Source organism: Varanus komodoensis, unplaced genomic scaffold (assembly GCF_004798865.1).
Source record: "Varanus komodoensis strain SLA01 unplaced genomic scaffold, ASM479886v1 scaffold1, whole genome shotgun sequence".
Lineage (NCBI taxonomy): Eukaryota > Metazoa > Chordata > Lepidosauria > Squamata > Varanidae > Varanus > Varanus komodoensis.
The window spans coordinates 117066488-117182973 of record NW_025335268.1 but is presented as its reverse complement, the minus strand read 5'-3'; the positions used below and the strand labels follow the sequence as shown (position 1 = coordinate 117182973).

The following is a 116486-nucleotide window of genomic DNA, read 5'->3' as shown; positions in this document are numbered from 1 at the left end:
GACAGACTTGATGACACAACCACCACTGCCACCTTGGAAGACAGAGGGCCCCGCCACCCGCCACCCACCGCCAGCCACAGGATTAATTATGATAATGTATTTCTTTCCCCTTTTGTCACCCTAATGAATGGGCCCCTTTAAGATTTTAAGGCCTTTTGTTTGTCCAGTTTTTAAGGCGGTATTGTAGGGTAGGGGATAGCAGGTGGCACGGCCAAAACAGGGTCTTTTGTCTTCTTTGGGGGCTTTTCTTTTCCTGTGGTGGGTTTGGGGGGAGGCCGTTTCAGGATGCTGAGAGGCAGAGCTGAGCAGGGAAGCTCCTCCGTCAGTTTCTCGGCCGTGATAGTGACAGCTTCCTTGTTTGTGGACAGAGATTTTAGAGAAAAGCGTGTCTGTGTCTGCCTCTCCCCTGCTTCACACAACTTTGCGGAACCCACATCTGGCTGACCACAGTCACTCCCAGTTTACACTGTCTATTCTTGATTCACCCTTGAGTAGGTCTGGGCAAACTGGTGTTAGCAGGTCCGTTCATTCAATGGCAGGGATGAGAAGCTAGACTGGGATCTACTGGGTGGGTGATTTGCCATACATTTTAGATCAGCCTTTAACAACAGCTACTTTAACAAGCATTTAACATTAGCTACTATAAAGTCTATTTTAGTTTGTTAGAATCCCTGTTCTGTGATAACCCAGATGTTATTTTTCCTTTGCTAGTCATCCTAGTAAATGGCCCATGGGCTGAAGAAGATAATTGACTCCATTCCTTGAGTTTCTATTTTGAATCTGGCTCCACTTGGTACACCTTGGAACTCTACTAAAAATCAAAATGGATCTAGTGAGCTTGAAGTTGGCCCTTCCCTGGCCTGTGGGGCAATCTAGTTCAATGTGGTATGCTACTTGGAGTTCTGAAGTAGGAAAACCTAGATTCTAAACCTCATTCTGCCACAAAGCTCTCTGGATGACTTTGGATTAGTCTCTGATTCTCAGCATAACCTACCTAACAAGGTTGTTGTGAGGATAAAATAGAATCAAGGAAACTCATATTGCTTTAGGCTCCATGGATTTTTGATGTAACAATCAAATCAACAAATAAATAGAGGTCCATCATTCCCTTCAAAAGAGGGCCTTCTAGAAATCCTTGATGTAAACCAAAATCTAATCCAAAAATGCTCCCAGTTTAGCTTGGTCAATATTAGAACTGACACCATTTAAATGCCCCAGAATGGAGTAGTGTTAGGCATGCTGGATTCATGCTGTGGCCATTCTGGGTTCAGAATTTAGCTGAAAGTGCAGCCAAGAAAACCTTGCAAAATTTTGTCCCTTGACCATGGAGGGACAGATAAAACAAACATGTACTGCATCACCAGTAACATTTCCAAGTCTCTGAAAAGTTACCATCTGTATTCAGTCAAAGGAAGACTCTGCTATAATGCCCAAAGTAGCAAGAAATATCTAAAGACTACTTCATATAACATACAACAGCATTGGGCAGACTCCAGGGTTGTATGCTATTAGAACCCTAAGGTTCACCAGCTAGAGGCAATTGCAAAATATTGGCTCTGGACAGAAACACATTAAGTAGAATTAAGGAATGGGTCTCTCTGAGCACATGGCTCAAACCAAGAATATACTTTGAGTATGTACTAAACTCACAGTCTTTTCACACAAAAATCGGTTCCTGGTTTTCCTAGCCCAAGCTTCCAGCAATCTAATTCAGATGCAGAGTCATCGGCTATGTTCACACACAATGGTAAACCAAGCAGCATGGTTACTGCCCAGCATGGTATCTCACCTTCTGTTCTGTGTTCACACATTTAGTTGTTTCCATGCACCTCCATCTTTCCTCCAGATGGTGGCATGTGTCCCATCAGGCCCCATGCTTGAGAATCAACCCCAGCATGCAACGGTCTTGCCTGCTTAGCCAGCCTCTCCCCCACTGGCTCACACACTCCCCCAGATGTGACCTCAGCCAGCTGCTGTTTTTGCTTTCTGTTGCTTTTTGTTTTGCCTGCTGCTCAACAAAGCCCCCATCTACTCCTCATAGTAGCGCACAGAGCAGCACTCCTCCTGCTGTAGCATGCCTGCCCACCCACATGGCTCCTCCTCCTCCCTCAATGCCTATGTGCACTCTCCCCCATGTGCCGGGTTTGCACATGCTCCTGGGGTCACCTTCCCCTGGCAGCCCAGTGCACAGAGGGCTGCAGTGTGGGCCCCAATACCAGAGATGAAGGGAGCACACCCTGCCGGCTACACTTCCCAAGGATGCATTTGCCCTCCAGCAGGCTGTTGGGGGGCAGTGGGGCTTGTGGGAAGTCCCCTGGACTGTTGGGGACAAGAAGAGCATGGCGCAGAGGGTGGGAGGTGGAGTGCGAGACACAGGCTCCCTGGGATGCTCCCTGGTGGCAAGGACCTGCGTGCTGCCCATGCACCACTTCATTACAGGGTAGAGACCAGCGGGAGCACCATGCACAGCTGTCCCCATAGTTGCTGCTGCTGAAAGCACTCCCTGTATCCCCTCCCAGCATGCACTCCCTGCTGCCTGGCCTCACTGCCATGCCCATCCTGCCTCAATTGCCTCACCACCTTGCTGCCTTGTCATCAAGGCTACAAGGTGGTGAGGCAGAAAAGTGATGAGGTGACAAGGCAGCAGGTGGTGAGGCAGGTTGGCGTGGTGGAGGGCAAGGCAGCAAGGCTGGCATCATGGCAAGGTGGGGCAGCAGCAAGAGGAGGTGGCTGGGCATCAGGCTTCATGCACTGTAAGCTGACTAGCAAGGCCTTGGCAATTATAGGCAGCCTATAAATACATGTAAACAGATAAAATAAATCACAGGCCGGAAGGGAAACAGGGAGCATGGAAATACCCAATCAGTGCTGTGCTGCTGGCAATTCAGTAGTCACGAGGCAGAACAGGGTAGCAGAAGATGGCAGCTGGAGCAGCCAGCAAACTCACTGTGGCTGCTCCAGCTGCTCACTGTTGGAAATGGGGAAACTACAGAAAAGCAATGTTGATGGAGTCACACATAAGAGCAAGCAACGGTGAAGCATGGAAACCTTAGAACAGACCATTAGTGCTCCGTGGGTATTCATGGTAACCAAACATGCCATCCTTTACCAGGTTTGCTGAATTCACACATAACAACAAGCAATCTCTAGCATGGCTTGCTATGTGTGAACACACCCATTCTGTTGTTCAGCTATTGGAAACACTTGCCAATCTATGACAGTTCACGCTAAGACAGGCAGCAGATCTCAATCAACCTTCTGCCCATCTCTGTAATATAAGATTAGACACTGTACGACACAAGAAAGTGGCACCACTCTACAGAGTTCTCTGGTGTACCCTTTTTGGGGAAGGTACCGAATGTTGTTTAACAGAGACAACAGACACACCTGTTAAATCTTTTCATTTGTGAGTAAGATGGAAGCACAAGGAGCATGCTTAGCAAATGGGCACACAGTACAGTGTTTAGAGCAATCGCAAACAACCCAAAGTATGGAATAAATATTCAAGATTATCCTAATCAAGGGGAGTAAGTACTAAGTAGCAAAATGAAAATGAATAAGTTGGACTTTCTTTCTGTTGTTATTGTCATTGTTAATGTTATTATTCAATGCTGCCTAAGAGCTGAAACTTTCTGGGCAGTTTACAGTAACAATGTTAAACTTTTCTAGTTTGGAGTTGGGACCAGTGAACTCATCATTATTATGATTAATTTTATATCTATACCACTAAATTACTGCAGCTTTCTGAGTAGTTTGCAATGATACAGTTAGATTTTTCCAGCTTGGAGTTCAGACCAGTGAACTCCTTTTAGCAGGGATCCCCAGCCCTGGACTGTGGACTGGTACCAGTCCGTGGCTTGTTAGGCCGCACAGCAGCAGGTGAGCAGCAGGTGAGTGAGCCAAGTTTCATCGGTATTTGCAGCTGCTCCCCAGAAACACTGCTGGGGAGTGGTTGCAAAGACGTATTTTCACTAGGGCCCTTTTGGGTCTTGAGCCTCAAAAGGAGAAAGGGGCAGTGGTGGCAGTGTTGGCATCAGTGGTGGCAGAGCTGGGCAGCAAGTGACGTGGAGAAGCCGGGGAGGGTGCATGCGAGCAGTGAGGGAACCAGGAAGCAGGACAGGGGGAGGCTCCCACTGATTCTGCATTATGGAGAGTTGTATAATTATTTCAATATGAATTACAATGGAATAATAATGGAAATAAAGTGTATAATAAATGTAATGCACTTGATCCATCCTGAAACCATCCCCTCGCCTGGTCTGTGGAAAAATTATCTTCCACGAAACTGATCCCTAGTGCCAAAAAGGTTGAGGACCCCTGCCTTATAGCCTTTTATATGGTAGAGGAGGCCATTTGGAGCAGGACTATGGAAGGCTGCAATTAATGAACTCTATCTTGACACAAAATTCAGAGAATCTTAGTGTAAATAGTGGGATGGGTCTGAACCTGTCCCACCCATTTGTGACAGAGCTTTACCTGTATCAGCAGAGGTGCCGTGGGATCCAGCCAGATCCTCTGAGACCCAACTGCATGCGGCTGTTGTGTAGGAAAAGCTGACCTAAGTCTAGTTCCTGCTCTCCCTTTTCACATGTATCTCAATGTATTTTCATCCATTGCAACAGGATCAGATTCTAGATTTGGCAAAATGACTGTTGGCTGGATTAAAGAACAGCATTTAATCCGTAATGTTGGCTAAATTAAAGAAGGCAAGTGACTCAATACTTCTTAGGAAGATCCCAGGCTCTGCCAGGACCAGCAAGATCAGTGCTTTAATTGGTTCGACCTTGGCTGGGATATGGCCATAAGGCTAGATAGAAAGCAGGTGCCAGCAGCTCAGCCATTCTCATCCCCACACCTGCCTACCATCTTGCATTTTTGGGGACTAATGCTGCAACAGTTCTTAAAGGATGTAGAAATCCACCTGGCAGAATGACAGTCTTAATGTAGCACTATGCCTGGAAGCCCCAAGGAAGAATCCGTCATACAGGAAAAGTGGTAGAGTTGTTCCCGAGCTGGCACCGGGACACAAGGCACCTTGCTCAATTTGTTAAAAGCTTAACCTGTCCTATTTTCAAGTTTTCTTTTCACATCTTTCTCAATGGGCGAGCAAATAGATCCAAGAAGGAGGGAATGGGATGTATCCCAGTGGGCCCTTTCATGCCAAGGTCTGTTTATATGGGAGGAAATTGCTTGCAATTCAGAAAGAGGAGAAAATGTAAGAAAGCGCCCTATGAAGACAGAGGTCAGACACCCAGGCAGACTCCTTGAAACCTGGGTGGGCTCTGCCTGATCAGGCAGGAGCAAAGCTTTTATCTTGTCCCTGCTCTTCCATTCTCACCCCTCCTTTCCTCACACCCAGAAATCTGCATGAGAGAAACAATAGGGGTGCAGTTCTCTGCAGCTGGCCATTGAACCAGGGAAGGGGAGGAGATGGGAAGGGAGAGGACAGCCACACAGTGAACTCACCCACTAAGATTCACAGCACAGGCATGCGCGCACATGGAAACCTTTTTCACATACAAACACCACCAGCATGGGGAGGGGCAGACATACCGTCCTCCCCACTGCTCTTGACATATGCATGCAAGTACACACACACACACACGCACACATATATCAGGAGGAAGAATGCTGGGCAGAGAACAACAGAATAAAATTCAGTAGGGACAAATGCCAAGTCCTTCCCATAGGAAAAAGAAACCAAATGCACCGCTACAAGATGAGGAACACTTGGCTCAATAATACTGCAAATGTGAAGGATCTTGGGGTTGTTGCAGATCACAAGCTAAATATGAGCCAACAATGTGATGCAGCTGCGAAAAAGGCAAATGCTATTTGGGGCTGCATTAACAGAAGCATAAGTTCCAAAACATGTGACACGTTAGTTTTACTATACTCAGCACTAGTCAGAGCTCACCAGGAGTACTGTGTCCAATTCTGGGTACCTAAGCTTTAAAAAGATGTTGAAGCTAGAAAGGGTAGAGAAGAGGGCAACAAAGATGATTCAGGGACTGGAGGCAAAGCCCTATCAGGAAAGATGGAAAGAACTAGGCAAGTTCAGCCTCAAGGGGAAAAAAAAGACTGAGGGGTGACATGATAGCACTCTACAAGTACCTGAAAGGCTGTTACAAAGAGGAAGGACAAGCTCTCTTGTTCATTCCAGAGCGCAGGACACAGAATAATGGACTTTAGTTAAAAGAAACCAGACTTAGACTAGACATCAGGAAGAATTTCCTCACTGTCAGTGCAGTACAACAATGGAACCTATTACTTGTGGAGATTGTGGGCTCTCCCTCGCTGGAGGCACTCAGAAAGTGTCTGTACAGTCACCTGAATGGGATGGTGTAACTTAGTGTCCTGCAACAGCAGGGGGTTGGACCCAATGGCTTTCTGGCCCCTTCCAACTCTACTATTCTACTATTAAGTAGTAGCTGAATGCAGTTTGCGAGAATATTTCTAATCAACAGGGAGATCAAATTTTGTGATAGTCTGTGGAGACATATGAAGAGTATTATATAAGAATACAGAGAGACTGGACCTCATAGAAACTCACCTGGTTCAGAAAGGCAAAACATTATGGGGCCACTAAGAACACACCTTGTAATCCTCTTTCATAAATGAGTCCACCACTGCAAGCCACCTTCTGACATTTTTGCATGATTATAGATATGCATAATGGCATGTGTACTAACCACAAGGAAAGTCTATTGATGCCAGCGGACAGCCCCACCTCACAATGCTACGTCTCGAGTGTGTCATGTTTGACCCTCACAACTTACACAGGCTTGTGGCTGTGTGGTGGCTGATTTTTTTCTTTCCAAGAAAGTGGGCATCTTCCAAGGTTGCACACAATGTCTCAGCTCTGCAACTTGGAATAATGCCTGGAGGAGGAAGACCAAATCACATGGCTTTTGTCATCATGACACCTTTTACCTGTGTACTATGCTGGTCCACAAAATGTGATAGTAGGGTCAGTCTAATGATGGCCCAACTCCATCCAATCACTGTATTTGGTGACATGATGATTACTTGTAGAATTAAGCTCTTTGGAGATTTGAAAACTGCATCCCACCCTCACCCCATGGGATACAGCCCTGTTAAGAGTGGCCCGTAACTGCCAATCCAGAAATGAAAAAGTGATAAGGAAGAACTGACGGCTGTGGACATGATAGCAGGCCAGCTGGAAGGAGTGAAGGGTAACTACTCCCTTACCAAAGTTACTCTCCTATGAAACTACTTATTGAGAAGCATTTTAGATTGTGTTCTCCATTACAGCTCGCTTGAAGTCTACCCTTATTTGGTGCAATTTGTCCTCCCCTGTCCTCCCCACAAAAAGAAAAAAAAAAAAAAACAACAATTTGGAGGCTTGTTTGTTTGCTTCAAGTTTTCTTGAGATGCAAAGCCTTGGGTCTTTAAACAGCTGCTGAAGGCCTTGACAACAGTTGAGAGAAAGGAAGTAGGAATAGTCCTGCGTTCCTCCACCCACCCCCGCTCCACTGAGCAAACTTACAAATGAAGGAGTTTTCCATGTATTTGTCTTGAGGGCTGGCCAAGTCCTGTCTCCTGCAAAGCAACATGTTCCTAATTTTCTGTAGCTTTAACTCCAAATTAATTTGTAAGTGATCTGGGTGCCTTGTTCCTTGAAATACACCTAATAGCACAAGGGGAGTGCTGCCAATTGAAACTTTGCAGCGGGCAAAAGGAAAGGAGGTCAGCAAAAGCCCTGGAAGCAGGACCTCCTGTGAGTGTTTAAGCAAGGTGTCAGCCCAAGATATCTGCAGAGCAGACTAAATGACTGTGACACCAGAGTCCATGCAGAGGTGGGAAATGGATTCTTCAGCTAGGGAAGGGAAATGGGACAACAAGACAACACAATACTCAGTCTGCTGCCAAAGATGACTTGGCAGCCTAACACCAACCTGCTCGGGATCAGTCCCTGGCTGAAAAAAGCATCAGTGCTTTCCTCCGTGGCCTGGGCTGAAGAAAGTGCTAATGCCATCCTGAATCAGCACTTCATGGAGAGTTTGTTGGGATGAGCACGTGCAGGGCCTTTTCCAGATCTGAAGAGTTCTGGACAAAATGCCCTTCAGTGGACCCTCTCCTCCTTTAGTTCATGCCTGGCAGCAGGTGGCAGCACTCCAAAAAGTGCCAGGCACCTGGTATGGGAACCATTATAATTCACCGTGCCTGAGCAGTGCAATATTGGAGACATGCCAGGGAGGGTGGGTTACAAGTTGGCTATGCAGAGCTGGGGCCCCAGTGGGCCCTGCTAAGGCACTGAGGCCCCAATATCAGCCCAAGGATAGCAGAGGCTGAGGTCAGCCTTGAGCACATGCATTGTGGGAGCCTACCCTAGTCTTACTTTTGTGCCTTTCCTAACTTTACCAGAATTCTTTCAATTGACATGATCACTAGATTTCCATCGCCTTTAGCAGAGGTATCGGTTTCTGCCACCTGCCCATTTGTTTAATCTAGCTAGCTTGACTTAGGCTTGCCATTGGATAATGTACCTCTCTGTCCAAGGGCTTGTTCCCCTTGTGTGCCTGACTGGAACCAAGAGGAATTTTGCTTGCCATTTTTTTGGATTTTTTCTCTTTATCATTGCATCATATGTCTGGAAGAAACCCAAAGGTTCAATGCTTACAGTACATATTCTTCCATGTGTTAACCTACGTCCACCTCATATGTTCATCCCATATAACCCAGACTATATTATAACTCCAACAGAAATCAGGAGTAGTAAAATACACCTTATTAGGAATGCCTGTAAGTATGAAACGTTCAGCTACATTCAAAACAACATTTAAGAGAAAAGTACGGAGGATACCTTGTGTTTCATTGTCATGCTGCACATTTGTAGATGGCACATTCAGACAGAATAACTGGTTCTAAAGCATTGCTGTTGTGAAAAGCACTGGCCAACCATAATACAACAGTCAAGTCCTGCAGTAATGGATTTTCCTGTTGTGCAGCTGCTTCTGAGATGAGGAGTATTCCATTTCTTGCTAGCTAATCTCCATTCTCAGACTTAACTAGCCAGCTGGAGAACTTGGCCTGGAAGATGAATGTGTGCTGGACCCAAGCATGTGGCATTCTTACTTACAAGGGAGGATGCCAGCAATCACCAGGTATGTATGTTATTTAATGGAGATAAATAAGCTGGGGCCATCCCCAAATATATCATATGCAAATAAAGGAACGTACACAAATCAGTGATTTGAACATCTTCTTTGCCTTGTCATGGCATTTGGGATTTTTATGCAGGAGCTCTGATGAAGCTAGGCTGTTTGTTGGAACATTTGATGGACTGAAGTCATGAGCTGGGAGGTTCCTTGCAGAAGGTTACCAGAAACTAGTTGTGTGCACCTACAGCATGGCTTATTGCAAGAAGGTAATGAGTATGAAGTTTAGTAAGTCACCAACAGATCAAAGCCTGGGCATTTTGATCCGTGGCATTCAGAGCTGTGAGGCCCACAAAGCCCAGTAAAGAACTGGATCCTGCAGCATCATTCCTTGAACATTGTATTAGAGAATTTTTTTCCCAGTGTACAACTACAAAATGGTTTGTGCAGAAGTTATGATGATCCAGGAGTCAAAACATGTTATTTGAATTGAGAAGAACTCTGAACTATGTAGACAGTTTGAAGGAGAGGTGGAAAAGAGGAGACAACCTCCAGGAACTGGAGGCCAAGTTTTACTTGGTGGCATTACTGGAAAAACCAGCCACCCAGGAGAAATTCAGTTTATTGCCCTTTGGAAAGATATTCAGAGAAAAACAAAGACTTAAAATGAAGCCATTATTTTAGGACAGTGGCCATTGCCCTGTCAGAACATCTGCTTTGCATGCAGAAAGCCGCAGGTTCAAATTCTGGCAGGATTAGAGAAGGCTCTTATCTGAAGTCCTGGAAAAACGCTAGTAGTCAGAGTAGCCAAAACTGACCAAGATGGGTAAAACCTTTGACTTAGTACAAGACAGCTTCCATTTTGCTTTCCTTGGGAGGGCAGGAAGAAATCCCTATGAAAGAGCAGATGTTTCACTAGGGACAGCCCTGTGTGTGTGGTGAGGGGGGGTATGTGAAATAGATGGTGTGGCCCTTGAAATAACTGCTGCCACAGAAGATATCAGGGAGTGATGGTAGAGAGTTGGGTCTCTTTCTGATGCATTCCTTCTGAAGAAACAAACTCTTATGTGTCCATACAAAACAGGGGAGCTCAGAGATGCTTAAATTGGCCCGGGCCCTTGCACCATGGGAAGCACAGAGGTTTGAGCTGGTTGGCAAGGCATTTCAACCTTGGCATGTGGACAGAAACCCTTTTGTTTCATGACTTACTGTACCTAGAAACTACTGAAGCTGGCTGAATCTCCACAGGCTGCCTCAGACCTCCTCAGCCACAGTGAAGCGAGAAGGCCAAACCCAGTGTGGTTCACCAGTGTCCCAGGGCTCCCTATTCTTAATAGGCCACCACCAGAAACAAGGAAGTCTCCAGCTCCCACCAGGAGTTAATTAACAGGGAAGAAATACTTTTAAAGTCTGCCAAGTAAGCAAGCTACAGTGTCAGCCTAGGTTACCTCTATACAAACTGAGCTCAGCTTCACAACCTGCAGCCAGGATCTGCGGCACGCACACAGAAGCTGCCAGCATGCTCTGCGAATGAACAACTTGCTAACAAGATGTCTGTGGAAAGGGGCCGTGGCAGATCTATAGGCTGAATCCAAGCTATTTGTCTGTTGTGTTAAGTGGCAAGGCTCCAAGTCCCTGGAGGAACAACCAGAATTTAAGTCTTGGAAACACTCGGGGAACATGTGTGTGTGTGGGGAGGGGATGGAGTCAGGCTTCAGTAAGGAGAGTCCAAAATATTTCAGCCATCTCAAAATCAGGATCAGGCCCATAACACAAAATGTGGAGTGAGGAATCAATGTAGAACAGCTGACAGACAGACAGACCAACCAACCGACTGACCAACAGACTTACTGACACACTGACCAACCTAAAGACCTGGTTGGCATGACATTTACCCACAGGGGCTGTCATGTTGTACTGGCTTTTTGTGGGGCACTATGTTGTGTGAAAAAGTTAGCAGAGATTTTTTTTGCGGGGGGGGGGGGGTTAGAATAAGCTATGACTTACTTGAGAATTGTCTAAGCTATCGTGGACTGTCATAGGTGAGGAAACAGCTCAATATGTTTAAAGCAGGGGTGAGCAACTTGTGGTCCTCCCAAAGTTTTAACCTATTATTTCTATATGATCCAATAACTAAAGCTCCCTGGGCATTTTACAACAGCACACAAAAACAATACAACAAAATAATTAAAATGCCCTAAAAACGTATTAAAAACAGCTAAAAACAGACATTGAAAACCTACCTTGTAAAAGAAAAACAGCAGGATGGGCAAACCCCTCAAGCCTCTGGCTATCCTATCCTAGTATACTTTTAAAGGCCTTGACATCAAGGGCCATCTTAACCTGGCACTGCAAAGATGACAAGGTTGGTGCCAGGGGGGCTGCACTGGACAGCCATTCCATAGATGGGGTGCCACCATAAAGAAAACTCTCCCTCTAGTTGCTGCCCTCTGAGCCTCCTTTGCAGTTGGCACTCAGAGGAAGGCCTGAGCTGTTGAGTGCAGTACCTTGGTAGATTGCATTTAGGAGAAGCCCTCTGTCAAATATTGTGGTCCCAAGTCGTGTAAGACTGTATAGATTAAATCCAGCATCTTGAATTGGGCCCCAAAGCACACCGGCAGCCAATGCAAGTGGGCCAAAACCATCCTTTGCACAATGCTTGGATCTACACATGTTTGGATCTATGAGTCTCAGTTATGAATCTGGCTGCCACATTCTGCATGAGCTGCAGCTTCTGAACAGTCTTCAATGGCTGCCCCAATTTAGAGATTATCAGAGCATAGATTACTGAAATGAGGGCATCCCTGTACAGGTAGGGGCAGATCTGAACCAGCAGCCAAAGCCTGTAGAAAGAACTCCAACCACTGAGGTTGCCTGAGCCTCAGGTGGCAAAGATTGATCAGCAAGAACTCCCAAGCTGCTCCTTTGTGGGAAGTGCAACCCCATCAAAGAACAGGTTGAACACCCTCCATTTGCTCAGAGGAACTACCCACTAACAGCCTTTCAGTCTTGTCTGGATTAAGCTTTTGCTTGTTAGCCTTCATTCAGTCCATAGTCACAGCCAGGCACCAGTTTAGCACATCTACAGCCTCACCTGCTGATGATAAAAAAGAGAAAAAGAGCTGCATGCCATCAGCGTACTGATGACCACACACATAAGGAAAAGCTCTTATCAATAATCAGCAGCTGATCAGAGATAAGAGCGTTTTCCTGCTATGGAGCAGGAGTGGGGCTGCTGAGCAGCTCAGTCCTGCTTACCTTTGAGGCCTGTCCTGTAGAGTCGCTTCCTGCTGATTCCTTATTTCTGAGTAGGCTTAACATTGGCAAGAATCACATTTGGCCCTGCTCATATTGCCTTTGGCAACACTCAAAGGAGGTATGAAGCCCCAAAGAACTTTCCTAGATTGGAATTCAGCCCTTGGACTGAACAAGATTCACCATCCCATTTTATCCTGCTCCTAAGGATGGGATTTCTTTCTTGCAGAACTCCAAAGAAGTTCAAACACAACACAACTTCACATCTACTCCCAGTGGTTCAGATTTTTAAAATAACCTAACAAAGACCTTATTATGTTAACCTGATGGTCCCTCTCTTTATCTTGTCTCTGACATTAACTAGCTGTGGATGTTTCTTCAAGGAGGCAAAGGTCAAAACAGGGTATAATGGAACATACAGAGCTGCCTTATACCACTGGTCCATCTTGTGCAGCATTAACTACAACATGGGTGGGCAGACTTCCAGCTTGCAGAATTCTCTCTCTCTCTCTCTCTCTCTCTCTCTCTCTCTCTCTCTCTCTCTCTCACACACACACACACACACACACACACACACACACACACACACACACACACACAACTAGAACCCTGAGATCCAGCAACCACAGGCTGGTGTAAAAACATACCCTTAAAATTAAAGAATTCTGAGGAATTTGTTTTGAGTACCAGAGCTGAACGGAAATCACAGAGCCGAGCCGAAATTACAGATGTTCCACACAGAAATCCAATCCTGGCTACCCCAAGCTTTCTTCATTTAAGATGGGGGGGGGGGGGATCACATTTTGTTCCTGCTACAGTTAAATAACTGGGGTCAAAAATCCTTGCCAGTGTATCGCAAACCCTCAGAGATCTAGCAATAGATCCAGTTCTATCTTCTGCCACTTCTTGACTACACAAACAGGGTCGTGCTGAAGAACTTGACAATCTATGCTGTGGCACAGGCCATAAAATATGAGGTGCCTGCCTGAGGGTTTACAATATGTTTGACAGGGGCTGTGCCCACCTCCTCCCCAAGGGACCCCACACAAGCACCAAAACTTCCCTTCCCTTCCCTTCCCTTCCCTGCTCCCTTATGCCAACGCAACACAACCAAAGGGCTCAGAGAAGCACTGAGTGAGGGGACAGGGTGGCAGCAATCACTGTTTCCCACTGCTATGCCATGTGCCGTTAGTTGGCAGCACTGACTGCCTCTCCCACACCTTGACACTGGGATATGATGCAATGGTAAGGTGCGTTGAGGCAGCTGTGCAGTATCCTTGCTACACGCTGTGGTGGTGGGCCAACAGTGGAGGGCAGTGGAGGAGGAGCAGGCACTGCTGCCAACTTGCCAACCGGCAGCAGTGATCGCTGCTGCTGTGCTCCTCAGCCCCGTGCTGTGCTCCAACGCTGGGGCAAGGTGTGGTGCTGCAGAGCGGTGCAGCTGCAGTCACTGCTGTGACTCATGAGCTGGAGTCGGGGATCAGCATGGCGAGGGGAAGTGAGGAGAAGCCTCTGACAGCTGAACCCAGGGGTCGCTTGGGTGCTTGTGGCGCTACTCTCAGTGGCGCTGGCCTGGCGGCCACTTGGCAAGAGTGGTAAGAGCAGCAAGAGTCTGTGGCTACTCTTGCCAAGGGGCACCTTTGCAGTAGGGTTGACCTACAATGGGTCATGCTGTCCAGGTATGGATGACATGACAACTTTGTGGATCAAACCCTACTGCAAACCATGGTTTGTCGGAAAGGCTTACAAGCCAAAAATAAGCCATCCTGATAAACTTGACCCAGGTTCACATGAACTTATAATTACATTGTGCATACCCAGTTTCTGGCAGGACCTGTCCAGGACTTAGAAACATAGAAACAGATTGAGTCAGAAGGGGTCTCACAGGTCATCTAGTCTGACCCCCGGCTCTAGCCGGTTCCGCTCACAGCACGCCTACCACGTGCATGTCTTTGGACAGAAGACTTTCCCAGCTGTACCTAAAGAAACCAGGGATTGCAGTCCTGTTAGATTTGTGCATCAACAGTGAATCATCATGTATTTAACCATCCCAGAAAGGATCAAAAGATTTCTGGCATAGGGGATAGACAAAGAATTAATGGTTACACAATAATATAAAACCATGTAAATGTGTGTGAAATGCACTATTTTCCTCCAGGAACATTACAAAAGAACTGATTGGAAGCCAGATGTTAACAGAATATATCACAATCTTTCATAAATTAAAAGCAATAACATTGTATTTTAAGGTGAAGCTAATTTTTGTAAACAGAAGGTGTAACAACCTCATTGACTATGCTAGCATATATGGACACGGTACATTTACCATGCAGGATTACATCACTGGAGCAGAACAGGTCACTTTTGCCTGCTTCTCTCCATCCCTTTACAGCAGATCTGTGTCAGTTATTCTGAGTTTTTCTCCTCTGCCTCCATTTTGAATACATGCAGGTGAGTAACTATCCCACAATGAGATGAGGGGGCAGAGATAAAATTGGAAGGAGAGATCATGCATGGCCCTATTCTCCATTCAGCTAGTGCTATCACATATTTTATCAAAACCATGTTTGCCAGTGTCTTTCCCCTGCTGGCTCCCAACCATGCTAACGGTCCCTTGCTTTGTCTCCTCTGACCTTGACTAGAGCTATATAGCTATAAAGCAGGCAGTCTGTTATCCTTCATCATAAGAAAATGAGAAGCTCAGGGCAGCCTATTTTATCTTTACAACAATGGTGGGAGGTAGGCTAATTTGAATGACTAGTTCAAGGATATCTACTCAGCTTCATGTTCAAATGGGGATGTGATCTGAGCATGTCTGGACCTGGTCGAGTCTTCTTCAACCTGGTGTCCCCCAGATATGTTGGGCTACAACTTTTTAAATCCACCAGCCAACACAGCTGGCTTGGGAATGCTGGAAGTTGTAGTGTGATACATCTGGAAGGCAAAGAAAGGGATAGAGATGGCTGTCATAGTCTGACATGACCTCCACCCATCGTAGGGACACTATTCTCCACTCTAGGGGTGCTTTGAGATGAAACTTTTATAGCACTATTGCCCTACCACATTCATGGATTTTGTTGGGGCTTCTTCTAACTGAACATTGCCTTTTGAGTGCTGGCATTAGAAGCCCTCCATCTGGAAGCAGCTAAGACATCCAAAAAGCCACCTGACTAGTGCGGACTGATGTGGATGGAATGAGTAGAAAGGTATTGCACAACTTCTCTGTTTTCTCATAGTACCAGACCACTGGAAGTTGGCACATGTTATCATGGTTTTGGTACTGCAGAGCTAACTCAACAGGTTCTTTATGAGCAAAGATGCAAATTATCTCCAGCCAGCTAATGAGGAAAAACAAGCATCTGCCCCAAAACAGTATGATCGGGGTTGTCCCCTGGATCAGCGACCAACATGCAGATATAAAAGCCAGACCATATCCAGCTAGATTGTTCTATTCCTCCCTTCTCTCCCCAGCTCTGGCTTCTTTTACTTTTTTAAACCACTTTTGAAAAGGAAGGCATGGACTCTATTTTACTGGCCTCTGGCAACCTAACTGTAGCAGCGGTTGGGTTAAAAGCGCCTGACAGAGGAAGATTAAAAACAATCCGAGGAATTTGTTGCAAACTTCCTGGATGGTTCCCCACACGCAGTGGCGTTTTCTTGGCTGCCTGGCTTATAATCAGCAGAGTGGAATGTTGTAAATTAAATATTTTTAAACAACTTTGCTCTCTCCCTAGTTAAACATTGCAAAGATTGCTCTTTCTTGTCTGTTTCGTGCTGGGTGGTCTCCCCCCGCAAACCATTTGCCTGTATGTCTTCCTCAAACACAATTAACCATTTAGACGGTGCACAAAGGATTAGCTTATGCATACAAGGCCAGACGCTAGTCCTTTCCCTTTTGTGGGGGGGGGGGAAAAAGGGGAGCAAGAAACGGGGGGGGGCACAGATCTTTTACTTTCCGCTAAAAAACAAAAGCCAAGAAAATCCACTAAACCCTCCAGTTTTCCTTGAATGATAAAGACCCAACTGCAGGCTCCTCAGCTGTCCTCAAGGTTTGGCCTCACAGACTCACTGCTTTCTTATCCTTACAACTGAAAGAATCTTAAACCTACTGGTTTACATGATGTCCAGAAATTCTTGTACCTTTTAAACCTGAAGTTAACACACTGTTTGTAAGGTTCTGAGGAACTATACTTTGAATATCCAGTGCCCTGTTATGACTACAACTCTTTGCAAACAGTTTTGCTGCTGATGGGCACCAGCGTTGTTGGGAGCACATAATATACCTGGGCCTGTTCCCAAATGCAGTGGCTGCTTCAGAGTAAAGCAAAGGGCATCATTTCTCTCAGGCACACCTACCAAATCAGTATCATGCATGCACACACATCTTCTGTCAAATATATACATTTTCTCTCATATGAGATCAGCAGCTCAATCTGGGAGTACAGGCAAAAGCTCTGCTACTTCAAGATTAGTTAAATACCTAACTTGTGTTACCAGCAGCGAGGAGGAGAAAGACTTTCTTAAAGCATGTACAGGTGATCAGATGCCTTCTCCTGCAAGAACCTGACAAAGGCTGAAGAAGCCTCCGTTTGGCTTGGCAGCTGTATTGTAGTCTCCAAATGAGAGCAAGGATACAAGGAGTGTGCTTGCATGCATGTCGCTCACACATGCCAGAGCTATTTGCCCAGGCCACTTCTTTGTGCTCCTGGCCAGAGAACAGGGAATGGAATTACTTCCACAAAATCTATTGTCCATGATCTCTCAAGTGAGTTTGACCTGCCCTCCCTCCAAGCTTAGGACAGAGAGCTCCATCAGGTTCTGTGCCTCCTTAGTTTATGCACTCATATATTTTATTTATTTATTTAGAAAATTTGTAGGCCATCCATCACTGTCATCTCTGGACAGCTTACATCATTATTTCAAATCCTAAATAAAATAAATTAACTATTCCACAACTGAGCATAAAACTAATCTATTTAAAATAAATACATCTAATACAATTAAAATTACTTTGTTAAAATATTGGTCAAATAAAAAGGTCTTGACCCAGCGCCGAAAAGCATATAATGACGGCGCCTAGCAGACCTCTCTAGGGAGCACATTCCATAGTCAGGGCTCCACTGCAGAGAAAGCTCTCCTCTGAGTACTCTGTCTCCTGACCTCTTTCAAAGAGGGTTCTCGGAGGAGGGCCTCTGCTGCCGATCTTAGGGGGTGGGAGGGCATATAAGGAAAAAGGCGTTCCTTTAGGTATCCTGATCCCAAGCCATTTAGGGCTTTATAGATAATAGCCAGCACCTTGAACTGAGCCCGGACATTGATGGGAAGCCAATGGAGCTGATAAGAGGACTGGAGTTATGCGAGAATAACAACCAGTCCCTGACAGCATCCTGGCAGCTATATTTTGCACCATCTGACGTATCCAGACTGTCTTCAAGGGCAGCCCCACATAGAATGTGTTACAGTAATCCAAGCAGGAAGTAACCAGTGCGTGTGTCACTGTTGCTAGGCAGTTCTCCTCCAGGTAAGGACGCAGCTGATGGACCAGCTGAAGCTGAAGGAAAGCGCTCCTCACCACCACCGTCACCTGGGCTTCCAGGGACAGCTCCGGGTCGAGGAGCACTCCTAAGCTGCAGACCCTGTCCTTTAGAGGGAGTGCAACCCTGTCCAGGGCAGAGCCCAAGTCACTTACCCAGAAACTCGAATCACCTATCAACAGGACCTCCGTCTTATCTGGATTGAGCTTCAGTTTATTGGCCCTCATCCAGTCCATTATCTTGGCCAGGCACCGGTTCAGGACAGCTACTGCCTCACCTGGATTAGTTGAAAAAGAGAGGAAGGGCTGGGCGTCATCAGCATACTGATGACACTGCAGCCCAAATGATCTCTCTGATGACCTCTCCCAGCGGTTTCATGTAGATGTTGAATAGCAAGAGGGACACAATGGAGTCCTGTGGTACTCCATGGCAGAGTTGCCATGGCATAGAGCCAAAGTCCCCCAGCACCACCTTCTGGAATTGGCCGGCAAGGTAGGAACGGAACCACTGCCAAGCAATGCCTCCTACTCCCAATCCCACCAGCCTATCCAGAGGGATAACATGGTTGATGGTATTGAAAGCCACTGAGAGGTCCAGGAGAACCAACAGGGACACACTCCCCCATCCCTCTCCCTGCACAGGTCATCATACAGGGCAACCAAGGCAGCTTCAGTACCGTAACCGGGTCTGAAACTGGACTGAAATGGGTCCAGATAATCAGTTTCATCCAAGAGTACTTGGAGTTGTCCCACCACCACCTGCTCCAACACCTTGCCCAGAAATGGGATGTTGGCCACCAGTCTGTAATTGGCGGCCATCTCTGGATCCAGGGATGCCTTCTTTAGGACAGGCTTATTACCACCTCCTTTAAAGAAGCGGGCACCTGGCCCTCCCTCAGTGAGGTATTAATAACCTCTTGGATCCAGGAACCAATCCCATATTTGGCTTTGGTAAGTAGCCATGAAGGGCAAGGGTCAAGTAAGCAGGTGGTAGGACATACTTGTCCAAGCACCTTGTCCACATCATCAGGCCTCATTAACTGAAATTCATCCAATAATGCTGGACCAGATGGAGTTCTTGGTGCCTCCCCTAAAGAAACTGTATCAACTGTGGAGTCCAGCTTGTGAGGAATCTGAGTGATTTTCTTCTTGAAGTGCTGCACAAAGTCGTCACAGCGGGCAATTGATGGTGGCACAGGATCTTTTTTGGGGCCTGGATGTATTAGCCCATGTACCACTTGGAAAAGCTCCGCTGGACGGCACTGTGAGGAGGCAATGGAAGTGGAGAAGAATTTCTTCTTCGCCACCCTCACCGCCACAGCATAGGCTCCCTAGTGAGCACGTAAGCATGTTCGGTCAGATTCATCCTGTGATTTCCTCCACCTGCACTCTAGGCATCTCTCAACCCGCTTCATCGCTCGTAATTCAGGTGTATACCATGGAGATGAACCGGCTCTGCCTGGCAGGAGAGGATGCTTAGCGGTGACCAACATCCCGGGGGTCCTCAACACCAGGTCCAAGATGATCTCCATCAGCTCAGGCAGGGAATCTGATAGGCAGAAGAGTGCACAGTACACCAGCAGAATCCCTAATCTGTCTTGGTTGCCCACTGCCAGGTATAAGCACTCTAGGCCTGGTCTTGAGGGGACAGGAAGCCCCGTGAGGGAAAGTGCAGCTTGATGAACCAGAGTGATCCCCCCTCCCCTCAGGGCATGGGTGGTGCTGGATTAGATACCCAGGTGGGCACAGCTGAGAGTATACTTGGGGTACTGCCCGTTCATGCTGTGCATGGGAAGTATGGCTGCTATTCCACATACAGGCTGAAAAGTAGTTGTGTAACAGCACAGTGCCAGCCCAATCATATGGGATTTGGATAAGAGACTAGCACTCTAGGCTACTGGCTTGGTTAGAGCTGGTATGTACATGCATGCAAGCATCTTTCCCTCAAGACCTGAAGCAAAATGTGTGAATTCTATAGTGGATGCTGTACATTTACATAGATGTGTACAATGCTTAACAGATCCTGTGCTAGATGGCTAGATTTGTTGGTGGATAATTGAAGCTATGCTGATTTTTAGACCTCTGGCTATAATTTAACAGTCATTATGATGAAGAAAATTGCTCCTCAGTAATTAGTGTGTTTAGGAAAACGCTGTTTAAAAATGGCAAAATTACAACAGTTAATTGGCAATGCTACTGGTTTTGGCCACACACCTGGTGGGACCAAAGCACATGTAATATTAATCTTGGATTAAGTCTTAAAATGCCATCTAAAATTTGGTGTTGCATTTAAACATGCTTTTTAAAATTACCAAATAGTTTTCCAGGCAGGAAAATAGGGCTGGGTCATACTGAGTTGACTAAGACTGGGTTGCAGTCCTCTTATTTTGGTGAAAAGTGCCTATGATTATGCCATAAGAAACTGAAATACCACCTTCCAAGGTTATTAAGTCATGATTGGAAAAGTGTGTGGGTCAGTTTGAGTCCAGTGGGCAGCACTGTGTTAGAGTATTACTTGACGTTTCTTCACACTGGTGGAGGAAACCCATCTTGCTGATACTACAGCTCTTGTAGTCCTCATGCCATTTTCTTTGAATGGGGGTGTTTGCATAACATCTTCAAATGCTGGCCAACACAAATCTGCAGGTTCAGATCTCCTGGACAAGAAATGAGAGGGAGAAGAATGAAAGAATAATATGAATATTCAAACTCTTTTTTTGCACTGGAAAAAGGTGGTGGTACCAGGGATGCGTGCAGTCAATACAGTGTAAGTCCTTGTGACTAGTGTGGACTATTCTTTGCCTTATAATTTCTGGTTTAAACTGGACTTTTTGTCACACTCCAATTCTACTGATTTCAGGAAGACTGGGCTGCATGACAAACATGCACACCAGGCATGGCCTCAATTAGAAACCAGAGAGCCATGGATTCCTACTTGAACGCCAGCTCTGGGGCTGTGTGAGAAAAGCGCTGTGATGGAAGTACCTTAAGATGCAGGAAGGAAGTGATTCACATTAAGTAAAATGATACAGACAAGAGTACATCACAAGGCAATGAGGCCATCTCACAATCTCACACATCTACTTGGAAGTGGAGACTCATGCTTCCAACCTGGAAAAGGGTGAAGGCAGGCAACTGTTGTGCTGAGTGGGGAGAAGCTGCCCATATGGAGATGTCTCTTTTAACAAGATCTCAGGGTGACTGGCCAGAAGAAAGTTGGCAAACAGTTTTGAGTCCCAATAGAAAGTAAATGTAAGCATTGATCATCTTGCATAAGCGTTTTCTGCAGCTCTGCTGTCCAGTTTTAAATTTTAGTGTTAGAAATCCTGACCTGTAGCAACTGCTATAGATAAGTGCTTGCATATACATGCTAACCCAAAAGTATGTTTCAGGAAGTGAGGTAGGTAATTACCTTTGCCCCCGAATCATCATTTTTTATCTGGCTCTGGCTGGTTGATCTTGGGATTTTATTAAAATTGAAGTAGACCCCACAAGCAAGTAATTTGCCTGCTCCTATAATATAAGGGATAACTGCATAAACACAGAACTACGCTGCCTATGGATATAAGGGGTGGATCTTGTCCAGAAACTCTCAGATGACTAGAGGGTTAAATTCCCAACAACTGCCTTATGATTTCTGGAGAAGCCATTATTTGGAATTATTCTTCATAACTGCAGCCCTGCCACACACGATGTTACATCAAGAGCAAATCTTTGCTTTGATAATCTGCTTTTATCTCATCCCAAACACCTGCGGGTCATAAAAGGGAAAAAGGAAAAGTTTGTTCCTCCCACAGTCAACAGCACTTGCAAGCAGTACAGAACATGGGCTAAAGACCTTGATTTTGATTTGTACACCAAGACTTCCTGTCTCCTCTCATTGTGCTAACCAAAGGAAGAATATGAAGACAGAATGCTAAGGTCTCAGACAGATGCATAAAGTTGTAATAGGACAAAGACCATGTTCAGTCCTCAATTTACATTTTGTATTCAGGCATGGATACTATGAACAAAGTAGTTTGTTTTTCCTGGAAATGGCAGCGCTTAGTTGAATTTATCACTTCCCTTAGCAAAGACGGTACTTCCATCTTTTTCTTTAAGAAAAGTGCTGGTTTAAATGCAGGTGTGCCATTTTCAACTAATGTGAAAATGTGCATTCTGTATCTAAGCATCCTAAAGTCATAGAACAGATGATAAGATCTCTGAATCATTCAGCCAATATAAATTTTGGAATACAGAATAAAATAAAGACAGACTGAATGAATGAGATTCTTAATTTTAAGATGAAATTTGAGATCTTTAAGAATCTGCCTAATAAACCAGTCTGAACTTGCCAGATCTCACAAGTTATAGCACCATCATGGCTGTGGAGTCGTTTACATTCTTCGACTATGTGGTAGTGGTGTTTTTTAAACTTGTGAACAGGTTACAATCCCCAGAATAGTTCAATTTGAGGGTGCCTCGGAATGTTCTACTGTCCCTAAAAGGGGATGGTGACAATTTCATGGAGCAACATTTTCACATTTAACACATACAGTATCACAGGAATTGCTCAAAAGTGCTAGATATGGGGTTAATTTAGGCCATACATGAATACCCAGAGAACAGTACAGGGATGCATCTGTAGAGGTAAACAGCCTTTCATCGGAGACAGCTGCTGCTTCATATTTTCCTATATGGAGCCAATTCTTTAATGTGGTTTATTATTCATTTATGAAGGAATGGGCAGGGCAGGATTATAATGTTGATTCTCCTGTGTAAAGTATTTTTTAAAAGTTTCCCTCAGGGGAAAAATGATCAGGAACATATTTATAACTTTACCTAATGAAAATGAACCTTTATTCCTTTAGGCCAATAGCTGGAAGCCTTTCCAGTCTCTTAACAGTCGGATTCAGATGGTGTTTCTCAGATTCCTAGTAAACAGAAACCTGCAAATTGAATATTTAAGAAGGGAAGAACCTCTCTTTCTGACTCACAAGATTTTGAGCACTTGTATTTCACACCACAATCCAAGCATAGTATTTCAAATTGTTTTGTAACCCTTATTTTTAATTATCAGCTCTCTATAATCAGCCTAGAAAAAGGAAAATACAATTTTATAAATAACAATTTTTTTGAGTATGCACGCCCACATTTTGAGTATGCATGCACACACACAGATTTTTTGACATAAACATTCTATATATCTATGTTTAAATCTAGAAGCATGCTTTGTGCATTTAAAGGTATTTGACCTTCAAGACTTCCCCCTTCCCCTGCCCACACACCCTTCCCTCCAGCTACCAACTGCTTGGTGGTTTCCCAGCTTTTGCAGTTTATTGCCATATTGTGAAAGGCCAACAAGTCTCTCCTAAGGTGTCATACTGGCCATAAGAGCTTGAAGGTAAAATCTTTTTGGTTTTTCAGCTCCTCTATTTTGCCTTTGGCCTCATCCTATTTTGTGTTATGCCTTGCCCACTGATGGGATGTAGCCCCCAAGAGATCCTCTGAAATTGAATTTGACTGTTGGACTTCAGGAGGTTCAACAGGAGGATAATGTGTGTTTAGGTTTCTTCTCTCCTGCTCCTAACACCAGAGAAAACATCCTGGACTCAGTTTCAAAAGATCAAGCCCTCAATTTAATAGAACCAATAATCACCGAGTAATCTTGCATTTTTACATATGTGGGTTCAGGGTAGCAGGAACCACCAATTGACTGTAGTGAACCAAAGTAGCTGGGTGTGTGTGGAACCCATGAGGCAGATTCATGAAGTATTCAGGTTTTTAACTTCTCTCAACAAACATAAGCAGGTAGAGGGCAAGCAGGCAATGATACAGAGTCAGGGTGCTCTGTTTTCCATGAATCTTAGCAGTCAGGCCACACACTAAAATGACTGAAGAATGGTAATCGGTACTTTTATGTATGCTACAGGTTGCCAAAACTGTGGAATTAACAACAGGAGTTGGACTGCTTAGTAACATCTCAATGGGTACTCTTCATCAGACCATTCGCTACTAATATCCATCATGACATCCCCAAGTACTATACACCTTGGATGAAGAGCTGTGTGAAGCTTGGCAATCATTTGAGTTTATATCTGCCCAAGCTGGTTTATAATGTACAATTAGTTACCCCTTTCAACATACAGTGGAAACTAAGCCCTAGTCTGAATTTTTAATTGCCGTGGGTTACATGACCAAAGCCTATTCACAGCAGCTCATATCAGATGCTCTTTCTGGTGGGAGAAAAATGAAATTTCCATTTGCACGGAAATCTTCTATGTGATTTTACTGAATGTATAGATCACCTTTAGGGATAATTCCAATCTAACTACATGTGTGTGTGAAATACCCAGAATAAATTTTGCTTTTTCTTTCTTACATACCTGCATATTCTGACAAAATTTGGCATAAACCTTGATCAAGAGGTGATCCTGACCTATCCAATGGATTATGTTGTCATGATGTGGGTCCAGCTCTAAAGCAAAGTTATCTCCATTCAAGGGTGAGAACAAGGTATTGGATGTTTGTTGCTCAAAAGGCACATAGATTGTACAGATTATATATGACTATATTCTCTAACAAACAATCACATCCTTTCAAAACTCATATGTATTCTGTGTGAAAAAATATTTCAGTAACCCTGCAGAAATGAAATGGTATTGCTTTGCTTTAAAAAGGAATCCTTACATTTATTGAAATGCCCAAATGGGCCAAAGCGTGAACAAGTGCACCTCCAAATCAACTTCTAACAAGATTAAAGAAAACTTATTAAAATTGGTGCACAAGTGATATTTCACTCCATTGAGAATGAATTACATTAATAACTCTATATCCCAGAAATGCTGAAGGGCTATAAAAACAATGGCACATACTTTCACTTGTGATGAACAGCTAATCAGTTAAGTTAAAGAGGAAGAAGAAATCACAAAGCAGAAAATCAAGCTCTCCAGCACTGGATTTTTGTTTTGTCTATCAAATAAACCTAAAGCATAAAGCACTTTTGTCATTCCTATAGGCGGTAGCATAATTAACAATAGAATCCTCCTGAAAAAAGAACCAACAAACTAGCTTTCAATATAGAGAAAAAAGTATTGAATTGTTGCTTTAATGAAGAAATTAACATTCCAGATTAAGCAAGATCGGTCTGAAAAATACAAGGACTTTTAATGAAAATTAGAACACTTTTATAGATTTGCAAATCTTCAGGCTAATATAGAACCTCCATATATACATGGGTCATGTTGGAAAGATGCTTTGGAATAAAAAGAAGAGCATAATTTATGACAGTTAACATATAAAGACAAAGATATCTAACTCTTGTACAAATATTAAACTTCTTAATCAATTGTAAAATGGTATTGATTACATTAATGCAGTTCACCCAATGACTGTTTGCTGCTATTGGCTTACATGCTTATAATTAATATACATTGCATCAATTTTATAAGGAAATCAATAAAATATTTTAAAAAGAAATAATATTTTAGGCATGTACATAACATTCTTTCCTTAGCTCCTGGCTCTTTTCTTTATTTTGGGGGGTAGACTTCCTAGTCTGCTATGGATAATTTTGTTTCTGCTTTTTTGTACTTCCTTTAAGTTTTAGTACTTTTTCAAAGGAGGAGTCAGTAGACATCTAGAATGGTTCTCAATATACTGATAGCTGGCGAGCAGGTGCACCCCCCTGCAATATTCTTTCCCCTTCTCTTGACATCCAGTTTGATTTTTGAAGCAAGACAATACTTTGTATTGACCATTTGAGGGATTATAAAACAGATGTAGATATTTGTAAACTGCCTGGAGAGCTCTGGCTATGGGAAGGTAGAGACATGAAATATAATAATAATAATAATAATAATAATAATAATAATAATAATAATAATAATTCAGAAACAAAGTGAATTTAACAGAAAACATTTTTTCCTGCTAAGCATCCCCTTGCTTTTACTGTGTCTCCTCCCACTGCTATCTAATCATTTTGTAACATCATGCAGTCAGCCTCAAGACTTAGTCACACTGTACTATCTTGCTTTCCTAAGGTACTGGAACCCAGAAAGCTGGCATTTTCATCACTATGAGATCAGCTAAGCCGTTCTTTTGATTGAGCACAATCTGTGTGGTCCCTGCTTTTAGCTTGGCTGGCAACACAGGGCTTTTGCTGGATTCACAGGAGCCAATATCACCCTCTGCAAGGCGGCATGCATGTCAATAAGGGGAGGCGTGGTGGAAGAACCAAATGGAGGAGACAGACGGCAAGACAGATAGATGCAACTGTAAATATTTCTTTATTGGGGTCTAAATGGAACACTGAAGCAGGAAAGGCTACCAGTGATACCAGAATCATGCTCACAAGTCAGAACGTTTTGTCGCGCTGCTGGTTTGGGCAACAGAAAACCATCCTTCATTTCTGCCAAACTCAGATTTCCATCAGCTGGTCGGTACCCACAATAACTTCATTAATGTGTTTAGCTGGAAGAGAGAAGAGAAAGAGTTTAAAACTATGCCCTGTCTAACCCAACCTAGGAGGGGTCTGGAATGGGGGAACAGGACTGCTGTTAAAAATAAATAATTTGTTCCCACAACCAACCATCAGCTGAAGGTGTCTTTAATGAGCATGCTTACAAATATGCATCCTCGCCACCAATCAGCAAAGAGACAGCATTAGTGTGGTTGATGGGTGGACAATTCCATCAGCAAGGACTCATGCAAGCCCTAAAGGAAGGCAGTGCTGTAGAAGTTAAATCACAGCACTACCCCACCCAGGCAAACCTCCCATTGGCAAGGAGCTAAACCCTTTTCTGTCAGCTCTGCGACAGAAGCCAGCCCAGAATTAGCTGAAAGGAAAGGGCTATATAGCAGTTTTCACTCCCAGGTAGAAAGGCAGTTCTATTTAGCTGGCTTCATCCTGTTCTCTAACCCAGATAGGCATTTACAAATTCTCAACCTCCTCAGAGGCTGTCTTTTATTCACAATTGGCAAGGCTACAGATGCATTCAAGCTGAAAAGAAAAGAGACGGATTAAAGAAGGTACTTTTAAAAGAGTACGAGAATTTGGACTCTGCTTGGCACGATTGTTTCAGACTGAGAGCATCTGTGCCAAACAGATCCAGAGCCACATCAAAATGTCAGATGAGCATTTGGTGAGGGAGCACTGCCTGGCCCATTTGTTCTGGGTGTTCCAACCTGAATGGCTTAGAGAATATGTCACTTGTTACACAGGAATTTCTGCTGGGAACAGAAGAGTGCTGCAAAAAGCAAGCTCCCTGAAAAAATGCAGGCTCAGAGCACCTCACAGAAAGCTTGGGATCTAGAGGCTGATGAGATTCTGTTGCAAAACAAACTGTAATGTGAATAAATTTGGGAACAAAAATGACTTGGTCCACAGAACACGACCATGATACTGGGCATTAATGACAAAGTGCTTTCCTTCACTGGACAGCAGATATTTCCTGGCAGCATCTCTCCTAGAGAGCTCTCCCTTCAGGGGGAATATGAAAGCTTCTCCTTGTTGTTTGCTCAATTAGCCCCAGACAGATTGCTGCTGGTGGTGGCAAGCTAAGCTGTAAAGGAGGAGGAAGAACAGAAGGGTGTGTGGGAAGGGAAGAGAGAAGGAGTTAGGGCCAAAGCACAAGACCACCACGAAGTTCCAGCCCTCAGGGGCTCCAGAAAATGTTCAGTTTACTCACTCAATTACATACACTGTTTTATAAATCCTTTAAAATAAAACAGAAAACAGTCCCTGGCACAGAATTACTGCTCTATTATATACCAGCACTGAAAGACTTTGCTGTGTATGAGCACTCCTTAAAAAATGGATAGTTTTAATACTAACCACTACCACCACCATTTCTTAAAAGGAACAGAAAGGGGAGGGTGCTGCAATGCAGATATGAGTGTACAAACTCTCTCACACACATGCTTACGCACAGGGTGCTTTGAACCAGTGCAAAGGGCAATCATTCACTCCCTTTTGGCCTACTGGATACTAGGTGAAATAGAGGGGATACACACAAGGGTTTCTGGATGCAGAGAGCAGCTGCAACAAGAGGTCATGAGGCAGGGTAGCTCTGGAAGTTCCATGTGAGAGAAAGGAAACAGGTGGTGCAGCTGGCTTGTTTGTGTTGGTGGGGTGAGCGGGAGCTTCTGATGAAGGTTTGCTCTATCCTTTCAAGCTGTGTTTAGACAATTCAGGGTGCCCCCCTCAAAGGCCCACAGACCTGAAGTGGCTAATGGACTCGCACACTTAAGCTGTCAACACCCACCTCCCAAGAGCAACTGCAACTACCTGGATGGACTTCTGCACTTAGAGATGAGGCTTCATTCATTGGCAGATGCGCTAACTAAGATGGGTGCATCAGAGGTGCTAGTTAACAGGCCTCTTCAGAAAAACTTTATTGCTACATTCGCTGGTCTGGTTAATAAAATAATGAATGCAAGAAACAATACCCTGCTTGGACAACAACTCCTTTGTTGTGGGAATAGGGTATTTTTATTCAGAAGAGTTACTTGTTGAACTAAGATTAAATTGTGTCCATTCACCAAATCTGTACCGATGTCTTCAGGCACAGTGCCGAAGGTCTGGACAGGAGAGCAAATGTCTTACAAAAGTATGACAACAGGACAATGAGAGGCAGAACAGGAACCAGCTTCCACAGGTAGGCAGAGGAATTGAATTTTCATAGACCCATTTGTGGCAGGAAACTGCTCTTTCTCAAAACTCTGAATTTGGTATTTTATACTTCTATACATTGTATTGATCACACAGCAAAGAATACCTGAGGTGAACCATACCTGTGATAATTGTAGAAAGCTGCTTGCATGGCCCAAATAAGCCAGGCTGCCTTCTATGCACTTAGATAAATGGAAGATAATTCCACACCTTTACAGCAACTATAGTAAAGATCCTCTTGAATAGACAGCACATGAAGCAGGACCTGATTTGATTAATTCAGAGTATGCATTTGTGTGTATGTGGTGTTGTCTTAATTCTCACCATAAAATGTTTTAAAGGTTAAATACAGCATCCTGACTTGGATGTTGCAGCAAATTGGCAGAGAACTGAGCAGAGAATATATATGCAGAGTATGAGTATGTTTCAGCATCCCAATAATTTTATAAGGAGTGGCTGGAACCCTGTCTCCTTCAATGAATATTATAACCTGTACCTGAATAGCAATAGAGGCTCACTTTGAAAATTGTTTTTGGTTCTATAGACTATCTGGGTTATGCAGAGATTGGAGACTGTTGGGAAACAGCAGGAGCCCAATTTCTGTATTAAGGCAAAAAGGATGCAGGCCTATGGTTGGAAATTAATTGGGAATTTTATTCTACGTCTCATTTTGTCAAGAGCTGCCAAGGAGAATATAAAAATTCAATTATTTTCAAAGATTTTTGTTGCTGAACCCTGAGGCAGTGTGTGGAAAACAGACGGTTTTGCATTTTGTTTTTGATTTTCAGCCATCGAGCCAACCGGGTGACTTTGGGCCAGTCACAGACTCTCTGCCCAACCTACCTCACAGGGTTGTTGCTGTGGGGATAAGATGGAGGAGGAGAATGATGTAAGCTGCCTTGAGCCCCTTGTAGGAAAAAGGCAGGATATAAATTGAAAAATAAATAAATAAATATGTGATTGATGCATTTTAAGGGCTCCCAAGCAAACTTCTGAAGGAAAGAGGGAGGAAACAAGAACAGGGGATAAACAAGAATTATAAGCTCTTTCAATGAGTGTCTTATATTATTGCAGAGCCACCCATGTACAGATGCAACTATAAGCTGCATATACCCTGCCAGTTCCCTACAGTTAACCTTGCAAGGCCTTCCAGATGCACAGTTGCTATTATACAATTGTCATGTGGTGATCCGGACAGCTAAAAACAAGGTCTTTGACTCACAAGAGCTGTTTACAGAGAGCCTCAGGCCACACAGAGCAGTTTCCTGTTCTGGTGGATTCTAGTCCAGAATAGACTTCTGCATTTAAACTATGATCACTTTTGACTTCTCTACAAAAGCATGATCATAATTACAGAAGGAGACACACTGTTCAAAATATCTAGGTGACAAGAGCCTGGGTATGTTTTTTGTTGCAGAAAACAAAGTTGAATTATTGGGGTACTGCCAGGTGCTGGCTGCAGAGAACATCCTAGCATGCTGACCATATGTTTTATGGGCATGGGAAAGCAGAACATTTGCAATTCCGTGATATGATTTACATAACAAGATTGACTATTACAAATTGTTCAACTTATAGTACCATTAACAACTTGTTAAGATGGGCAAGGAGAAGCAATTCCTTTAATTGTTGTTCTTGAAAGATGTTCATTACTAAACTTCAGATACTACTAGTAAATGAATCCTAGTAGTAAATTATGACCTCTGGACCCTACATGGCTTTCTACAGCATCACAAAGAAGAATTGGAAGGGACAGAAATATGGATATGAATGTGACTGACAGTTTGTTGTGCCAAGAAGACAAAATGTTAAACTTCATGAAGCGCTTGCACAAAAGAAGCAATAGCGCTGCACTATTAGGAACTAACTGGGTTTCAGCAGGAGTGTTCTGTCCAGTTTTGGTCATTAAGAATGTAAACCAAGAGAAACAAATGCAGTAGGGATTAAAAAATAATAAAGCACTTGGTACACATGACATTTGATGGAATCCTAGACTTCTACAGCAGGTGTTTTAAAAGCTGTCACCATAGTTTCCACCAAGTCAAGAAGACAGTCCCTTAATAGTCCCCAAATGTAAAAAGAAGTGTTTACATTTGCAGCATTCATGTTTGTTCGTGACTTAGAGTCAAGGCAATAAGCAACTGGGTATACAATACACTTTAAAGCATCAGAAAAACCTGTGTGTACATTGGCAGGGGCCTAAATAACTGTCCAATTGATCTCATGTGCTGAAAACCAAATCAAGCGGTTGAGACTCGCCTTGCAGCCAAATCAAGAAATATCTAGGTTGGCAGTCGAGTCAGGGATGAACTTGAGTCTCCTCTAATAGAAGCTGCTGATGGCTCAATGTAGGAGGCCTAAAATGCTACATAAGCAGCACAGAATTTGAGAAAAGAAAGATGATGAAAACATAAAGAAGTGGTCAAATATACAACACAGATGGAAAAATGAAAAGCGAGAACAAGTATGTGATAGAATGCTGGGAAACAGCAAAATACAAAATGATGGATAGTATTCCATTAGGCATGACTACTAACCTAGATTATGCTGCACAAGTGCAAATTATGCTAGGGCAATGTCAGCACAATTCACTGATTCACTGATTTCCCCAGAAAACTGGCACACTAGTTACATAATTATGCTAGAATAGTTTACTCTAGAATAATGCAACTTGTATTAGTCTTGCAATGTATAGGATACTGCCTTATGCATGCAATTCATAACAGAATAAACTGAAGATGGACAGTAGGGATCACTTCCTTAGCTGAAAGATTGCCTTGGGATACCAGGTACGCATTTGCCTGAATTACAGTCTTTCAGGAATATGTGAAGTGAAAGATTTAGCCAGTATAAATTGATTAGGCAAGATTAGCTTTCCCTTGAGTTTCTTTCCATGGATTGACTAGTGGAAACAAACTGCACTCTAAAAGGATGTGAAAATAGTTCCCCATGACAGTGGCAGGCAGTGATGCATACAACTGAATGGAGTACAGAAATATCAAACCAAACTGAGAAGGAATATAGAGTGGGATTATAGGAAGCTGCTCCCTACTTTGGAAGTTTCCTGCTCCATCAGCCCAATTAAATCCAAGCCTGACCGTTGGAACCAGTGATGAGCAAGAGATTTTTTTAATGGCAGAACGTAGAAGATTTGCTACTTAGTGCTTTAAAATGTGATGCACTCCAAACTTTAGGGATGAGGTGGCATAAAAATCCTGAAATGAAGAAATAATCACTATCAGCAAGACTGCATGGTAGCTGTTCAGACACATGGGAACTAAATCTGCATTGTGTATATCGCTCAAAGTAGGAAGTAAACTAATTCTGACATATGCATAACAACTTCAACAGAAACAGCAGCATGCATTCGTGTTCCAAGTAAATTATAAAATATAGTGCAAACGCTTCTGCAAGTAGGTTAATACACAGTTTATACACAAATGCAGCAAGCATTTCCACTAGCAACAGTTAAGGTGTACAAATCACACATACTGATAAGGGGGGGAAAAGGCAAGTTAGCTATCACCAACACAATGGAACCATTTAACACAATGCTTTTGTCACAACTACACACCTGAAACAAGAAGCTGCCAAATATTCCCTAGATATTCAGTTGAAAGCTATGGGTTGAGAGCAGATAGTTTAAACAGTCTGTCCCTCATCAAGCTTGGGCTCACCAATTCAGTTGCCATACTGTAACAGTGAGCACCTTCTGATCTACATCATATTTAAAATCAGATCACTGGGGCTACTACTTATTTTGCATGGCTGTGCTGCACTCCACTCCACATGCTTTTTGGTGGAGGGTTTGCTTCCTGAATCCAGGTGCAAGGCAGCACATTTGTCCCTTCAACATCTACTAAAAGCACTTTCAAAGACTAGGGAAGGACTGTACAACTCACCAGGCTGTGTGGTATCTCAGCACAAGCTCATTTTGCATGCACCCATAAACTACCAGGTACTGTCAAGTAACTGAAATTATTGTTTAAGTTGGCACAATGGGTATTCAGGAACCACATTCTGATATCCAATAAAACATGGATCAGGTGGTAGACAGGTAGATAACCACTCTCTAGAAATCTAGTTCAACCTTTTTCCTCCATTTTGATGCAAATCTTCAAATATTCAAGCCACTAGATCATACCTGGATTTGGTGATGTACATGGCAGAAGCCAATAAGCTAACAACTCCTTGTGCTACAAAGGTATTTTAGAAGTGATCCAAATGTGGCCACATTCTTTATTTGGGGCGGGATCCTAAACAACTACTATTTCAAGATGATAATTTTCCTACCACCATGCAGTATTAAATCCATTGATGCTTCACTTGCATTTTGTCCTGCTCAAGAAAGGATAAATCGCAGAAGTGGTGATGGATTAGGAGCGCAGCCCTTTTTGCTACCACTGCTTACATCAAAACCATTCTTCCACTTACATTTGGGATCCAAGTGCTGGCTGTTTCCGATTAAACAGTCCTTGATGTCAGCTCCTTTCTCTATCACTGCGTTATGGCACACAACACAATTCTGCAGCATGCACCTGTAATATAAACATAAATGAAGGGTAAATAGGCATCTGGAAAGTAGGTGAAGCACAGGAATGACTGTCTGACCCAGCCACCAACACCGTAGACAGGGATGTCAAAAAATGATGAGGTAGGCGAAGGGACCATGGTTCAGTGGTACAGGACAAGATCTGCAGGCAGAAGGTTCAAAATCCATTTAAAAATCCTTATCCAGTAGCAGGTGGTATGAAAAACCCTGTGCCTGAGACTCTGGAGAGTCATTGCTACTCAGTGTAGACAATACTGGGTAAATGGACAAACAGCCCGCCCTGGTCTAAGGCAGCTTCCTATGAACGTACCTAGGGAATAGAACCTGCCTTTCTTCAAATTGTAGCCCTTTCCTTTCCCACCCGGGCGCTTAGTTGCTATGACAGAGCTCTACTGCCAGATGTCACAAAGGAAGCACACAAAAGGACAAAGACAAGACAGTTGCCACCTTTCACATCTAGGATGCTTTTCTATTTGTGGCTTCTACTGCCTTGCAGAGCTCCCCCCACACTTTTGTATTAGGGTAAATATTGCCACTGACTTTGTATTCATGCACACACAAATACTCTGCTATGCTAAACCAACAAAAGGCAAGGAAAGAAAGCCAGGAATGCTCTCTGGTTCAGGGATTCCCAATTGGTGCAACCTTTCACACTGTTTGCTAGAATAACAAGGACATCAAAAATAGTAAAAGGTGGATTCTCCTGCTCATAGGCTTTGCAAATGGACGTGTTTTTTACAGTTTATGAAGTGCTAGATCATAAAGAAACTCATTTCATGTTCCTAATGCCACCTTTTCAAAAACACACACATGCAGCACTGGTTTTTTCATTTCTTATGAGAAACTACTATTAAGAGTAATGAGAATTAGCATATCACATACTAGAAGAACGCACTGTCATTACATTTGATTTACTTCTTATAACATATTATGTGCACAGTCAGATTACAGCTGTTGCTTTTGCATCAGAAATAGAAAAAATTAAACCTCAAGCATCCAGCTATTTGTGCAGATCTGATTTCATCACATAACGCAATATCTTGTGTTTCTATTTCTTATGGACTACAGACTGGTCCTTGGGAACTAGACTTGAAATCTAGCCACAGCAATTCACAAGCCATAAGGTTCTTATAGATGGCTTCCAACTGGTTGAATTTCTACAGTGTTCACCAGATCTTCCCACAGGCCTTTTCATAATGAGTCACAAGGCTAAATTGCTTTTCACCATCTCGTTTTTGGCATCAAATTCCAAAATGCTGGAAAAAAGTCAATTTTTGTAATTGGGAAGCATTTGAGAAAAAAATTGTTTGTGCAAAACTAGAATATTTTGTAACTTCTGGATGCAGAAACTATCAACATCACTTGAAACATCAAGCATACAGTTTACATTTTTTCAAGTTAATGTTGACTAAAGTTGAGGATTTAAATGTTTCACACAGAATTCCCGCCCATTTTAGAACAGTACACAGGGGAAACACAGGGACTGTGAAAGTTCTCCCCCTATTGGTTATTGGTGTTGTCTGAGTGGATCATTGCTGCCAAGACTGGCAAGTCATCCCCTGTAAAGCTAAAGACATATAGAAGACTTCAAATACCAAGACACAGGCCTTGACTGGACTTAATGAAAATTCACAGGGATACAATCATAATGCCCTGGGTTGCTAAGGAAACTGACTCCCACCTCAGGCACACAATCACAAACTGAGCTTCTGCAGTCAAAGCAGAGTTGACAATCCTCTTGTTGAAAAGAATTTAACTCCCTCTCTAAGACATCATAGGGTTCAGAGAGGAGCAGGCCTAGGGTATGAAAAGGAGACATTTTGAACAGGCAAGGCTCCCCTTGCTCCAGGCTCAACTGCCGCCCCTCTCACACAGGAAGGCTGCAGAGTTATGCATGATGGAGTCATCTAAGGCAGGTTGCCTTGGCAAGGCCTCTTATTGAGATGTTAATGGGGGGAAGGCTGTATAGACAGCTCTCTCCCTTTGCTCCCTATTGCCTCTGCACAGTTGCTTCCTTTCCAACAACTCCATTTACGCATAGCAGTAATAATATGAAGACTGACCACCCTCCTGTATACAACAGCAGAATTTTTAGAGTGTCCAGGATCCTTTGGTCTTCACTCTGGAAAACCAGAGTGCCACTGGATTCTTGCCATAGTGGCTCATATCATAGTTAATCCCCCCTCCCCATAACTCCTAGCTGGGCTGCAAGCTCTTCAAGACGCCCCTGCTTTGCCATAACAGAAAATTGCAACAATAACTTCCCAAGCCTTATAAGGGACTTATCCTGAAAGATTCTCAGTATCTTGGCTCCAATATAAATGTTGCAGAAGTAAACATACGGTCCCTCCTCCCCTCTCTTTTATTGGTCATTTGTCAGCAGCACTAATTAGAAGGCATTGTACAGCTGTTCTGCCTTTTCTTTCTTAAGAGATTTTCTTCAGTAAAAGAAAACATGGAAGAAGTGCTGGGGAAACATGGAAGGTTACAAGCTGTAGACACCAGCTGGTTCTTGCATAAAACTCCACAGATGACACAGAGTGATGGTACCAGAGGTTTTGTCTGAAAGTACCCAAGGCCTCAAAGGTTCTGCTATGAGACAATACCTAAAGAACTGCTAGTTTTCATTATGTTAGCACACCAGTATAAACCAAGCTAACTAGTTTGCAAAGAGCTTCCAGAACCATCTTCTTAGGATACAATCCTATGCATGTTTAGACACCAATTTCTACAGTATCTTGAATACCCTGGGATAGCACCTTTAAAGATTATAACACATTATAGACAGGGCTAGTAACTTGACCTTGAACAGCCTCTCCATCACACTGAGACTAAGTAAGAGTTCTGTGAAGATCCAAAGCTACATCTTCCCAAGTTTTGTGAGCTTTAGCTGGCCAGTAATAATGATACATACTGATATTACTGCTGTGGAGTTCATTAGGATAAGAAATCCTATTGTACCAGCCTTTGTCAGGTGTGAAGAAGCAGTGAAAGAGCAGAAATATCATTTTGCATGCCAGATGCTTGCAAAACTAAGGTAACATATTTGCTGGCTCCAGAAAGAGAACAGCATACCAGGGCTGGAAACATTTCAGAATTCAATTTCTATTTGCAGAATTTCAAGCACGCATTGATAATTCTAGGCTCTCACTACAGCCCTGCCACACAATAGAGCAGTTTGGCTAGCTTTTACCACAGGAGTGGAAAACAAATTGAAGGAGTAAAACACATTTTGTGGGTGTTCCTTCCACACACTGACAGATGTAATACAGCCATTTGGAAATTACTTGCAAATGCTTTTTTGTGTGCATTTAAAAAATCAAACCAACCAGGCTGCCAGCAGAAGAATTTTGTGTTTATAATTTCAACCTCCTTTCTGTCTCCTCTCCCAAATCCAGTGTAAAGAGTCAGAAAAGGCTTATTTTCTTATATGGTAAGCATCTCAGTTCATGTCAGCCTGATTTCCAATTCTGAGCACTGCATCCCTATAAAATTACAAATATTAATGTCTGTAAGCTCTTACAACAGCTTTATAGCAGCCACCTATATATGGAAGAGAGTAGATTCTAATGAGAAACATATTATTGTTCAAAAATGGCCATTTTTACAGTTTCAGCACTGTGAAAGTGAATGTTTTCCAAACTTAAAATCTGAGGAGATAGTTGCACAACTTTAAGAGCATACAGATTGGCCAATATGAACACAAAATTAGGTTCTATAGACTTTCTCACTCTGAATCCTCTACAGTGCTGGGTGGGAATGATGGGAACTGTAGTCAGACACATCTGGAGGGTACAGGCTGAGGATATCATAGTGTTATGTTAACTTTTTATGTCCAGTAAGTTTTGCACAGACAGTTTTGGTTGAGAATTACAGCTAGGTCTCAAACTGTGAGAACAGTAAGAGCAAGTATAGTTATTAGATCTTAGTATCAACCAAGAAATCAAGAAAAGATACAAAATGATATATTTCATGGGCTGAAAATCGTGTAAGCCCTCTTGGGTTTTATTTATTTTTGGAAAGTGATGAAGATGGACTCTAGTTAATAAGATTAACGAACACCTACACAAATTATATCTAAAGGCTCATATCAGATGGACAAGCCCCATGGTACAATATAAATAAGTCAAAAGATACTAATGTCTAATTTACCCATGGTTTGAATAGGAACTGCTATCTTATTTCATACCATGGGCTTGTTGTCTGAATAAATGACAGAGATAAGATGGCTGGATCCAGAGAAACAGAAAGTGGCTTTCCATTAACACAAGGGGATTCTCCCTCTTCTCCCTTCCAGTAGTCTACCCACTGAAGCCCTACCTGAGGGCTGGGGATCCTCTGAAATGGTGCAAAAGGAGGTATAGGGACTGCAGTGGCAATTGTCAAAAGCTGGAGAATACTTCTTGCACACACCCCTTTGAATGACTAGAAGCACCTCTTCTTGCAGGCTAGGTTCAGCCTATGTCTTATTTTCCATTTATATTTTCAACATTAGAAGTATGACATAGGATAAGAATATTTGATCCACATACATAACTGTGTCAACCTATTTTAATCAACAGTTTACAATCGTATCTGAACTTCCATATGGACAAAACATGGAATTATAACATTTCAGGATGCATTTTCTCACAACCATTGAATGACTTTTTGGAGGATTCATTAAAAAAGTGAAAAAGATCTAATGGCACTCGTGTTTTTCAGCTCAGAGATGGTCTGAGTTAAAATTAATGCAAAAATGAGAACCACATTGATTTTGAAAAATTAGTTAATTACAAAGATTCTAACAATATGTTATTTAGAACCCATTGTCAATTGTTGCCCACAAATTACCAGTATGGAACTAATTTTAAAATGAGAAGGACAAATATGCTTGGAAGACTATTACAGTGTCTGGGATAAAATCCTTACTAAACATTTTTGGACAATTCAGTTATTATTAAAATATGAGACAGGCTTATAAAATAATTATGGTAGATAACTGATTCACAACACATAGAATACAATATATTATAATATTTTAATACATGCTGGAGACCTACTCGGTTGTATTTGTATATGGAAGGGAAATATCCTGACCTTAAAACAAAATCTGTACTTATTGTAACACCTTTAGGCCAAAACAAAAGATTATGAAACTATGCAAGCTTTTCAGGCTTCTAGATCTCTTCATCAAGAAAGATGTTCAAAAGGAAAGAAAGAAAAAAAGAGGTGTGTACATGCACATGCAATTATGAGGGAAATCCACCCACGTCTGATTGTGAAGTCACACTGTCTTGCATATTGTCCCAAAATGGAGTCCCAAGATGGAGGTGGAGAAGGGTCTGCAGACGTTCAAATCAGACTGTAGGTCATGGGATAGTTACAGAGGAGTGTGTGTCTGCCTCTAAGGCTGTTGCAGAAAAGAACAAAAGAAAGAGAAGTGGTAGAACTGACATTTTTGAAAATATAAAATCCAGCTCTTCTCACGACTGTTCTTCATTCTGGGTGAAGCCCAGGAGCTACTTTTACTGGTGGACCAATTAGGAGCAGTTAGGCAGTCTTTATACTAACAACAAAGGAGATAATTTTAAATGCTGTTCAAGGTATAACAAGTCAACTGAATCCAAATTGACGTTTTATCCAAATTAAGCTACCAAAAGAATAAAATCCCAGATTCTGGTGGTACAGACACCATGGATACAATGAATTCCCCCTCCTACTTTAGGGCCCCCATATCCAAAAGTTTATTCCTGAGGGTTGGGAGATACTTTGGAGCTGATCTGGAGGCCTGACTGTGCATAATCCATCTCTTTACCAGGCGGGAGATGATTACTTATTAATATCTCATTTGTTAACACTTTCTAAGATTTTAGTGGCTAAAAATGGGCATAGAGCAAAGTTCAATGATTAAAGAACAGATTGCCAAACTGCAGTATACTGCAAGCTTGTAAAATGTGTGGAAAGAAGCCAACAAGCAGAAATGTTTGCGAAAACATGGCATCCATTCACCAAATACTGAAAGCCTAAGTATAGAGAGATATAAATGTTTATATATTTTTCAGTTCAATAGTAAGATACGTCATCTTCTTCTTTGTCTCCTCCTCCTCCTCCTCCTCCTTTTGCAAAGCGCTTTTGTCAGTGCTGTTAATTTTTTATAATGAAAAGATTTGCAACAACAACACTGAGGAGGACAACCAGGCATTTGAGTTAGATTTGAAATCACAACTGGAGTTTGCTTGAAGCTGGGCAAAAGCCAAATAGCTGAGTTGGTCTCAATCAGTGGCTCTGACCCTGTTTTGTGGTACTAACACAGGCATAAGTACCAGATGCCAAGATATGTTAATGTTTTGTCCAGGTGTGATAAAAGCAAGAGAGGGTTTAGGGGAGGGTTTTATTTTTTAGGAGAGGGCTCACAGAGGAGTGATGACCAAGGAGGCATAAGGGGAGGGGTAGATTACAAGGGTTTAAGTCTTTAAAGCAGAGACCACCTAACAAGATGACTCCAAAATGCTTCTAATTTCACTAGGGCTGCAACCCACCCCTCCCCTCCCCCATACCGCCATTGTAAACAACTAATCCCAGCAGAAAACAACAGAGAATAAAATGTATACTCAATCTGCAGCATTCCAAGCCTTGCTTTATCTTTTATTTATTTTTCTAAGAGGTCAGAGATTGTTTGAAGGGGGAGGGGGAAGGAAGCCAAAGGCACAGGCCATCTCTTGTGTGGGCTTAAAGGAAGCTGTTTTAAAGGCAATGTCCAAGAACGTACAATCTGGAGTTTTTATAGCAGAGCAATCCCAGGCCTCATTCTCTCTCCCCCACCCTCTTTTTGTGGTAAAGCTACACAGCTTTAAATCAAAGGACAGGGTGGTCGATTGCTTCGGAAAGAAATGTAAAGAATTGGGAAATAATTCCTTTTCCTGTTGAAACTATAAATAAGGAAGGATGATTTACACAGTGCCAGGACTGCTGACTTTCAAAGCTTGCTATCTGTCTATAAATCAACCACGTTGAGGGAAGTTAACCCTATACTTAAAGAAGGGTGGGGAAGCAAAGCCTCCACCACCTAAGGTAGTGAGAGTGCCAAGGAAATGTGGCCTTCTAGACTCTTTCGCCCCAGAACACGCAAATGAGGGAAATCAAACATACTGTGGAGGAGTGAGGGATGACAAGGGAGGGAGACCAAAATCCACAGTGTTCAGAAATCCATAATTATAGGCTACCTACCAATTATTTAGGACTCAGTGATTAGAGTAATGAACAGCCATGGAGAAAAGGAGCTTAGATGACTGAGGTCAAGACCTTATGCAGAGTCCCGGCCATAAACTCATCCAGTAAGAAAGGTATGGATGACAAATACCTGCCTTGCAGCCATTCTGGGGAAATGGAGAAGCCTAACACATCTTCTCCTCTATCTGGTGCTTTTTAATATCTAACTGACTCCTGTGCATTACTTGGTAGTGGGTGACATTTCCAACCTAGCATATACCAACCAGCCCTGGTTAGACTTTGCAGGGGAGCTTATATCAGTATAAACAGTTGTAGCTAGAAATGTGGTGGAACATTTGCCTCAAAAAGGGCACTGGGAACTGTGATTAAGTATAATTTATAAGGTGTTAATCCTCTTCATCAAGGATCCTGTGCAAAATTACTGGCAGACTGGAGGGTGTAAATTTCAGACTTGGGGCACCCTAAAAAATCTTGTAGGTGTATAGTACCTTCCCTCAGTCTGGTGCCTTAAGGATGTTGTGGACTTCAATTCTCAGCACTGCTGATTCTTGGCCATGAAGCTGATGGGAGTTGAAGTAGAAAAAATAGCTGCAGGTACCAGGTTGGGGAAAGGCTAGTATACAGAATATTTTGTTTCCTAACAGATTCCTGGATGACCTGTCTCAAAGTTGGTGTTGGGATCCCTAGACATAGGGCTCTGTGAGACTTCAACATCCATATCAAGAGATCCTTATCAGGACTGATTTGACCTGATGGATGCCACTGCAACCATATAGCACACAAAAAGCATTGGCAGTCCAACAGATGTGGAAGAGCATGTATTATTTTACCTAAGCCTAGGATCTGCCGGTTTGCAAACTAGGGCTTTGGACTATTTAAGAAGGGCAGAGGCTGCTACAAATTTGCTTCCCCACATTTGACCATCATGGCATCCAAAACGTTTTAACTTTTTATTAGGTGTTTATAGATAAAACAATTTCTATTTATTTTGATTGGACCACCACTACTGAAGCAGAAACTAAGCAAGAGATCTCTAGGTTTGTCACCAAAACCTAAATAAGTTTCAATTGTTGTTCAAAAATGTTCATATTTGGGCATATTAGTACAGTTGTCAAAGCCTTGCCCATAGGTCATATCTCCATTAATAAATAAATATATCTGGACATCTATTTCAGCCAAATATCTGTTACAAATTTGATGTAACAGATATATATTAAAGTGCCTGGAGCACTTTATCCTTAATCTGTGTCCTTGGTGGAAAGGAATTGTATTCTTCCCAGTGCAGCACATTATTACTTTTTAGAATATATCCAATAGCCCTCTGGATTAGATTAAACACTAGATACAGTTTGCTTACAGTTTGACCTCTCCTCATCCTTTTACATTTTTGCCAAAGAGCAGTACACAACAAAAGAAAAAAAAATCACTCATCTAAAAGATTGGGAAGGTTTTATCATTTCTTTTATATGCATAAAAAGTTTTTGGCTTGATCTCTGGTTGAATCCAATATTAAATTGCCTGGTTGTATCTAAGGCAAAAGAGGCTGTGGCACTGATGTGATAACTAGATTCTGGGTGGCTTAATTATGCAGCAGCAGTAGAAATTTATCACCACCTTCCACTCTCATGTCAAAAACCCTGAGGTTTCATATGTCAATAGTTGCCTGATTACCTATTTAGCTCATCAGCTTGATCAAATGTTTAGTACTTCTTTCTATAGATTTATATGAATTTATCACTGTTTGCGATGAAAGGCAATGAAGATTTCTGTAGCACTCAATGTCAAACACATTATGCAAAACAAGAGATGGAGGTAATTGGTACAAATGACTCAATTCTTCATGCTGAGACTTGGTCTTTTGGCAGGGCATCAGGAAGAGACAGTATCACCAACCACACAAAACGTATTTCACCCAGTGGGCATTCCCATGAGCTCATGGGCCACAATGCAACACTTCTGGGTGGTCTGCTGACTTGGGCCCTCAGTAATGGTAAAGGACATGACGGTGTCAACAAGCGACATTTCTCTATCAGTATAATACAGTGCAGAGCTCATCCTGGAGCTCCAGAGGCATAGTTGGCCAGGCCCAATGCCAAAGCAAGCATCTTGCTGGCTGTTTCTTGTCTGTTCTTTGGCAAGAGTTGCTCTGCGTTTAAATATAAATCTTCCATGGGAATATTTTCAGTATTTTCATCACTTTTACATGGCGGACATCATCGACAAAGCCCATGGAATATAAACAGGTATCTCCAATTCTATGTTGCTGTAGTTTTCTTGGGGAAATGGTTTCTCCAGATGAGCAGCAGATTCTACATCATGTTAATGCCTGAGTACTATGCCTAGCTCATGCTGCCTGATTTATGGCATTCTTACAGCATTAATCACTTTGCATTGGACAATTGTTCTGTTCACCAGTGTGCCCAATGTGAGAGAAGCACACTGTAAACCCAAGAAAGAGTTTGTCAAAGTGACAAAGTTTGACAAAGTGAAGGGGTGGCATCCATGTGACAGATACTATGCTAAAAAGCAGACCACCACAATATAAAATGTGTGATCATTATCACATGAGCTCCACATTATGTACAGCTTTGCAAAGGATGAGGCTAGAGGCAGCTTCATTTTCTCATTCATTCCCACGAAAGGCTTTGTTGTAAAATATATATTTTATGATGTCACGCAAATATTATCTTGGCAGCAAGCTTGTTCTTTGGTATGTATAATGCAAGGTGGAGTGGGGGGAAAGCTTCTGTGCTGTACCCCTATAAATCCTCAACACCACCCTGAACTTAATTAGAACTTTCTTCAGATCACTCACAACTTAGTACATCAGGTGCTGATTTGGCACTATCAAGGAAACAACCCATAAACTTCACAATCAATCTGCAGTTAGCAGCCAGATCCTCTTGCTTTGCTTGTTGGGTTGTTTTTATTTCCCTTTGTACATATTCTCATAGAAAGTAGCATTAAATTGGAGACATGTGGTAGGCGGCAACAGGGCTTAACTCGACACATGTGCTCTCTCTCTCTCTCTCTCTCCCCCCCCACACACACAGCAAATGGCCTGAGTAACAGCAAATGCATTTGCATTATCCACTCAGACAGATTATCTGGAATGTGCACAACACCAAGGAGCAGAAGCTCACTTTCTAAAGACTGTAAAGGTTAGTCAGTTATTGACTTCTGACATTTCTATTTTACCTTGCAATACAAAATATAATCAAAGCAGCTTACAAACAATAAACAACAACAACCAAGCAAAGCAGACTACTCTAGAACAGTTCATAACAGTAGTTTCAGCAACAGTAAACTCCTTAGTGAACAACCTTAAAAATCCTGGTGAAATAAATCCACCTTTGCTGCTCACTAAGAGGTAAGTAGCAATGGGATCATGGATACCATCTTTGATATTCAGAAACTGGACCACCTTCCCAAGTACGTCAAGCTGGGCATCAGGCTTGCAGGATCTACCTTATTCTTTACCAAAACTCTGAGATCCAGCAACCAGAGTCAGGTGCAAAATAGTTGTGAAGGAAGAACACTACGAATTAAAGATTAAGTGTGGCTCTGAGTAAACACTCAACAGAGGAGTCTTTCAGTACCAGAACTGAGTTCACTTTCTATTGCACAAAAATATACGCCTGGTTTTCCCATAATCTTTCTTCCATTTCAGCAGTCAAATTTTGAAAGTGGAAAGTCTTTAGTTGTTAGTTTTGTTAAACAAGTGAGAATCAGGAAACCTTATAGATCTCATGACAATCACATGGAGATCTACTAGTTGACTGCAATCTACTTTCCTCCCTTGCCTGACCTAAGTCTGCAAAAATCTCACTGCTTATTTCTTCACAACTCTTTCAGAAACTTAAACTTTATATCCAGGATTTTCCATCTCAGCCTTCTTCTCTATCAGCAACATTTCCCATCATACTCATCACTTAGCATTCATACCAACTGGCAGTTCTACCAGGAAGGAAAGCATGGCAGCAACTTCAACCCCAAAGAGATTTTGGGTAGCAGGATGACAGACAGATCTGATTCTGGGTAGAGAATCCATTAGAAACCTACTCAGCAAGCCCAACTGAAAGGAATGGAGCCAAATGAAAAACTGGAAGTTGCTTTTATAATTCTTGTTCAGGTTTGAATGGAAAAACTCCCCTTTGGATTGTGCCCTGTGTCAAAGGTAACTTTTGATCCAGGCACCAGAGTGTTTGTTCACATGAGCTTTCAGTCTGTCTCACCTCCACCCCTGAAAGTCTTGCATAAACAACCTCACTTAACTTCATTTTGAGCAAATTGTTTCATTAGTGGAATCTCATCAGACTGGCCTCTACTTTATCACAAGACCAAGCTTTTAAGCCATCAGGCCTTTCAAAGATCTGCTGCAATCCTTGTACATGAGCTTACCCTTGTTTGTTCCCTTCAATTTTCAATCGACAATTGCAGCCTCCAAAATGTTTGAAAAATATAGACATTTTATAGTGTATTGAGTTTGTGAGGCTCCACCAGAAAAAGTGGCATGCATGGGGATTGTCAGAAGAAAGTGAGACAAAAATCAGGTGGAAAGAAGGGAGGGACACATAAACTTGGTTCATAGGTAAGTGGCCGAAGCTACTGTCACTGGCTAGGCCTATTCATATAAAGACTTCATTCATGAGATTTTTGCCTTTTGTTGTTGGAGGCATGTGTAAGAAATTAAATGAATGAGTTCTCTGTGTGATGAGCAGGAGCATCTCACTTTCTATGAGAGATGCACATGTATGAATTCCTACTTCCATCAACATATGAACTAGGGCAGAGATTCTATACACTATAAAGAGGATTCAGAATGACTTCTACAGGCCAGAATTGACGTGTGCTTCTAAAAACACAACAAAATGGAAGTTGAATGAATGAAAGTGATCCAGGGCCATGCTCATATGCAAGAATCTGTGTCTTCACTTGTCAAAAATGGGCTCAGAAAACACATTGTTGGGTTGATTTTGTCTCTGAATATCTTTAACACAATGAATTAACCATGTGGACCCAGAGGCAAACATTTTTAATGCAACCATAGCCAACTTAAACCCCATGGCTTCTGGGAATGTAGCCAAGCACATTTAGCATTTAAGTAATATGCTCAAAATAAATCTGACTGAATTAAACAATAAAAGCAAGGATCCAGTCAAACATGCTTCTATTACCAATGACATCAGTTTTACTCAGATGACATTCATAGCTACTTTAAAATTTGTCATTTGGCAAGCTAACTTCCCAGCTGTGCATGCTAGGAGAACTGGCCTGGAAACTCCAACGAAACGCCACATCCTTCTATCCATGTGATGGTAGCAAATGTAATACTTTAACACGAAGACAATAAACAGTAAATGGTTACAATTATAAAATGTAGGGCACTTTGGCAAGTAGCAACAGAATTCCTCTTCAAAGAGTTGACTGAACATGTGACTAGATGACTAGACACTCCTATTAAATAATGCGTGATATCCATCAATTAAGTATGCTAGAGGTATTTCCCCGACATTCCAAAGCCTAGAGGTATTTCCCCATACATTCCCCTTACATGTCAAAAGCTGAAATCTGGGTTAGAACTCGGTGTTTGTTTCATTGCTTCTTTCAACACCCACAAAACTCAAAATTAGGACCTGTTAACCTTAACACATTTCAGCATATTGCACATGAGCGAAAGGGCCTAACAGCTATAACATACTGCAAGAGCTTAATAAGCTTTAGAACATGCATCTCACACTAAACTGAGCCTACTTTGTTGCTAAGCCATCACTGTTCCTTCTCCCATTCTCTGTCAAATTGACCTAATGTAGATGTTACATTTCCTGTTGGAGTCAGTGTTTCTGTGGGGAATCTCCTGTATCCAGGCAAGTTATCTATTAGAATTTATCCCATGACTAAATGTTATGTTATCCCAGTGTGACTATCAAAGGCATAGATAAGACCCAGGAAAAATTGTCTAACAATTTCTAACACCCACCAGGCACTGGTTCAAGCATTCCCTGAGTTAGCATATGGAAATAAGAGGGTAAGCTGAGTGTCACCCACATACTGATGATACTTCGTACAAATCTCCTGATAATTCCCTGAAGCAGTTTCATGCAGATGTTATAAAGCATGGAAAACGGGGTGGTGCCTTGAAGCAAACCACAGGCAATCAATCACTGAGTGGAAGAGAAGTTCTCCCCTGTTCCACCTTCTGAGACAACTCTGGAAAGGGCCAGATTCACTTTAACATTGTGCCCCCTAAATCCAACCCTGATAAACAATCCAGAAAGATATCAGGGTTAATGGTATCAAAAGCAGCTGAGAAAGCCAATAGTTAAAAGTCCATCCAAATCAGTAAACCAAACTTGCCATAAAGATAAACTGCTTTATACCTACAGACAAATACAAAATAAATTATTTTGACTTAACATGAAATTACTGTATACAGGTGTTGCTTGGCTATAAGTTCTAAATTCCTCTGTATGTCTTCCAGCCAGGTGAAAACTTTCTTAGCCAAGAAAGTGAGCTAATCATAGCTGTACAATGAAAAACCTTATGGGTGCTGAATTTCTCATTTCTTCCAGGATGGATGATTTTTAACCATTGTAGAGGCCAAAAAGAACAAAACCTATTTTCAGTTGCTTGATAAGATTTGATATATAGCTTGGAAGAAAATTCAGTCTGATTATCAGTCTGATGATCTACAGAACTCTCGGGAATTTAGCACAAACAATCATTGTGCATTTTCAAATAATCAACATTTGGTGGACATAAATGGATATTTGTTGCTCATTTGGTGTACAACTCCACATGGTGTCATTCTAAGTTGTGCTTTGGTTGCCAGCATTTGATGTACTTTATATTATGAGCATTATGCTATTGGGTGGCTTCTTATACAAAATACATACATACATACACCCTTTCATACCTGGAAAAGCACTGTGAAACTTTGTGATCAATGTCCATTTATTTCCATGTGCTGCTTTTTGTCCTTTTATCAGGCACCAGCCCAAAACATCTCCTCATATCTAACTACAAGTTTTGGTGATGGACAAAAGCCTTTTGAAAATCCAAACAGTGTTTCCCAGATCACCCATGTTGACATTCCTGAAAAACCTTAAGTTTGGTGAGTCAGGATTTACCTTTGCAGAGTAACCTTGGTAACTTTTCTTCAGCATCACTTGCCCTAAATGTTTGATAACTGTATCTTTAGCAATACTTTCCACCAATTTTCTCAGAGCAGACATTAAGCTAATCATCCTGTTATTTCCTGGGCCCTTTTTTAAAAAATGGCATTTTCTAGACCACAGATGTTAGCTTCCCAATCTTACACACCTATGCAAATCTTTCCCAGCTTTATCCAATTTGCATATTCAAATCCTCATCAATGAAGCTCAGTGTTTTCACATTCCTCATTCAGCTATTCATGCTGACAAAACAGCTTTCACCAAAGGTCCAAAATGTCTGGGACATTTTTCCATCAGTAAATCCTTGTGGTTCAATACCCCTAATGTAAACATAAGACACACCTACCCATCTTCAATTCTGACACAGTCCATGATGATGCAGTTAGTAATTTTAACTTTATCTTTGATCACACATGCAGTGCCAATGACAGAATGTTTAATTGCAGTCTTCTCTCCTATTTGCGTAGATTTACCTACAATGCTGTCAGATCCAACCTAGACAGAAGCAAAAAGAAAATATTGTCAAACTGTCAGAGCATTATGGAGCCCTTGAGAACTCTATTCCTGGGCTGTTGGGACCAATTAGCAGACAAAATACACCCAAGGAAGCATAAACAGAAGCCAATAAGGCAAAGCTGAATAAGATGTGTGATGCCCCATATAACTTCCCTCAGTCAAATGAAGTGTGTCAGTGGTCCAAAGTTCCAGGAGTGATGAACAAGGTCTGCTTTGTTCTGTTCAAGGTCTGCAGAACAGAGGAGGGTAGCCTTTGTTCACCTTGAGCTGTGTGGCTGCACTACAGCTACCATATTGCAGCAATGGTGTTGAACTGGTCAAGATCCTTTGGCTACATCCCTGAAAGGTATAGAGGAGCAGGAAAAAGAAGCAGAAGCACAATGCCAGCTGACCTGCTCTCAGAAGGCAATAGCTACTATTTACAGCAGGGCATATTAGTTATCTGTTGCACTGTGCTGGCTGGATATGCATGCAAGCCCATGATCTTCAACAATTGATATATTCCAGTCATCCCCTTCAAAACTCAAAGCATTTCTGAGATAAGCTGTCTCATTTAAGGACCGTTTGGAAGCTGGACACAAACTCTGGTCTGGTTTGGAAAATGTAAGCAGTCACTTCCTTTCATAGGGTACCTCAATGTGGAAGTCTACAATTAGCCATAGTTTCTTATTTTGTTTGAACCAGGACACTATAATTACTGGCTTTGAAAAAAAGGCAGCATTTTAAATCATGACGTACAGTTGATTTAAGATCCCGGCTTCTTACACAGCTGGCGGTCATTGTTTCTCAGCTTTGGACAAACTATAGTTCTTTCAGCCTTATTCAGGCATTCTGAACCTGAACAGGACAAACACATGAGAAGAAGGAGCATTCCACCTTTATCACATGAGAAGAAGGAGCATTCCTTTATCACATTTGTTGTCCTCAGGTCGTGGAGGATGACAGTCTGAAGAGGAAAGCCTCCTGTGTCCATGGAGGTTCTCCATACAAGCTACAACACACATTTTTAGTCTTCTGGCTCACATGGGGAGTTTTCATGGATACACAAGGTTCTCCTTCTTCAGACAGTCAACCTCCATGAGTTGAGGGCAGCGATCTCGACAAAGGAGAGGAGCAAGGCTGGAGCACTCCTCCTAATGTGTTTGCTCTGTTCAGGTTCAGAATGTCTGAATAGGCTTTGGAGACTTCTTTATTGCATTCTGGCACTGAGAAGGGAGAATGGAAGCTATATATGCACGGGCACAGATATAACCACCTGAATGCAGCCTCTGAGAGCTTTTGTTGCATTATATAGAGAATGAAAAAGGAAGGACATTGTTACAACAACATGCAAAGGACGTCCAATGTTTGTGTCCCCCCACCCGCACCCCATTACATGCTGATGTTGCTACTGACCAGGCATTTGTCAATGATTTCTGCAGTGCTGTGAACCAGTGGTTCTTCTGAATACAGTGAAGGCAGCATCTTAGACACCTGGAATATGAAATCCGAAGTCCAATATGAAATCCAAGTGAGTAGGCAAAAACTATTCTCTGCATTGGTTATTTTAAATAATTGCAATCAGCCTTAGTTTACTGAGCATTTACAAATGAATGTCTTCATGTGACCAGAGAAGAAACATATAGAGATGATCATTACTAATTAATCAATGAATGTGCACATACATAACACCAACCATGGTATGATGGTTTTTCCTTTAGTAAGTAGCAATCACCCAGGTTTCAGGAGATTCTGCAGAATAGCAATATACAACCCCTTCCATATTAACTATATTAAGCCAAATTACGCATGCAGCTTAACAATATACATTCAGCCATACATATTACAAACAATACATTGTGTGAACAGAGGGCTATGATTTGGAGGTGATAAACCTAGTTGCAAATCTCAGGTCAGGGTCAAATTATTACAATTATTATTAGGTCAGTAATAATTAGTTCTGAGGTGTTTCTTCCTGACTTTAAAAGACAAAACAAAAGTCAACCGAGGAAACTGAAAATTGGAATGAGAACCACAGAAGGAAGGGAAGAAGAGGAGAAGACAGTGGTTAACACTTTCCCTTTCTTCTACCTGTCCACTCAAAATTGTCTCATGACAAACTCCTTTCCTCCCACCTAAGGGAAATAAAAAAGAAAAAGGATCTTTGTGCAGTTGTGCACATACTCAATAAAGCAGCAGGATTTTATACATTGATGAAAGGACTACTAAAGCAACAAACTAAGATACAATAATCAGTGATGGACCTTAAGAGAAGAAACATTTTCAATTGTTTCAAGATAAATATAGATCTGTCAAAGTAATCTTTTAGTAAGCAAGTTCTGCTATCCAGATCTTGGACAGGAGAAAATACACAGAAAAACTGTATTGCAGACAGAACTAAAGTATTTCAACAAGTAAAAAAACTGGCATGTAGGCAAGACATGGAACCAGGTTTGCCTCATTCTATTAAGTTATTCGGTTGTTTCCAACATCACATCAGCAGGAAATATACAAGAGGTGCTGTTCCTTTACCTGTGCACAAATTGTTAACAGAACTATTAGCATAATTAGTGCAAGCAACACCTAGCTTAATGAGGCTGTAATGAGTTGTGCAAGGAGAATCAGACTACTGTCAATCAGTCATTGACTAGGGTTTATACTTGTGTACAGATAAAACAGGATTTCTTCAAGAGAGAGAATTGTTGTGCTAACAAAATTACACCACTGGTTACATAGCAATGTTTCAGGCTACCTGGAAGTCTGATAGGCACATATCTGTTCATTCTTTGCATATTCTGAATGCCAACTAGAGATCACTGGCATGTAACTTGCTACATCTAACTATCACAAAGAATATTCCAAGGCTTAAGGGATGAGCCACAAGCAGCAGGAAAGTAGATATATGATCACCCAAAGCACGTCAAGCTAATGAGCATGCTGTTCAGTTTAATATGCTTGAAAAATATGTAATGGCATAGAAGTGTTTTCAGTTCCATTATCATTAGACTTGAGTGAAGCTAGCAAAGGGCATAAATAATGGTTTCCAGGTATAATCAAGACACAATCCTCCATTACATTATCTGAGCATTTGCAAGATGAGAAATGACCAGAGTCGGCAGCAGCTCCTTTACAGATAAAAAGGAAGAGATGAAAGAGAACAGGGTTTCAGGGAATGCCAGGGTCAAGGGGAGGCTTAACTTCGCTTTTCCTTTTTGTGAATAAACCTACTTCCTGTTCTTGGAGCTACTCCCTCCTGCTGCCACCTGCCCACACAAAGGCAGCAGCAAGCTTGAGAGGTCAACTGAAACAAGTAAAACATTTCCTGACTACAAGGGCAGGGAAGTAAACTGCTGTTCTCTTGCTGCTGCTTCATCAGCATTAACGGCTGCTTCACCAGTTATGGATAAAAAGTATATGTTGCATTCACACTCTCACATGTGTACATACATCTGTTTCATGGCATGTACCCAAACAAGTGAGTTATAGCCAAATGTGTTTCCCTGTCACGTGTACATGAAAGAATGGTCATTCCAACATTACCATACACTATGCAAACAAAAAGTCTACATAAAAGCTCAGGAGAACAGTGTTACAGGTAGGGTCTCTGAATTTAATGCCTCATTTTTACATGATTTCTGCAGCTCCCAATTGTTTAACTCACAAACAACTGGAATGGATGACTGACACTTCCTATACTGAAACAGCAAAAGCAGTGTTGAAAGGAAAGTGGGGGGGGGGGGAATGCATACATAAAACCATAAGGGATATCTTTTACTAGGTAAAGTAAAAATATCAGAAATAATTTGGATTAATCTGAATTGCGGCTGCTATGGGGTTTTATTGTGTGGTGTGTGTGTGTTTGTGTGCACCCATGCACACGCGCGCTATTGTTATTTTATTGTTTAGTATGCATGTAGATTTCAATTTACTGTTTTATTGTATATCTTGATGTTATGTTTTGTAAACCACTTGGAAAGCCATTTTGGCTAGTGGGCAGTGCAGAAATTCAGTAAGTAAGTAAGTAAGTAAATAAATAAATAAATAAGTATAGCCTTTAAGGACTCATTAATTTTTGCTGTATTGCTTTACTCAGCATAATTTCCTCAATAATAATATCATCCTGGAAAATTAATGATTTAAGGAAAATCTTCTCTGATCATTCTGAGGATTTTATACATTAGTTGGGATTATCACACAGGTACAAACAAATTCTTATAGTAATCCTAAAAGTTTCAACTAGTTCAATACTTTTAAAGTGGAGAAAAGATCTGGACTAGCTCAGTTTTGTAGCTTCTTAAACAGGCTACCAAACACAAAAACTATCTTTCTTTCTTTTAGCCTTTGCAGTTCAACTTTAGCATTGCTAGCAGCAGTACATTTTTTGTCATAAAAATGCCTACCATCTTAACAATGCTTAACATGGGCCCCAAATACTGATTCCTCTTATATATGCCAGAACCATTTTTTGAGCAATGGCTGTGTCTTTTGTAGGCAAATCCTTTAAATGTGTGAATAACCTTTGGCCATTCAGTGATACAGCCAAGATGGAGAAATTCCAGTCCAACTACTACCTAGCTTACCCCTCAACTGTATCTTACTGTCTTTTTTCTCACATCTATGAATAATTTCAGAAGTAATTTTATCTATGATTTTAAATTTCAGGCTGCATGATATATCCACCAAAGAATGAATTGTGCACGCAAGTCTCTCAGACCTGCTGGCTGGAGAAAGCTAAGATAGTGTGGGATGACCCTATGCTGATAAAGAAGAGCTCCATCAGTAGGTGCAGGTGGGTGGGACTATGTCACATCTGTGGAATGCTCTGCTGGATTAGAGAGGCAACTGCAGTGTCCCTGCCGTAGCAGGTTTGAAACCATGGCATTATAGGGGTGGGGACAATTTTGAATCCAAAGGCCCTCCATCGCTCCAAGAAGCCTTGAAATAGAACTGTCCAGCTACGCCAGCCTAGAGACATTGTAGCTAATTCCCCTTCATTGGTTTTGAGGTGTACTAAAATTAAAAAATAGATGGAATCTGTTGAGCTAAAAGACTGGTAAAATGGCTTCCCTATTGCTACTTTGGCTGACATGAACTGATAGGACTTTGGCAACAGAAGACAATCATTCCCCATCCTGCTACAACTTAAGATTATTCTGTAAGTAAGAAATACAATTCCCTGGCTTATACATCCACGATCCTAGGACTTTATTCCATATTAGACTCTTGCATCTGTAGATAATTCTTTAACTTCCTAAAGCCATGCAATATTTCAGAACTAGCCTAGTAGACAGAAAAGCATGCAGGTAGTGCAGTGCTGTGCTGAAAAGAGTTTTTTTTTCTTTTACTCACTTGCCTATTAGCTTCAATGTACAGCCCAAGAGTGTTTACTCGATAGCACAGCCCACCTTCCATGATATGAACATAGCAACGAACTTTCCCTTCATGGAATGCCTCTTTCATGTCTCCTCTACGGTTGTTCCAACACATTTTGTCTGTACCCAATTCAAACAGACTGCCGTCCTTCAGGTAGTTATAGATGTCTGCAGACAGATATAAAAGTGGGTTTAGAGCAAAACATAACATGTGGAAAGGATATAGCGCAATTTTACATACTTAAGTCCTCATGTTATACAGAATGGACTAGACTAAAACGAACAGGGGTGGGTAGGAGGAGTGTTGAGATTTCATCTTTCTATAAAGAGTCAGCCTGCAGATGAGCTTACATTGCACTGGTGGGCACTGTCCAAGGAAACAAACGTCTTGGCAGTTTTTACTCATTCCCTCACAGTTAATACATCATAGCATCCATTTGTGAACTGCTCAGGAAGCTGTGGAATGAGATGGTACAGAAATGAAGATGCTGGCAATGCTTACATCCCTCTAAATGTCAGAAACACCTTTTTTTCTGTCAGTTATCCCAGAATGGCAGAAGCAAAAGGAGGGCCACTGGACCCAGCCATAGGCCACAGGAGCAGAGACTAATGGTACAGGTATCCCTTCTTCTCTCCAAGAAGAACATCATGGGCTGGTTACCATCAGCTGTAACAGTTTTCCACTAGATGGACAAATCTGCAAAACTTCATCCTCTTGCCTGGCTATGAGAAGAAGACGAGAAACTTCCGCTATTAAACAAACCAAAGTTCCTTTTATTATCTGAGAGTTCATGGAACTGTTTCTTTCAACTGATTTATTAGAACTAGCCAGAATCTGAAACCAAATCCTGATCCTGGCTTTAAAAAAAAACAGTTCTCTTAGCTTAGACATAATGGGAAACTGTGGTTTGATTCTGGCATTATGTAATGGATTATCTTTCTCTATTTTTCTCTCTTCTTGGCTTTCCTTGTGTGCCTTGGTTGTACGTATGAAGGTAGAGCCTGCAGCTCATTTTCTTATGTACAGTGCCTGCCACAACACCACATCAGAGGGCTTTCTCTGTGGTGGACCCCTGCCTATGGAATGGCCCCCTCACACACAAACTGAGGACGGTTGGTGCTGATCTTGTCATCTTTTTGGAGCAAGGTTAAGATGGCTCTCTGTGCCATGGCTTTAAAGATATACTGGGATATCCATGAATTCGGCAGGATTACCCATTACATGTGTTTTTTACAGGGCTGGTCTTCATTGCATGTTGTCTTAGCTGTTTTTAATGTTTCATTTTAAAATGCTGTATTTTGATAAAATTTTATGGTATGTTGTTATATTGTTTTATGAGCTGTTTAGAGAAAACCTTATTTGTCTGCAAATCAGGATAAAAATACTTTAAAAACAGATCACATGAAAGGAAGTTAAATTCAGCAACAGTAGACAATAAAAGCTGAAGCAGGGAAAAACAATGCAAAGGTTTAAAATCACTAGGAAGTTCCAGAAATGCCTGGGAAAATAAAAAAGTCACCTGGTACCAAAAAAAAAATAATGATATAAATAAATAAACAGCAATAATGTAGGGGCCACATGAACTTCTTCGAGGAAGATATTCATAGGTGGGGAACCACCATTTAAAGGACCTCTCTCTTGCAATTATCTACCTCATATTGTTTAACAGAGCACCTAAACAGAGATTATATCTTGAAGGTATGGGCAAGTGAATATGCTCTTTCGCCATTTAGAACTTTAAAAGTTAAAAACAGCATTCTGACTTGGTCTTGGAAACAGACAGACGGCCAATGAAGATGACAAAGTACTGTGTATTGGCTAGTCTCCATTAACAATCTAGCTACTCTGTTCTGGATTGCTTAATGTTTCTATACCATTTCCAATGGCAGTCCCATATATAATGCATTATACTACTTATTTGGATTATTACATAATCATCATACTGGAAGCATATTCTCACACTGATTTCAGTTTCTCTTTCTTCCAGGTCTAGGTCTTCTGTTTGCACTCACCTAAAGTTTTCTGGTCCTTTTTCTTTTGGTCATGCTCTTTGTTGTTTTGTTCCTGTTGCACTAGTGCAGGAGAAGAAAATTGCTTCCTAACCAAATATGGGATCAGTTCACTTCTGATGGATGTAAAGGACCTAAGGAAATTAAAAAACAGAGATACTAAATCTATGAATCTCAGAAATCTGAGGAAAACCAAACTGCTGATCTGTAACTGAATTTCAAGTATTTGTGAAGTCACACATTCACTGAAACTTTATATTATGAGCTTGTAGAGATGATCTTAAAAATCTGCACATTAATATATGATTAGAACTTTAGGAAGATTGCTGGTATTCCTGTCCTTCCTCTGAGGCACAGAGAATTGGCCTTGGTGACTGTGCCCTCAAGAATGGAGGAACACACATTCCTACTTAGCTGATATGCAACCATCACACATCATACACCAACAACAAGCAGGAAAGGAGCATGGCTTTTGTGCAACTTCATTAAGAAGTGAAGTTTATTTCAATTTTACTTCAACTCTGGCAACTGAGAACAGCTAAATATCTTAAGGGAAGAGGAAAAGGTCACTATGGCACAAACAACTCATCCTCCAACATTTCACTTTTGCTCTCTACATCCCAATAGCTGCTGTCCAAGGTGGCCACCTAACTTTACCTAATGGTCACCCACACTGTCATGCAGCCTCCTAATTAGGTGAAAGGCAAGCAGAACCCCAGTATCACCAGAGATAAAGTAGGAGCCAAAGCAGAGGTGGAAAGCCTGGTTATCACAACCTCTTTGTCAAAAAGCTCTTGCCATGCTTCAAGTAATTAGCAGCATGCAGGTCCAAAAAGGCAGACAGCTCAGCTCTATCTTTAGGCAGCTCCTTGGAATGCTTGGAAGCCAGCTTGATTGTGTGTTTAGTCTTTATGCGAGGGCTGAGCCAGCAAAAACTACATGGTTGCTGAGGTTGAAAGTGGGCTTTAAAAGTGTCAGAAAAGATTATTTGTCATGCTCTCTGGAAGATTCCCCACTGAGGCCACCTCAGAAGTGGTAGCTGCTTTTGAGGCTCGTACCAATAATGGGGTGTCCTTCAGATATGCTGGACTCCAGTGTTCATGGGCCCAGCTGGCATGGACTATGGTGTGGGCTTATGTGAGATGTAGTCCAAAACATCTGGAGAGCACCAAGTTGGGAACTGCTAGTCTAAAATGCTTTCAAGTTTCTTTAGCTAATTTCTAGTCACAGCACTCAACCTTGTGTTCCTCACCCACACTTATCATATTAGACCTTGCCCATCTAATGTGAGATCTGAACTCTCATAATTGTGACCCTTTAAAAACTTTACCTAGTGTGTCATGGGCATGGTGGTGGTAGTGATCAAGAGAAAAACTCTTTTTTGCAAAATAAAACTAAAACTGGATATCTGGATGTTTGTCTGGGTTAGTGGAGGTAGGTGCACCTAAAGTGGATGGTTGGGCATTGTCCCTGTGTAGGGTGTGGCCCCGAAGTTCTGCTTTTAGGAGGTCTGTCTGTTTGGTAAATGCCTGGCAGTGGTAGCAGGCATCAACAATGTTAAGTTTATCCCAGGCAAAAAAGACACAGGGAGTGTCCATCAGTAGGTGGTATTTTAATGCCACATGCCATTGTAGAATAGAGCTTTAAGCATCATTTTGTCAAGTGGGTGAAAGTTGAAGAAGCTGGTAAAGAGTGGGGGGGGAAGGTGAGAAAAAGAAGGGATAATATAATTTTTGTTTTTATTTAGTTATTTTAGTGAGGAGGAGGAGAAAAAACAAAGTAGAAGAAAAACCTGGAGATGATAGAAAGTCTGAGGAGGGTCGAAAAAGCAACATTTGCGAGGTAAGTAGTACAGGAGGAACTTCCCGATGCACTCACAATGGCTGTTGAAGAAGAACTGAGTTCTCGGTGGGAGCCCCTCCCTGCATGCTGGCCATGCCTAGGGGATGGGCTCCCACCAAATAATAATTAATCAGCGTAGGAATCTTCCTGAAACAGCTCTACGCATGCAGAGCAATGCACAAACCACAAAGAATAATGCTTCTGCTCTAATTCATCTTCTCCAAGGGCTATATAGGTCTTACATTTTCAAACATGAAACTGACCTCAGCAATGGAAAAAGGGTGCATATTGGAGGGTGGGAAGTGTAATGAGTGTGAGTTTAACATCTTGGGCTCACATATCAAGGAGCCATGGTAGCATTTGCTTCCTGGCATATACACACACACCTGTCACACATTATACGGTACACACATTTTCCTTTTCACATCATGCTTGAAAAAGTAATATGCAAAATAACCTTGAGACACAGAGGTTGCATTAGGCTTGAAACCAGAGATGGTCTTTTTTTTTTTTTTTTGCTTGCCACCTCTGACTTCTATGGGATGTTTCATCTTTCATCTCCAGACCTACTGTAAAGATTAAATAGAGCATTTTCCTGGCACTGGCAATACTGAGGTTTTCAACCAATGTTTCATAATTGTACCCTATACAATTTTAGGCACTGCATATCAAGCAATCTGAAATATACCAAATACAATCATACTTTTGTCATCATTTTATCCTCCTTTGTTCATTACATGTTTTAAACTGTCTTTAATCCTAGAAATAATTCTAGAACTCACATTAGCTGTGATCAAGAGAGAATGATTAGCTCTCAATTTCTGAATCACAAAATCTCTTCCTGCTGTTTACAATCTGAGTGTGCTATGGTTCCTCCCCCACAACCTTGCCATATGCACAACCACGCATATGGGTGTGCAGATGGGCAGCTGAAAATTTGCGTGCAGCTATGCCAGTCAACAATGATTTCCTGCTTTTGGTTTAATGCTGTGTCCAAAACTGACAGTCCTGTGTTTCTTTCAGAGGCTGGCCGGGGGCAGGCAAGAACTTCTGGGATTCATTACACATTAAAAAATCTGTGCTTGGCAAAAGTCAACACCATCTAATGCCATGAACAGCATAGCCTAGGAGGGAATGGAATTGAAGTGCAGGAAATGGGGAAATGGCATACTGGTGCTTGATTGAGAGAGCTGTAATTCTTATCTTCACAAAATTTATCTCAGAAGAATCTAACCTAACATTACTGTCTCCTATATGAAAAAGGCAGTGTGAACAACCTCAGCATCATCTGTAGAATAGTGTGATCTGTTGGCTTCCTTACCTCATACCTGGTAGGAAAACTAATCACACATGATTGACAGTTACTGTATTTTTCTGTGTATAAGATGATACTTTTTCTTTAAAAAAATTATCTAAAAATGGAGGGGCGTCTTATACATGGGGGAGTCAAGAGGAGAACTGTGGGCGCATGAGGGGAGAGGATGGAGTGATCGCAGGCGCGATCGGGGGAAAGGCGGGCCCGGGCGTGATCAAGGGGGCAGACGCGATGTGGGGGAGACTGGTGCGAGTGCGTGCGGGCAGGGAGGCAGCACACGCGCAGCAGCTTGCTTGTTCAGAAATTGGTAAAAGTGGGGGGTGTCCTATACATGGGGGCGGCTTATAGTCAAAAAATACAGTATCCCATGCTGGATAAGCAGGGTTTGTGTCAGAATGTTCCAAAGTCTACTGCTTTTGAAAGGCATTATTTTATTAGCAGGCAGCATGTGGGTGATTAAGTCTTTGGAATGTTCTTTATGGATATTACCAGCATTTGATGATGTCATGAGAACACAGAAGTCTGCCTACCAGTATGGCCAATAAAGCTGGAGTAAGGAAAGGAAAGACGAGAAGGTTAACAGCCACATGTGTTCGGGGGAAGAGGACAGGAACTAAACTGGCTACCACCTATGTTCCTGAGGTAAGAAAGACATTCCAAAAAGTTTCTTTATTAAATAGGAGCGGCACCCTTTTCTGATCATTACAAAGAAGTTGTAAACTAATAAATTCCAAAGATAGCTCCTGTTGAATTCTGTCCCAAATTTTCCAAAAGGACCCAACTCACCAAAGTATTAATGTGTGATCCATATGTAGAGAAAACATTAGCCACCCCAAGTTCATCAAAAACTAGCAACCATGAGCGCGGAAGCCTACAGAATTCTGAAGCTGCAGAAGCAGGCAGAAAGAAGATTAGAGAAGCACAATGTTGCAGACAGGCCACAACATTAAGAAGTTTTTACCATACATGGGTTGCATTCCCACACTTACTTCACTGGAAGTAAGTCCCACTGAACTCCATGGGAATTCTGAATAAATATGTATGTCTATTGCTATTTTCCATTATCCATGAACAAGGCTATCTCTGAAAAAGCAACAATTGGGACATTTTTCTCCTTCGTTATGATTGTACCTCATTAAGCAGCACCAAAGAAGCCTGACAATAGTGTGTGTTATATAATAGTACATTATAACTGACATTTATGTTGGAATAATTTAACGTAGAACACTTCACTGGGGGGGAAACTCATCTTCCATTAAAAGGGTTAACCTTGTTCCTAGAAACATAATTTTGGTAACCTAATTACAAACAAAAGGCTAAACAAACAAGCCTCAAACCAATTGTACTTGAAATCTCCTGATTTCTGAAAAAACTCAAACAGTTCACTTTATTATGAGAAGTTCAGCAGGCCGCCAAATGAAAATTTACACTTCATCACAGATAAAGCTTCACGGACATTTCCACTAAAGATAAAATGTTTATTAAGGCCCTTTGTACAGGACAAGAAACTGACCAAGCAAAACATGATCCTAAGAACAAACATTGTACAAAACATCCTAAAATCTTATACTGCATTTGACAAAATATGTGACTTTTACTAAAAAGTTGGTTGTCTGTCACTCTAAAAATACTACACAATCAACTCCTCCAGAATCACAAGCCATATTGATAAGTCCTGAATGGTCTCTTCTGCCTTCTAGTCCTTAAAATGCATTAAGGGTTGGTGATCCTTTGATGCTATTTGGCCTGACCCCCAGCAGGGATGGACTCAGCCATTGCTTATAATTCCCTGCACTATTTTGTGCTTGCTTGAGATGTTTTTACTACAAGTGTCACTCCCATTTTACAGGCTGTCGCTCATCTTTATTTTCTGTGTTTTAAGTTAAACACCAGAAAACCCTATTAATGAGTATTAGCATTTTAATAGCTCTCCCTTTTTTACAGATCTGTGATGAAGCATGAAATCTTCTATTGTTGCCAGCCCCCACCTGTGAAATCTGCTATCCTTTCTTAAGAGTTAGTTACAAGGTGGGAGGGTCACCATCCTAATTAAGAGCAACCTCATCACTTATTTCTTCAGGTATAGCAGCCATTATAGACCAAAGCAGCCTCTTAGCAGGGATCTTCCCAGCACCCAAACTAATTACTTTATTTGAAGTAATAAAGTAATAGTAGGTAGAGTTTCTTAGCATACTGATGAATTAATCCTAAATTATTGCACAATTACTTCTCTAAGACTTTTGAATATGGCTTTTTGGTTCCTCAGCTGTCCTGCCACCCTTTCTTTCTACTATCTTCCTGCCATTATCTCTGCTGCTGCCTTAATTCTCCTGTCAGCAAGTGGCACCAAGTTCATCTGACACTGAGACTGGTATATGGCTTTTCTTCCACAGCAACATCTGGTAATACCTGGCTGTAATAAAGGCGGAGTTTGACTAAACTCATATATCTTCCTATGACCAGGGGATTCATATTACTGTCAACAGCAATATGCCAGAATATACCTGTAGAAGTATAGGTTATTCACAGACAGATCTTATTAATCATGTAACAAAATGAAGGCCACAGTTTCAGTCCTGCTTAATTTCAAGATTCGCACAGTATAATAGAAGCCCTGTGAGTAGAAGGAGAATGGAAGAAGGAAGGAAGAGAGGGACTAGGAAAGGAGATGGAAGAAAGAAAAAGTTAATTATGAACCCTGTAGGTACATAGCTCATGGTTCTCATCATTTTAAAGGATAAAGCCAAATAATGTTTAAAAATGCCATGTAAGCCAGGCGCACTCTTGTTGGATCTCAACATTATTTTCTCCTGAATCCTTTGATGGAGATTAAGAATTTCCATCTGAATACAAATAATGAAACAACAGTTACTTGGAGGTTTTTCCCAGCTCTCTAATGCTCCAAACTAGAGCAACCAGTTGCCATTCCCTTCCCCTCCCTATCCCCACTGCTTTCAAGAAAAAAGTCAACTCACTTTGAAGGAAAAAAGACAAAACAATGCAAAGAACAGGGGGATTAGGGAAATGATATTTATATCATGGACCAAATTAAAATGTCAATGCAAGAGGCGGGCAAACAGCCCCTACCATATATCCACACCAAGCATGTCTCTTCAAGGAAATGGGAAAGAGATTTGAAAAGAGTTAATGCAGCCCCCAGTTAATACCACCTGCCTCAGACTCAACACTCCTTAAGACAGGGTTTGGGTTGATTTCCCACAATATGGCTTTAGTGAGCACAATGGAAGAAGCCATTATGAAGGGTTTTTTTTTTTTTAACCTTCTCTTTACTGAGTCACTTCTTTAAAACTTTGGAATTTCAGAGACATGCTAAGAATGTGATACTAACAACTGTGGGTTATAGGCAACATGTGAAAGACATATATCTTTGTTTTTTGTTTTTCAAATGGACTAGATGAACATCATTTGGCCCATATCTTGATTCTCTCAGTTTCTGTTTGTTTTCCAGGAAGAAAAAGAACACATCAACCATTTTCAAACCAACAAAAAAATGAAACTGCTAAAGTGGCTAAGTGGTCCAATAAATTATTAAGTAGTTCCTTATACATAATTCAATTTATAACCCTTGTGATTCTGAGTTAATAATATGCCTGCCTTGTTGCTGTCTGCAGCCAGACCTCTGACTGCAGAGGTTTATGATATAAAAGAAGCACGCTTAAAACTGTCTCATTACAAATTCCTCCTCTGTTATTTCTGGAGTAAAAACAAGTCAAAGGCATTTATCATTGGTTTGCTAGACACAACTCTGTTAGGTAGTACAGGGCACTCCACTTAGCCCACCAATAGCCTAAGACAAGGGTGGTGTTTTATAATTTCATGTTTTGTAATGTTTCATTTGTTTTAAATTACAAACCACAACGAACGCGATGCTACAAACACAATACATAAATGCTGAAAATATTGACAGCTGCTTATACCTAGGCAGCTATTAGTATATATTCTTCACAAATGGCATTGACTACTTGCCCTATCCACTACATACTTTACCCACCCACTGTTCTACACGTATGCTTCAGCAGTATCTACAGCTGATTTACCTAACATTTTCATAATCCTGTGGCAAGGGTAGCTGAAGTTCCACATGAGTTCTTATTAGCATGCAAGGTAAGAAATGTCACATTCTGGGTTAGCACTTTATTCTCATGTGGTATGTGATGCAAGAGTCAGAGAAGATCAAGCATGGCATTTAAAGGACCTTTCCACATAACTTTTAAAATGTGCATTAAGTGTGCACTTGTTAGTTGTTAAAGGTCCAGTATTATTATTATTATTATTATTATTATTATTATTATTATTATTATTATAACATTTCTTTTTGGATTTAATTATTTATCCACTCAAATAGCTCTATTTTGTCATTGAGAGAAAAGTTGTTATTTCACTCATCAAGCACTGGGATTGCTGAGTGCCTATGACATTGGTTACCAGGGTGTAATATCTCCTCCTATATACCCTAATAGGCAAAATGTTCATAGACATAGGACGATCTTAAAAGCCATCACTATGCCTACACAGAGGCACTGGGAGAGAAAACCCTGGGAGTGAAAAATGAAATGGCTCTAGATTGGAAATAGTATAGGCTTGAGATTGTCAACAGTTTCAGAGCTGTCTCAGTGACTACAGTCACTACAGCTCAGAGGGGCCACCCAAGGAGTTTGGCAGACCTTGTTAAAGTTTAAGGAATTTATCTCATCATTTTGCTGACAACCGCCTACCTTCTCATATGGCAGCTTCCCACCCATCTCCCTTTTTCCTGCTAATGGCTGCCTGCTTTCCTTCCAGGCTGAGCCCACCTGTGCCAAATGAGGCTCTTTGCAGACACTTTCTCCCTGCCTTGATGCATGTTTGAGCTGCAGACTTTTCTGCAAAGTGCCTGTGGGTACACGCTTGCTTTTGCAAATTAGACAGAGGCATTTTGGCTCTCAAGACTCACGTGTGTTGAATATTCCTGTCAAAAGTGATGTATTATATAAAAACACAAATGATCATATTACAGTATATTAAAAAAGAGCCTGTATGCAGCTCTACAATCCAAAATACTCACATACCTACAATACTGGTAAACGACAATTACCAGGACTGCTAAAATCTACCAGAAAGTACCTATGACAGCTAGAAATGCAATCAAGACCAATCAGGAAACATGGAAAAAGAAATCCAAGTAGTTTGGGCAGACCATGGCTTCCTGAGGAATGGATTGGGATTTTCATGGCTGCCATGGTTCATCCTCCCTCCCTCCCTATTCCCTGCCCTGCTTTCACCTACTACACAACCATCTTCAACTTTCATGCTATCCCTTTTTCATAAGATTTGTCTTTGACCTTTGACACTCCACTCGTTTCTAAAAGAATTCCAATATGACTTATCAGCAAACTTTTTCGATGATTACAATATCTAGCTTTAGGGAAGAGCTTGAACTACTTACAATTCTGTTAACCTCAGTTAGATAAAATACAGTTGTTCATTAGAAAGCAGTATGAATGCCTCTTATTTCATTTTTTGCAGACAAAAAAACTCAAGTGACAAATGTCCTAACTTTACTGCTTATGCTAATTTTTGCATATTTAATATTAATATTAAATTAATAATACAATTTGGGGGTACTCTTAACATTTTGATAATTTAGTTACACATTTGTGGCATTTTTTATTCAAGGGTACTGTTTTAGTATTTTAATTATGGCTAAATACATATACAAACACACACATACAAACATACATGTTGACAGATGGCTTGAAATAAACGTTAACCAAACTTTCACAAGCAAGTTCCATGCTAGGGTTCACTAGGGAAGAGATCAAAAATAAGACTGCTAATATCACAATGCCTTTATACAAATCTATACAACCTGGAATACTGTACACAGTTCTGGTTGCCACATGCCAGAAAGGATATTATAGATAAAGAAGACAGCAACTCTTCTTCCATTTGTAGAGACTAAAGCAACTGCTTCTTTTCTCTGCCCTCAATCTCCAGTAATTCCGTTCCATTGGATCACTCCCATGGTGTAGTAAAAAAAAAGCAGTAGTCTTCCTCATGAGTCTTTGATAAGAGACTTTGTCAAAAGTTTTTGAAAGTCCAATTATACAATATTTGTATGCACACACTGTAAGGTATACAGTGTATACTGAGGTAACACGTGTGCGTGCGTGTATGTTGTAGAATATACTAGAATATACTAACTAATATATAATGAATACCCACAGGCTCATTACATTAGCCTGGTTTAGACGTGAGTTCTGGGGTCTTTCTGCTTTCCTCCAGCAAAACTGCAAGGAGGAGATAGAAAGCTTCTGTTTCTGTTTTCAATTAATCACAGTTTAGCATTGGTTCTGAACCTGGAGAAACTATGTTCAATTGCAACATAGTATTTAAACAATTCAGTAAACCATAGTTTGAAGTTAGTCTTCTTCAGTAAACCATAATTATCACAAACTATAGATTGGTAGGGGCTGGACATAGTGTTAAGTCATACTTAAAAATGGAAGGAAAATGGAAATTTCCTTCTAAGGGCCACAATGTAGCAAGCAAGGGGATAGAAGAGCTGGTAAGCCTAAAGTCCATTACGCTAAATAATATTGAGGAACTCAGAAGAGACAAGAGTTAGCTTTGCATAAGCTATGTTAATTCTTTGTCAGCAAGATTTATTCTTTTACATGCTTGATAATTTGATCTTTACTTTGCTTGGTCCTTATTAGCCCTGTACAGATGTTGAGCTAAGATGCCTGTAATTTCCTGGTTTCCTTTGTTTTTTAAAAATTGCCTGTTTTCCAGTCCTCTGGTTCAGGGGCCATTCACACATTCTTATTTATTCTTTCCTTAGTATTTAAATATTTTTAATTGTTGACATTGATTAACAATATGTTCCTTACATTTTAGTTTTGTATCCCTTATTGTCTGCATTATTTTATTTTGTCACAATCTCTGTTTCTTATTTACTCATCTGAGCAATGCCAAGGAACACACATACTGCATTATCACACACCATGGGTTCTCAAACTACAGCCTGGGGGCTGGATACGGCCTGCCATGCTCATTTACTGGCCCACCTCAGAGCTTAGGGACTTGCTTGGGGAAAACGATCTCCAAGCAAGTCCACAAGCTCTGAGCCAGCACAGGCATTCTTTCAAACCGAGCAGAGAGCTGGCGCATGCACCTAATTGTAAAAGCTCAACTGCGCATGTGCCGGATCTCCCCCCCCCCCCCCCCCGCCATTGTATGCATATACAGAGCGGGAATACGGAACAGGAAACAGAAGAGTTGGGTGGAAGAGAGAGAGACGAAAGGAAAGCCAAAAAAGGATTGAAGGTAAGAAAAATATAACTTTTTAAATCTATTTTAAATTATGTGAGCCACGTCCCCAGGCTGCAGGCCAAGCCACGGCTGCCTCGCCAAGCCTGGGGGCAGTCGCTCGATGCTGGCGGCGGCTTGCCAATAGAAGGCTGCCCCCGGGCGCGGCAAGGTGGCCACAGCTTGCAGTGGAGGCGCAGGAGCCACGGCCTTCAATTGGTAAGCCACCGTTGCCATCCAGCAGCTGCCCCCGGGCTTGGCAGGAGTGGAGCAAACAGTTTTTTCATTTTTGATTAATTTTAAAATTCAAATTATTTTTAAATTTTATTTTAATGTTAATTTTTTAATGTGCAGTGTGCATAGGAATTTGTTTATATTTTTTTCAAACTATAGTTCGGCCCCCCAACAGTCTGAGGGACAGTGAACTGGCTCCCTCTTTAAAAAGTTTGAGGACCCCTGTCATAAACACTCTATAACACATGGATTTTATGTTTATTTAATATCTCTCTTCTTTCTGTTTTTTGAAACTGCAGTGTAAGCAATTACCTACAATCTCAAGGAAAATGCAAGGCTGTAGGCAGTTCCTAATGTAGGAAATGACAGCTATCAAAGATTAATGTGATTTATGTATTGCAGATTAATGCGATCTTAAGAGGCCCCATCTACAAACCAATAAATAAATAATAAGCATCAAGCAAACATTCTGAGCAAGCTCAGAATGTTTCCATCCACAGAGAGGTGAACACACAAGAAAATGGGCACGTTTGCATGATGCATTAACACCCCCAGCCCCAGAATTCTACCCATATACTGCCAGCAAAATTCCCCCATGCCTAATAGAAGACCCAACACACTAGGGAGTTGTGTCCCTCCTCCTACCCACACTTCCCCACTTACTCTTCCTGCAGTATCTCAGGAAGCACTGAGCAGAGTAGAATTACATTAGGCAAAAGTTGGTACCTTCAGCTGCTTTCAGTTCCATTTTCTCAACCAGCACAGATACTGGCAGAATTGGATTCTTCAGGAGAAACCCTGCTCACTCAGTATTGGCAGAAGTGCTGTGCAAGGAACTTGGAATGGGTGTGAGTGTGAAACAGGAATGGCCACTTCATGCTGGCCTCATGGTGTCCCTTGCCCGGTGCTGAATCATGGCGGACTGCAACTAATCAGTGGGAAGGAGGCAGGGGGTGCATTTAGCTGGGTCTGAATGAATGTGCTGCTCTGGACCACAGTACTACAACCCCTGGCCTCAGACGGTGTTACACTGCCTGTTGGTACCACAGCACTTGTGCATGGGACGGCAAGCTGGAGTTTGGGGACTGAGAGGGTAACATGGAGTGGGCACCAAGGATGACTACCTGGCATACCTCCTCCTTGGAAAGGAGGAAGTGTTCAAGGTAGGCATGGGAATGGATGTGTCCTATCCCCTTTCCTTACTTTAGACAAGCAGAATGGCAGTGTTGGAGGCCAGGATCCAGCCGCCATGACCTCACATCCATGACACACAGCTGCTTCTTCCACCATGTGTCACTTTTCGAGGCATTATGAGCAAGCCCACTTTCCCTCTGGCATTAGCAGGAACCTGGATGAACCTGATGACAGTTGCGCTTTGCCAGCTGTCATCAGCTAGAGCCACTTGGACAGAGTGGCAACACTTTTTTGCCACTCTGGCTAAGGAACTTCTTACATTTTGGGCTCAAAACATGGCTTAATGCGTCAACCGCATGCGCTTGACATGTTAAGTCATGGTAGATTAATTAAATCCTGCAACAAGCCATGATTAACTGGAGTGGAACAGTGGTGGGTTTGGATGACACATACATTGACAATGACTTGTATAAGCCACAGTAGGTTATCATGTCATCCAAACCGAGTCAGTATAATCATAGTTGACAAGAGCTTGGCTATCCAATAATGTTAACAGTTGCTGTGAAGAAGTCTACTTCCAGAAATTTAATCAGATCTAAACTTCCCAGCTTAAGAGTTACTTAGGCAAAACAAATGATACTGTTTAAAATGAAGGCACATTTGAACTGGTAGTATGGCTATAAGTGGTAAGGAAAAACAACACACTATCGTGTTTCCATAACAGATTTAATATTTCTTATTTTATTTGGGCATATATTTTGACCGCATTTTGATTGCTAGGAATATTGCAATTCAGTCCATTTCTCCTGAGTAAATTTGTTTCTTTATGAATTTTAATCACAAGGAAAGTATTCATTATATGACTTGATCTTTACAGGACAGAAAAATACATTCTAGCCATACGGCTGACGTGTTCTCTCTTAGGTGTCCACAGAGCAAGCTCTGTTTTGCAGCCATCTTTTCAGCAGGCAAGGAGAGAGAGAAAGAGAGAGAAAGCTTGCATTTAAGCCAGAAGCTTGGCTCAGCCAGACCTCCCTCACAGTCTGCAGGCCTTGCCAGGAAACACAGGTGACACTGTGAATGATAAAAAGGCATTGAGAGGGAGAAAGCAAAACTATGGACTGGTTTAGTCTGGGCAGTATCTTAATGTAAACCTGCAGGGGCCTCTGTGTACAACATGCCACAAAGCAAATCAAGCAGAATCCTGTGGACAAAATACACTCTCATCAACTGATGCTTCTCACCCCTGGTAATCTTGGTAGTCTTCATAGGAGGTAAAGGACATATTTAAGCTTTTTCTTCATGGGAAGAATTTCATCTGTGGCTCAGGTGGGAGAAATGAACTTTTATGGAACTGTTTTCCAGAAAAGGTTAATTTTGAGACCTTGGGCGGCTAACTGAAGGAATGGACACTCCAGAGGACGTGGCTTATCAAAAGGCAAAGTTTTTCAACCACCCACACAGCTTTTTTTTAATTCCTGTTTTTCCACAGTGCAAAAGGTGACACTTAGCTGCTCCAAATAAAAGTGAGCCAAGAGTTTCTTTGCTCGGGGAACTGTTCCAGACATGGCTGTTGAAACTAGCTGTTAAGGGCAAAAAGCAGCAGCAGATGACAGAACTAATTCATCCACTTAAGTTCTAATTCAGTTTACATTAGTATTTATTCAGGAAAGGTATACAGAGCAAAGCTCTTCATAATCTTCATCAGATATTATCTTTGTGATGGGTGCCTCATGGCTCTGTTAACCTTTGCAACTCACCTTTTTGCCTAGAGCCAGACCCAATGGTATCACTGCTGAATCTGTACAAATTTTAGTTGTGGAATAAAGGCAGTAGTGTATTATGGTTAGATCAGGATAAGGCAACCATGTCTGGTGATGTATGAAGGTGATACCTCCTAGCATAGATGAGGTCCAACCAGTCTGGTCACATGTTTTCACAACCCGCAAGAGCTCAAGCCAGAAGTTCTTAGATCTCTGTGTTGCCTGATATGGTAAGCCACTATGGCTACATGTCAGAGGTTTCATTTAGCTGCAAGGTGTTCTTAGGTTTCAAATAAGTCTGTCAATCCAAGCATCTATTGGCTTCCTCTGACCTTGAAGACTACAAAAATTCCAGATCAGGCTGGTATTTGAAGTGCAAAAGGGCAGTCTCAATTGTGTCAACCTGTTTCCTCACCCTTCTGTGTCTAAGGCCCAGCACTGACAACTACACAATCTTCAGGTTCTTCTAGATTCATTGCTATACCTGGATTTGCAGGTACAGAATCTATACCAAACAATAAAGTATACAACTCTAGTACTAACTCTTATTTACTGCAACATGAATAATGATCTTTTCCAACATATGGAATTATTTATTGAAACAAGTATGGTCCTATTCATGCAAAATGTTCTAATGTGTTGGCTGCTTCTAAATATGGCCACCCAATTGCCAGCAGGATTAAGAACATATGGTCCAAGTACTCCAGACATCTCAAGCAGTTATCTGTTCAAAGCAAGTATCTCTTTCTATAGGAGGCTATGAGACCTCTGAGATTTTCTACTTTCATGTACTAATGAAAAGAGAAGGATCTGAACAAAGATGTGTACACACCACACCAAAAATGTGCTCTCAAACCTGCAGCTTTAAATATTAATATAGTATATATTTATTTTTACAATAAGGAACTCTATGCTGCTTCATGGCCCTGTATAATTAATGCACTCTTCTACCATTAATGAAAACAGTACTACCCATTTTAGCTACATTTTGTCCAGATCCAGAAAAATAAAAAGCGTTATCAAAGCCTATTCTAGATTGACAAGATATCCTTTAACTCTGCTATCTCCCAATCAGAATACTTCTACTTTCCACAACCCCACAAACAAATCCAAACATGAAGAAAACCTGGGGGGGGGGGGATCTCCTTTTCTGAAAGAAAAGCAAAATCGATAAACCTGTCCTTCTGAGAAAGAAGTATGGAAATTATTACTGTGACAAAGACCCCAATTTTTCTATTAAGATTCCAGACAATAAAACAAACAAAAATGAGAATAAGGTGGCTGCCAAAGCAAGCTGAAGTTGGTATGCTAAACATTTTTACAAAATTTTGGAAATAAATAACATGGTCTGTGAAACATCAAACCATAGCACTTGAAAAAGAATGCCTGACATTTAACAAATGGCCAAAGGGATGTGACTGCATATTGAGAAGAGAACAGAATACAGGTAAGTGTATAGCTAAAGAAAAACTTTATGGCAGTGGTAAATATTAGATATAGAAACAGATCCACCTGCTACGTTTCATATATAAGGCAATTTCACTTTACGAAAGTGAAGTTCTAGAAAATTACACCCAAAGTTGGATTATGGTCTGCTGGAAAATATCCTGCAAATAGTTCTTGCCTGGACAAAAGGTTTCAAATAAGACTTTTAAATATTATTGAAAGTGAAAGAATTTTAATTATCTGAATGGTAAAAATTTGGATTTAAATAACTGAAGGTAGAACACCAGTATTCTCTCTTCTGATTTGTATGTCATGAACTCCAAAAAACAGAATCAAAAAGCAAGCTAGCCAAGCAAATGGTTTCTTTTTAGCAACAAAGGAGCTTGCGAATGAATCCTTCCTTATCCCCCTTGTGCTTTCCTATTTTTCACACATTTGTGATGGGCCCAACTGGTTGGCAACACCATGCCAAAAGAATAAAAGCAGTCCAGCACGTATGATTTACAGGTAAACTGGAGAGGGCCCGGAGAGGGCCCTTTCTTACCATTTCAATGCATCACACTGAAGGGAACATCTTAGATACAGCTGAAGTCTTGATGCTGACCTCCTTCCACTGGGTTTTTTTTAATAAAGAGGTCAGACTTAGCAAATGATCATCTTAGCTGTGACCATGAATTAACTGATTACAACTCCATTCCTCTCATGTCAGTTTTTTCCGTTAAAAACCCACATACTTCCAAAAGTATCTAAAATCCAAACACATTTGAGATTGTAAAATAGATACTGAACAGATGAGAGATACTGAAGAGCCCAAGCTGCTTTGTGACTATTGTAGGGGCTATAAAAGCTTTGCCCGTGCCTCACCTGTGGGGTAAGACAAATGCAGTGTCCTTCTCCCCTACAAAACCATTATAACCAGGGTCACTCTCTTCTTCCATAAATGGATGTTTTTCTTCCTCTCAGTGGGTGGTCTCCGTATCATAGTAGGAACACCACCAGTTAAGAATACAGGATGTCTAAAAGATAGCCCACATGCAAGATTATCCAGGCAGTGGAGAGATTTACAGATGGACAAAACAATGTACACACATAAGATGGATATACACAAAAGGAATGGACATATGTTCATGTTACTAGCAAACAAGGACATCCAACAGATACAACTGAAGGAAAAGGAGATGTGTAGTAGGTTTTCCTAAGAAGCCAATAATCTGCTATCTTCTATTACTGCTGCTTTGGGAGTTACGTATCATATACAAATGTAGGTCTAGGGATTTTGATTTAATTTCAAGTGTCTATACAAGTTATTTAGTGTTGTCAATTAGAGTTAATCATCTGTATTTATGTTCAATAAACTTGCCTCTCATTTGATATATTCCACAGAACAGAAGACCTGCATGTACCTATCAGTTAATACAGACTGGGTACTATAATCTCCCCTCTTAGACCAATTTCATTTATGTCACCAGGGGTCAACAAGTTTTGGGTAGTCGTGGTGACCAGCAAAGAAAGCATCATTGTTAAGGAGCGTTCTCAGCCTCATGTTATAGATTTAAATGCAGTACCCCTGTTCCCCTCTAGCTCAGAGGTAGCAAGGGGGTAAAGTTTCCTTTGGGTTTTCGCTTTGTCTGTACCTGCCTTTCACACCTCCAATGTCCCTCCCAGCTCAGAGAGCAGCAGACATGTGCAGGTTTTTATTTCATATGCACAACGCAAAACTTCACCATGGATAACCAGGTGTGGAGGGTTGTCAAAGCTGGACCTAGTGAGGTTTTCTGCAGGGCAGCTTATGTTTCATGAACAAGCTACTCTGAGAGTCTGTGGGTAGTTTTAGGGTTGTTCTTTCCATGGGTTGTTGTGTCATCTGAACCTAACACGGTGACTTTGCTGTCAGGAGTGACTACAGAGCTGCTCAACAAGGGTGGCAAAAATGGTGCTGCTTGCTTTTGTGATCTCACCAGTGATTGCCTTGAAATGGCACTTTGGAAGGACTGTAACCATCTGACTTTTTAAAATGTACAATTGGGATTAGATATTTTTAATAATATTATGTGGTTGGTCTATCACAAGTGTGAACTTACAGCTTGCCCTGTATGCATAATCTTTTCTGGTCAATTTCCTTGTCTGTTTTAGCTGTCAAAGGGAGGACAAGGCTAGATTGCATACAGGCATAGGTCCAATTACCAAGCTGTCAACTGAAAAGTACTAGTTATGGAAAAGAAATTGGCAAAATAAGGTACACCAAAAGTGTTTGTACCACACACGGTATCTCACCTTTTATAATGTAATCCTCTTATTTAACTGTTAAATGGACGGTTTCAGTTTCTTCCACCATTTTAACACTTCCATAAGTTTCTAGCTTCTCTAGAAAAGAGACGCTAACTCCTTTTTGCAGCTCCTTTCTGGTATACTGATGTCACGGTTACAAGAGATGCGCAGAGACTCTGCTGTGGGTTGGAAAATCTGCTAGATTTCCTTGTTTTGGCTTCCAGGACTCCAGTCTGCTTTACAGCAGCCTGGAGTCCAAGTTCCTGGCAAGGGTGTCCAGGGTTCACAGGGCACTCACAAGATCAGCTAATTGGAATGCTGGCTGGCATGCCTGCTTGCTGTGTCCGCTTTCCCCGCACACCCCTGGAGCTGGCAGTGAGCAGGGAGGGACGAAGCTAGGTAGGCTTCCTCATTGTGCAGCCATGAATGGCAGCTGGGGAAGATTCCTGATTGTGCAACCAAGGTCTGCAAATGGTCCCAGACTTTTTCTGGGCCTGTCTCTCTGGAAACAAGTCTGATGGGCTGGGGGAACCAGGTTCTAGAGAGGCTTGGCACATTCCTAGTGATTACCACAGTTCCCTTACAGATCTAAAAATAACCTGAAGTATTTAAACTAATGTAAAGGCTGGAAAGGAAACAGAAGGGAAATTTGCCCCTATTTAAGGGCTAGAAAGTAAATAGAAAGGAAATTTGCACCCTTGCAGGAAAACGCTCCAAAATCAAGCTATAAAAGAGCCAGAGGATATAATATCATCCCCTGCTGGAGTAGCTGTATACTCAGGGAATTGTTGCAAAGGTGGATACTGAGATCTGTCAGTTCAACTCTTTAAATCAAAAGGGTAACATTGCTAAGAGGGAACTACTGCCATACCACCACATCTCTGGTCACTTTCTTCCCCTTCACTGTTTTTCACTGACAACTTGGCAGTTGCATACAAATTAGAATATAAGCAGTCCCCCTTGTCAATACTGTTGTCTGTCATCTACTCCATGACACTTACTTGCTTTGGTGACTGAAACAGACAAGGAAATTGAACAGACAAGACTACACATACGAGACAACTGGAAGAGCTCACTTGAAAAAGACTAAGAAAAATAATTTTAAGCTTATGAGCACAGTTGTGCAGTTTTCTGGGAGTAGAACTAGTGATGAACTAGTGACACTCACTCAAAAGGTCTGGTTGGACATTGGCACAGAAGCAGTTGCTATCGGTGGCACAGGTGCACTGACGAAGAATGGCAGGAGCATCTGCTGCTCTTATCAAGCAGCTCCCTGTAACCCACAATGAAGTTGTTGTCCTGAGCATAGACAACACAGCTCATGAACAATCTCTAGAATAAGCCATGGATTGTCAAGGCGGCTTGTTCCCAAAAAATAAGCTATCCTGTGGGAACAGATCTGAGTTTAAACGACATAACACCACACTCTGGCTAGTTACCCATGTTGAATTGTGTTGTATAAACCAGGTCTGTTTGTACCCAATAATGTCAGAAACTGCTTATGGAGAAACTCTGGACAGCAGCAAATGCCTTGCATGCAGTAGCAAATTAGCTTTTAAAATTACTTGTAGATAAATGGCTGCTTAGAGATTGGGAGGACAGAGAGTGCTTCTATTCAGTTTTATTAAGTTTTTGCATGGTCATGGCCAGAGTTGCAATGAAGCTCTAGGGAATGTGCCCTTCAAGCATTCATGGATTTCCTCATGTCTTAGAAAGGAAGCTGGGCCAAGAGGAAGTCTGCAAATGTTTGTGGAACAAAAGTTGCCCAACAGACAACCTTCTTCTGTGTCATGTGCAGAAGAGGAATGCTGCTTGCTCAGCATCTGCACAGGGCTCCGTTCCTGGTGAGCACCACATGAACACCAGGTGTACTCACCAAGAACTTTGACCCATGGATGCTACAAAGTGGACCAGAATCCAGGGAGCTGAGCCCAGGAATCTGATGCATTTCCATCCCTAACATGGATTCTTCACATATCCCTAGTCATGGCCACTACCTGCTCCCCAATTCAACTATTTTAAGAATGAGGCATCCCGTGTCAAAAAAACCTATTAAACAAAACAAGTACACCGTATATCACAGTTGATACTTCTTATGTATGTTCAGCAGAGACAGTTAAATGGTGGGCTTCTTCCTTTTTAAAGAAATGTTTATTCCCCCACTTTATAGTCTGGCTCTTGTATATGTCCTGTTTCTTACTAATTTGAGGATGGAAGTTTAGCAGAAAGTTGGCACAGGCACTGAGGAACAGAGGTGAATTACACTGTAGCTACTAGAACTGGAAAAGCTGAAATTGTACAGAAACCACAGGGAAAGTTGAGTTCGGAAAATGAGTTACAGTAGAAATGTGCACACTCAAATTTAATCATGGTACAGAAGAGTAGCTGGGTGGACATGGATCAGAAAAGTATCTTCCCTTTCTGTTTCATCACTTCCAAGCATGTGAAAGCAGAAAATGGAACAGAAATTCCATTTTCCACAGAAATTGGAATTTCTGTTTTTCCACAGAAATACAATGCAGCACACAGTTGAAAAGTTATATAGCTGATTAACAGAATGTCTAAAAGTGTCATGGTACTGTATCTGAATCTGTTCTCTGCTCCAAGAGATGAGGCAACATTTACAGAAAGAAAAGAATTACTTATGACTGAGAGTAATACACATTGAAATATGGAAAGTTTCCCCATTGCACAACGATAGTAATGCTCATATGAATTAGGGCCAAGGCTTCCTTCCTTACCTATTATCCACAAGGAAATCTACTACGCATTTCTTCATGCAGTATAGATGAGCATCCATCAGTCCAGTCCTGATGTGCATTCTGGGATGCCTGGAAGAGGAATAAAAGAGAATGAAGTCACTCAGCTCTGCATTCCACAGCCATTTTAAGACTCTACGTTAAAATCACTAGATGGTAAAAACTTTACAAGGGACATCTGTGTTCCCAAACCCTTGCTGGGGAATTAGTGGAGATGTGAATCATGATGGCTTCCATGACTAGAATATATCATACAAACATACACCTGCTGAATCAGTTTGCCATTGGCCTTATTCCATAAGTGATATGTACTCTAGTCAGTGAAAGCTGATGCTACAACTAATCTGTTAATCTTCAAGTTGCCACAAGACTGTGTTGTTCTTACTTGTAACAATCGGCCTTGTTCAGGAGAGCTTTGCATTAAATGGAAGTATTTTATATTACATGAAGAAAATGTCTGATCTTGTAAGAACTGTAGAAGAATTTTAAGTCAAGGATCCTAAGACAGCATTATTTTGGCAGCTCAAAGAAGTGTGTCTGACTCTTGCTTTCCTCAGTGAACACGTACTGCAAGTCTATGGTGGACAAGGGTGGTGGTGGGGTCTGCATATTGCTAGCTGCAGCCTGATTGTGTTTGTCTGCATTCAATTTGGGTCTTCTGCCATTGAAATAAAGGACTACAGCTGGAGTTTTAGGGAGCCATTCTAACCTCCAAAGCCACTGGATGGTGGGTATTAGAATAGAATGGAACTGCCCTTCAACCAGTAGGTGGGAGCTCTACTGACAGGGGGCACATACCCCTTGGAAAGCCCCAGAGGCATATAGCTAGTGCTGGTGGTAGCTGCCAAAGCAGGGCTTTCCACTAGATCCAAAACTCTTCTGTTCTTAAGAAGCCCCAGAAAGAGGCTCACTGCCTACATCAGCAAGAATCTGGCACAGGGCAGCAAATTTTGCAGTGCTTTGTTTTTCTGTGGAAAAGTTCCTTTCATAAGTTAGTAACAATTAATAAAAGTCAACTGCAAATACAGTATTAGGCAAAATTGGCAGTTTCAAAATTATAATTGATTTTTTCATGTGATTGTTCTTAGAATTATGTAAAAGAATAAATATATGCCACTGAAATTATATATCATTATTTATTTTGTTCTGTTCTGCCCACTAGCCAAAGATTAATGGGAGGTTTATAACACCACATAATACAATAAAAATGCAATATAAAATCTAACAGTAAGATAACAGTAAAATATCATAAAATTACCCTACCAAATTTAAAAGCCAGATTTAAAACCAAATTTAAACAGCTATGCTCTATCAAAATTAGAGTGTAAGATCTGTAAGAAAGTTGATGTAACACCCAAATATATTATTTAGAACTGATTATTTAATCAGCATTGTCAAAGAGGATAGTTTTAACTTGGTGATGGAAGGACAGTATGGTAAACAGGCTGGTAGAATGCTGCCAGAGGCAGAAGAGGGTGGGGGGAAAAACAAGGCTGACATGAGCCCAGCGTTCGCACCTTTCCCTGAAAGTGTCCCTACAGATGCACAGCTGCAGGCCTCTGATCTTTTGAGTGTGCAACAGAATTAAGTAAAGCTAAAGCTGAAGCTGCCCCAACAACCTTGGTGGAGAAGAGTTTAAAACCCTTGTTGAAACATATGAGTAGCTATTCTTTGCATTGCTAAAAATAGTGTAGCAACAGTTTTCACTACTTTCCCCCTAAATATAACAATGTAAGAGAAGTACATAATATTGTTTTTAAATCCTTAGAAATGTTCCAATAAAAATGTATTCATTATAACACATGAATATAACAATAAGCGTGCTTAAGTTTCCTACTTACATGTTTCAGATCAAGTAACAACAATAAGTTATCATATATGGGAACAAAAAATTAACTTTTAAGGGTTTTTTTTTTTTTTTTACAAAATATAAGGTAAACATGGCCAATTAAGTCAATCTCTAGGGCACCAGAAAATTTTCCATTGCAAACTGAATATTGTCCAATGCAAATAACCTCATTCGAATTATTCTAATTCATATAGGACAATTTCTGGAAAACTCAAATTAATGAGTGTATGTAATTTTCATTTGTAAATTAATGAGTGCACGTAATCAATCAGGAGTGGGGGTTAAAAAAAGCACTGCTGAAGAAGCCTCTGCACTGATCCCACCTTAAGCACCATGCACCTTCAGGACTTTGTGTGAGCTCCTACCATTTTACTGCCCTACCCCAACTTAGGATTGTTATGCTGTAACGTATTACATTCAGAAGTTTACAAATTCAGTCCAAGCAATGCTTATTTGGGAACATTGTAATTTGATTGTGCTTTGTTTTATAAACATAGCTTTTTATTGTGTTTATTCGATAAGCAAGGACTAACACAAAAGGCTTAGTGTTTCAGTATAGAAGTACTATTCCAAATGCATATTTTAGGAATACTTATTCATATAAGGTAGAATTCATACTAAAATACTGCTATAAAATAATAGTAAATATGGGTCCAATGAGCTCCTTCATATTTTTATAGAATTTTCAGAAAATCCAGCCAAAAGCAGGAATTATGGCCTTTAAGTGTAAAGATAAGTTGTTTATATTTTCTCCTAATCAAACTGCACTGTGTGAAAGGTATCTGGTATGGAAAAACAGCTCCCAGAGAAGAAAATGGAAAGAATTAGTAGCCTGTTTAAATTTAGGGAAGTCTATACAGTTTTGAAACTAATGAGGGCTGTTTGATGCCCTCAAAGCTTCTAGCAAGGCATACTGCAGGTGCAATAATATGGCCTCTCAACATTTCCTAGGATAGTACATATGGCTTCCAAGGTCAGAGCTGGGTCTTCAGCCTCAGAGAGGCCTTCCACCTTCTTTTCACAACAGCTGGTTCTCCCTCTCCCTCTCCCTCCCCTGTACTGGCTAGACTCTGAAGAAAGAAGAGCATTTTTGGAGCTGGCATGTGGGGGTGTTCCAGGAAACAGTGGAACATAGTCCTCCTGTCTTCCACTGGATGCTTGTAATCCTCCATGTTTGTATGGTTAAAGGCAGTCACACTGGATGGTGCCTTCTATTCTTACTAGCTAGAATGTCCTCATAACTGCTGCCCCGTATCTATGGCTAGATTCAATATACTCTATGAACTTGCCTTTTCCTGAAACTCTACTGCACATTCCAGTTGTAATGGGATGATCTGAAGGGCGAATTGAACAGATAGCTACTTTACAATGCAGAGCCTTTGAGAAAAGATGGCAAACAAAAAGAAAATACATTGCAATACATTTTAAAAGGATTGTATGTTTTCTCAGTGACTTCCATGAGTTGGAAGGTAACATTTGATTATCCATATAAGGCAGAATTTAATCAGGGCTCACTGGGTTATCAATTTTGAAACCTCATGACTATCTTCTCCTCTGTGGAAGTAAAAGACAACCATTCAAGCAATTCTTCAAAAAGGACTTGCTTCAAGAATGAAGTAATTAAGCAATATATCCACTGAAAACTTTAGGATCAAGGAATGGGAACTTCAGACTCACTCTAATGATGAAGCAATATCTCCAACTTGGAATTGCAACTGCAAATCTGCCTGAAGCACAACATAAGCACAGGATAGGATGGCATTCACTTTTTAGAGGTTCTACATCAACCAACAGAAATGAAAATTGTACAGTGACACATTCAAATCACCAAGACATCAGATAAAGTGGAGTTTGCCTTTCACTTCAACATCGTCTGAAAAGGGGGTAGGAGGAGAGCACATCTAGCTCTAAAGAGAAATTTGACCATGTGTTTGCTGATGTGGTAACTGAAGGTGTGATTCCCCCCTCACTCTGCTTTCCCATTTTAAAAGGGAAACAGTGTACAAAATATGCCTTTTGCCAAATTTATTCATTGAAGGGCTTCAGCCTCGACCACTCTCCCCTGTCGGCCCCATTACTTTACACATGAGCTACACTATATTTTTCATACATATGGTCACAACATGTTTCAGGTTAATTCCACATGTTCCTTTGTTATCGACCCAGCCTGTCTTCCGACATACAACTGAGAACAGGATACATCTGTCTTACTGTCAACACACAACTGTTTCCTTGAAGAACCTTGAACATCCTCTCTGTTTTGAGACATATATGTCACCCAGAACAAAGGGAACCACTGTGTAAAATGCACCACTTCATTACATAGAGCACTTGGCAATTAAGTTACTGCTGGAGAAAACTCCCCCTTCTCCAGTTTTTAAAGACAGTACCTGAAGCCAGGAGGCTCATAAGAAGACTGGGGGTAGAGGGTTGGGAGTGAATATCTGCCTGAGAAGAAAGAAGTGAAGAAAGGTTCCAACCTGTCTCCTGATTTGAGCCATTATAGCTTCCTATAGCATGACTTGGACTAGAGACCATCAGGTGCATTAAGAAGAACATTTCTGTGATTGATGACCTGACAATCACCATTTTAAATTCTGCTAAATAACTGCAAAAGCAATTAACACAAAGTAACTCCCATTTCCTTGGATGCCACAGAAACCAAGCCCACCTCTCCTGTAAGACTAAAACCAGTCAAAGTAATCTCAACTGCCTTTAAATTGTAGAGTTTACAGCACTGAGATTTAAATGACTTAAACTTTATAGGTTTTTTTAATGAAAGAATAACTTTAAACTATTTATGTACTAGCACTAATTAAATTTGCCAGATAACTGGATACACTTCTTTGTCTGTGGCTACTATATTACTGGCTTTGGAAACAGTAACATGAAGGGGAAAGCAAAGCAAAAGTACAATAGGGCACAGTGTTTCATATCCAGTCCTTTCTTCTGCAGATAAAGGAAAATATATTGGAAAGAGTCTGGAATCATGCACTTAGACATTTAATTTCATGAATGGACAATGGGGCAACATAATTAGGGAGAAAAGTTAAGCATGAGAGTCTAAACAGAACAAACAGAAACTATACATCATCCATTGCATGCTTAACTTGAATACGTTAATGGTTCTACTTTTGTTTCCATTTCAGTTCTGCTATTTATACACATGTATCTATAGTCTGCACAACTATGAGTTTGTAGCACAAGTCTAATTTTACTCAGAAGAAAGTGCCAATGTGTTCATTGTGGTTTCTATCTTGAAAGTTGAGGTCCTCAATTGTTTTGGACCCATAAAATAATTTGGGAATTTGAGAGAGTACTAAGGACACCATCACAAAATGCCTAAACAGTGGGTCTCCACTTTGACATCTACCTGTTGTATCTTTGGATCTTAGCTGCATCTTTTCCAGCAAAAACTACAGTTTTGTGTCCATTGGACAAAGTATCTTTAATAAGGGATTGTCTAATTTAACTAATGGCTAGTGGCACAATACAGCTAATACTTCTTTTAAACAGATGTTTTGGAATGTCCAGAAGTTGCTGCTTTTGGGGCGGAGGTTAATTCTGTATTGGAATAAAATGTATATCAGTACATTCACTGATGTACATGTCCCTTTAAATTATCTACCTGCTGAATGGATGTTAACAAACAGGAGGCTACACTAGTTTGAAGGCTAATATTACAAATTTGGAAAAATAAACATCAAGTCATATGCAGCAATGGATTGAAGACCTTGCATTATTTTGAAATAGGAATGGGTAGCACATTGACACCAACTTCAAGTGGCTATTTTTCTGGATATTTAGTCTGCTTTTGTTGAAGTCTTTGTTTAATTGCTAGAAAGCTGTATGCATTTTATACAAACCCATGTATGTACATGAAAAAAACAGAAAATAATCAAGGCCACCCAGCCAGCTGTGGTTTGTAGCACATGGTAGAATATGTGGCTTTCCTGATGATTAATTTTGCATTGCTTTTTTATTATTCTATTCTATTCGAATAGCACTGCATTTTGTGTTCAGTGGTTTCATCCGAAGAATATAAATTTTTCATGAAGACCAAACAACAAGGGGCAATTACTTAGTGTTCTATCAGAGAAGCACAAGAGGGTCAAAAATATAAAATAAACCTCTGTCAAGGAGGTCAGAATTCATAGAGATAAGCCTGGAAGCAGATGTTTTGACACCAGATGTCCTAAAAAGAAGTGTAGGTCAAGATAACCATGTACAAAAGACTGAATGTTTTCTTCTATGATGTTTTCTGTTACTATTCATTGCAAAAAGCTAAAGATGTAAATTTCATGTGAATGATGACTGTGGCAGCTGGTCTCCACTGGAGAGATGGGCTCATTCTATATTAGTAGTACGCACCTACAATAAAGTGTATTTTTAATCTAAAATTGCTTGCTGGTGTTACCTGTCTCTCTCATGGTCAGCCAATGAACAAAGGGGACTTTTTTCCTCAAGAGATCCTCAAGAAGTAGAAAATGGTATATAAATTTGAGTAATAAATAAATAAATAAATAAACTTCTGGACTGATGCCCATCATATGCATTCCATTTAATTTACTCATAGAAGTAGAAGTTTCACCCATGTATGGCAATTACAGATGCTGAAGACATAGTGGAAATGCAACCTCTTCTCTGCCCTTGTATACTGGAGAACCTGCAGTTTTCACATTTTGCCACCGCACACAGATCTGCTGAAACCTGGTGCAGCTGCAAGTCACATTTCAACAACAAAATCCCACATGCATTCCACTAACTGAATAAAGCAGGAAACACCTCCCTCATTTGGGGTTGTATACCACAAAAATAATGAGGTTTTTTTTGTTTCTATCAGAGCAATTCCAGAAACTGCAAGTTCCTACATGATAGTATTGATTTAATTAGCCTGCACAGCACATTTTGTTTGTGTTAACAGACCTCCAACGCATTTATTAAAATGGAGTCATAAATGTTAACTGCTTACTCAACTACTTAAAGATGACCAAGTGTGTAGAAGATACTTCAAAACTCTTTACAAGTAAATGCAACATGTTTTTAAGTGAGTTCAAACAATATTTAATTTTAAAAAATACCCATTCAGTCAATCAGATTATACAAATCTTGCAACCCTGCCAGCAATAAAATACAAATTAAAGTCATGAAATAATTTCTGGAAGTAGAAACCCTGCAGCACTGCAACTCTATTCCTGGCAACAAGGACAATCTTCCATGTTAAAACAAATCTAGACAGCAACAGAATTGGAAGAATATTGACCCATAGAGTTCAAACTAATATGGATCCTAAGAGTTTGAGGCTAGATCTAAGTTTAAACATGAGGCAACCCAACAAATAAATATTAATGGGTCGATATTCAGGGCTTTTAATCATCTCTAAATTTCTTATTTTTTCTTCTGTTCAAGAATATAGAACTTCAAGCCCATGGAGCCCATCTGGCTATGTCCGCTTCTCATGGCCTTTTCTCCAACCATGGATTGCTTGGTAGATCCCTTGTTTTTGTGCCTTCCCCCTCACCCCCATTCTAAAAGATGGCATGTGTCTCCTCAGGCTTAATTACTGGCAGTAAGGGCTTTAAGCTAAGATATGCTGGCATTTCTATATGTTGGCCCTGCTCTTTTTTTGCCTTTGGCCCTACCGATTACAGCCTCTGAATTGACCCTACCAATTGAAATGCAGCCTCTGAAACAGAATCTTGCCCTCTGGCTGAAATATACCCTTACTGTTTTTGATCCAGTACAGTAAATAAACTCAAACATCTACAATACTGACTGATAAAAATATAATTCCCATATAATACAGACATTTAAAAAGCAACAAGGGGCCTAAATAAGTGTAAAGATATACCTTCAAAAATGGCCATGTTTGCATACACTTTTAAAGTCACAAATCATGTTTTAATATGGGAGTTGGCAGAAGATAGACTGGAATTTACAAGTAGATATCTGGGTGATTTGCCGTCAACTGGCAGGGATTTCTGGCTCCAGAAGTGACACTCCACCCTGGTGCAAATTACAGCACTGAAATGAAGAAAACTTTGGATAACCAGAAGTAACTGTGTGAATGGATTGGGCACTCCATTCAAGTTTCAGTACTCAGAAAAAAATCTAAGTTCAAAATTAATTAATTCTAAGTGCATTTCTTTGGAACTAGCCTGCAGTTTGTAGACCTGATGTTTTAGTGTAAAAAAAGTAGGTTCCACAAGCCTGAAGCCTGCCAAAGTTTAATAAATCATGATGTAAATGAGCTTCATACAAGCTCCCAATTCATCCTCCCTTTTCACTAGGAGATAAACAAACCAGGAAAAGGAGATCTTTACATGACACAGAAGCCAGCGTTTATTGTTGACTTATGACCCCTGACTTGTATGGACACAATAAGACAAAATTCCAGGTTCAGACATCACACAAGGCTCTCTTTTGGAGTATTACTTATGCTCAGATGCAAAGTAGAAGCGAATGGACTGCATGTACACAAATTAGTTTATCAAGCCATGACGTAAAGTGACTTGTGAATATGGCCAATGTGTACAAGCTATAAGAGCCTACTCCTATAGCACTGTTTCATTGTTGGTGGTACCTCACACCTATAGGCATTTTTGCTTTTTATGAGTTCAGGGACTGGAAGAAATTTAAGGTAGCGTGTGGATACACATCTGTGTGTGCAGTTTTCATTTTTCATTTTAGCAACAGCTGTGTGCTGAAATTAACCCCTGCTAATTTCACTGAGTTCCCCCCACATGTTTAAAAGGGCAAGTGGGGAGACATTTTTGGCATCAGAAAACAGTTAGCAGTTGTACAGGGTAGGGGACCAAAAAAGCTGCAAATGCACTGTGGAAATGAGAACATAGGAAAATACTGTCTGAGTCAAAAGAAAGAGAAAAAACAATAGAAATGTCCTAAGAAAGCAAAGAGCATGGGCGGCAGCAATGAAAAAACAAAGCAAAAAACACCCTTGCAGGGGTTGGGACCATTTAAACTGAGAATGAAAGCACATGCTACAAGTAATAGATTCCAAACACGCAAAGCAGATGGTATGGAATACCCACTACCAAAGTCTTCTCTTTAACACAAACTTGAGCATTTGACAAAATAGTGATAGGAAAGACAGAAGTGATGAAAGGAATGAAAGCCCCAGAATATTAACATGTGAACCTGCCATCAATAAAGCACCAAGATTATCCAGTTTTGCCATATTCTTTAAAAAAAGGAAGAAAAACACTTTAAACACTTTCAGAGAAGATATAAGACAGATGTTATTGAGAGCAACCAATAGCCTTTCTCGCATATATATATATATATATATATATATATATATATATTACCCATGATAGTGCCATAGCAATGCACAGAGAGGTTAGGAGCTCTTTAAAATTGCCATGTGCACAAGCTAAAGTGAAATAAGACACAGGATAGGCACACATCAAACACTAGTAGTTTTCAGGCACTGCTATTCACTGCATCATTTAAGTTTTATTGTAAACACTTAGGGTGTGAAAGAATAATTAAAGAGGAGTTTTGGAGGTAGTGATAAATACAGAATTGACAGGACCAAGCTTGAAGATTCAGGTTTTAAAGCCAGAATTATACATAGTAAAATTAGAATGATGTACCAACTGGTTCCTGGGATATTTTTAAAGGTAGCTTATAGGCCTGAAGTGGCACTAGTGGGAGAGAGCAATGCTATGGCTCCTAGACATCATCTGAGCAGGCAAAGGTTATTTTAGATTCCCAGATCTAAGGCTGGAAACAGAACTCTTGCCTTGGAGCTGGGAATCCATGCTTCAATTCACATTTCCCTCTGCAAACAACTATTAAAGAACTGAACCAGCTGCCTCCCTGAGGCTGGAAACTCAAGCTTGGAGAAGAAATGCTCCTCCTGCTCTCCACAGAATTGTACCTAAATAGTTTGTAGCATTAATCTCACGACACTATACAATCTCTAGAGTTACCTGAGCTGTCAGCCTTCCTGAAATCTTAAAAGAGAGCGGTGGGGGAAATAAATACACAAATGAGAATCAGTTATATGGGATAATCAGTCAGGAAAGGAGCCAAACTTGTGTTGAAATCATCCTAACCTTCTGGTCCATGTCCTATTAAGATGTTTTTGGACAAATCCATTTACAAGTTAGGAGGCGGGATATCAAACTAATGAGGAAATTGTGCAGCAGCTACTTTGCTGAAGGGGGGACTAGGGGGTGCTTCTAGACAGACAGCTCCTCATGCTACCAGTCAAAAGGCACTGTGCAGCTTATTCTGCCCTTTCCACCTTAGCCTCAGTTTTGTTTTGGGTTTTTTTGTGGAAAGGAGTAATGATTGGAAAACATGAAAAGGTTACAGAAGATGACCGGAGCACCTGGACCCCTCAAATTCAAGTGAAGTAACCGCAGTCCCACAATAAATTACATCTAGAAGAAGTCTAGCTTTTCTGCAGGGAGTACATACAGCAGTTTCCAGTAATGAATATAAAAAACACAGGACAGATTAAAGGGAACAGAGTCTCCCATTGAAAGGAAAGCAGAGACAAAGCTCTCTAGCTCAGAGACATTCTGATTTAGAAATTTGTCTTTCAGCCAGATAAGGCCTCTGGGTAACCAAAAGCATTGTGCAAAAGCACTGCCAAGAAGATACCATTTTCACATTTTTAGCACTAATGCAGAAACTTTCACATCCCCTTCCCAGTGCATATCTATTGCATGCATCTCCCAAGTGGAAGAAGACTGCGAAAAGCTACTTTGGCTGCTACAAAAGATAGAAGGTGCAAGAGTCATGCGTGCATTGGCACTTCTGAACATCTACAGCTACATTTTGAGGAGGAAACCAACACTAGGAACTGGCATTGTAACTGAAGATAGATTCATAGCACTCGTTCTACTACCAGACTGTATTTTCAGACACCTTGCAGTATATATCCACATGAATCGCAGTCATGCAAATGATTTATCTGCCTTTCAACAAGAGAAAGTCTTTCATCTGAGATTTAAACAACCCTCTCATATCTGTCTCACTAGGTCATAAAAATACTTTCAGAAGTGTGATGACTGAAGTCAGGGTAAGGAGCCATAGGAAATAAGATTAAAAAACAAATCTTGTTTGAGGGCTTTTGCCAGCTTTCTTCTCCCCCACCCCAACTCCAGACATTCAGTAGTTTCACAGAACTTCATAAAAAAAAAGCTGTAGATTGCAAGCCAAAGCTGGTAAATTCAACATTATTAAAAGTGGATATAAAAACCCTTCAATCAGCCTCAAAATTATAAAATGGGCTTTGCAATATGTTCCTACATTCTCTTTTGATTTCCAAGCCTTTCACACAAATGGATTGGACTTCCTTTACATTTTTATGAGAAAACACATTGATTTTTCTGAAAACAAAGAAAGCTATGATTCAGTCCTTGAGTTTCTAACTAGAACCCAAGACATTCAATTTTTTATAGTTATTCAGATTGTTAATCAAGACTAGAAAGAAGTCTGTCCATGGGACACACATAATGAACTAGCCCCAACAAACTTAACAGAAGTATACAAATGCCAAGTAATCTGAATCAGTCTCTTTTCTAAGCAGGGGTGAGGAATTCCTTCACGATGGGGTGGCCAAACTTTCCCGCACTGGGTTCTCCATGGGCCAGATGACATAGGTAGGCAATCCCAATCCCTCCAAAAGGCATTCATCTGAAAAATTAGTTATGCAAAACACCCAGTGCACATTCACAAAGCCTGATGATTACTACAATAACCCTACAAGAAAACTATTCCTCTACCTTGAAAAATATTCATATTTAAATGAAGCAGATTTTCTAAAAGTGAGAGATAAGCTGAATTTCTGACTGATATTTCCAGTTGTGGCAAGATGAGCCATCTTTCATGCAGGCCTAAAGGAAGAAGTATTTTTTTTAACCCAGCCCTTTCTTGGAACATTTGGAGTTGAGTGGGTGAGCAAAAATAAAGCTGAAACACAGAAATAAAATAATTTTGACACAATCACAGCTTCAGTGGTCTGGCTATTGGGATAAGAATGGAGTTGAATGCAGGAAGAATCCATTATTCTTTCAATAGCGTCTGGTGCAGTTAAATATGTGCTTGCATACTCTTCTTCCTGAAAAGCTTAAAAAAATTCAATAGCCGCTTGGCCTGGGAAAGAGGTGTTCACTGAAATGCTAACACATGGACCCAGGCACAGAGCACTTACACTACCTGAGGAACAATATTTCTCAAGTACTCTTAAAAGCAAAGGCTGCAGGAAGAATGGAGTCTGAAGAGGCCTAGTTAGTTCTCAGGGGCTTTTTTAGACCATTCTATCTGGGATCTGTTCTTTGGGTACAACCACAGAGCTCTCACCCATTCTAATGCAAGAATTGAAAAATGGGGCCCTGGCAAAAATAATCAAACTTGCTGAAAGACTTTTCTGGCACAAATAGCTTTAATAATAATGCAAACAGAAATTGACATTTATTTTTACGTAGGTTCTACCCAGGTTTACCTAGCTGAAATTCATAGCACTGTTAACCTAGATTATGTTATTACTGTTCTACCTGGCTGAGCATCAAGTGAAGAGTGCAAAAATGTTCAACAGTGTTCCCTTTATTTGGCTGTAGCAAAACACAGCTTCTCCAATGAGTGTGGTGTTCAACACCCAACTCTTAATATAGAAATTAGTGACACCGATTGTGGGCATCTGATAATCTCTGGGCTATTATACTGATGCTTTCTATGGCAAATTTAGGCAAGGATACAGCTTTTTCATCTGCTATTTTCACAACCCAATATGGATAATGCATTTTAACTATTCTTCAGGGGGATAAACATTTCACCCAATATTAGTTCCACCATCTTATGGCAACAATTCATTTAGAGCAATTTGCGTACACTCAAGCACTGGTTTAGAGGACTCACTTCTCTTTCTTGGTTTTCAGACCATTTGGTGCCATCCCCTTCTCTTCTGCTCATCCTCATAACCATGCTGTGAAGAAGACTGGGGGTGGGAAGAGGAGATAGTATTTCTACTGTGCACAGATAGAGCTGAGGATGGATGCTATTGATCAGCTAATAACAGCTAAAACAAGTAGAGACTGGTCATAATCTTGCAAGATCCATTAAATTTCCCCCATGCACATGCAAAGTGGTCATGGAACATTTTATATGTAGTCACAATAATCGAGTGTAGCTAAGGAGAAGTATATAATACTGACATCTGGTTACTTTTATGTCCATTTTCCATCTCCTCCATCTGCCAGGAGGAAATGGAATTATCTCTGGTCCTATTTCAGTTTGACTTTTGGCTTGAATTTGATACTGAAATGGCCTGGATCAGCCTGACAGATGAACTTTGTTGGGAGGGAGATGAAACGGAACTCTGCTGAAACTTCTTGCCTGCATACTGCCTTTAGTATCTTATAGGAGCTGCTCTGCAAAGTTGGGTGTCAGAACCATCACTCCTTTCTGCAAGGTTTCAGAAAGCAGCATGGAGGATGGTTCATCCCCATGGCATTTGAGCTGTGGGTATCTCACAAGGCTGGTGCCCCTACTGGATTTATTTTAGCACTAGACCAAATCTTTTTGTTTACTCAGGCATTTCAACTGGATGATTTTTGGGTTTTCTCATACTGGCTGCCTTGTTTGATGCTGATGCAATTTTACCATCCTAGTATCCACACAAATGAAAAGAATTTTAAAATACAAAAACACAATAATACTTTCTCTCTTATTTTATAATGCAAATAGAAATTGCTCTCTCCCTCTTGTTGTTGCTAGTCACGAAGTTGTGTCCGACCCATTGCGGCCCCATGGGCAACACTCCTCCAGGCCTTCCTGTCCTCCACTATCCCCCAGAGTCCACTCAAGCTCACACCAACTGCTTCAGTGACTCCATCTAGCCACCTCATTCTAGGCCATCCCCTTCTTCTTTTGCCATCTATTGCTCCCAGCATTAGGCTCTTCTCCAGGGAGTCCTTCCTTCTCATTAGGTGGCCAAAGAATTTGAATTTCATTGTCAGTATCTGGCCTTCTAAAGAGCAGTCAGGATTGATCTCTAGGACTGACTGGTTTGATCGCCTTGCAGTCCAAGGGACTCGCAGGAGTCTCCTCCAGCACCACAATTCAAAGGCCTCAATTCTTCGGCGTTCAGCCTTCCTTATGGTCCAACTTTCACAGCTCCCTCTTACATTAAAGCAATTCAGTTCGACAAGTGAAGTTTTTGACTTAATTTGTCAACAAACTGAACAACAACAATCCCAAAAGTTATCCTGTGTTATTTTTGTCCTAAATAAAAGTTTCTAAATAGATCTTCAACTAAAACAGAACGTCTCAGATGATGTCACAAAAATATATATTTCTTGATATTTCATTTGCTTTTCTACCTGCTGGTACTGACTTGTGCCTCTGTGAATGTGCTGGCCATACACTATTCCCTCAGCAGCCAATGCAGTAAGTGTAACAAATTGGCATTATGTAACCCCAGTTAGTTCAATCAATACCAAATGTAGCTAATTTTGAAAACAATGAGATCACTTTTGTGTCTTGTCAAACTGCAAAGCATCTGTTAACCAAGTGATGGGGTTTAAGTGAGAGCTCTTGGAGGCCAAAGTTTCTTGGAGAAAGGCAAATCAATAATAGCTTGGAAAAAAGATCCCACAGGTATTTTCCTGGTAGCCAGCTGGAAAATGCTGTGCTTAGTGTCACAGCACAGTAAAAGAAGCTGCAGAAAGAACTTGGGCTGAGTTTGGTAATACAGATGCTGTGTCTCTCAAGGACTGAGAATATTTAATGTTTTGGGAAAGAACAACCACTTGCTATTCCCAAAGTGCTTTATGTAATATTTGTTTCTCTATTCTCCTTCTTTACATTTATCAATACATTTCCGACGAGGGCAAGGGTGTTAACTCACTCTGCATTCCAGTCTGCTTTGCGTCATGGAGTTCCACAGCACATTGATGAGTAACATATGTCTAACATGTGGCCGAGAAGTTTCAGACCGTGTTCAAACAGCCATGGATAACTCTTCTGACCTCTGACTCAGCCTTCTGTGCCATCCCAATAGCACAGTAAAATTATTCTGTGTAACCTGTCAACTTAGAAACAGTCCACCAAAAGATACTGCACAGTCAAAAGACCAACACATTGACAGGACCGAGATAAACACTAAAAGCACACAGAATGGATCCTCTGAAAAAGTACTCTAAAAGGAACACTTAAAATTGCCAGTAATGAAACGCTCATCTGGGAATTTGCTGGTGTTTTCCAGCTTCTTCATATGAAAAACATGATTAGTGTTGTTAAGACACAGGATCACTCACCTGGAGGGATGAATGTAGCTCAAAAACATCCATTCAAATACTCTTTATTGAGCTACCACCCATCATCTTCAAAATTTTAAAGTTTTATTAAAAGCTCATGAAAAGAGGGAGAAACCAAGGTACAGGAATGCAAAAGGTGTATACATGCATGCAAAACAAACAACCATCAATAAGCATGCGCTTGTGCACATGCGGGTGCGCGCACACACACACTATCAATAGTTTATGTGGTGCATTCCTAGGCGGAAGATTCCTCAGAATGCCGGCAAAGGTGGGGCAATACCACACGCAACTATGACGAGGTGCTGCAATTTCTGAATTCACTGTCAGCAAGACCTACCAGGCTTTATCTCTTTTCAGTTTCAGTCGGCCAGCAAAGAAACATTTATCCATCAGAACTTCCATTTATCTAAGACTTTATAGCTAATTTAAACAGTATAAGGAGCTTTTGACTGTTTTTATGCAGAGCAATCTACTAAAGCCAGTTTCTAGTTTGCTTTCAGAAGATAGTTTAGTTTTTATACACATACACACAGATAAATATGGGGCCTAAGCAGCTCTATTCGTCACCTTCTGCAAATATGCACAGATTTTACAGAGACGCATGCACAACCTTCAGTTTTGCATGATGGCCAGTGCACAGTGATCTATACATATCAGGGGATGGAAGCTCATTTGGCTTTATTGTGAAACCTGAAGGCACAGCTGTACCCATGAAGCTTGGATTATAGCCATGGTACTTTATGATTTTATTTCCTGTTTTTAAACTGTGTTAAATATGGCCAATGAAAAAAGGCAGGAGAGAGAAAGAAAAAATCAATGTAAAATAGTGCTTTCAGCATAAAGTACTTAGTGTTTTCTACAAACACTAGTGATAGTAACAGAATATTTTCCATTACTTTTTATTCTAGAATACATCTGTCATGTCTCTCACAGAAACTGCTAGCAGCAGAATAAAAAAGCAGTATGTTGAAAAACAGAAGGATGCCTGAGCACAAGTGTTACTCTAACTTTCAGCTCAGACTTTTCTTCTAAGTTTATTCCATTTTCTGCCTGTATTTGCAACTCAACATAAATGATATAGTAGTACTGTTGTGACTGGATCATCATGGTGACATAAGGTTCAAGAAGTGTGCCTTACCTCAAAGGTTTGCTGAGACAATAACATTAGGGCAATGTATATATGTCATTGTGATTTCCTTAGAGGAAGAATAGGAGGAGAAGAAAACAACTTGTTCTATACCTGAGTGCACAGACATTCTTGCACACAATTTTGCATCCTCCAAAATACATGGAAAGCACCTTGTAATCCAACACATATGGAAGTTACCAGGTCAGAGACAGGTGAGTTAAAATTTGCTCCAAACTGGGGTTTTCCAGGACAATTCTTTTGGGCTTTTATTTGGAAATTGCAGCTGCCCCAGGCAAATAGAGACAGTAGCATATACAAAGACATACGTATGTGCACAAGCAAAAATTTCCCGCAGGGTTAACAATCAATCTATCATGAAGGCTTAAGTCCTGGTATCACTTATGGAAGGCAGTTAGAGTCTGCTTATGAAAGGGAAGGAATAGGGTAGGGAGAGAAAATTGGTTTCTCCCAAAAAGAACATTTTTGCTTCTCTTTAACATGCCCAACTTGCTAGATAGCCCCTTTCTAATCACAGTGATTTATGATGCCTCAAAGGAAGTGGTAAAAACCTCAACACTGATGTAAAACCCAAATTAACCAGAAAGATGAACTATATAGGAGCTACACTATGTTACAGAGTAATATTCTAGATGGCAAACAGAATTCAAGCTGGATTTTAGAGAGAAAATTTCATTAAAAGGTCACTGGAGCAAAAAACAAAAAATTTAAGTACATCTATACAGATTCTAATTCAGGGGTTTTGTTTGTTTTAATCAATTTGAAGTAGCATTGCAGGAATTGGAAGTACCAGTGTCCTAACCACACACATACACACACAAACATACACATTAACCCCCACATAGTAGGAACTTTAGGAGAATTAATTTTTTATTTGTACCTTACAGCAGGACATGGGAAGAGTGAGACACTTTGCATGTGTGAGAGTAAAGCCTTTCAACACAAGACTGAAATCACTTCAAAGTGATTCTTGTGATTACCCCATACATTTAGGAGGTATTCCTTTCTGAATGAGGTAATGAGTAGTCCGGATTGTCAGTGTGATTTATTAGACATCCTCCTGAAGCAGCACTGCACCTGCATTTCTACAGATGGAACACCCACGAAGACAGATGGTTTATAGGGGACAGCTCATCCTCAAAACAACTTACAGCATTTTAAAAGGAAATGCTCCAAATTTAGACCTGCTCCAACAGGTGTCTTTTACTGTCTGTCTTTTTGCAACCATAAATGTCTAAGGTGAGGCAAACAATTCCCTGCTCATAGCAATCATTCTTTGAAAACAAATATATCAGCTGCACTACCACCTTTGAAAGGAAAAGGAAAGCCAATGGAATTCTCATTATTTTTCCAACCCCATGGTTTGCCAAATGCTTAGAGAGATGGGAGCTGCAATGAGGCTTCAAAGTATGTTATGAAATGTCCAGATCCACACATCCATCTCACATCTGTTCCCAGGATTAAAAGTCAGGCTATTTTAACACTTCCTCCTTTAGCTAACTAGTGTACACCTAAACCTTGGCAAGTAACAACAGAAATTAATAGGGCCAGTGTAAATATGGAACTAAGTTTTCTTATAACACTACAATTATAGCAAAGAATTTAAGTGATTCCTACTAGATATGAAAGAGATTGATTGAAATATGAAACTGGAGGTTGTGAGAGAAGAGACAGACAGAGCAAATGTCAATAGCATATATTACGGTAAGAGCCACATTCCAGCAGAGGACACAGAACAGAAGTAGGCTGGGTTAGCTATAATCCTCTTCTGAGAAGAGGGGAATAAGGTGACAACAGGGAGGTAAGATGCAAGGCCCAAAAGCAGGGCACAGTCTTTGATACTCAAGAATTTAAGCAGTCAAAGGGTAAGGATATCTTAATCAATATTTTCTCTGTGTGTTTAAGATTTGCACAAACACTTTTTGTGAGCTTGAAGTTCAGAAGTTACAGATTCATCAAATGGCTCACTTTTAAGTATTATTTCTGAGTTCCAAGGATACTACTACAATATCCAAGTAAGTACTGTAAATACATCAAACTTTTTTTCATTCACACCAAACAACAATTAGGCAATCCAGAATTGTATAACCTAGTTCAGCATTACCAAATAGTTAGATGTGATTGATATAGGTTTAAGGGTCTCTTCCATCAGGTTGGTAGTTTCTATAGCTGATTATACTTTCCCCTTATCTAAAAAGGATACTTTATGAATAACTTTCCCTTGTATGAACCTACCCATACACTAATACCTCCTAAGAAGAGCAGGCTCTATACTGCCCTTCCACAGCAACTGTGGAGGGTGATGTGATAGGACCTTTTTGGTGTCAGCACCAAAGGTATAACTATAAACCTCTTTCTCAGAGAAGCAAGGTGTGCTTCTTTCCCATTTGTTTTACTTTTAAATTTATGCCATTTGCTACAGAAATCAAGATCTTTTTGAGGTTCATGCTCCTGACATGAGACAGCCAAATAAACTCAAGAAACAGTGCAACCAGATAGAATCAAACCTTAATCATACTTAAAGTAGATCCTCTGAAATGAGTGATACTTAAGTTAGACATAATTAACTTTTTTATTTTAATAGTTGTATTATAAGTATGAATCCAGCCATGGAGCAGTGAGATAAGTGGCACACTGGTTAGCAAACACATCCACCTTATATTAGAATAATCAGGAGACAATCCTTTTAGGTTGATTTGGCTCTTAACAAATGGTGAGTACAAAGACAACCCAGTAATACCACAATGCTGGGTAAGAATGGGAACTGCACCTATTATCCTAACTCAGGTAGTATGGCAGAACAAACTCTTCTTCAACAGCAGCTTTTTCTTGCAAGACTGAAACTCATCATGAAATAAAGGTACAGTAGCAATCCAGAATATATTCTACATACCATTTAAGTGATACTAAAAGGAGAGGAACATCGGTGAGAATAATCTATTGTTCTAAATTCTGTAATGAAACAATGCCTCTCTGGTTTGAGGTAGCAGCTATACAGTTGCTTCTTAATAAATCTTCCCAGACTCATATTATAACATTGTCCTCAGTGGCATTTCAGAAAGCATATTTAGCAGTTTTTTCACTCCCACACGTACATTCTATTATCCCCACACATACTCATTGCATTGTTGATGGTATGAAGCTAATCAATTACTGGAGGTGAGCCACTGGGCTTTTATTAAAAAAAACTGGGATAGTACAATAAAGTAAATGAGAACTCAATAAAATAAATGAATGAAAAATCACACTAATTCCTTTGTGGAGGTTAGGATGTTTTAAATAGCCAGGAAATTACTGACGTGGGGGAGCATTCCCTCATGTAGTCTGAAGTTCTCAATGCATTCTGAAATGGTATAACCCAGAAAAGACTGTATTATGTGTTATTCCTGTGTGTTTCTGGTCAGAGGAATTACTATTGCTATAGGTTTTTTTTTTAAAGAACTACGAATCCACAACTATATACAAGAGCTACTTTTCACCTTTGCAATTGGTTCCTGGACTTTTGGTCTTTTTAACAGCCCTCCTTGTTTTCAACACTTCTGCTCCTATGCCTAATGAATGAACTGTAAAGAATCTCAAAGCTCACCTCTGAAGGATGGATCTCTTAATGACAATTTCTTCATCTAGATCTGCTTCATTGGCCATGAAGAGCAACCTCTTTCCTGAGTCATCCACTCCAATGAAGTCACGCTGCTCCACTGAAGGAGAAAATCATAACACAACCATGTTATAACCTTGCTTTAATACCGTCTAATGACAACAGAGCTTGCCTGTAATCCACCTGAATCACAGCACACAGCATTCCTGAAAATTCTGGTGTACACATGACATTCAAGGAGGAACCAAGGGAAGCGACCATCACATGTGACCCCTGCAGCTACAATCTGAAAGAGTTATAAGCAGAGAATGGAAATACCATGCAACTGAGTGGATTACAGTGCTCATCTCATATTTTTCACTGTATTTCTTCTTTAAAATGTATATTGTGTTCATGTGTATTATGTGGAATGATTAATAGCAAGGATATTTCTCCAAGCTGCTTATCAAAAATCAGATTACTTTTGTCACATTCATTTACCGCAGAGAACTGAATTATTGTTCCATGTAACAATATTCACTGACAATTAGAATTCTGGACACATGCTAGTAACAAAAGCTGCAGTAACCAGATAAAAAGTGACAGTACCAAGATTAGAGAGAGAATGGCAGCAGTTTTATTCAAGCATAGATACTGAATGGGGTATACAAACCCAAACAAGGGACATGAACTATGCATGCTGGCTCTCCTTCAGTCCTCGACTTCCCCATGCTGAGCACCAAGGTCTAAAGAGGGTCTTTGCTCACGTGTGCTCAAATGTGAGTAGAATCTTCTGCACGATTGGAGATTCTGCTTTATCAGGATCCCTGATCACAGAGAGTCTGCTTACATTTGGGTAAGTAAGAGTAGAGTCCTTTTACAGATCTTGCTACAACATTGGAAGATATGCAAGCATTGCCCAGCATGCATGGAGAAATGGAACTGTGGATGCCCAATTCCAAGGCAAGACCAGTGTGCACAGCTTTGTGCGCCTTACTCGTGTTTATATACCATGCCGCTGCTACCCGATGACCTTTGATCAGTCACTGCCTCTCAGCCTAAATTACCTCCCAGGGCTGTTGTAGAATTAAGATCAAGAGGAGGAGGAGCATTATGTAAGCTGCCTTGAGTTCATAGAAGGAAAAAAGACAGGATATAGATCAAGATAGGATATTTAATAAAAATAAACAAAACACTGTACTGGACAACCATTGACCCAGTTTGAAGGACGCATCTTAGGTTTTTTTAAAGCTTGGATGGTCATAAACAACAACTGCCATCCCTGTGACAAGGTCAGCAGCAAGAATTCCAGAACAAAGAGTACTCACTCACCTAGCTTTTTCTTTCCTTTTTGCCCTGGTACGAGGTCTGTGGGTTCAGAAGCTTTCTTCATCAACATAGAAAGTGTGGCATCATGGGCTCGGAATAAGTCAATTACTTCATGAAGAGCAACATCTGTAATCAGATCGCAACTCAGCACCAATACATCTGTCTGTCAAAACACAGAAAAAAATATTATAATATATACACAAGCACTCTCTTTTGAATTACAGACAGTCCCTGAACTATGAACATCTGATTGATCAACAACCCATACTTATGAAGGGACTGTCATAAAGTCTATTAATTAAGAAAATTACTATAGTAAATTGTCAGCACCATAGAGAGGAAGCGAAAGGAGAGAGAAGGAGGTCTTCGAAAGATGCCTTCTTGCCCAGTCCATCCAGAGGGGGAAATCTCTCTGGCATTTTCTTGCTGCAAAGAGAAGCACTGGTGAGTTGGAGGAGGGTGGAGGCTATTTGTAGTTTTTCTACTTTCACAGGGTCCTGTGCCCCTAACCCCCATGAATGTGGAGGGCCAACTATGCAAGTCAAATTTGTGTTGACTTAAAGACAAATTTCCATTTTCTCAGAACCCAGGGACTGCCTGTATTAAGGGGAAACTAATATGAGAAGATTTCTGAGTCAGTATTTTTATCCAGTATCTACATCAAGCTACCAGTTGCCAACAGAGCATTTCACAAAGATGTTTTGCCTGTGATATATGCAAAGTTACAGCACACAAATCTTATATAATGTTTTTAATCTAACCTGCTTCTGCTATCAAAGTTTAATCCAGAAAGGACCAGTTGTATTGCACAATTAATTAGCTGTACACAAGTTCATAGCCCTCTAGTGAACCATCTAGGCTAATAGGTGGGGCAGAAATTTAATAACAAATAAACGTCTGGCATTCCTTCAGTCATCACAATATGCCACAGCAATACAAGCTGCATATCAGGTATGTGAAAACACAATGGTACCATCCTTTAAATCCTGTGGAAAAACCTCTACTTCTTGTGACATCTTAAATGTTATTCTCTGTTCATTTGCCCCACATAAACTAGTAGTTATCTAAGTCCCCCAACCCGTTTAAACTAATTTAATAGGAACTGCAGGTCAAAAAAATAATCACCAAGTCTCTTCTTCATAAATTACCCTGACAGAAGAGCTTATGGTACAAACATATACATGTCTCCTCAGAAGATGAATTCAATGGGTCTTACTCTCACTGAATAACCATATACAGGATTATACCCTAGGGCACAATCCTATCTATACAAGTGTGCAGCAAAAGAGCCTATAGCTCCGAGTATGCCCCAACTAGCATGCTGGTAGCTGCAAGCTTTTTTCCCTGTCTAGGTTTGCACCCCTAGTGATTTTTTAAAGTTCTTATTCAGTGAGATTCAGGAAAACACACAAGTCACTGTCTAAACTTGCACTTGGACAACTGGCTATTGGGGGGAAGATGCATATGCTTACAATGTACACATTCCTCCTGAAGGTTCTTTACCATTCACATATAAGCTCCAAGACCCAGGAGTAAATAAAGCATTAAGGGTACAATCCTCATCTTCTGTGCACTCATTTGTGGATGCCTGTAACCTTCCAAATTTGAAAAAATATGGGCATCCAATAGTACATGGGAAAAGCACGGAGACAAGGATTGCCTTTCTCCCTCCTTTCCCTCAAAATTTAGACAGCTAATTTTGCCCAGTTACATGTTTTCATGCTCCACACAATGAGGAGGGTTAAGGTGCCACCTAGATTTAGTGGAAGCTAGCAGACTTTGCCCTTTGCCTCCCTCCAGAATCCCCCTCCCCATAGTCTTCCATCTTTGGGACCTCAGCTGGTGCAAAAGGAACTGTGCTTGCTGAGAGGGTGGAGGGGGGCTCTGTCTCCTCTCTGAGTCGCATATATATTGAAGGAGCTTCTTCTTTTAAGATAACAACAGTGACCATACAGGTATAACTCTACTTCGCTCAAATTTATTTATTTAGGATTTTTCTAGGCTGTCCAATCACTTCCATCTCTTCAGAATCTTTACTCCCCAGAATCGTCCTCCCCAGGCCTACTTAAAAAAACCTGAGCCAGAGACAAAGAGGTAGCCAGGTCAACAAGTCCATGCTACAAAGAAAGAATTGATAGGGGCAAGCCCTCGCTCTTCTCTCTGACGCTATTTAATGGTCAGGTTCTCACAATCACTAGGAGAAAAGACCCCTTTCCTCCTACTCTCAGTATGCCAGTCATGTGCTTTGTGATTTTACTAGGGGAAAAGAAGACATGGTGACCTTTTTTCCCTTACTCTTGGCATGCCAGTCACATAGCAGTATCTGTTTATTATACTTATATCCTGCATTTTCCTTTCCTGAAACTCAAGATAGTTTACATCATTCTCTTCCTCCTGCTCTCAATCTTTTGCCCACATCAAGAACCCTGTGAGGTAGCTTGGGCTGAGAGTCACTCACCCAGTGAGCTCCATAGTTAAATGGGGACTGACTAGAACCCAGTTCTCGTGATCATGCAACATGTGACCAGTATATGGAAGCATGGAAGAAGAAACCATTAAGATTTCTCTTCCCCTGACCATGATGGTCCAAACCAGGTCAGTCAGAGATGTACCCTGAAGGAAAAGGAGAAAAGAAAGCTGTCTAAGCTTGTGAATGCAAAGCAACCAACTATTGGCCTGATTTATTTTTTTATTTTTTGGCCTTTGCAATTTTTTTAGCATTTTCAATTATAAACCTAGAACATTTGGCAGAAATGTACTATGTGAATGCTAAAAGTAAGTAAATCAATTTTTTCACTCCATTGCAGGTTTTCATCTTTTATTATTCTATTCTCTTTGCAAGATTCCTTCCAGCTCTAGAATTCTATAGTTTTACACAGCCTAAGCCAAAGCTTCTTTCTGCAGAGAAATATATCACATTTCTGTGCCATTTCTAGCGTATTTGAAAGGTAAAAGAAAGTAACCAAAACTGTTAATTTGTGAACAATTGCTTCCACTTTCATTTGCAGTATCAAAATTTCACCTTCTATTTTAAAAGACTTAAATGAACTCTAAGAAATATACAGTGAAGAAATGTCAAAAATAATACAGTGATATGTACAATATATTGTCAAATACAGATAGACTCATAATCCTCATCGCATGCTGTACACAGATATGCTGAACGCACTGCCAAGTCATTCCATCCTTCCACAATACTTCAGAGAGTGCCTCTACCAGACCCAGTCAAACTTAACAGTACAATCAACATCCAGGACCTACCTCCAACTGCCACCTCCAAGGGAGACTCAGTTGGTGACAGCAAAGAGAAGAGGCCTTCTCAGTGGCAGCCCCCCAACTTTGCAGCAAGATTCTCACTACGGCCCACATGCCAGTTCTACTATCCTTCTAGCACCAGGTCTTGTACACCACCCAGAGAGCTTTAGCTTGCTTTTCCAAGCCGTTATATGTTCAACTATATTCTTTCAGCTATATCTTTTCCAGGGAATCCAAGGAAAACAGAACCACTACAGATCTTTAATTTAACAGTAAACTACTAGTAGTAAAGTATAAGCTGTACAGAAACATAGAGCTCTACATATCCAGCAGTAACCACACTGTAGAAGTTCCAATGCAAATGTGTTAGTTCCTCAATTATAATGCAGATATTACTGAAGTTTCATTATAACATCATTCAGCTACTCCAAAGCAACCCTGCCTTAGCAAAACTGTGTTCTTTTGTAAACAGAAATAAAATTCCACCACCAATTTCTGACAGTTGTAAATGATCATAAAGATTCCATGTGTTTTTCACCATTTAAGATAGATTAAAATCTGTGAATGTTGGACCTGCCAAGTTCATTGAGGCAGCTCAACATTTATCGAAAATGTTATGGCAAGATGGTTACAGTCTAGCTGCTTTTAAAGACAGTAGTCTGGGCTTTTTTTCCAATAGGACACCTTTTTATTTCAAAACCAAAACACATTCTCCTCAATGATGAAAACCACATCAGGCTCACGGACAAGCCTTTAGAAACAGCTATCTGGACTTGTTAACTCAATCTTGTAATTATTTAACTAATGTAGTTTAATCTGTGTCTCTAGCAAGCTGCCAACAAGGCTTTCATAATTGTGAACAGGCTCCTCATTTTAGGATGAACTTTGGCAAAGGCTGAATGCAAGACCCCCAAGGAGCGCAAAGGAACAGAACCACCAAATGTCTGGTTGCCATCTGTTCTACCCATTTACTCGCTCAATATGTAAATAAACGTCAGAGAGCAGAGGGACCAGTGAAACACACCGTTGCTAAGTAAAGCCCACATTTCTGCTTCTCCTTCTGATGAGCAGAGCAGTGGCCTCAGATGCACGCTGAGAGTACACCATGAAAAGCTCTTTTGGGATTCAACAGCCTCCCCTTTGAAACACCAACACCCTCATAAATAAAGCCCTTACTGTCTGATGGATGCCCTTTTTCCAGTGTGGAACCCCAGAAAGAATAAACTAATGGCTGAATGAAAAAATAAACCAGGCGAGCATCCTAGTAGAAGGTTGTATTTTCCTTTATTTTCTATGGTTGGTGCAGTAGAAAGAAAATAAATTATATAGTCTGTATTTTTGAAACTATATACTACAAAAATCTATTACATCTTCATGATGAGTAATTGATTGGAAGGAGATTATCACACAGGTTGATTTGGTAAGACGGGGTGGGGATGTGATCTCACTTGATATTATGGATTATGTAAATATAAAGATATCAAGAAAGCATCTCTTAAATATATAGCACCATCAGATAACCCAGGGGTGTAGTCTGAGGGCTGAATTCTATTTCAAAGAGGCTGTAGTGGGAAGGGCCAAAAGACATAGGGTCAAAAAGACCCCCAAATACCTTCTAGGTTAAAACTCTTATTGCCTTAGTAGGGGCATTTCAATCTTCTAGAATTGTTGAAAAAAACTGCATGAACATTAGGAAAACACCCAATAATTCATGGTCAGGGGAAAAGGGGCAGGGCATCTAAAGAATCCCAGGTCAGTCTGGGACTCCAGGATAGCAGGATTTTATGGGAGATCCCATTATGATTTCACAGAATCACAGATTTTAATGAACTTCTAAGATGTTTCAAGGAAGGCTTTGAAGAATGTACCACAGAAAAGTCTTATTCAACTTTCTCCCTTTCCACAGCTGTAGCAAGATTAAAAAGAGCTCCCTTAATCACCTCCTTGCTTGGACAATTCCAACTCTAGCAGCCACTCCCTCCCCTCAAAATATTCACAAGGAATATGCCATCATTTATAAACGGGTAGACTAGATAAACAAGTCCCCCCTGCTCTTCTTCCATCCCCAGGGGCTGAAGAAAGAGAGCACGAACTACACATACCAACCTTCAGCTATTTGAGCAACTACGTATGTATCCTGCTCCGACCATGTGTGTGTTGGGAATTCTGTATTATTTTCAATGGCCCATAAAACAAAATTGTTTTATGTAGGAAAACTGGATTAACATAACATCACTTGAACTTGACCTCCATATCTCCCAGAGTGTTCCTCCCTGTATAAATTCCTCCTGCCTATTAGAGCTCTGCTTAGCGTCTCTTCACAGAAAAAACGAATACCTGAGAATAAATTCATATGTGAAATCAGCAAGGAGATGGTTAGACACCTACCTGTTTCTGCTTATGGCTCTTCCATGAAAAATGCATGCAGATTTTTCATTGTATGATTTAATGATTTTCACATGTGCTCCATTCTCAGAATTGGCCCCTCAAAATGGTCTGTCTCCATGATTTTATCTTATGTATTCTATTGCCAATCCTTTGAACTGTCATTTTTTTTTTTGCTGTACAATGTGCTGCCATCATATGCAAAAAACAAACGTCTCCATGGCATCATCAAGAGAGGTAACTGAGGCGAAGCATTTTTTATTTGTATTTCAGAGAGAGACACTGTAGCCTTAGAGTACACCAAATGCCCTTTCAGTCTCCCTAAAGGAGTCTGATGGAATGCTTTAAGCAAATGAAATGCTCTGTTTATCTGTTTCAAAGTTTATTTCTAAATGAGGGAGGAAAATGTCAATTTGTCTCCCCATATATGAATTTAATGATTTTTACTTTAATCTACCAACAGTCCAAAAATATCTCTACTACAAGTTTTCCTTTCCATGATCACCGAGTTCTCATCAACTATATGAAAAAGATTCAGATTCCTCCTCCCAGCCATTACAGTGAGCTTTCTTACATCATGTGTTTGGAAAGGGGATTTTTCAACAGGGGAAGTGAAGCGCTAAGCTGCTCTGTCCAAGACTACACGGATCAATGACCCTCAGCAGCATACGGACCACTGCTGTGACATCACACTTTCCACATTGTGGCTCCAAAAGATGCACATACCAAACAAATCTGGAGTCCTAGTCTTTGTTTAGCTGTTCTGAGGAATTATTTCTCTTTCTGTTTGTTTTTTGTGAATGATCTTGAGTACAGTTTTGGGAACTTTGCTTTGAAGAAATTAGGAGAAACCAGGTGGACCACGTTACATATCATTCATTATTTCATAGTTAACACTTTATCAACAATGGCTGCTTATAGCATAAAGATTAGTTCACCAAGTGTTAGTCAAGGCTTCCATTAGCACAACTAAAAACACATCAAGGGAGGAAAATGTAAAACCGTTCCACTGCTGGAACACTACATTTTAATAGCTGGCCAGAATATAGGTAATGACACAAGGTGGAGAAGAACTTAACATCCTGAAAAATACTTAGGAAAAACAAAATGTTGATATGGCATATGAATATAGGCACTCTCTAAAGCTTCATATTCCAAACTCCCATCATAGGATCTATGGACATACTAGCAAAGAGAGTTAAGAATAAAGTATAAGAAGCAGACCAAAGGCCTATCAAATCCAGCATTCTGTTCTACAGTGAACAAACAGAAACTTCTGTGAAGCCTACAATTACATCATGAGGGCAATAGCAATCCACCACTCACATTCCCCAGCAACTAATATTGCAAGGGATTGCAAGAACATCACAGATGTCTGGTTAACTAAGCCTGTCACCGTAGACAAAGAAAATAGGACACCATCCTATGCATATCAAGGAGCTATACTTTGAGGCCACACCTATGGTTCTAAGTGGCTTTGGTCTATACTACAGATAGCAAAAGCCCCTTCCAACAATACCCTTTCCTGAATAGGGCCCACTTGGTGACAAGTCAAGGGGCATGTAGAGTGAGTTTATACAGCATTTTCTTCCCATGCAAGCACTGTTCCTTTCCAGAAACAGCAGTAACAGCATGGAAAGGTCCCATGTCACAGGCTCCTCATATATAGAAATATTAGAGGAACCATGCTGAATCAGACTAAAAATTAATCTAGTTCATCATTCTGTTCACACGGTGGCAAACTGGCTGCCCACAGAAAACCCACAAACAGGGCATGAATTGAGCATCATTCTTCTACCCATCTTCCCCAGGAACTATTATACACAGGTATACTGCCTCTGTTACTGGAGGCAGCTCATAGCCATCAGGAGTAGTAGCCACCGATAGCCTTATTTTCCATGAATTTGTCCAATCCCCTTTTAAAGCTGTCCAAAATGGTGGCTATTGCTACATTTTGTAGAAGTTAATTATTTGTGCTATGCAAAAGTACTTCCTTTTAACTCTCCTGAATCTTCCACCAATCAACTTTGCTGGGTGACCCTGGGATCTCCCCATACACTTTCTCCATACCATGCATAATTTGTACACCTTTATCATCCTTGTTGCTATTATGTACTGTAAAATTTCCACCAACCTACGGCAACCCTATGAATTAATGCCCTCCAAAATGTCCTGAATTCCTTCACTGTCCTGCTCAGGGCTACATTCAAGGCTGAGGCTTCCTTTAGGAATCAATCTATCTCATATCTGATCTTCTTCTTCTGCCTAAACTTTCCCTAGCATTATTGTCTTCCCATACACAGTGATCAGGAATACAATAGTATGGTTAACCTTAGCCTTGGTCTCTAGGGAAATGGCCTTACAAGTGATGATCTTTTCTACTTCTTTCATTATTGCTCTTTCCAAGTCTCAGTCTTCTTCAAATTTCTTGAAGTGATGTCTGAGCAAAATACATGCAAGGTATGCAAAATTGTTTCACAATTTCAGTTTCTTCATTATTGACAGTAAAATTCTGTAATTCTCCTATAGTTATGATTTTTGTTTTCTTATGCTTCAGCTGCAGTCCTGCATTTGTCCTTTTTTCACATTCATCTGGAGTAATTTCGATTCATTACTACTTTCTGCCACTATTTAAATTATTGATGTGTCTTCCAATTTTCACTCCTCCTTCCTCTAATCTGAATCCAGATTTCCTTATGATATATGCTGCATACAGACTGAATAGACACGGAAGTAAAAAAATACCCTTGTCTGACAGCTTTGCCTATAAGAAACCATGCTGTTCCTCCTTATTTAACAGTAGTTTAAGTTCACAGTTCTTCTGGTTCATGGTCAGTTGAGTTCAGTAATGCAAATGTATTCTAAATTCCTTTTTATTTTTATTTTCTTAACATAAACAGAATACAAAAAGAAAAGTATATGTAAAATGAAGTAAAACAGAATGAAGTTTTAAACAAGTATAACCAATACATTCAAATGGACAAATTTAAAAGAGGCCAAAAATATCTATCTTTCTATCATTCAGCACTCTATGGAAGTTCAGAAAACAGGAAGTTATTATTCTGTATACCAACAAATTTTCCAATCACTTTAAGTCAATTATAGTTCAACTACTTTTTTAAGTGCTCCCTTTTACATCCCATTAATCATATCGACTATAATAGAATTTCCATTTGTCATTAAATTCAACTGGTCTTTTATTTATATAATTAATTTTGCCATCACTACATATTCTGCCAGCTTACTTTTCCATTCTTCATTTATTGGGATCCTGCTGATGCAGGTTTTAAATTCCTCATAAATGTTATTTAAGTTGTATTCTGGTATGATGCATCTGCTTTTAAGCTTTTTCAGCTTTCCTCTCATTTTTTATATTAAGAGTTCATGGTCACTACCACAATCTGCTCCTAGTCTTGTTTTAGCAGCAAGAATACAGCTTCTGTTTGTTTTCTATATTGGCCACTTTGTGAAGCCCATGCATGCAGTTGTCTGATCAACTGCTTGTCTATTTGCAATAACAAACTGTTGGCTTCACAGAATCATGTGTGTCATTCTCCCACTTCATTCCTGACCCTAGGTCAGTGTCTCCCACAACATTTGATTATGCTGTTTCCTACTTTTGCATTCCAGTCACCTTTGATTACCCACATGCCTTATCTTTATGAGCTATCATTTTCCTCTTGAAAACCTGTATAAAAGGTTTAAATTTCTTCTTCTTCAGAATCTGTTCTTGGAGTGTAGTCTTGAATGATGGTTAAGTTGATAGGATTTCTGAGAATTCTGATAGCTATGATTTGGTCAAACTTTATTTTATAGCTCCTTATTGCTTGTTCTAGGTCTTGCCTCACTATTAAAGCTACACCATTTTTTCTGAGTTTGCAATTTCCACAGCAAAACTATGTTTTTCTGACTGAAAATATCCTGTTCCAGTCTACTTTAGTTTGTTCACACCAAATACAATGTTTAACTTTTCCATTTCATGCTTTCCAGTTTCCAGTCTGCCTTGACTCCAAGGGTAAGTACTGTGCAGCATCAGAATTTCATTTTACCTCTGCGCATGTCAGCCACTAGACTTCCTCTGATCTAGTTGTGACATTTTCAATAGCTCTATTCCTACTTGTCCTTCACTCTTCCTGCAGGAGCTAGCTGAATGCCTTATAATTGGGGGGGGGGGGGTGTTTTGCTTCATTTTGGATTGTTTCCTTTTGGGGTTTTTAAGGTAAGAAAAATTCAGAAGTAGTTTACCATGCCACTTTTTGAGCAGTACAAACCACAGTTAACTTGAATGTCACTGCCACTGTCTGTGAAAAAGCCTCTGGCAGTGTTGCCTTCAACTGCTGTAGCTGCCCTTCAAGAGTTTCCCCACCCACATCACCATTAGAGATATCCATTCTCTTCAGCTGATGTGACCATTAGTGCTGAAGAGGGTGGATGCATCTTAGTCTGTTGTCCCAGCTTTGACAATTCTGCCTTGGGTGACCCCGCTACAAAACCAGCCTAGTGAGAGAGGCCGTCCTCCTGGTGCCATTACTCTTGGATTCTATGACACTCCCAAACACCCTTACCATGCTAAGGTGTGCATCCAAGAGAGAGCGTTTTCCCTTATCATTTTCCTAAGCTAAGCAATTCCAGATGCTGCAAACTTTCCTCACAAGAGGATCAACTTAGTCTTTTCACATTATTGGAAGAACTTCTCCCCCACCTCAGAAAACTGACTGAGTTTCTGCCCAGGCCCACATGCTTTTTCTTGCCAGGAAACAAAACATGAAATGAGCCCCAAACACACAAGCTTTCCACCCCAGTACAGGAGAACATAACTATACTGAGAAGAAAAATCTTAATTCTTCCATTTTATAAAACCAGTTCTGTCCATGACAGCTGAGCCAATAAAAGTTTCTGCTACACCAAAGTAATTGGCTATGACAATGAATTTAATACCCTGTAGCTAGTATATCAGATGAACCATTAGATCATTTCATGATCTAAGGTGATCTAGCATTTTCTTATATCTTGGTGAGATTCTATCATCAAGAACACCATGCACATAGAAATGATTTTTAATTATAACATTTCACATTATTAGCATCATCCGTGTTTCATTTACTGCTGAGTGAAGAACTGTTTCAAACAGAAAAGGGTTAACCTCATACTTTATTGTGAAATAGATTTATTCTTCTGTGTCTAGATAATTAATTTGTGATGAAAAGAAGTTTCATCGTAACATATACACTTCTTTCCTGCCTTGGCAATGGCTGGAACAAGAATGCCAATATACTAAAAAGCATCAATCATTTATTTAGTTTCCTCATGTCAGCTTCTCTCCACCCTAATTGCACTCTATCAAATACTTGACAATTATGTACCTTTGCATTCTTTTCAGAGGCCATAAAGAATAGGAGGTATGAAGCATTTTGCAATTAGATAGTGAAATACAGAGGGGGTCTAGGAAACTTCACTGCAACATGTGGAAGAGATCCTGCAATGTACAATATGATGGTTTCAACAGGTTTGTGAGTTCCCTCATAAGAAGAAAACAGAAGTCCCCCAGATTAGAGATGGAAAAAGATTTCCATATGTAAACAACTTTTTGCAAGAGTGAAAACACAGAAAGATAGGACTTCAACAGCCAGTATTCAGCACAGCTTTCAATCCCTTCTTATGGTCCCTAGAGATATTTCCACCTGCCTTCTCAAACACCAGTAACAGAGAAAAAGTTAACAGGACAAGAACTACAAGTTATGCTTCTTAAATGGATGTAGGACAAATGTACACACTCAAGATGTGTATGCATACAATTACTTGAACCACTTGAATAGTTTGGCATTAATTTTACAATCCTTTTGCAGTGCCTTCAAATTTTGTAATTTGTTCAGGTGCTCCTTTAAATATAGCCAGAGTTTGATGACATGTGAGAAGCTGCCATGATAATCTTAATAGCAAAAAGCCTTACAACACTTCTGGGCATTTCATCTTCCTTTTTCTCTTTAAAAGCATCCTCCTTCAATTTCACTATGCCTATCCTAAGCCAGGTTAGAAATTATCAAGAACACAGCAATGATTTAGCAAAGCATTCAGACAACATATTTGGACAGCCCCAGAATTATTGCTTCCGTTATCATCTTATGGAGCCTGAAATGTCCAGTACCCATGTAAGACCACCCCACCTGAATACCATCTAAATAAAGTGTCGTTCACACATAACTGGACCATCTGAAAAAGAGCAGCTTCCATCTTCCACCAAACATCAACTCATTTAGCTTACTGTATTGGTTGCATTTGATAATGCTAGTTCACATCTATGACAGCATGGCATCATTCCCTTAATAACATGACTTATTCCCCTAAAAATTACAGAGATGGATTCAGGCATGTCCTTCTGCGTGACTCTCTGGAACAGAATAGGGAGTAGCGCTGAGAGTTGCAGTGGAAAAAGCAATCTGTGAAAACAGCCTTCCCTTACCTCCAGCAGAGAATCCCATCAACATAATTCTACTGATAGGAAGACTGGCTCACACCCAATGTCCTAATAACAACTATGAACAGTTTTCTAGCTAGATACAAGGCCAGTTGGTTCATGAACAGAAAACTAAACTTGTAAATTAAAGGGGGAGAAAGAGAACCTAGAATAAATGTGATCTTCTTGAACAAGTTAAAATTGTGGTAATAAAACACATTGTGTATATAAATATATGTACCTTGTAATCAACGTCATGTTTATCCATCTTTGCAAATTCCACAATAACAACAGATATCTGAATGTATATGAGGGAAAACATCCCAAAACTTACTAGCACTGATAAATCCTATCATAAAGGCATTAGAGCAATCCCAGTTCTGAAATTCGAAGTCACATCAACAGAGATTAATAAGGAGAAGAAAGTGTAGAAATAAAAGTTTGGTCAGCTCTGAAACAAGAATCATGTATAATACAACCAGATTGTTATTTATGAATTAATAATTGGACGATCTATATTTTAACTAAGTGAAGGGAGAACGCTTTATCTTTTGCCATTTTAATTTAGAGAGAATTTTAATTCTTTAAGAGTTTGGCTTTTAATTAGGATTTTAAAAATACTGCCTGTATTTGCATATCATGGTAAATAATTAATTCTGGCTTCATAAACTGTGATATGGATGAGCAGTGTACTAGTGCATATAGTTAAATGTTTCTATTTTATTGCTGCCTCTATGCAAATAGGTAAAATTTGGAAACAATTAACTATAGTCTCTAGTTTGTCTGGCAATAAGAAGCTAGGATTAATGACAGGTTCCTAGCATACTAGATAGGCTCTACCAGCAGAATGGTAACCAGGTTACTAAGGTTCAACAAGTAGTGTGGTGAACCTTTCTAGTGTCCAAAAGCCAGAATAATTTCTTGAAGCCATGGCGAAGCTTTAAGGCCTTCACCTTAATAGGAAGAGTACCAGGCAGTTACCTTGAAGCTGTCTTCCCAAATCACTCCATAGAGAAGGGCTGCTTTTCCTGTGAGAATGAAACTGTTTGCCTTACTTAAGCAGCCTCACCTGAGCCTGCTTGAAGGCAGTGAGCTATAACCTACATGCATCCTGACAAATTCTGCCACTATGGCAAGAGGCATTATTTTTTGTCCTTAGTTTGGGGAAAGGCATCAACATATCACCCACACAGGCAACTTAGGAGCCCCATAGAGCTTCCCCTAGCCTTTCAGGGCCACAAAGAGAACATAAACTGATTTTGACTTGTTTATATTCTGCATTATATTCAGGCTAGACATCAGGAAAAGTTTCCTCACAGTCAGAGCAATACAACAACGGAACAGCTTCCTAGAGAGGTGGTGGATTCTCCCACACTGGAGATGTTCAAAAAGAAACTGGACAACACAGGAAGGTGTTTGGACCTGATGCCCTTCATGGCCTCTTCTATTATTCTATGAGTCATATTTCATCACTGCATTCAGTAAACTGTAGATCATCCTTGACACATGTAGGTTTGTTTCACCCTAAGCATTCTAAAGTGAGGTGCCTTGGCTGGGTTAGGGTTAAAACAGCCAGTATAGTTATCTGCTTGTGCAAAGGGATGAGCTATTTAGGCTGCATGCACCTTTATGCTGGCCATAAATGTCATTTAATAAGCCAGTGACTAGGAAGCCTTGCATTTTAGAATGTCAGGAACACACCAACAAACAAAACAATCAATTTTATAGGTCGCTCATTCTGGCATGAACTCCAATGTCTTGAGTCCAACAAAAATCCCATTGTTTGCATGTCTGCTTGAAACAGATTCTAACTGAAAATTCAGTTTGGGAAGGCTGATACATAGCTAAAGAAGAAAGGGCAGATCGTGATGAGGAAAAAGTCAACATCTACCTTGAGTTGTTGGTTTGGGGAACCATTAATAGCAGCTGAGGCAATATAGATCTGAACTAGCACCAGACATATATGATTTTTGCTCGTCTCAAAAATTGCTTACACAGAAGAACATTTCAGACAATAGGGTCTATTGTTAATTAATGGGAAAGGAACTCAATTTACCTTTAGCCAGGCTTGCTAAACACCCCAATAAGAAATCACAGAGATTTAGTTTGTAGAAACAATGGGCAAACAGATTATGTATATTCTGAGAAGACCTTGGGTTTTAAATGACCAAGACCCTTATTGAGCTAATTAAGTAACTAAAACAAAACATTTTTCATGATGAAGTAGAAGCATAAAACAGTTTGATGAAGTTTGATTTACAGGCCTTGCATGAACTGGAAAGAAAATTCCAGTGTGGTTTTACTGGCACCTTAAAACATAGAAAAAGAACAAATCTAAAGAATCTAAACTTTTTCTTCAAATGGTTTGGAAGGATTAAGGCTGCAACGCTATACTAACTTATTTGGGCAGGAAGTTCCTTTAAATTCAATTATGCTTACTTCCATATATATGACTGCACTGAATGCCACTTAGAGGAGACTTCTTATATCACTAGATTTGAGAATAACCTGTTTTTTTAAAAATAAAACCTACTGGAATAAATATTTAATATTTATTTATTTATTGACATCCCGCTCCCTCTGAGGGAAGACACGTGTACTTGTTTATACATTTCTTAAAGATTCTGTCTGGAACTAACATGAAATTTATTATCAGAAGAAAAAATTCTTAAGTGCAAGATAATGAAGACGTGCATAACCTTCAAGTTAGAGAAAAGCTATTTATCAGAAATTGGAAGTCTACAGTCTGGAGCCATTAATACTGTCTTCTAGATTTTTTTTAAAGCTTTATGTTCTTTCCATTTCTTACATGAAGTTTTCTTAATTACTACATTTCCTCCACTGATTACTTATGAATGTTAATTGTGTTATTCATGCTTCCTGCTACACATATGTCCATTACCTGAATTTATTACAATCAAAATATTCTGACAATGAAGCTTTGTAAAGTAATAAAAAGACAGTAATACCTTTATTTTTTCATGAATATGCCGTAATGAGTCTGCAGTTCCCATATCTGCATCATCAGCAATGCAGACAATATCCAGCTTCAGTTTTGTCTCCAAATTCAGCACTTTCTGAACATCTTTTGTTGTAACCACAATGACCTCTAAAGTGCAGAAAAAAAGGTGTGTACAAAAATTATACTTCGTTCTGCTTCTCTGGTGAACTGAACAAACATCCCTTAAAGCTCTCAAAGCTTCCAAAGAACTCTTGCAAATGATTTGGTAATTTGATCAAATTCTGGAATGCTGCAGAGTTCTCATTAAATGGGGAATGCTGGCAAAGCTACAATATGAACTTCTTCTTGATTTATATGAGCCTTGGCTATTAGGGGCAATATAAAATGAACCAAACAAACAAAATATAAAATATTGAAAAATGTAAGCTGCAAACAGATAATATTTCTTACAGATACATATTTTATAACACTGTATTTAAAACTGTAATTTTAGTGCAGAGAGGGGACAGTGGTACCCACCAAAGGTTGGTGTACCGTAACTCCCCTCAGCTCGACCCAGCATAGCCTCATGGTGTGAGATGATAGAACTTGCAGTCTACCAACATCTGGAAGGTTGCACATTCTACATCCCAGCATTAAAACCTGATATGTAACTCTTTCCCCAAAGGAGCTCATAATCAAAATATAAGACTGGAGATACCAACAATGGAAAAAGTACAGAAGTATATGGACACCTTTGCTCAATGTGATGGTCTATGAAATTAACTAGACAGTCAGATCTTAATACGTGTACAGAAAAACATGGTTTTAAAAGCACATAAGACCTCCACAATGTAATACTCTGAAGAGCACCCAGAATGCTAAGTTTGGAAACCTGGATTCCAATCACTCACTAGGCCATGAAGCCCCCAATTTGGGCAAACCACCAATTTTCAGGGCCACTTTAAACATTTTGTGGCAGCAAATCCCACTGGAGAGCCACAGCCAGTACCAGCTGCTGGCAAGTGTACCTACGAAATACACGCACTTGCAAAAAAGGAATGTATGCATTACTTCACCTGCACATACATAGCATCTCGGGGGTAACTGGAATGCCTGATGGACTATAGAGAAGACTCCGAAGAATATCTGTCCCCCACTGCTTCCCTTTGGTACCTCTCTGGGGAGCAGGGCCAGGAACCAAATGATATTACTGTTTAGCACCATGTACTGTATCAGGTATTTTGAATCGATTCCTGCAAGGGCAACCTGTATAATTTTATTACTGAGAACCATTTTACAGTGGAAAACCAGTATGCCATTCTGCAAATTAAATAAATTTACATGAACTGGCCTTCACACTGACCTATTTCATAAGGGTCTTATATGACTAACATGTTCCCTTCATTGGGAAACCCCTGTTCCAAAGGGAGAAGGCAAATAATGTAAATAACAAATAATTCATCTCATAAGAATTAGGACTTCTAGCAATGAAGGTTGCAGTAACTATTTGTCTTTTTGTAGGCAATATATTTCTCTTCCATTTACCAAATGAAAATACAAAACATTTGAAGTGATATATAATCATCACTCAAAGGAGCTAGTTGCCAATAAGTAGAAAGCAACCTGATGAGCTGATTCAACAGTGAGAGAAGCAAAATCCTAAGCATGTTTTGACACAGCTGGCCCAGTCATTTGCAAATATGAATTGCCTTTTGCATCCAACGAACTATTGCAGGGACAGGGTCACACACAAAGCTGCCATAGAGATGTCCTGTGATTATAAACAGTGGGGGTGCACAACCTTTTTGGCCCTGAGGGCTACAGCTGGAGTACACTGCAGGATGAGGGGCCATACATATGTATACATACACACATACAATTCTTCCTAATTAAGACATTTTCCCATGAAGCATACATAATATAGCTCAACTTCATGCTTTTCTACTCAGAAGTAAGCCACATTGCAGCTGCTTTTAGTTATGTAAACTTTCCCAAAAGAGGCAGTACAGGATAATGCCAAAACATATGGTTAAAAGAAGCATTAGCTGTATTGTACCACTTAGCAGAACTGGACAAACAATCCTTATTAAAGAGAGGCTGTGGTGACCAAGAGGCATGAAACAAAGTTTTTGCCAAGTAAGATGCACTCTAAAATTCAGAGATGCAAAAGGTAGATGGTGAGCCACTGATTAAGCAATATGTGTTGCTGCCCACAGGGGTTTCTCAAGTTTCCAAATGTATCCATTAGCCCAAAAACATTGGGGACTGCTGAAGTAAGTCATCAGACAAGAGGCACACCAAGCTATAAACTGCAAGTTTCAGGACCAAGTACTTAGAAAAGGGGACATTGTACATGCTGCATACAAAGCAATTAAACTACTTTAGACTAATTGGCTTGGTATCATTATTGCAGCTACCCAAGTCTTGGTGAAAAATGGATTAGTAGGGTGACATGCTTCCAGGATACTGGCAAATTCTTCAAAGCAATAATTCCATAAACTATGTCAGCCTTCCCCAATCTGCTATCAGCCTTCTCCAGATATTTGGCCTATAATTTCCAACACTCCTGACTATTGGCCATGCTGGTTGGAGCTGGTGAGAGTTTAAGTCCAAAAACATCTGGGCCACACATTTCCTAGTCTGCCCTAGTGAGAAAGAGATCAGTATCATCTTCCTACATAAATATGGAAGAAATCCAAGGAAATGTGTATATATCCTTTTTTTCTTAGTTTTCTTCTCAAAAGCTGTCTACCCACGAACTTCAAAAGTGTGGGTGGGTTCTTTAAAATAGCTTCCAAATGAAAAAATGGGAATTTGGTACAACACCTTTTAAAACTGAGAATGCTGCCAGTGTGCACTATTTTCTTGATTTCATGTCAAATTTTCAAAAGAAAAGGAAGAAGACAATATACATAACTTGCATATAAACATATAATGCCATTATATATAACCAAATCACAAGCTCTCCCCAACATGGAGCTTCCAGGTGTTTTGAATTTTGAAACACTTTTGCCCCAGCCAGCATGACCAATGAAATCCAAAGTGTTGTAGTTCAAAGGGCAGCAAGTTAGGCAGGCTGTTTGAAAACCTATTAAGACAAGCATGACTTTTTGGATTGAGTGGGTTTCCATTCAGATTCACTCAATTTGTTGTTCTTCTTGGCCCACAAAAATGCAGTCCTAATGCAATCTCCCTGTTCCTTTTAGTGTCATTTTCCCACATTGCAAGTCATTGTACTGTAAGAATTCTACAGTATTTGTTGCTTACCTTCAAAACCAACTTGTTCCAGCAGGTTGAGTGGGTACCATATTAAAGGTTTATTGCAAATAGGAAGAAGAGCTTTGGGGATGCTTGATGTCAGATCCATCATGCGAGATCCACCACCAACCGCCATCACCACTGCTTGGAACTCCATGGCAAAGATCTAGAAAGAGGCAAGACAATCCAGAAAAGGGCAATGTACTGCATTCACTCTTGAAAAAGTGCAGAGCTAATGTCTCCCCTACATCAAGAGTCAGAGCAGTCAGAAGCAATTGCCTCTGAATCCATCAATTGGTTTCTACACCGCCTTGGTGCACAACCATCCCAAACAACAACACATCTCTTATTTACTGAAGCTGGTATGGGATACTCAGCTCACCCCCAACCAGGTTATGCTGTTGCCAAAAGTTGCTCTTGTACACTCGTATTTGAAACACAAGTTAATTTGGGAGGGACACGGTGAAGGGATGACAGAAAGGGCAAAGTTCAGGCCTGATGTGACAGCAACAGGCTAAGCTAAATCAGTGGTGAAAGGCACTCTTCATATGCTCAGCAGCTCTTTAATTACTGATTTTTTAAAACGGTGTTTCTAGTTGCCTTATGTCCAAGAACTGTGGAGGACTACAAATGCAGGCAAGCACACCAAACGTGTACCATGAACGGTACCCTGGCATTGAAAGACTCCTAATGCCAGGGATTCCAGTCTCTGCTCCAAAAACAAGCAAGGCAGTGTTTTGAGATCCCCTAGCAAAGTAATACCGCTTACGACGCCAGCAATCTGAAGGCAACCGAGTCCATCTCTACTCAGCAGCAACCTGCAAGATCACCTCCCACCACACCCCCACGCCCTTTCTTACCTGAAGCCCAACGCGTGCCGGCTACTCCTTCTCACAGCGTGACGAGCAACCAATCGCAAAGACCACCGCTCCTCACTGGGACGCTTCCGCGCCTGCGCCGCCGACAAAACGTGCCAAGACACCAGCGCGGTTACTTCTGGAGCGAATCGATGAGCAGCCCTAAAGAAGAGTGCCGAACAATCGACCCTCGCTCTATTACTTGCAGGGAAAAGAAGCCGCTGACAGAGCGCCGAGCGATCGATTCCCGCAGAGCAGGGACAGGCAGCCGAGCGCAGAAATATCGATGCCCGTATTGCCCTGGGCTTTTGTGTATGAAGACTGCGGCCCCATTTCCAAGGGTGGGCGAGGAGGTTGCTCGGGAGCGCGGTGGCTTGTCTGTAAACCGTTTCTCTTCTGCGTAGGAAAGGGGCGGCCAGGATTTGAACGTGACAGGTGACTTGGAAACCGATCACCCCAAAGTGACAGGTCAACGACCGCGAGGCTTTTATTGAGGCTTCTTCAGCCTTCAGCCATTCCCACCTACAATTCCCAACCTGATTGACTGAGGATGCTGGTTTGGGGAATCCCTGTTTAAAAGATTTAATTTGAAAGATTTAATTAAAACAGTGATAATGGCATATTATATACTTAAGAACAAGAGCTTAGTAGCGATTTAGGCTGCAGTTCCAGTCATACTTATTTGGG

At 40.7% G+C, this 116486-nt stretch overlaps 1 protein-coding gene across 1 annotated transcript; it reads right to left on the bottom strand.

The window, feature by feature from the left end:
- Window positions 1-26154: 26154 nt before the first annotated feature.
- EIF2B3 (eukaryotic translation initiation factor 2B subunit gamma) lies at window positions 26155-115911 on the bottom strand. The gene is made up of 12 exons (XM_044441862.1): window positions 115803-115911; window positions 114952-115108; window positions 111710-111849; window positions 96650-96809; window positions 95327-95438; window positions 75432-75521; window positions 55381-55511; window positions 53345-53535; window positions 49412-49489; window positions 47847-47995; window positions 32996-33099; window positions 26155-26361 (listed from the first exon to the last, which is right to left on the bottom strand). Exons 2-12 carry the CDS (start codon window positions 115097-115099, stop codon window positions 26309-26311), a joined length of 1356 nt encoding a protein of 451 aa, XP_044297797.1. The 5' UTR covers window positions 115100-115108; window positions 115803-115911; the 3' UTR covers window positions 26155-26308.
- Between the last annotated feature and the right edge of the window lie 575 nt (window positions 115912-116486).

Bases quoted from the DNA above. Each gene is read 5' to 3' on its own strand.
- EIF2B3 (XM_044441862.1), bottom strand. From the start codon at position 115,099: ATGGAGTTCCAAGCAGTGGTGATGGCGGTTGGTGGTGGATCTCGCATG. The intron at 53,536-55,380 runs GTGAGTGCAAAC...ATCTGTCTGCAG, and splicing joins AAAGGACCAGAAAACTTTAG to ACATCTATAACTACCTGAAG. The intron at 33,100-47,846 runs GTAGGTGTGTCT...TTTATATTACAG, and splicing joins TGTGTCAGAATTGAAGATGG to GTGCATGCTGCAGAATTGTG.